Source organism: Euphorbia lathyris, chromosome 9 (assembly GCF_963576675.1).
Source record: "Euphorbia lathyris chromosome 9, ddEupLath1.1, whole genome shotgun sequence".
Classification (NCBI taxonomy): domain Eukaryota; kingdom Viridiplantae; phylum Streptophyta; class Magnoliopsida; order Malpighiales; family Euphorbiaceae; genus Euphorbia; species Euphorbia lathyris.
Genome location: NC_088918.1, coordinates 56,848,112 through 56,992,290, shown reverse-complemented (window position 1 = coordinate 56,992,290; position 144,179 = coordinate 56,848,112). Strand labels below are relative to the sequence as shown.

At 37.8% G+C, this 144,179-nt stretch overlaps 5 protein-coding genes across 5 annotated transcripts; 1 reads left to right on the top strand and 4 right to left on the bottom strand.

Annotated features, from left to right (window-relative positions):
• Positions 1–70,899: 70,899 nt before the first annotated feature.
• LOC136205339 (uncharacterized) lies at positions 70,900–81,986 on the bottom strand. The gene is made up of 18 exons (XM_065995884.1): positions 81,600–81,986; positions 81,262–81,483; positions 80,999–81,088; positions 79,686–79,738; positions 79,331–79,427; positions 77,706–77,779; positions 77,310–77,424; positions 75,974–76,084; positions 74,529–74,605; positions 74,254–74,320; positions 73,326–73,391; positions 72,978–73,085; positions 72,711–72,841; positions 72,467–72,533; positions 72,283–72,347; positions 72,114–72,210; positions 71,651–71,721; positions 70,900–71,562 (listed from the first exon to the last, which is right to left on the bottom strand). The coding sequence occupies exons 1-18, from the start codon at positions 81,747–81,749 to the stop codon at positions 71,211–71,213; spliced, it is 2,013 nt and encodes a 670-aa protein (XP_065851956.1). The 5' UTR covers positions 81,750–81,986; the 3' UTR covers positions 70,900–71,210.
• A 2,419-nt stretch (positions 81,987–84,405) lies between these two features.
• Positions 84,406–88,437, top strand: LOC136205537 (protein CANDIDATE G-PROTEIN COUPLED RECEPTOR 7-like). The gene is made up of 2 exons (XM_065996177.1): positions 84,406–85,871; positions 88,059–88,437. The coding sequence occupies exon 1, from the start codon at positions 84,535–84,537 to the stop codon at positions 85,855–85,857; it is 1,323 nt and encodes a 440-aa protein (XP_065852249.1). The 5' UTR covers positions 84,406–84,534; the 3' UTR covers positions 85,858–85,871; positions 88,059–88,437.
• An 8,415-nt stretch (positions 88,438–96,852) lies between these two features.
• On the bottom strand, positions 96,853–97,477 carry LOC136206904 (uncharacterized). The gene has a single exon (XM_065998112.1). The coding sequence runs from the start codon at positions 97,439–97,441 to the stop codon at positions 97,016–97,018; it is 426 nt and encodes a 141-aa protein (XP_065854184.1). The 5' UTR covers positions 97,442–97,477; the 3' UTR covers positions 96,853–97,015.
• A 2,918-nt stretch (positions 97,478–100,395) lies between these two features.
• Positions 100,396–105,490, bottom strand: LOC136206881 (subtilisin-like protease SBT5.3). Its single transcript, XM_065998082.1, has 11 exons — positions 105,322–105,490; positions 105,128–105,234; positions 104,956–105,053; positions 104,704–104,868; positions 104,460–104,562; positions 102,580–103,138; positions 102,353–102,450; positions 102,020–102,262; positions 101,541–101,652; positions 101,248–101,461; positions 100,396–101,065 (listed from the first exon to the last, which is right to left on the bottom strand). The coding sequence occupies exons 1-11, from the start codon at positions 105,400–105,402 to the stop codon at positions 100,506–100,508; spliced, it is 2,340 nt and encodes a 779-aa protein (XP_065854154.1). The 5' UTR covers positions 105,403–105,490; the 3' UTR covers positions 100,396–100,505.
• A 3,104-nt stretch (positions 105,491–108,594) lies between these two features.
• LOC136206821 (uncharacterized) lies at positions 108,595–117,816 on the bottom strand. The gene is made up of 8 exons (XM_065998002.1): positions 117,364–117,816; positions 116,954–117,078; positions 113,627–114,578; positions 113,119–113,210; positions 112,674–112,748; positions 109,828–109,889; positions 109,640–109,709; positions 108,595–109,469 (listed from the first exon to the last, which is right to left on the bottom strand). The coding sequence occupies exons 1-8, from the start codon at positions 117,557–117,559 to the stop codon at positions 108,726–108,728; spliced, it is 2,316 nt and encodes a 771-aa protein (XP_065854074.1). The 5' UTR covers positions 117,560–117,816; the 3' UTR covers positions 108,595–108,725.
• Positions 117,817–144,179: the final 26,363 nt, after the last annotated feature.

Here is a 144,179-nt window from a genome sequence, read left to right as displayed (position 1 = left end):
AATTTAGGAGAAAGCATAATCAAGATTGTAAAAAGCCATTTATATATTCAATAAATAGGTTTGTCATTCACACATTTTTAGGGAAAATTTAACCATTTTTGAACAAGTTAAAAGCTCGAATTACACAATCTAATCGGTATTTTGGTACAAATATATGCACATCCTACACCAAAAGGAAGATAAAAAACTGAACTAGCTTCAAATTACGGTCTAGACATCTCGGCCATGCCTTGGCTGAGTCGCCCCATGCAGAGACGGAGCAGAGGAGGGTCACGGAGAGTCGGATGATCCTCCGGCACTTGGAACCACCCCTAAGTGGGGTGGTTGCAGCGAACTACGTCCCTGTCTGCCATGGCATGGCCGAGAGTCCCATCAAGTGTACATGTGTTAACTGCTTCTAATCCTAAAAGACCAATCAACCTAAGGTGTTTCTGATTCTTTTCAATCTGTTGTGTTGTGGATTCAAGTAAGCTTCCGCTTTAGATCTTGATGGATTAACATGAGTTTATTTATTTTGTGATTTGTTAATCTAATTCCATTAAGTAATTCCTACAAGTGGTATCAGAGCAACTCATTATTGATTTTTTGAGATTTATGATTTTTTTTTTTTTTTTTTTGCCAATCTTATACCAAGAATTTAAAAATCATATTGATTAGTTCGGAGGCATTAAGTTGAATATATCAATATTCTTTTAAGTTGATTTTCTTGTATTTTGATTTTTTAATGTTTTCAATACATGGTTTTTTTTTACTTGATTCGAAATATAGAAAAATCTTATGTTTTTCTTTTGGATCAAGTTTTTGACTGATTTAGAATCGTTTATGGAAATTTTTTTTTAGGCTTTAAACATCGATCTAAAGATTTTAATTTGATGAATTCTTCAAAATTTTCAGTTGATTTTTTTTATTACAAATCATAATTTTTTTATATTGATTTCTTTTGTATTGTTTTTAAATCCCAAAAATTCCATAGTTTTAGACTTTAGAAGTTTTTGAGTTTTTTTGCCAATCTGTGCTGAGTTCTTCTCGAATAAACTTTTCTCTATTATTGAGAGTTTCAAAGGAGATTCCCTGGCCAGGCTTTCCCAGATTAGTGATGTCCATCTTGTGGGATGGAGCAGACCGAGAGAGGGGGTTGTGAAGTTGAATACTGACGGTTCCTGCCTCATCAATGGTAAGGTTGCTGCCGGAGGTGTTCTTAGAGATGCGGGGGGCGTCTGGCTTTCTGGGTTCACCCAGAATTTGGGGTTGGGTTCTTCCTTCTCGGCTGAGCTCTGGGGTATTCTCTCTGGTATCAAGCTTGCGAATAGGCTGGGCGTTAAAAGGCTTTATGTGGAGTCTGATAACATGGAGGCCATCAAAATGATTTCTGATAATCATGCTATTGGTACTAGTAGCCGCAACCTTGTCAGAGCTATTAAAAGGCTTCGCTCTTCCTTTGAGACCTTAGAGTTCAGTCACATTTTCAGAGAGCAGAACCGTGTTGCGGATCGGTTGGCTGCAGCTGGTCATGAGGGGATGTTAGGTGTTACTACCCTTTCGGATCCCCCTTTCTTTCTCTCTTCTCTTCTGTTAGAAGATAGGATTGAGGTTAGCTTCCCTAAGCTAATCCCAGGTTAGTTGTTTGTTCTTTGTTTTTTCCTTTCCTGTTCCTACCAAAAAAAAGAAGTTTTTGAGTTTTAATATTTCGGTTAAAAAAAACTTTATAACAACTTTGATATTTATTCCTTTAAATTAATATTTTAGTTATAATTTCAGTAGTTATTCCTTACATTAATGTTTTGATTATAAATTTTTAGTAATAATTTCCTTACATTAATATTTTGGTTATAATTTTTTGTAATAACTTCATTATTTAGTCTCTTACATTAATGTTTTTGTTATAAAAAAATTGCAATAATTTCAGTATTAATTACTTATATTTTTTTTAAAGGTATTTATTCTTTACATTAATGTTTTGGTTATAAATTTTTGTAATAACTTCGGTATTTATTATCTTATATTAATGTTTCGGTTATAAATTGTTATAACAACCTTGTTATGTATACCCTTACATTAATGTTTCGGTTATAAATTTTTGTAACCATTTCAATATTTATTCCCTTAAATTAATGTTTCGGTTATAAATTTTTGTAATAACTTTAGTATTTATTAAATATTTTAATGTTTCGATTTTGACTCTAGTATGAAACTAATGTATATAAATTCAAATTTTGTAACAATTTCACTTTTGAAAATTTTCAATTGAACTTATGTAAATTTGGAACAATATATATTTTTCGAACACATTTAAAATTTTAGATATATATATATATATATATATATATATATAATGTTTCAAAAACATATCAAATCATGGTATAGATATGTTTATTATGTGACATTATTTATTGTTAATATTTGATTGATACAATAAGATGATAAATTATAAGCTAATATATATGTTTAAAGACAGAATATTAATGTTGTGCTATCTATCTTGTAATGTGATTAACCATGATTTGATTTTGGCTTAATAGGCACCCAGCCCTCTAAACTTGTACCCTTTTTTTTACCTGGCCCCCTCAACTTAGAGGACAACCTCTCAACCCCCTCAACTCTCTAAAAACATCACATACAGCCCCTTACACTCCTATGTTCGGTCAAAATATTGACCCGTGTAGAAAATGTGCTTGACTGTTGACCACACCAATGTCACGTGTCACTTTTTTATTGAAATTTTCCATTCTGACATAAGAATTCTGATCGAAATTCATCTCTGGTAGTTGCTCGCAGAGCAGGGGTCTCAATGGAAAAATATAATAAAAAATGACACGTGGTATTGGTGTGGTCAACAGTCAAACGCGTTTTCTACACGGGTCAATATTTTGACCGAACATAGGGGTGTAAGGGGCTGTATGTGATGTTTTTGGAGAGTTGGAGGGTTGAGAGGTTGTCCGCTAAGTTGCGGGGGCCAGGTGAAAAAAAGTTACAAGTTTAGGGGGTTGGGTGCCTATTAAGCCTTGTATTTGTCATTTTCTGATAATAAACTTTTGAGATTTTATTTGAGGCAAATATATCATAATGGTTGGTTATACGAATTAAGGAGAAAATGCATTCGGCATAGTAATTTTATGCACTTATTTAGTTTCGATAGCCAATTTTGTTGTGAAAGTTTGTTATTACTAAATATTTATATGTTGTTAATAAAATATTTTCGGTTATTTTAGAGTTATATTTGACAATATATAAATATTAAAGTTTTTTATGGCCAATTATGTATATTTGTCTCATCTGTATTCAAATCATGATTATATACGTTTTATATGAATTAGTTGAAGCAACAAAGTGAGTTCTCTGGTGGAGATTAATTTGATATATAACTCTATTCATTTTTGTAGGTCTGTTAATTCATGCGGATATTACCCAGGCCAAAGACATGCTAATATTTGGCTGAATTATATATATACATGTGGCAATAAATATGTAACAATTATCTAGTTTATCAAAAGGTAGATTTATTATTTGACAAGACGTATTGTTAATATTTGATTGCTACAACAAGATGGTCACTTACAAGTTAGTATTTCTATCCAGAGATAAAATCTTAATGTTGTGTTAGGTATCTTGTGATGGGATTTGCCATGGTTCTTCACATGATAGATCTTGATTCTTGCATCTAAGTTTAACAGAGTCGATATATAAGCTCATGGCCTAATATGGAATTGATATAACTTCTTGCTTGTTATCAATCTACATAACATCCTTGTAGATCTGGACTTGAGAGGTTGGATCCTCCCCTCCTCTGTCTTCCGAAAGATAAGGTTGACTGGATTTTCTACCTATGGGACAAGACATGATCCATTTAGAGAAAGTTGAGACTTCTCTATAAGTAGCTCACTATTGAGTATCTATGCCATATTATGTTGTGCCTTTCTTCAATTTTCTCATAAAATCCTCATTATATTCAGGAGTGGATATTTTATGTATTTTTATTATTTGGAGGGTGAGGAGAGGAGGATTAGTTGACCATGCATCGTGTCCCCGTGAGGTGTGACATAAGAGTCAGGACATGCATGGTGACATCCTAAATTTGACCCACGGACCCTGCCATATATATGTACATAAGGATAAGCACATCTATTCAACTTGGGTTATGGTCATTGGGTAGACATGTGAAGCGAGTAGCTTACTCGGAAGGAGATGGAAAAATAACATTATCACATTGATTCTTAACGGGCAAATTAGTTGGGAATAACTCTTTGATAAGTTTGGATGAGATTCCATTTGATATGGTCGGTGCTGAAGCATTGACTAGGTTTCAGTATTGGATGTTGATGGGGATCATCAGTCGAACGAATGAGGCAAGAGTCGCTATTGGGGGTTTGTTTCCCATGCTCATCCGTGAAGCCATTCTAGACAAGATCCATGTCAACTTGCTAGCATATTTCAGTGTTAGGGCGTTCTCCAACCTTATCAAGATTTGGGCTTCGGTTTCAGCTGGTACGGTGTTTCCTACAACTCCTTGTGAGGAAGATACAACCGTCTCCCCAAGTGTGCCTCTGGTGTAGGTAATGTTGGTCCTGTGTGATTAGTTCCAGGGGGGGTTAGGAACTAATATAACTTTTTTCCGTTTAATTAATATGCTGACTTAGTTATTTGGTGAGTTTGTCAACTCAGCTTTTGGTCAGCTTGGCCAGATATGTTACAAGACAGCTTTGGCCGGATATTGACTAAGGCTGTTTTATTTGTAAGTTAGATATTGACACTCTTGGAGGTCAGCTTCTAACTCAGCACTTGAAATTACTCAGAGTCAACTTTAAACAATTTTATATGCTGAGTAAACTTCACACACAACACATGCAAATATATATATTGAGAGAGGGTTAGAGATTACTCAGTATCACTTATCCTAGTTCGGCCTCTCCGCCTACGTCCAGTCCCCAGAGTCCTCCGGGCTTTTAGAATCCAATACTGAGCTCTTTAACGGTAGAGCACAAACCGATTACAAGGCAGTTGAATATGCAAGAGTACCTTCCTCTATTCGTCTACTCAACTCCTACTAAGTGCTACAACCCAGCACCTAGATTTCTCTACCACTGAATGTTTACAACCAAACACTCAGCACAACGCTCTCAATGTTACAATTGATAAACACTTGTTCCTTTTCAAATAAAGAACACTTTAGAAGATTACAAGTAATCACTCTAGCATTTACACAGAGAATGGAAGATGGGTGTAAGATCTTTTTGTATCTAAGTGCTTTTGTATCTTTTCTCTCTTGTACTTTTTGCTTTTTTCAATTGGCAATGATCCAAGGAGTTTGATTGTCCTTATATAGGGGAAAATCTGTGTTGGATCATTTTGAAATGATTTAACCGTTGATGTCAAAACGGCTCTTTTAGGGGACAGCTTCTGGTCAGCTTCAGACTGTTTCGGCCATTCCCTTCCTCTGTTCTCCTTCAGATGTCAGGCTTGTCTTCTTGCGTCAGGCTTGTCTTTTTGTGTCAGTTGTCTTTTACCAATAATCCATTGACCCATACATCTCGGAATGTGTCTTTTGTGTAATTCCAAGGTTTCAATTATTGGTGCAGAGGTGTGGCAATCTTTGTTTTGTAGCAAACGACTCTTTCATGCTATCTTGAGGAATCACTCAGCTTCTACTGCGTAAGTCTTTGCCTTCGGCAATTTCTAAGCTGAGTATATTTTTAGTCAGCTCAGCTTCGTAAGACAATTGTTGTTGCGGCTTCTTATGCTGAGCTTTATTTCGCTTCTCTTTGTTGGGCGTTTATGTCTTAGTCTTTTGATGCTAAGTTTTATTTCACTCAGCTTGATACTTTAGACTTCTATGCTGACCTTCATTCCACTTAGCTTGTTTTGTTCATCTCATGCTGACTTCGTCCTGTCTTGCTTTTTATATTTATCTTTATTTATATTTATACTCAACATTGTACAAACGGATTAGTACAATTAAAATAAAGCACTTAAATTTAATTGTCTCTTAATCATGGATGATTTTGTCAAATCAAAATCTTGTGGAAAGGTGTTTCAACAAACTCCCCCATTTTGATGTTGGCAAAATGCATAATTATGGAACTCAGTTTTGACATTCCCCATGATTGATTTTTTTTCATATTTCTGAAATTGCTCCCCCGTAAGGGTTGCATCTGTTAATTTACCTCTTAAACCTTCCAAGATTTATTTGAGACAAACTAAGAATATGTGTACTGACTAGATTCAGTTCTAATTTATTTTGAGTCTAGGTCTGCTTTCAGAAATGCTTGAATACTCAGTTTGATTTATTCATTATTATGTATACTGAGTATTTGTTTGTTCAATTTGCTTATGTTAATGTGCATTGATAAGCATGGCATTTGGACAGAATGAAAGACAAAGTTCATTGGATAGATAATGAGACATACAAAATATTTGTGCCTACAGAATAGAAAATCTTAAGTTTCACTAGTCTCTCTTCTTTAGATTCACTTGTGCTTCATGCACAGCATTACCCTTTCCTTTCTCACCCTTTCCTTTCTCTTTGCTCCCTGATGTACCTGCCCTTTGTTGAGTTCCATCTTGAGTTCCATCTTGAGTTCTCTCCCCCGTTTTGCCAGCATCGGGGGTATATACAAAGGTGTTATTTCTCGCAGCAAAGGATAGAACATTTGAATAGCGCTGTAATCTCTTTGTGCTTTCACTCAAGCCATCAATCACAGGAACACTATCATCTTGAACGTGTCGAGGAACTGGTATTGACCCAGTGATCAGGCTGATAATGCACTCATGGGACTTATTAAGCCAAGTAAGAGAGCTGGTAATCTGAGCAAAGGATTGATGATACATCTTTAGTAGGGCAGAGTCATAGAAGATGCGTTGAGCATTGTTGATGCGCATGGCCTGCAGAATACCTTGTGAAAGTTTCGACAGATTATCATTGGTGATGGGGTCAACATCCATCTGAGCTTTGTTGACATTGAGAAGACTCACGGCTTCACTCAGTTGATCAATTGTACATTGAGAAGTGGAGGAAACGAGTTCACGTGTACAAGTGAGATCAGTAGTCAGCTTGGCAAAGCATTCGTGCAACTCAGCAGATGTGGCATACTCAGGAGTAACCGTTGTCCCAAGGTTGGGCAGTTCTGTTCTCAGTTTGGCAAAGTGTTGATCTAACTCAGCCGAAGTTGCATATCCTGGATTTGGTGCAGAGAGATTGTTGATTTTACCTTCAAGGGAGTTCATGTGGTTTATCATCAGAAGTAACAGCTCAGTCAGTTTGGTAATGTGATCTTGCTTAGGTTGATGTGTTTGAACGGAGGTCATAACACTGATAAGATCCTTGAGTCCTTTAATTTCAGTAAGAAGTTGAGTGATGGCAGAGACATTTGGTGACTCAGGATGAGCAGACCCAGCAGCATCATAAGTGGTGAACTCCTAGAGAAGAGATTAAGCAGTTTCTATGATTCGACGACCAGACTGGGTTGCACTAAGATATGCAAATTGACCAGTGGAATTTGGCTCAGACGCAGGAATGGAGGTGGAGCTGGATGGTGGTGGATTTGGCTTCTTATTAGCTTGAGTAATTGGTTCTTGATGTGGTTCAGTACTAGGAGCTGAGTGTTCTTCATGAGGTTGAAATTGAGTAGGTGGATCCATAGTTTTCTCCCCGTGTTGAGTGGCTGGATCTTCGAGCTCTTGCTCGACAGGATTTGGATTCTGTGGAGTCTTGGCATGTTCCTCAGTACGAGTAACAGAGGCTTGATTTTGCTCTGGTTCCTTAGGAGGAGACTCAACATGGTGGGAAAAATACTCGAACTGGATATCGGATAGATTCGTAAGTTGCTCCAAAGGTGGAGAATCTGCCAGGAGATCAATAAGAGGAGCTTTAAAAGCTTTCTTTTTCAGTCTTTTGAGGGACTTAGTTTTTGGAGGTGAAAGGTCAGTTTGAACATTTAGATCCTCAACCTCGGCTTCAACATCCAGATCCTCACTTTGCTTATCTTCTTCTTCTTGGTCAGCATGTACCTCCTGATGTTGCTCAACATCATCCAACTCAGCATGATCTTTTTCTTCAACATTAGGCTGAGTATTATCCTGTCTTTGTTCTTCCCCTTCATCAGCTTGCTCAACTGGATTTTTCTCAAGATCAATCCCAATGTTCTGAGTGCAGTGAGATTTGGGTATCACAACCCAATCAATGGGATCAGCTTCAACAATTTTTAATCCAGAACTTCGACTTTTCTTCTTTAGAGGTTGTTCTGGGGATTCTTCACTTTCTTCTTCGGACTCAGCTTGCCCTTTCCTTTTCTCTGCTGACTTAGGTGTAACCCGAGGTTGGTCAGTATCAACGTTCTTTCCTCTGGTCATAGCCCGCTTCTTCCTGGGCACAGCTTCAATATCCTTTGCACATGTTCCAAGTGCTTTTCTCTTCTTCTTTGCCTTAGGGGACTCAGCAGGGACTTCCTTTCCTTTCTTAAGTTCAACTTCTGGCTCAGCATCATCTGCTTCTTGCTCAGCTTCAATTTCTTGTTCAGCATCGTTTTCTTCCTCATCTTCCTCAGCATCTTCAACTCCCTTTAAAGGTTGGTTGAATAACAACCCAAATAGCAGAGCCGCGGTTATTTCTGTTCCCAAACTCTTAGTCTCAGTGATTGTCTCGATCTTGTGATCTTCAAGGATTTTGGTGATTAGAGAACCTAGTCGAAGTTTCTTGCCTCCACGTTGAAGTGCACCAAACAGAAACACAGGCATATTGAGTGGGCTATAGGTTAGCATGTGCCATATAAAGCATTGCTCGAAGTTGGAGGCAAACGAGGCTGAGTTGAGTTTAGGGAAGATGAAGTTGGTCAATATGTAGTGCGCCATCTTCTGGTTTTGCCCCATACTAGTGCTGGGTATTTCTCCTTTGTGATTTTTGGGTTTGCAGAATCCCTTCATCTGGTCAAGCTGTTCCATTGATACCTTTTCCTTTGTTGTTCTAAACTCGGTTCCTTTGTTAGACAAGTTGAGTAAGGTTGCCAAGTAGGACGGAGTGATTATAATCTTGTGACCCTTAACGTGCGTCTCCAGATAGTCAGCATCGTCCTTATCAATATGGAGACCGGAGTAGAATTCCCTAACCATCCGAGGGTAGGTGGTTCCGGGGAGAGAGAAGAGGGCTGTCCACTCGTTCTTCTCAATCCATTCACAGAATGGCTTTTCGGCGGTGATGAAGCTGGGAGAGAACCAGCGGCATTTTAGGACTTCCAGGTTGTTGACTTTCGTGTGAACCTTTACCATGGTTCTAGCCTTGGGTTTCTTTTGTTTTGAGGAGCTTGCTGGGCCAGCTTGACGGCGTTTGCTTGGAGTTAGGTTAGATTGAGGAATAGATCTGGGGCTTTCATCGGTGATCAATTTGCCGAAATTTTCACCGGAGATGTTCTGAGTGTTGGACATTTTCAGAGATTTTTTGTGGAAGTTTTGAGAGAGAGAGGGATTCTGAATACCAAAGGATTTACACGTGAGGAGATTTGAGGAGTAATTCTTCCATTATTTATATAGATCTAAAACGGCCCTATTTATTGGACTAGCCGTTTTTCCTTGGGGCGTTCAACCGACAGAGATTCTGTCATTTATGACATTTTCGGCGCATGGGTTGTCTCATAATTGTTTGCCTTTTCCAGGTGCTATTTATTACACGTGTTGGCATTTAATGGTGCAAGTGGGTTTTAGCGCAGTTTTCCTAGAAAGTGAACCGTTTGTGATACTGAGAACCTAGTTTTATCAAGGTGAATTTCCTATCTCTAAGCAACTTAGTATATGATAATTGCTCAGTATATGTACCTACTCAGGATAATCACACAGTATGTATGTCAACTCAGTATGGGGTGATTTTTCTATATTTCAAGCTCAGTAAGTAGTAGTTACTTAATTTACTCAGCATGGCATTTGCACAACGTTCAAATTTTCACTCAACATGGCAATCACTCAACATTCACTAGTGAATTATTGAAGGGGATTAGACATACCGATAGCTTCCCTTAGTATGTTGATTTTTTCACGTGCCAAGGGCTTGGTGAAGATATCTGCAAGCTATTCATTTGTTGGCACATAGGTCAGCTTGATCTCATCTTTTAGTACGTGATCTCTGATGAAGTGATGCCTTATGCTGACATGTTTCATCCTGCTATGTTGGATTGGATTTTTGGACAGATCAATGGCACTCTTGTTGTCACATTTGATCTCTATTGTTTCAGTCTTCACTCCATAATCCTCAAGCTGTTGCTTTATCCATAGAACTTGAGCAACACAGCTTCCGACAGCCACGTACTCAGCTTCAGTTATAGACAGGGCTACAGATGATTGCTTCTTGCTGAACCAAGATACTAGACAGCTTCCAAGGAAATGACATCCTCCCGAAGTGCTCTTACGTTCTAGCTTATCTCGTCCATAGTCAGCATCAGTATATCCAATGAGTGTGAAGTCATTTGAAGTTGGATACCATAGACCTGCATCAATTGAGCTCTACAAATATCTAAAAATTCTTTTTACAGCCGTTAGATGAGATTCTCTAGGGTCAGCTTGATATCTCGCACAATAACATACTGAGTACTGTATATCAGGTCTACTAGCTATGAGATAAAGTAACGAACCTATCATACCTCGATAGAGTTTAGTGTCTATTGACTTACTTTTCTCATCTTTGCATAGGACAGTATCAGTACTCATAGGGGTTGATATGGGTTTGCAGTCCATCATATCGAATTTCATTAACATTTCTTTGGTGTACTTGGACTGACTTATGAAGATGCCATTCTTACCTTGCTTGATTTGGAGTCCAAGGAAGAAGTTGAGTTCCCCCATCATGGACATCTCGAACTCAGTTTGCATCTGTTTGCTAAATTCTTTGCACAAAGATTCATCAGTAGCACCAAATATTATATCATCTACATATATTTGTGCAAGTAGGGTATGTTTCCCCTTTTTCTTAATGAACAAGGTTGTGTCAGCTTTTCCCCTGACATAGTTCCTGGTTAGCAGGAAGTTGGTCAACCTCTTATACCAAGCTCTTGGAGCTTGTTTTAGGCCGTACAGGGCCTTTTTGAGTTTATAAACGTGGTTTGGAAATTTTGGATCTTCAAACCCAGGAGGTTGATTAACATATACCTCCTCGTTTATGAAACCATTAAGAAATGCACTTTTAACATCCATTTGGTATAGCTTAAAGTTCATGAAACTGGCATAGGCACACAATATACGTATTGCTTCCAACCTAGTAACAGGTGCAAATGTTTCCCCATAGTCAATACCCTCTTGCTGACTATAGCCTTGGGCTACAAGTCGAGCTTTGTTTCTTATTACATTTCCATGCTCATCTAGTTTGTTTCTAAAGACCCACTTAGTTTCTATGGGCTTTTGATTTCTAGGCCTAGGTACTAAATCTTATACCTCATTTCTGGTGAATTGGTCAAGTTCTTCTTGCATGGCATTTATCCAGTATTCATCGTGCTCAGCATCGGCAAAGTTCTTTGGTTCATGTATTGACACAAAAGCAACGTTGCTGAGGAACTTCCTAAGCTGATCTCTTGTCATTAGCTTGTTATCAGCAGCATCAAGAATTGATTTTTCTGAGTGTCTTCTTGGAATCTTTATTTCCTTGGGCAATGTTGTGTCGTTTGGAAGAGGTGTTTCTGCAATCTCTACAGGAATAGACTGGTCAGCAAATGTAATTTCAACTTCTTGCTTACCTTTGGTCAGCCCTTGTATTGGTGATTCAGAGGCTCCATTTTGATCAGCGGAAGCTGAGCTTGGTTCATCCTCAGTGAGCGGAGTTGACTTTCCTGCAGGGTCAGCTTCATCGAACTCAACATGGATAGACTCTTCTACAACCTGAGTTCGTTTATTATAGACTCTATATGCTTTGTTGTTTGTTGAGTACCCTAAGAAGATCGCTTCGTCAGCTTTAGCATCAAATTTTGCAAGATTGTCCTTTGTATTGAGTATAAAGCATTTACACCCAAAAGAACGAAAGTACCCAATGTTGGGCTTTCGTCCTTTCCAAAGTTCATATGGGGTTTTCTTAAGTATAGGTCTTACTAGAGCCCTATTCAGTATATAGCATGCTGTGTGGACAGCTTCACCCCAGAAGTACTTTGGAAGCCTATTTTCACTCAGCATGGTTCTAGCAATTTCGACAATAGTTCTATTCTTCCTTTCAACAACCCCATTCTGTTGAGGTGTTCTAGGAGCAGAGAAATTGTGGTCAATACCACTGGTTTCACAGAATTTGTCAAACTGTTGGTTTTTGAACTCTCCACCATTGTCACTTCTAATATGAGCTACTTTTAGGTCTTTGTCAATTTCAAGCTTTTTAATCAATGTGGTGAACATCTCAAATGTTTCATCCTTGCTACTCAGCAAGATGATCCAAGTATACCGAGAGAAATCGCCTACAATGACTAAGGAGAATTTCTTACCTCCCAAGCTGAGTGGCTGGATAGGTCCGAAAAGATCCAAATGTAGTAATTCCAATGGTCTCTTGATTGAGACAATATTTTTACTATGAAATGACTTTTTAGTTTGTTTGCCTTGCTGACAAGCTTTACACAGTTGATCTTTTTCAAATTTTAATTTGGGTAATCCCTCAACTAATTGCTTTCTAGCTAATTTAGCAAGAAGGTCCATGCTGACATGCCCAAGTCTTCTATGACATAGCCAGGAGTTATCCTCTTTAGACACTAAGCATATGTTTTTAGAAAACTGTTTTTCTAAATTTGGCATGTATACATTATCTACACGAGGGGCAGTTAAAATTAATTCATTTGTGTTCCCCTCGAGTATTTGACACTTAGTATCATCGAATACAACCTTTCTACCGCTCTTGCAAAGCTGAGCTACACTCAGTAGATTGTATTTGAGACCATTGACTAAGGAGACAGACTCAATAGTTGGGTTACCTCCGATAGTACCTGAGCCGACTATCTTACCCTTCTTATTGTCTCCGAAGCTTACACTTCCTCCTCGTTTAAGCTCTAGTGTGATGAATTGTGTTTCATCACCTGTCATGTGTCTTGAGCATGCGCTATCTATATACCAAAGCTTTGACTTCTCCATGCATGTCAAGTTGACCTGCTGTAGACACCGAGTCGGAGGACCTGTGACGAAAACCCATAACAAGACGGTTGAAGCGGTCGGTTCCGATAATTTCAAGCAAAAATAATAATAAGAATCACGAGAGGGTCTGTAGGGGTTGCGGTCGTCGAGTGAAGTTTGAACTATTCAACTTGTTATCGGTAAATGTATTTTACAGATTGGTGTTAGTCATGATTTTAACAGTGTTTAATTAAACTGAGAGTGAGAAAGAGTAAACGTATGTTATTCATTTGCTTTAAAGTATATCAATCTAAAATTATAGGCCTTTTAGTTTATTTTAGATTGCTCCCACTATTTTTTCAAATTAATAGCCCTCCATATTAATTCGAAGAATTTCACAAATCCTTTAGTGAGCTAGGATCCTAACTCCTGAGATTTCGCCTTGAGTTTACTCAACAAGCTAGTCTCATTCATTAGGTAGATTCATATGATCAATCACATCACTAATGTGATTCCTAGGTTATTGGGTTACTAACCACATTAGTAACTAATATGCTATTGATATTAATCCCAACCATCTTGCCCATTAGTTTATGACAACATGAGTTTACTCATCCAATTATCATAATCTAATTTAAGTATTACCCCATATTCATGAAAGAACGATTTTCGATAATTCAGGTGTTACCATAAGACCCCGAGCTTGAGTTTACTCAACAACCCAAAGGCCCCCAGTACTGCCGGCTGAATTATAATATTAGGGAGGGGCAACTGATTTTAATAACTTGCTTATTTACTTAACTTTTTAATGAGGGATTTTATTTTAAGTCTCATAATCTAACTTAGTCTTGATTTGCTTTAGCATACATCAGACACATACATTCACATACATTGGCGTTATGGACATATCATCTAAATTATTCCGTCGAGTCAGAGACGGAATAAAAGGGCAAACCTAAGGAAATACTGACTATTACATATTTCTCTTTAGGTCCTCCGTCTTCTCCATGGCGCCTTGAAATTACATATTAATTTCTATACTACTAAAGAAAACTTCAACTGAATTGAAGGGAATTAGATGAGAGGAGAAATTACAATAGATAGTAGATAGGCAGGACTCGCAGGCCCTATTTCAAAAATACCAAAAGACTAAAAGAGGGTCCAAATATGTCCATAACTCCAAACATGCATAGACTCAATTAAATAAATTTAATTGGTTGATTACATAACTATCTTATGTAATATTTATGTTAATCACATTAACTTAACAAATTAACTTTCATCCAATTTTACTTCTAATAGTTTCGTATCCTTTTATATTAAACTTTTAGGTTAATATAACTATACAAAACTTTAATTATGCATGTTCTAATTATTTAGATTTTAATTCATTTAACATTTTGATTTACAAATTGGTAAAACAAACTTTTAAACAAATTTTCATTCGATAATCAAGAACAGAAAACTATCAATTTCTGAAATATATATATATTCAAATATAAAATGATTTTAAACCATTTAAAATCAAGTGGGTATCGGGCCGGGCCCGAGAGTGGGCCGCTGCCGATTGGCAGCGGCCCTTAGGGCGCGCGGGACGCCGCTGCCTTACGGCAGTGGCGCCCCAGCGCCGCACGCAGCTGCTGCCGCGAGGCAGCAGCCGCGCGCGACAGCGGCCAGTCGCGCCGCGAGGTGCGACTTGGGCTGCTGTCGCGTTATTTTTTTTTATAAATATATATATATATATATATATATATATATATATATATATATATATATATATCAGGTTTTTAAAACGGTTTTAAAAACGATTTTCAGAAATAGGAAAAACTACAATAGGTTTCCGTTTTATCTTTAGTATTAATAAAACTGATTTTATTAACCTAACTATAAAACTAATAGATTTTGTTATAATGATTATCAACCGAAATAATTAGGAACATACGCATAATCAATTTTAATTAACAATTAATTAAAACTTATTTATCCTTAGGATTAATTAATCAAAACTATTTGTTAATTAATCCTAACCATAAATATTTATTCAATCCTATTGAAAAACTTCTAAATTTTCATATATGAAATAACGGATTTAACGATGTCTCTGATACCACTGAAGGAAATTAAGGCTAAGGTATAGCAGCGGAAATATAAAAATTTTAGCCTACTTCCTTTTAACCATAGGATCCATTAATCGTTATTTCATATAAGGAGGGATAAGAAGAAATACCTTTCGATGATCAATCTACCGTTGCAAACGAAGTGCCCACAACTTCAAAAGAGATGGAAACTGTTTACCAATCTGCCCCTATCCGAAACAGACCTTCCAGACCTCCGAACGACAATCCCTTCGGTGGAAACGTGGAAGAATATGTCTAGAAGCTAATGTCCAAACATCGCGATGATCCGACAGTTCAATCTCCGGGAATCCGCGAAATAGTGAACTGACCTGATGTAGGTGAAGAAAAACGAATTTCTCCCTTTTGTTTGTTTTTCCTTCTTTCATGAACACAGTGAGATTAAGTTAGAATCAACCGTATGAGATGCAACCAAAATAGATTGCCTCTAATTAACCAACACAAGATCAAAGAGAAAGAAAGATAGATGAAATTAATCGATCGATGGAAGCCGTATGAATTCTTGTCCACGAACTGGGGGAGTCGAATTCTCTTTCTCTCTCTAGCTAGGGATTTCGAAAATCACAAAGGGGAAAGTATATAGCTTAGTCGAAATTCATGTATAGAGGGGTATATATAATCACTTGTATCTAAACCCTAGTTAGATAGGAATAGGTTACTTAATAGGAATTCAATTCGGAATAGAATTCCCAATTATTATCTCATTATATATCTAATATATCTAGGATAATAATAAATAACCTAATTGGATAATAATAGGAGTATATTAATCTAATTAAAACTCCTAACTTAATTATCTCTTAATTAATTTAATTCACAAACCTAATCTAATTAGGATTAATGGAATTAAAATAATTCCTTATTTATTACATATAAATTTCGGCCCCCTCTATTTAAATGGGCCTTACTGGGCTCAATTGGGCTTCCATCTATTAATGACATCCATCTCTCTTTTGGTTCCAAGTCTTATGTGTGATCCATTAGGTTCTTACTACTTCTGGCCGTATGCAACTATTAAATTAATTTCTTCAAGAATTATATTTAATCCTTGCATAACGGAATGATGTACTGAGTATGTTATTGGCAAGTCTGTAATCATTCCCCCAGAGTCCGTTAAGAAGACAAGTTGATTCTGTCGTTAACCTTTCCGTATTAGTTACGGTATAATTCGATCCTTTATCAACTACATCCTTGAACTGAATCTTATGACTATGGGTGATGTCAAGTCACATATAGCGAGACGTTCATTTTACTTGTATAGGCCGAGTCAACTCAAATAGATAGGTTAAGTGAAATCTATATTTCTTACTCTTAAGCTATCACCTTGCAAGGATTTAGAGTCGAGTCTTCCACAAGCGATCCTTGGATGTATCTCCCATTAATCGGGAGTGATAAATGCTCAATCTAATGTATAACTACCCTGACATTACCTCATGTGACACCCAACCTTTGTAGTTCACACCCCAGAGTCATCTCTGTTAAGGATCGTGGGACCGCAGGATCAAAGTCTCACATTCAGTAATTCAGGATGACCAATTAACATTCCTTTGAGTCTGAGGATTAGTTATACCTATTAATACCAATGAGATGAACAGGTGACAAGGATGAATCTACCCATCCTGTTATCTCAAATCGGATCCCCAATCCTAATGAACGACGTTTCATCAGATCTATGTAACTGTCCAGATATCTATATATATGAAGCTTGTGAGATCAGCTTTCTGTCGGACAGAAGACATTGTTACATACAAGTCTCAACCGTGATATATCAATCCTAAACATATCACTTGACTTGGGGTGGTTTTAAGTTTATTAGTTTATTATAAAGTTTTGTCTCACCTCATGCTTATATGAACACTTTATAATCACTTTAAACAAACTTACGGATTTCCTTTTATTAGACTTTATTTAGTGCTTAAAAGGGATTGCCTTTATATAGTTATAAAACATACATCTCATTAAAACAAATGATATAAAGAACAATTCATTTACATTAAGTTTCTATCCTGCAACAATTGTCTATAGGACACTAAACCCCAACACACACTGTGAATAAATCAATTCTTTCTTCTCCCCCTCTCTCTCCTATATACTTTAAATTTATGCAAAATGGGTGATTCTTTACCAAAATGGCTTTTAATGACATGCTCAAAACGGTTTTCAAAGCGAGAAAGAAAAGGTTTCAAATGAATTTCAAACTTAAAGAAATATGCGATTAGTCCATTATCGCTTAACACGCTGAGTAGGAGGCCGGTGGTTCATAACCGGGCGATGTCGGGGTGCCTAGTAGCCTTTCTTCGGAAAGGAGCTAGCCTTCTCGGCTCGTACCTAAGTTTCCCGAACCCTCACCGGTCTCCTGCAAGGGATTGGTGTTCATTTTCCCATTCGTGGGTGGCGACTCTTCCATACTCCGAGCTCCGATCCTGCCGAGCAGCTTGATTCCACGATTGGTTGCTTTCGGCGCCAATCACCGCTTACATCGCCATGAGGTGTCCACCCCCCGATCCGCCCGGGCGAGGCCGTTCGGCACCTTGCCTAACAAGTGGCGACTCTGCTGGGGAAGCGAGAAATTTGATTCCGAAAGGCGTGTATTAAGCCCTTAACGGGGACGGATCGTATTATTTCTTTTCGTATGCATTCATACACATTATTGCAAACCTTTTGGGTAATTTCCGCGTAACCTCTAGCGAGAGTCCATTCGTCGCTCGGAAGAGGCTAGTGTAAGTTCCCCCTTACAGTAAGACGCCAAAGGGTCCCCATCCATTCGTTAGGGGCGAATTTGTGCGGTCCTGTGAGGTCCCGCGATCAACCGTGTCAGCATATTGTAGCCTTAGAAGTTGCCATAGGATTACCCGTTACTATTTTTGATGTGATGAATTAATCAGTTCGTGTTTTCAAATTGCCATGATACGTGTCTAATCCTAAAATATGTAAAGAAAATGAAACGATACGTTAATATATACTCTTAAACCGATATACAAACTACCCCAAAACATCAAAACGATTCAAACTAAAGACGACTTAGTCATCTCGTACGAATGAACTTGTGTGACCCGCCTGGTCCCTTTCCGTGTCCCGAAGAAGGCACATGTTTAGGAAATGCGTTATGACGTAAGCACGTATTAGTATGAATCGGTTTGGTATTAAGGATAGTCACATCTCGATTCAAAAGACTATATTAACGATAGTCGTTATTCACATTCTTTAAATACGTTGGGATAAAACGAGATTATGACGAAACGAAAATGAAGAACATTTCTGTTTTGAACGACCCCGTTGTAACGTAAAGAGTTTCACAAACATGGCCCGTCCCTTCCGAATGAAAAACGAGCTCTTACGTTACGCCTTGTGTTGTTCTTAAGAGAAATGGATGTATCCGCAAAAGTGACTAAAGAAAATAAAAAATGAAACGACCAAAATCATTCTGTATCTACGATATATATCCATCCCGAGGGTAGTTAAAGAAAATGAACCAATGCCGTTAAATACGTGCCTCGAGCCGGTATGTACGCCGTTTAAAATCATAAAGCCGAATTAAGCTAAACTGCATAATTGCGCCATATGGACGAGACTGTGGGTTTGACTAATGGCTCGATCATTTCAACCGTTACCAAAACTACAAGAAGTATGGCCCGATCTGCGTGTTTGCTCGACTCGTGCCTAAATGAAAAAAGGACGGTAATATCCCTACTTCGAATAAGCATGCGATTCAACGAAACGTTGATTTTCTATAACCACGCTAGGATGGTATATCCCGTAGATTGGAAGAAATGAAAACTTGTTGCTAGCCGAAAGATTACCGTGCGCTCAAATAAGACTCGCCGTCTTTTCACGTAGCAAAAATGAGCAAACGGATTCCTGACGCTAAAAAAAATGCGTTATGCGATGAGTCCGTTCCCTAAAATAAAAAGTGATTTCATCACTAAATAAACACGTGGTTACGTCTCTCGATAGATCAAAAAGATCTCGTCGTAATCCAAAAATTGAGACACGAACCCACGCGAATAAAAGGGAACGAGTCATTGTCAATAACGAATGATTGAGCCAGAAGAATAACTCGTACCACGTCTAAAAACCGAGATGCGTTCAAAGGGTGTCAAAACTAGAACTGATGCATCTCGTAAAATAACGAGGGACGATTTACTCCGAAAGGACAATCCAATTTGGTCGATATCTTAGTCACTGAACGTTGATGCGTCAAAACAAACTGTATTGTCTGATGGATGATTTACTTTTCCGCAATAATCGACGGCATCACGCGTCCCTTGGACCGCAATGTGAGCCCCAAACCAAAATCCTAAGAAAGAGACTTGGACCATCGAGTGTGTGGAGGAATAAGGGTGGAAGAGAGATGTTGTGATACGTGTAATTAGACTGACGTTTGTTCTTCTTATCTTATATATCCGTAAATAAATAAACGCACACACCACGAATCATGCATATAAAATCATGCATACATACTAATGGATGCCATTCACGCAGACTTCATCATTAAATGGTTGTGGTTTCGCGAGAGTAACTAGCTAGTCAGGCAGTTTGATCAGCTACAGATTGACAATTCCGAATCGGCAGTTGTGGCTTCTGAATCATCTTCGTCCGAGTATACTCAGTCTTCTGCCAGTATGTCTGCGACCGATGAAAAGGTGGCCAGATTAGAAAATTCTGTGAACAACATTAATGATCAGTTGGCCGCAATTTTGGCCCAGCTAGCTGAGCTGGCGTTGAAGGATAACAAGAGTGGTAGTAAGCGCGCTGAGAATGAAGTGAACACTGGTCCCCGCTTCGGGAACGAGTATGACTATCAGGATTATATCCAGAAACAGCTTGAGAAAGAGAAGGCTAAGGAAGAGGAGTGGAAGCAGCACATCACTCAGGAGGTGCAGGATCTGCGTGGGGGAAGCTCCGGAAGTCAGGACTTTTATAATTTGAAGAATTGTTTGTCAGCAACTGCTTTGCCTTTGAAGTTTCGGCTCCCTGACATGAAGAAGTTTGATGGAATTGGGGATCCCACTGCCCACATGAATCAGTATGTTGCTGTGATGAAACACACGATCTTAACTGAGGATCAAGTCCTGGGACTGTTTAATACCTATCTGGAGGGAGCTGCCCTCGTGTGGTTTCACGCGTTGCCATTGGTGACGAAGAGAGATTGGAAAGAGTTGGCGAAATCATTTATCGCTCAGTATAGTTTCAACACTATGCTTGAGGTTACTCTAAAGGAGCTAGAAAGAACTAAGCAACAAACTGGTGAGTCTTTTTCCGATTTTGTGAGGAGGTGGAGAGCCAAGGCGGCGGTTATGAAGCAAAAGCCGCTTGAGCAGGATCAGATCCGAATGGTAATTGGCAACACGTTGCCATATATTAAGAATGAGCTGCGGTATATGCCTTTTATCGATTTTAATCAGATGTATAGCTGCTCCTTGACAGTCGAGGGGGACGGAGAGCCGAAGAAAGCCTATACCAAGTGGACAAAGTCTGGATATAGTGCCGGAGGGCCAAGCGCGAGTACAGAATCGGCCGCAGTGAAAGTGCTTGATCTTAATGCTATCGAGAAGAGGCAGTTTGCCAAGTTTGATCAGACCTACGCAAAAGTTTTCGAACGATTGTAGAAAAAGGGGTTGTTGAAAGCCCTCACTCCTTATAGCAAAGCGCCGCCTACGCCGTCAATGCAAGCTAGGGGATACTGCGAGTTCCACAGTAATTATGGGCACACTATTGAGAACTGCGAGAGACTGAAACACGAGATTCAGGATTTGATTGAGGAAAAGAAGATAGCTGATCCTTCGTTAGCAAACCCTTCCACTAGGCGTAATCCATTGCCTAACCATAGGGTGAGCATGATCGGGTCTGGGCTCGGAGCAAGTGTAGTCATGGAATCCTTCGGGGAAAATGAAGAGGAGTTGTTGGACTCCGATGAGAAGAGTAATGTTGGAAATGGTTTATATGTGTCCTTCCTTGGCAAGGAGCAGGAGGGTGAACCGATGGATGAAGGGTTAGACGGCGGAGCACCGTACGATGAAGATAGTACTGAAGAGACCGGGGAAGGGTCGTCTCGAACTATTGTGCCAGAATTGAGTCTATTCAGTGGAGGAGAGAATCTCGATGTGCACTTGCGTGAGTATATGCATGATATGTTTGTTGAATCCTTTGGGGTGGATGAGATTGCTCAGTGGTTCCACCATTCGTTAATAGGCGAGCCTTTGGGGTGGTTCCACTCATTGCCTGAATCCTGCAAGCATGATTGGGAACAGTTGTCCGATTTATTCCTAGAGAAGTACAAGAAAGCTAAGGATAGGACCGCAGAGTGTTTTGCGCTGCAAATAGGGCCTATTAAGCGTCCGTTGCCAACTTTCAGTAAGTATAACGGCAACAAGGATCCGATGGAACACCTTCACTTCTACTTGTCGGCCATAGGGCCTTTGGGTTTTAACGAAGAAGAGATCACCAGTCTGTTTTGCAATTCACTGATGGGGGAGCCGCTAATGTGGTATATGTATCTCCCGATGCGTATCAAGTGCGATTGGGCCGCAATGACCAAGAGGTTCATTGAGGAATATACAGTATGGATGCTTGTGGAGCAAACACCAGACTCACCCTCTTATGAAACACCTGAGGCGGTGTTGGCAATGCCCAAGTATGGCGGATACCGGGATCCCGCTGAACACAAAGTTATTCCGTAACCATATGTATGACGCCGGGTTCCCTCAATGTGAGTTACATGAACACTTCTCGGAAACTCTCATGGGAGAAGCCTTGTTGTGGCACCAAGGCCTATCAGAGGAAGAAATGGGTCATTGGATACCTCTGCGGGATGCGTTTGTATTGAGGTATGAAATGTATGTTCCATGGACGGGATCCCTGGAATATCTGGATAGGATCAAGCAATTCCGCGAGGAACCGTTTGTGGATTACGCTAGGAGGTGGAGGTACCACTACGAGCAGTGTCAAGACACGATGAGTGATAAGGTGCAGCTCATGTGCATACAAAGAGGCACAATTCTGATGGCGGCAAGAAGGATGAACAGAGTGTCCCTCAGGGACTATGATGATTTGATAGGCTGAGCTGTGTATGGATCAGCGGATCCCTTGTATTTGAATTTAAACGTCCCTCACGTAATGGATCTGATGGTCGTGGACATTTGGGAAAGTTCCTCGGATGAGGAGGATGCTGATCGAAGAATTCCTATCAATATTTGGGATGAATCTAATGATGAGCCGGAGATCGCCGTTATGACAAGATCAGGTCGGGTGGCCGAAGGGAAAGCACCCATGGTTGAGACTGAAATAGGGGAGGGATCGGCTCCCAAGCCAGATGACCAGGTCCTCGAGCAGTTGAAGAAAACACAAGCTAAGTCTACAGTGTGGGAAGTCCTATGTCACTCCAAGTACCACAGTGAGAATCTGATGAAGGAGCTGCAGAATTTGGTCATTTCTACCGATACTGAGCCGACAGCGTTAGGTGGGGCGATTATGGCCCGGAAGAAGGCTGAAATCACTTTCACCGACGAAGATCTCCCAGAAGAGGGTAAGGCTCACAACAAGCCTTTATACATCCGAGCTGAAATTAACGGGAAGAAGACTAGCTGTGTGATGCTTGATGATGGATCGGCCATCAATGTTTGCCCGCTGAAACTTTTGTCCAAGTTGGGAGTGGAAAGAGGAGACTTGACTGCCTCGGAAATCATGATCAGAGCCTACGATGATAACTGCAGGCACATTGAAGGAGTCTTTAAGGCCAAGCTGAAGGTGGGGCCGCACGAGGAAGAAACAGAGTTCACTGTGCTGGATATACCGGTGACTTTTGCTGTGTTGTTGGGACGGCCATGGTTCCATAAGCTAGGAGGGGTGCCCTCCACGCTCCACCAAATGATCAAATTCCCCTTCGGGGAGGAGATAGTGACGATCAAAGCTGAGAAATTGAGTTCAGTGGCGGCATTGGGAATTGAGCCTCAGCTTTTCTCCGGATTCCAAGTTTCAGGGATATACGAGTCTAGCATGACCGCCGATGTGGTGAAGATGATGAAAGGGGGTTTCATCCCCGGTATGGGCTTGGGAGCACACCATCAAGGGTTGCCAGAATCTCCGGACTTCAAGAGTCAGAAAACCCGGAGGGGCGGATTCCGTCCAACACAGGTGGTGAAGGAAAGGTGGGCCTAAAGAAATATTTTGTGAATGAGGGACACGGGCAGGTTTATTCTGGGACTCCCGAGTCATGGACTAGCGCCGAAGGAAAGATTCTGCCGGGCTTTGAGATCTTCAATGATGTCACCAGCTGGGGCAAAGGAGAGGCAAGCTGCTTCTTCGAGGAGATCATGATGTTAGATCTGAATGACGAGGAGCAGGTAATCACTATTGAAGCAACTGTGGGAGCGGTGGACGAGCCCAACACCTCCAAGGCTTATGAGAAACCCGAGAACCCCGATGATGAAAATTGTATTACTACTTTATTTGAATCCGATGATGTACTCGCCAACACTATCAATGAAATGAATTCTGATTTTGCTTACTTGCTTGATGTTGATTCTGATCATTCCATGCATTCTCATTCATATAACATGCCTACATTTGAAATCAATACAATAGAAATGTCAACTTTCAATCTTGGCATGGATGAAAATCCTAAACTTATACAAATTGCTCAAGAATTAACTACTGAAGAGAGGAAAGAATTTGAGAGAATAATTAAAAAATACGAAATAGTGTTTGCTTGGACATACGAAGACATGCCAGGGATCGATCAATCAATCGTAACTCACCGTATTCCAACATACCCCGATGCTAAGCCCGTGAAATAAAAACTCCGACGCATGAGGCCGGAATGGGCGGATAGGATCAGAGAGGAAGTGAAGAAACAGTTAGAAGCAGGGTTCATCGAAGTAATTGACTATCCCCCTTGGGACGCCAATGTAGTGCCAATCGCGAAGAAGGACGGTAAAGTGAGAATGTGCGTCGATTATAGAGATCTCAACAAGGCTTGCCCCAAAGATGAATTTGCATTGCCTCACATCGATGTATTAATCGACAGTGCAGCATCAAGCGTCTTGCACACGAATGTTGACGGCTTCATGGGCTACATGCATGTTCAGATGGCAGAAAAGCATAAGGCAAAGACCTCGTTCACAAATGAGTGGGGAACGTACTGCTATAGGGTAATGCCGTTTGGTTTGAAAAATGTCGGGGCAACTTATCAACGGATGGCTACGGCACTTGTTAGACGAGGTGCCGCGGCCTAATCTCCCGGGCGGACCGGGGGGTGGACACCTCATGGCGATGTAAGCGGTGATTGGCGCCGAAAGCAACCAATCGTGGAATCAAGCTGCTCGGCAGGACCGGAGCTCGGAGATATGGAAGAGTCGCCACCCACGAATGGGAAAATGAACACCGATCCCTTACGGGAGACCGGTGTGGGTTTGGGAAACTTAGGTACGAGCCGAGAAGGCTAGCTCCTTTCCGGAGAAAGGCTACTAGGCACCCCGACATCGCCCGGTTATGAACCACCGGCCTCCTACTCAGCATGTTAGGCGATAACGGACAAATCGTATACTTCTTTAAGTTTAAAATTCATTTGAAACCTTTTCTTTCTTTTTTTCAGAAACCGTTTTGAGCATATATTATCGGGAAGCCATATTAGTAAATAATCACCCATTTATATTATACATACACAGAGAAGGGGGAAGAAAGAAGTGATTTATTTACAACTTTATTTAAATGTCATGCCGTGTGTTTATTCTACACTAACTTATTTCCCCAAAACGAGTTTATTTACATGGTTCGCACCTTAATCGCCGTTGGAACGATTTAGGTGCGTTTTAAAACCCCGATTAGTGAAGTTCACCCGGATCGCCGTTGGAACGACTCAAGTGCTTTGAAAACGTTTGAGACAAAAACCTTTAGTTAAGAAAACGTGATTAAACATACAAGTCAATTTAATTTTGTACAAATCCTTTAAGAAAATGATTCAAAAACTCTATTATTCACAAAGAAAACGATTTTAATTACAATGTTCACTTGATCCGCCTTTGGAACGGATTAAGGTTTTAACACGTGATGTTTTGGAAAAGATTTGGAATATTAACTAAAATAACTCCATTTATTTACATTAGGAACCTCTAAAAAATCATTAGTTTAAATGATTAAGTTGAAAAACTCTCTTTTGGTGATTTGTTTTCCCCTTTTCCTTAATGGATTCTCCACTTGTCATAATTACAATAAATAATAAATTGAATCTCAAACTCAATCAATCAAAACATTTTTCCCCAAATAATATATATATACATATAAGAATTTTGAGAAGAAAAGGAGAAAGATATATATATACATATACATATGTGACAAAATAAGTAATTAAAACAATATAGAGAAAATAATGAACTTTGATGAATGAAAATAGTGATGAAAGTATTTAATAAGTATAATAACTTGTCATTCTAATCAAAAGCCAAAAAAGGAAATAAGTTATAAATAAGAAATTAATATTTAGCTTAAATGAGGAGAAAAATCTATATATACACATATATTTTATTAAGTTAAATTAATTGAAAATAAACATTATACCCCCTAAAATAACTATCATAATAAGTATATAAGAAATAACCCTCCCAAATATACATTAATATCAAAATGACTCCTAATCATCCTCAAAACACCTTCTAATTAATTACCCAAAATGCCCAAATGAATAATCTTCTAAAATAATACCCAATATGGTTTAAATGAATTAAATAGAAAATATATAAAATATAGTTTATAAAACCAAATTGATGAAAGAAAAGACATATGAAGACATTAAGTAAATATATGTACAAAGTATTTAAAAATAGCTTAAAAATATATATTACATAATTATATATATGTATACCAAGGATCAAAAACTTAAAAGTTGAGAAAGAGGGACTAAAACAGTATTTTTTACATTCTGGCAGATTTACCGACGGAAAATCCGTCGGTAAACAGCAATTAGTGACAGAAACGGAAAATTACAGCAGCACTCCAATTGTTTCCAGATTTATTCAAAAACTTTAAATTAAGTCTAATTTAATCGTTTTGGATTTCCGAACTACCAAAAATGGATCATAGTCAATAACGGAAATTCCTAAAACAACGTTTTTATTTTAAAACATTATTCGGAGATTCTTTTAAATTAAAACTTATAATTACAACGTTTTTAACACCCGAACTACCTTTTTATCGGATCACGGTTCGTATTGGGATATCAAAACGAGGTTTTTTATTTTAAAGCAAAACCAAATTTTATTCAACACGAGACGAAAATTAAATAAATATGGAAAATTAAATAAAAAGTGTTAAAATAAATGAATAACTAAATAAATAAAAACTATAACATAAAAATAAATAAAGGAAAGAAATAAATTAAATAAAATAAAGCGAGTCTAGTCCTCGGATAATACCTCAAGTTCGGTATCTGACAGTTGAAGCCGATTGATTCCACGAGTCGTGATTTTCCGTTTTTTTTGTGTTTTTTAGTAAAAATTTAACTTTGGGAAAATTTGGATTTTTTTTGGGAAAAAAATATTTTCACCAAAAAATTGACTTTCTCTCTCTAAAAATGTTTAGAGTGAGAAAGCTCCAAAAGAATCCTCTCCCTAAATGCATGGGGATCCGTGCCTTTTATAGGCAAACGGATCCCCGACGGAATGGGCGACGCCCGAAGAGAATTGGGCGTCGCCCAAGGGGGTTGGGCGGCCGCCCAAGGCATGTTGGGCGGCCGCCCAACCTTGCGTTGGGCTACGGCCCAACATTGTTGGGCGGCCGCCCAACCTTGCGTTGGGCTACCGCCCAACATTGTTGGGCGGCCGCCCAACGATTGTTGGGCGCCCGCCCAACGGCCGTCGGGGCACGTCTCGCACCGTCTGGCGTGCACGCCCCGCGGCCGTCGAGCTCGCGCTCCGCGCCGTCGGGCGTCCACGCGTCGTGACCGCCGGACGTGTGTTCCGCACTGCCTGGCGCACACGTCCCGTGGCCGACGAGCACACGCCTCGTGCCGCCAAGCCCGTGCATTGCTCTGACGTCGAGCGCGTGCTATTCGTGGTTGGATGCGTGCGTCCAACGGACGTCGAGCGCGCGCTTTGCGTCGTCGAGCGGGCGTCCGACTGTCGTCAAATGCGCGCCGGCTGCCGCTAAGCACTCGCACCATGCCGTTAAGCATTCGCGAGCCATCCGATCAACAACAGCGACCCACCGTAACTTATTTATTTTATTTTTTTCGAAACTTTCGGAATCAATCGCTTCAACCATCTTGTTTTCAGGTTTTCGTCACAGGTCCTCCGACTCGGTGTCTACAGTTGCCCCTACTTTTCTATTTTGACAGTGATGTGTGTGTTTTGAAAACGTTTTTTTCTAACGTAACACATGCAATGTAAAACATATAAAAGTAAAAGACACGTAAAGAGTAGGAGGGAGCATACCTGACCTTCGCGCTGCGCGCTCTGGTGTCGTTCTCTGATTCCTTCCATCGTCGCCTCTAGAGTGGCCGTCGATGAATGCTCTTTTCTCGGAATCTTACGTACGTTGGTTATGGGTAAGAATGGCTCGAAAACAACCTCGGTCGTGGACCGTAGGTAAGATGGCTAAAAAGCTACCTCGGTCGTGAACCGTAGGTAAGATGGCTAAAAAGCTACCTCGGTCGTGAACCGTAGGTAAGATGGCTAAAAAGCTACCTCGATCGTGAACCGTAGGTAAGATGGCTAAAAAGCTACCTCAGTCGTGAACCGTAGGTAAGATGGCTAAAAAGCTACCTCGGTCGTGAACCGTAGGTAAGATGGCTAAAGAGCTACCTCGGTCGTGAACCGTAGGTAAGATGGCTAAAAAGCTACCTCGGTCGTGGACCGTAGGTAAGATGGCTAAAAAGCTACCTCGGTCGTGAACCGTAGGTAAGATGGCTAAAAAGCTACCTCGGTCGTAAACCATAGGTAAGGTGGCTCAAGGGCAAAGGGTTCTTTCTAATGATTCACACCGTTGTCTGTATTTTCTCACTAGAGCTAGTGTCCTGGAGGTTCGAATGGTTTGGTAGGAATGTTTTTTTGGTTTAGAATGATTCACATTGTCGATTATTTTTCTGTTGACTGTCGTCTGTATTTCGACTGGTGTCACTGTTCTATAAAAATTGGTTGTCGTCTGGAGTTCATATCTTGACAGTATTGGTTACTGTCTGGGAGAAATGCAGGCTGAAACGGACTGCAAATCAGAGGTCTGTGCACCTGGTAATTAATTATTTACTTTTTACCTTTATGTCACATCGTACTTTTTTCACTATTTACGGGAATGTCATTCCCTCTTCCTATATAAGGTGGTGGGGTTTCATTTCAACCCCACACCTTCTCTCTCTTCTTTCTCTCTCTAGACTTTGATTTGGATTATCCTCGGGATGGATTTGGATGAATGCGATGGCACGAGAGGCATGGATGAGGTTTACGTGAACCTAGATAGAGTGGACCCTTTCCACGACCCTGAGACGCATCTGAGCCGGACACGCTGCAACGAGGTAAGTGATTTCTCACTTTTGTTTGATTCAAACTCTAGGCTTTAGCATTCCTATCCTAACATGATTTGCATGCTAACCTTTAGATTGCCTTAGAGGACTTTAGCTAGAAACATGAATTTCTTCACTTACAAGTAACACTTGTTTATTTCTGGGTGAGAATGCGCGCTATATGCGTGTGAATAGTGACACTACGAATTTATGCATGCTAACAGTAAAAACAACGTGAATAGTAAAAACGTGAATAGTAAGAACGTGAATAGTGTACGTGAATAGTAAAAACTTAACTAATGCACGTGAATAGTGAAAACTTAACAAATGCATGTGAATAGTAAAACTTAACTAATGCACGTGAATAGTGAAAACGTGAATAGTGCACGTGAATAGTAAAAACTTAACTAATGTACGTGGATAGTAAAAATATGAATAGTAAAAAACTTAACTAATGCACGTGAATAGTAAAAAAAACGTGAATAGTAGAAACGTGAATAGCGAAAACTTAACTAATGCACGTGAATAGTAAAAACGTGAATAGTGCACGTGAATAGTAAAAAAATGTGAATAGTGAAAACTTAACTAATGCACATGAATAGTAAACTTAACCTATGCTCCTTGTCAATACGGACGAAAGTGGATTAAAGAATTAACTAAACCTTACATGAGCGACCCTAAAGGAGAGACTTTTACAGCAAGTTGGTCCTAACTGACCGGATGTCTCTAGGTTAGATAATGAAAGAATACCTAGTCTTAACGCGTTCTCATTAATCGCATGCTTTAGGAACCGTATTTAAATTTTCTTGTCTTGTTCTTTCTAGTTTATTGAGATTCACTCGTGGTATGCTAGGCTGGGCGTCGCGGCGAGAGCCCGCGTGCGCGAGTTGGGCTTCGAGCCTTTTATTGCAGCGTTGCCCCATACCAACGGGGTATGTGACCGTTTTGGCCTACGTGCCTTATGTGAGCGGTGGGTTGACTCGACCCACACTTTCCACCTTTCTTTCGGGGAGATGACCATCTCGCCTAGAGATTTTTCACTGTTGACAGGATTGCGAGGGAGCAGCACTCCCGTTCCCTTTCATTTCGATATGATGCGACCACGGGTCGACCTCGCTAGGCTCGCTGCTTTGATTGGACCGGGAGTTCGCCCATGCGCCAAATCTACTCCGGCGAAGTTTATTTCCACCGCGAGCCTTTTGAGTCGGCGAGATTTTTGCGAGACTGACGATACCGACTTGGCGGTTCGTAGCTTCTTGGTATATACTCTGAGTGAGACGATTTTCCGCACGAAGGGCGGGAAGGTACACGCGGGTCTCATTCAGGCACTCAGCGATCTGGATGCGGCAGCTTCCTATGATTGGGCGGGGGCAGGCTTAGCCTTTCTCTACAAGTTTTTGGATCTGACTTGCCGGAAGCGCAAGGATTTCGGTGGTTACACCTTCGCTTTGCTGGTACGCGACGCCTTTTTGACTTGCCCGTCTTATCTTCTTTGCGTCTTTCACACTCCTAATCCTTGTTTTTACCGCAGGTGTGGGCGTATGAGAGGCATATTCTTCCCAGCCGGTCTCGACCTCGACTGAGAGTACCGAGGCCGCCTCTCATGACCCGGTGGAGAGATTTCGACTTGGGTGCCGAGAGGACACGGACGGTGCCGCGACTTCTAGATTGGATAGACTCGCTGACCCTCAGACAGGTAGACGCTGCCTAGTCGTGTTAGATTCTTGTTTGATCCTTTCTGACTTTCTCTTTGTGCATTTTTTAGATTAAGTTCAGGTGGGACGACCTCGACTTCGGTCCCGATTATACGTATGTATCTATGATCCAGGAGCAGCAGTGTGTGCTCACCGGCCCCTGCGTGCGGGCGTGGTATTTAGGGGACCGAGGCATCACCGGAGTTAGTGACGCACATTGGACACCGGGTGAGATCCCCGTCTCTATGTTTGCGGTGCGGACCATGCCCCTATCGGTCGTTCGTCGGGACTGGTCTCGCCGGTTCGTTGGTAGAGCGGTGTGGGTTCACGCCGGGGGCCGTGAGCTTTACTTGTCTACTCTGCTGAGCGCGAGGGATGCCCCGGGGGCAGCGATGGAGGTGGATCCGGTGGCAGATGTATTTTCGAGGGAGGCTGTTGCGGTAGTCTTTGGTCAGGAGGAGGTCCCGGTGAGTGGTTCCGGTTTTTTACCCTTTATTCATGAGATGGTTAGCGGTATTTATTGTGTGTTTTTTTTTTTGCAGGAGGGATCCTGGAGGAGTGCCCATTTATCTGATTTCTTTGACGGCACTCGAGCTTAGACACCCGTGTGCGAGCAGCCTTACTATGTCGGCGAGTCCTCCAGCGCTGCCCGACCAGAGAGCTCATCCCTAGGTGTGCCCCTACCAGACTACGGGCGAGATTTTGCCACGATTTGTTATGACGAGTCCGGGGCAGCTTATGCGGGATTTGAGACAGCTCCTCCTATCTTCACCTCGAGGGTCCCCTTTGATCCCTTAGATGCTTTTCTGACTACGAGGGAGACCTGCACGGATTACGTGGGGCTGTCTGGTTATCTCCGAGATCGCCTCAGCTTGCGCTGCACCGATCACCTGGTATGTATCATTATTTTACTTTAGTGTAGTGGAATGTATGCATGTATGTATAATTTATGTTCTTGCTTACGCTGCTTCTTATTTTTATCTGTTTTTCCTTTCTTTTGATTTAGAGCGATCTGCATGCCCACGAGCGGAGGCAGAGCGAGTTGGTGCGGAAGGCCGACGCCCGGGTCGGTCAGGTGTATCAGGAGAGAAATGACCACTGGTCAGGGATGATGCGACGGGAGACTGAGGGTCGCCTTGCTGTTGAGGAGAGGGCGCGCGATGAGTCGATCGGACGCCTCGCTGCCGAGGAGAGAGCACGGGTCACCGATGAGAGAGCACGAGTTGCTGATGAGCGAGCGCGAGCTGCCGAGGAGGCACTATCGGCGGAGCGGAGCATCACACTTGAGAGATTTTAAGGACTATTGGGACTTCCCTCCGTATTAGGCTCGTTATGTATTTCTTTGTAGCTTTCATTATTGCTTTGTAGCTTTTATTGGAGTTTCCCCACTGTATAGCGGATGTATAGGGAGTGGGGTGGATAGTAGGTAGGCTTTTTGTGAAAAGTAGGATAGGAAATGTATAACTCGTGATTCATATTACCATGCATTCAGTAGATTATGATGATTCCAATCATTCTCGTCAAATATATTCATGCCTTTATTTATTTACAAACAACAGAAATACTTAGTCTCTTATACATTGTTTTTGTAATTGCTCAAGTTATAACTATTGTTACCAGGACCCGCCTTTCGGTTTTCGTATCCCGGCGATTTTTCTCCTCTCCTTTTACTATCCCAGAATTTTTAAATGAGTGCCCTTTCGGGTTTTCACCCATTGGGATTTCCTTTATTGTTGCATAGGTCGCCCTTTGCGGGTTTTCAACCTATCGGGAATTTTTCTTTCTTTTTCTTCTTTTTTTTTTTTACGAAAAGTATTTCTTAAGCCTATCCAGGTTGGTAGGTTCGGAGAATTCCATGCCGTCCATTGTAGTTAACTTCACCGCTCCTTTGCTTAGTATCTTCTTCACGACGAATGGCCCTTCCCAGTTAGGCCTAAACTTCCCCCTTGGGTCGGTGTGCGTCACATGGATCTGTTTCAGCACTAAATCTCCTTCTTTGATAGGGCTGGTCTTGACTTTTTTATTGAAAGCCCGAGCCATCCTTCTTTGATATAATTGTACGTGGTAAAGGGCTTCCATCCTTTTCTTGTCAACTAGAGCCAACTGCTCACATCGCCTCTTCACCCATTCCGTCTCGGGGATTTCTGCTTCCACTGCGATTCTCAACGATCGCTTTTCGATCTCAATCGGCATGACTGCTTCTGTTCCGTATACCAAGGAGAATGGCGTTGCCCCAGTCGAGGTTCTGATTGTCGTGCGATAAGCCCATAACGCGAGTGGGAGGTGCTCATGCCAGTTCCGATGTGATTCCACCGTCTTTACGAGAATCCTTTTAAGGTTCTTATTAGCTGCTTCTACTGCCCCATTAGCTTGTGGACGGTACGGAGAAGATCTGTGATGTTCAATGCCATATTCTCGGAAAAGATTCCTTACTTCCCCCTGAAACTGGACCCCGTTATCCGTAATCATGTGATGAGGCACTCCAAACCTGGTGATCAAGTGTTTTTCAATGAACTTTCTCATCTGCTTGGATCCCAGTTTGCTAAACGACTCTGCTTCTACCCACTTGGTGAAGTAATCGATGGCGACAGCAATAAACTTATGTCCATTTGAAGCGTTAGGCCTTACTTCGCCGATGATGTCGATGCCCCAGGCAGCGAATGGCCAAATAGGTGCTAACACATGTAATTCCATGGCCGAAAGATGATTGCAATCGCCGTGGATTTGACAATCGTGACATTTCTTCGCATACTCATTACAATCTCTTTCCATGGTGAGCCAATAGAAGCCTTGCCTAATAATTTTCTTAGCTAGTACTGCTCCTCCCATATGGGCTCCACAAATTCCTGAATGTACTGATTCCATTGCCTCACGGGCTTCTCCCGCATCCAAGCACCTTAGTTGTAACCCATCGATGTGCCTTTTGTAAAGTAAGTCGTTGTGGATGACGAACTGCCGAGCTAATCTTCTAATCACAGCTTGATCCCTCGGTTCTGACTCTGCCGGATATGTTCCATGTTTCATGAAGTTCACGATATCGAAATACCACGGTTTTTCATCTGCCCCTAACAGCATTACATCCTCGTAGCATGGTTTGTGCGATCTCCTCAATACCAACGGTTTCGAGGCAAGGTTCCGGGGGTTGTCCCAAACTGACACCAAAGTGGCCAAAGCGTCCGCCGCCTGGTTCTGCGCTCGAGGAATGTGATAGAAACGACACTCCTTGAATCTTTGTGCCAACCCTTCTAGCTGATCTAGATATGGACGTAGCCTTTCTTCCCTCACTTCCCAGTTTCCTTGTGCCTGTTCGATGATCAACTTTGAGTCACCCCAAATTTCGACATATGACGCTCCCAGTGCCGCTAATGACTCTAAACCATAAATGCACGCTTCATATTCGGCCATATTATCGGTGAGAGGGAAGGATAACTTCTTGGCCATCGGAATCCTTTCTCCTTCCGGTGAGGTAAGTAGTACTCCAACTCCGGCTCCATTCGAATTAACTGCTCCGTCGAAGAACATTTTCCATGGTATAACTTCAATTGCGTTTAAGTGCTCATCGGGGAAATCATAATTTATCTCTTCCTCTTCTGCATTCAGGGGTTGGTTGGCCAGAAATTCTGCCACGGCCCTCCCTTTGATAACCTTCTTCGTCACATATTCAATGTCAAACTCGGACAAAAGCAACAACCATCTGGCTAACTTCCCCGTCAAGGAGGGAGTTTGGTATAGGTACTTCACGGGGTCCATCCGAGAAATAATGATCACTTTATACGATTGGAAATAGTGCCGCAGTTTCTTTGTCAACCATACTACTGCCACACATGTCTTTTCGATCATGTTGTACTTGAGCTCGTACTCCAGGAATTTCTTACTCAAATAATACACTGCGTGCTCCACACCGGTGTCTCCCTCTTGAGCCAACATTGCCCCAATAGATCGCTCCTCAATTGCTACATAGAGGAGAAGCGGCTTTCCCAGTTTAGGCGGTCTCAGCACTAGCGGATTAGACAAATAGTTCCGGACACTCTCCAAAGCTTGCTGACACTTATCATTCCAAATAGTGGGTTGGTCTTTCCTTAATAACTTAAAGATTGGCTCGCAGATTGCGGTGAGTCTCGCTATGAACCGACTAATATACTGAACCTACCCCAGAAACCCTCTCACTTCCTTCTCATTTCTCGGCGCCGCATCTCCTGTATTGCCTTCACTTTATCAGGATCCACCTCGATTCCGTTATTTCCGATTACATAGCCTAAGATTTTCCCCGACGAAACACCGAAAAAGCACTTCTTCGGGTTTAACCTTAGCTTGAATTCTGCAATTCGGGCCAAAAACTTCTCGAGCGCGGCAAAATGCCCTTCTCTTGTCTCTGATTTGACCATCATATCGTCCACGTAGACTTCTACCTCCTTGTGTATCATATCATGGAACAGTGCTGTAGCCATTCGCTGGTAAGTTGCCCCGGCATTCTTCAAACCAAACGGCATTACCCTGTAGCAGTATGTTCCCCACTCAGTTGTGAACGAGGTTTTTGCTTTGTGCTTTTCGACCATCTGAACTTGCATGTAGCCCATGAAACCATCCACATTCGTGTTTAAGACGCTTGATGCTGCACTGTCGATCAATACGTCGATATGAGGCAATGCGAACTCATCCTTGGGGCATGCCTTGTTAAGATCTCTGTAATCAACACACATTCTTACTTTGCCGTCCTTTTTTGCGATTGGCACCACATTTGCGACCCAAGGGGGATAGTCGATCACTTCGATGAATCCTGCTTCTAACTGCTTCTTCACCTCCTCCCTGATCTTATCTGCCCATTCGGGTCTCATACGTCGGAGCTTCTGCTTTACGGGCTTTGCTTCGGGATAAGTTGGAATGCGGTGAGTTACGATAGATTGATCAATTCCAGGCATGTCTTCGTATGTCCAAGCGAATACAATTTCGTATTTTTTAATTATTCTCTCAAATTCTTTTCTCTCTTCAATAGTTAATTCTTGAGCAATTTGTATAAGTTTAGGATTTTCATCCGTACCAAGATTGAAAGTTGACATTTCTATTGCATTGATTTCAAATGTAGGCATGTTATATGAATGAGAATGCATGGAATGATCATGATCAACATCAAGCAAGTAAGCAAAATCAGAATTCATTTCTTTGATAGCATGGGTGATTACATCATCTGATTCAAACAAAGCAGTAATACAATTTTCATCATCCAGGTTCTCGGGCTTCTCATAAGCTTTGGAGGTACTAGGCTCATCTCCCGCTCCTGCAGTTGCTTCAATGGTGATGACTTGCTCCTCGGCATTCAAATCCAGCATCATAATCTCCTCAACAAAGCAGCTCGCCTTTCCTTTGCCCCAGTCGGCAACATCATCAAAGATCTCAAATCCTGGCAGAATCTTTCCTTTGGCGCTAACAGCCACTTCCGACTCATCATCAGACTCATCCCAGATGTTGATCGGAACCCTCTGATTGATACCTTCCTCGTCGGAGGAACTTCCCCAAACGTCCACGACCATCAGATCCATTATGTGAGGGACATTCGGATTTATGTAGGAAGGGTCCGATGATCCATACCGAGCCCAGCCTATCAGTTCTTCATAGTCCTTGAGGAACACTCCATTCATTCTTCTAGCCACGAGTGGAATAGCACCCTTCCGGATGCACATGAGTTGCTCCTGATCACTCAAGGTGACCCGACACGAGGCATACTTGAACCTCCATCTTCTAGCATAATCCATAAATGGTTCCTCGGGGAATTGCCTGATCCTTTCTAAATCTTCCAACGACCCTATCCACGGAATGTACCTCTCATACCTCTGCACAAAGGCCTCCATGAGGGATCCCCAGTCCCCTTTTGTCTTTGCCGCGAGCATTCGGTGCCACATCAAAGCTTCTCCTATGAGTGTCTTTGGAAAATGCTAGACTAACTCACTTCGGTAGAGTCCCGCGTCAAACATGTAGGCACGGAAACGGTTTATGTGATCAATGGGGTTCTCATCTCCCTTATACTTAGACATGGCTGTTACTGCTTCAGGTGTCTCCTCTTCGGATAATGCAGGCATTTCCTCTGGACATTCCCGTGCGGCGTATTTCTTGATGAATCTCTTAGTCATTTTTGCCCAATCTGCTTTAACGTGCATCGAAAGAGACATGTACCACACTAGTGACTCTCCTGCCAGTGAGTTGCAAAACAAGCTCGTGATCTCCCCCTCTTTGAAACCTAGAGGACCCATAGCCGACAGATAAAAATGCAAGTGCTCCATGGGGTCCTTCCCTTCATTATACTTGCTGACAGTCGGAAACGGACGTTTGATAGGCCCAATTTGCATCGCGCTATATTCCCCTGCCCGTATTTTGTCTCTTCGATACTTCATCAAAAACAAGCTTGACACCAGTGACCAATCATGCTTAGTCGCGTCAGGTAGCGATTGAAACCACTTCAAAGGTTCGCCCACCAGCGAAAGATGGAACCATGGAGCGACTTCTTCCACTTTGTATGGCTCTCCAAACATAGCACACATGTATCCATACAAATGAGCTTCGGGGTCTTCTACCCCACTAAACAATTTCAACACAGGCATGATCCTCCGAGATGAGACTTCCTCGGTCTCCTCAGTTTCAGTTCTATCTTCCATCACTTCTTCCATTGGCTCCTCTTCCAAAGCCGACACATACAAACCATTTCCCACATTATTCTTCTCATCGGAGTCCAACAACTCCTCTACGTTCTCCTCGAAGGATTCCATCACTACGCATTCTGTCAAACCAACTCCGATCATGCTCACCCTATGATTAGGCAATGGATTACGCCTAGTGGAAGGGTTTGCTGACGAAGGATCAGCTATCTTTTTCTCCTCGATTAAATCCTGGATTTCGTGTTTCAGCCTCTCACAATTCTCAATTGTATGCCCATAACTGCTGTGGAACCCACCATACCCTCTAGCCTGTATCTGCGGAGTAGGTGGAGCTTTGTTATAAGGGGTAAGGGCTTTCAATAGTCCTTTCTTCTGCAAACGTTCGAAAACCTTTGCGTAAGTCTGATCAAATTTGGCGAACCGCCTCTTTTCGATAGCATTAAGATCAACCACTTTCACTGCTGCGGATTCCGTACTCGCGCTAGGCCCTCCGACACTATATCCAGACTTCGTCCACTTGGTATAAGCTTTCTTCGGCTCTCCATCCCCTTCAACATTCAAGGCACAACTATACATCTGATTGAAATCAGTAAATGGCATATACCGCAACTCATTCTTGATATATGGCAAAGTGTTGCCAACCACCATTCGGATCTGATCCTGCTCGAGCGGCTTTTGTTTCATCACTGCGGCCTTAGCCCTCCATCTTTTCACAAAATCGGAAAAAGATTCCCCAGTCTGTTGCTTAGTGCTCTCTAGCTCCTTCAAAGTGACCTCCAACATGGTGTTGAATCTATACTGAGCGATGAATGACTTTGCTAGTTCCTTCCAATCCCACTTCGTTACCATCGGCAATGTATGAAACCATGTGAGGGCAGCCCCCTCTAGGTAAGTGTTAAACAGTCCCAGGACTTGATCCTCAGTCAGGATCGTGTGCTTCATTACAGCGACATACTGATTCATGTGGGCAGTGGGATCCCCAGTTCCATCGAACTTTTTCATGTCAGGGAGCCGAAATTTCAAAGGCAAAGCTGTTGCCGATAAACAATTCTTCAAGTTATAAAAGTCCTGACTCCCGGAACTTCCCCAGCGCAAGTCCTGCACCTCCTGCGTGATGTGTTGCTTCCACTCCTCTTCCTTAGCTTTCTCTTTCTCCAGCTGCTTCCGAATATAATCTTGATAATCATCCTCATTCCCAAAGCGAGGACCATCGTTCACCTCATTATCAGCGTGTTTACTGCCATTTTTATCATCTCTCATGGCCAGCTTAGCTAACTGGGCCGCTATTACCGCTAACTGCTCATTAATGTTGTTCACAGAGTTTTCCAATCCGGCCACTTTTTCGTCGGTCGCAGACATACTGGCTGAAGACTGAGTATACTCGGACGAAGATGATTCCGAAGCCACAACTGCCGATTCAGAACTGTCAATTTGTAACTGGTCAAGCTGCCTAACTAGCCGACTGCTCTCTCGGTACCACAATCGCTTAATGATGACGTCTGCGCGAACGGTATCCATTAGTATGTATGCATGATTTTATATGTATGATTCGTGGTGTGTGCGTTTATTTATTTACGGATATATAAGATAAGAAGAACAAACGTTAGTTCTATTTACACGTATCACAACATCTCTCTTCGACCCTTATTCCTCCACACACTCGTTGGTCCAGGTCTCTTTCCTAGGATTTTGGTTTTTGGCTCACATTGCGGTCCAAGGGACGCGTGATGCCGTCGATTATTGCGGAAAAATAAATCATTCATCAGACAATACAGTTCGTTTTGACGTATCAACGTTCAGTGACTAAGATATCGACCAAGCGGATTGTCCTTTCGGGATAACTCATCTTTTGTCATTTTGCGAGACGCATTAGTTTGGGTTTTGACTCCCTTTGAGTGCATCTCGGTTTTTCAGACGTGGTACGAGTTATCCTTTCAGTCCAATCGTTCGTTATTGACAATGACTCGTTCCCTTTTGTTCGCGCGGGTTCGTGTCTCGATTTTTGGATTACCACGGGATCTTTTGGATCTATCGAGAGACGTAACCACGTGTTTATTTAGTGATGGAATCACTTTTGGATTTTATTTTAGGGAACAGACTCATCGCGTAACGCGTTTGTTCTTAGCGTCGAGGATCCATTTGCTCATTTTAGCTACGTGAAAAGACGGCGAGTCTTATTTTGAGCGCACGGTAACCTTTCGGCTAGCAACAGTTCGTTGTTCTTCCCAATCCACGGGATATATCATCTTAGTGTGGTTATAGAAAATCAACGTTTCGTTGAATCGCATGCCTATTCAAAGCGAGGATATCACCGTTCTCTTTCCTTTAGGCCCGAATTAAACAAACACGTACATCGGGCCATATTTCTTGCAGTTTTGGTAATGGTCGAAATGATCGAGTCGTTAGTCAAAACCCGCAGTCTCGTCCATATGGCGCAATTATATGGTTTGGCTTAATTCGGCTTTGTGATTTTAAACGGGGTATACACTCGTTCGAGGCACGTATTCAACGACATTGGTTTATTTTCTTTAACTACTCTCGGTATTGACATATATCGTAGATTCGGAATGATTTTGGTCGTTTAGTTCATTTTTTTTTCTTTTCTTAGTCACTTCTGCGGACACGTCCATTTCTCTTAAGAACGACACGGGGCATAACGTAAAAGCTCGTCTTTTATTCGGAAGGGACGGGCTACTTGTGCGAAACTTTTCACGTTACGACAGGGTCGTTCGAAACAGAAATGTTCTTCGTTTTCGTTTCGTTATGATCTCGTTTCATCCCAATTTATTTAAAGAATGTGAATAACGGCTACTGTTAATATAGTCTTTTGAATCGAAGTATAACTATCCTCAACACCAAACCGATTCATACTAGTACGTGCTTACGTAATAACGCATTTCCTGAACATGTGCCTTCGTTGGGACACAGAAAGGGACAAGGCGGGCCGCACATGTTCATTCATACGAGATGACTAAGTCGTCTTTAGTTCAAATCGTTTCGATGTTTTGGGGTAATTAGTACGCCGATTCAAGAGTATATATTAGCGCATCGTTTTATTTTCTTTACATACTTTAGGATTTAGACACGTATCATGGCGAGTTGAAAACACGAACTGATTCATTTATCACACCAAAAATAGTAATGGGTAATCCTATGGCAACTTTTAAGGCTACTATATGCTGACACGGCTGAGCACGGGACCTCACAGGACCGCACAAATTCGCCCCTAACGAATGGATGGGGACCCTTTGGCGCCTTACTGTAAGGGGGAACTTACACTATGCTCTTTCGAGCGACGAATGGACTCTCGCTAGAGGTTTCGCATTACCCAAAAGGTTTGCAATAATGCACATGAATGCATACGAAAAGAAATAATACGATTCGTCCCCGTTAAGGGCTTAATACACGCCTTCCGGAATCAAATTTCTCGCTTCCCCAGCAGAGTCGCCACTTGTTAGACGAGGTGCCGTGGCCTAATCTCCCGGGCGGACCGGGGGGTGGACACCTCATGGCGATGTAAGCGGTGCTTGGTGCCGAAAGCAACCAATCATGGAATCAAGCTGCTCGGCAGGACCGGAGCTCGGAGATATGGAAGAGTCGCCACCCACGAATGGGAAAATGAACACCGATCCCTTGCGGGAGACCGGTGTGGGTTCGGGAAACTTAGGTACGAGCCGAGAAGGCTAGCTCCTTTCCGGAGAAAGGCTACTAGGTACCCCGACATCGCCCGGTTATGAACCACCGGCCTCCTACTCAGCATGTTAGGCGATAACGGACTAATCGTATACTTCTTTAAGTTTAAAATTCATTTGAAACCTTTTCTTTCTTTTTTTCAGAAACCGTTTTGAGCATATATTATCGGAAAGCCATATTAGTAAAGAATCACCCATTTATATTATACATACACAGAGAAGGGGGAAGAAAGAAGTGATTTATTTACAACTTTATTTAAATGTCATGTCGTGTGTTTATTCTACACTAACTTATTTCTCCAAAACGAGTTTATTTACATGGTTCGCACCTTAATCGCCATTGGAACGATTTAGGTGCGTTTTAAAACCCCGATTAGTGAAGTTCACCCGGATCGCCGTTGGAACGACTCAAGTGCTTTGAAAACGTTTGAGACAAAAACCTTTAGTTAAGAAAACGTGATTAAACATACAAATCAATTTAATTTTGTACAAATCCTTTAAGAAAATGATTCAAAAACTCTATTATTCACAAAGAAAACGATTTTAATTACAATGTTCACTTGATCCGCCTTTGGAACGGATTAAGGTTTTAACACGTGATGTTTTGGAAAAGATTTGGAATATTAACTAAAATAACTCCATTTATTTACATTAGGAACCTCTAAAAAATCATTAGTTTAAATGATTAAGTTGAAAAACTCTCTTTTTGTGATTTGTTTTCCCCTTTTCCTTAATGGATTCTCCACTTGTCATAATTACAATAAATAATAAATTGAATCTCAAACTCAATCAATCAAAACATTTTTCCCCAAATAATATATATATACATATAAGAATTTTGAGAAGAAAAGGAGAAAGATATATATATACATATACATATGTGACAAAATAAGTAATTAAAACAATATAGAGAAAATAATGAACTTTGATGAATGAAAATAGTGATGAAAGTATTTAATAAGTATAATAACTTGCCATTCTAATCAAAAGCCAAAAAAGGAAATAAGTTATAAATAAGAAATTAATATTTAGCTTAAATGAGGAGAAAAATCTATATATACACATATATTTTATTAAGTTAAATTAATTGAAAATAAACATTATACCCCCTAAAATAACTATCATAATAAGTATATAAGAAATAACCCTCCCAAATATACATTAATATCAAAATGACTCCTAATCATCCTCAAAACACCTTCTAATTAATTACCCAAAATGCCCAAATGAATAATCTTCTAAAATAATACCCAATATGGTTTAAATGAATTAAATAGAAAATATATAAAATATAGTTTATAAAACCAAATTGATGAAAGAAAAGACATATGAAGACATTAAGTAAATATATGTACAAAGTATTTAAAAATAGCTTAAAAATATATATTACATAACTATATATATGTATACCAAGGATCAAAAACTTAAAAGTTGAGAAAGAGGGACTAAAACAGTATTTTTTACATTCTGGCAGATTTACCGACGGAAAATCCGTCGGTAAACAGCAATTAGTGACAGAAACGGAAAATTACAGCAGCACTCCAATTGTTTCCAGATTTATTCAAAAACTTTAAATTAAGTCTAATTTAATCGTTTTGGATTTCCGAACTACCAAAAATGGATCATAGTCAATAACGGAAATTCCTAAAACAACGTTTTTATTTTAAAACATTATTCGGAGATTCTTTTAAATTAAAACTTATAATTACAACGTTTTTAACACCCGAACTACCTTTTTATCGGATCACGGTTCGTATTGGGATATCAAAACGAGGTTTTTTATTTTAAAGAAAAACCAAATTTTATTCAACACGAGACGAAAATTAAATAAATACGCAAAATTAAATAAAACGTGTTAAAATAAATGAATAACTAAATAAATAAAAACTATAACATAAAAATAAATAAAGGAAAGAAATAAATTAAATAAAATAAAGCGAGTCTAGTCCTCGGATAATACCTCAAGTTCGGTATCTGACAGTTGAAGCCGATTGATTCCACGAGTCGTGATTTTCCGTTTTTTTTGTGTTTTTTAGTAAAAATTTAACTTTGGGAAAATTTGGATTTTTTTTGGGAAAAAAATATTTTCACCAAAAAATTGACTTTCTCTCTCTAAAAATGTTTAGAGTGAGAAAGCTCCAAAAGAATCCTCTCCCTAAATGCATGGGGATCCGTGCCTTTTATAGGCAAACGGATCCCCGACGGAATGGGCGACGCCCGAAGAGAATTGGGCGTCGCCCAAGGGGGTTGGGCGGCCGCCCAACCTTGCGTTGGGCTACCGCCCAACATTGTTGGGCGGCCGCCCAACGATTGTTGGGCGGTCGCCCAACAGCGTTGGGCGAGCGCCCAACGCGAGGTTGGGCGCGCGTGCCCAACTGCCGTTGGGCGTCCGCCCAACGCGGTTGGGCGCCCGCCCAACGGCCATCGGGGCACGTCTCGCACCGTCGGGCGTGCACACCCCGCGGCCGTCGAGCTCGCGCTCCGCGCCGTCGGGCGTCCACGCGTCGTGACCGCCGGACGTGTGTTCCGTACTGCCTGGCGCACACGTCCCGTGGCCGACGAGCACACGCCTCGCGCCGCCAAGCCCGTACATTGCTCGGACGTCGAGCGCGTGCTATTCGTGGTTGGATGCGTGCGTCCAACGGACGTCGAGCGCGTGCTTTGCATCGTCGAGCGGGCGTCCGACTGTCGTCGAATGCACGCCGGCTGCCGCTAAGCACTCGCACCATGCCGTTAAGCATTCGCGAGCCATTGGATCAACAACAGCGACCCACCGTAACTTATTTATTTTATTTTTTCGAAACTTTCGGAATCAATCGCTTCAACCGTCTTGTTTTCAGGTTTTCGTCACAGGTCCTCCGACTCGGTGTCTACAGCACTGTTCCATGATATGATACACAAAGAGGTGGAAGTCTATGTGGACGACATGATGGTCAAGTCAGAGACGAGAGAGGGGCATTTCGCTGCACTTGAGAAGTTTTTGGCCCGAATCGCAGAATTCAAGCTAAGGTTGAACCCGAAGAAGTGCTTCTTTGGCGTTTCATCGGGGAAGATCTTAGGCTATGTGATCAGTAACAAGGGGATTGAGGTGGATCCCGACAAAGTAAAGGCCATACAGGAAATGCCAGCACCCAAGAATGAGAAAGAAGTGAGAGGATTTCTGGGGCAGGTTCAGCATATCAGTCGGTTCGTAGCACGACTCACTGCGATCTGCGAGCCGATCTTTAAGCTGCTACGGAAAGATCAACCCACGGTTTGGAATGATAAGTGCCAGCAAGCATTGGAGAGTGTCCGGAACTATTTGTCTAATCCACCGGTTTTAAGACCGCCTAAACTTGGAAAACCGCTTCTCCTCTATGTAGCAATCGAGGAGCGATCTATTGGGGCAATGCTGGCCCAAGAAGGGGACACCGGTGTGGAGCACGCGGTGTATTATCTGAGTAAGAAGTTCCTGGAATACGAGCTTAAGTATAACATGATCGAAAAGACGTGCGTGGCAGTATTATGGCTAACAAAGAAACTACGGCACTATTTTCAATCCTACAAGGTGATCATTATTTCCCGGATGGATCCCGTGAAGTATCTGTATCGAACTCCGTCTCTAACAGGGAAGCTAGCCCGATGGTTGTTGCTCTTGTCCGAATTTGACATCGAATATGTAACGAAAAAGGTTATTAAGGGGAGAGTCGTAACGGAATTTCTGGCCAATCAGCCTCTAAATGCGGAAGAGGAAGAGATAAACTATGATTTCCCCGATGAGCACTTGAACGCAATCGAAGTGATACCGTGGAAAATGTTCTTCGATGGAGCGGTTAACTCAAATGGAGCCGGGGTAGGAGTGCTACTTATCTCACCAGAAGGAGAAAGGGTCCCAATGGCAAAGAAGTTATCCTTCCCTCTCACCAATAATATGCCCGAGTATGAAGCGTGCATCTACGGGTTAGAGTCGTTAGCAGCACTGGGAGCATCATATGTTGAAATTTGGGGCGACTCAAAACTGATTATCGAACAAGCACAGGGAAACTGGGAAGTAAAGGAAGAAAGGTTGCGTCCATACCTAGACCAGTTGGAGGGATTGGCGCAGAGATTCAGCGAGTGTCGTTTTTATCACATTCCTCGAGCACAGAACCAGGCAGCGGATGCTTTGGCCACTTTGGTGTCAGTATGGGATAACCCTCGGAATCTTGTCTCGAAGCCTTTGGTGCTGAGGAGGTCCCACAAACCGTGCTATGAAGACGTAATGCTGTTGGGAGCAGATGAAAAGCCTTGGTATTTTGATATCGTAAACTTCATGAAAAGTGGAACATACCCGGCAGAATCAGAACTTAGGGATTAGGCTGTGATCAGAAGGTTAGCTCAGCAATTTGTCATCCACAACGACTTGCTTTACAAAAGACACGCCGATGGTTTGCAATTGAGGTGCTTGGATGAGGGAGAAGCCCGTGAGGCAATGAAGTCAGTACACTCGGGAATTTATGGAGCCCATATGGGAGGAGCAGTATTAGCAAAGAAAATCATAAGGCAAGGCTTCTATTGGCTCACCGTGGAAAGAGATTGTAACGAATATGCGAAGAAATGCCATGATTGTCAAATTCACGGAGACTATAATCACTTACCAACTATGGAACTACACGTGCTAGCACCCATTTGGCCGTTTGCGGCTTGGGGCATTGATATCATCGTGGAGGTGAGGCCTAATGCGTCGAACGGACACAAATTCATTGCAGTCGCCATTGATTACTTCACCAAGTGGGTAGAGGCAGAATCATTTAGCAAGTTGGGGTCTAAGCAGATGAGGAAGTTCATTGAAAAGCACTTGATCACCAGGTTCGGAGTGCCTCATCACATGATCACGGATAATGGGGTCCAGTTTCAGGGAGAGGTGAGAAGTCTCTTCCAAGAGTACGGTATTGAGCATCATAGGTCTTCTCCATATCTCCCACAAGCTAATGGTGTAGTAGAGGCGGCTAATAAGAACCTTAAAAGGATTCTTGTAAAGACAGTAGAATCACACCGGAATTGGCACGAGCAGCTTCCGCTCGCGTTATGGGCTTATCGCACGACAGTTAGAACGTCAACTGGGGCAACACCGTTCTCCTTGGTATATGGGGCCGAAGCCGTCCTCCCAATTGAGATTGAAAAGCGATCGTTGAGAATCGCAGTAGAAGCGGAGATTCCCGAGACGGAATGGGTGAAAAAGCGATATGAGCAATTAGCATTGGTGGACGAGAAAAGGATGGAGGCTCTTTACCACGTGCAGTTATATCAAAGAAGAATGGCCCGAGCCTTCAACAAAAAGGTCAAGGCCAGCCCTATCAAAGAAGGGGACCTGGTGCTGAAACAGATCCGAATGACGCACACCGACCCTAGGGGCAAGTTCAGGCCAAACTGGGAAGGACCATTCCTCGTGAGGAAAATCCTAAGCAAAGGGGCGGTGAAGCTAACTACTATGGACGGCATGGAGTTATTCGAACCTACCAATCTGGATAGGCTTAAGAAATACTTTTCGTAAAAAAAAAGGAGAAATAAAAATTCCCGATAGGTTGAAAACCCGCAAAGGGCGACCTATGCAATAATAAGGGACATCCCAATGGGTGAAAACCCAAAAGGGCACTCGTTTGAAAATTCCGGGATAATAAAAGGAGAGATGAAAAATCGCTGGGATCCGAAAACCAAAAAAAGGCGGGTCTTGGTAACAGTAGTTATATCTTGAACAATCGTGAAAATAATGTGTAAGCGGCTGAGTATTTCTATTGTTTGTAAATAAATAAAGGCATGAATATATTCGAAGAGGATGATTGGAATCATTACAATCTACTGAATGCATTGTATTATGAATCATGAGTTATACATTTCCTACCTCTTTCACATAAAAAGCCTACGTCCTATCCACCCCTCTCCCTATATACAAACTATACATCGGGGTAATACTAATGAGAAAGCTGCAAATAATGAGCCTAATGAGGAGGAAAATCCCAGAAGTCCTCAAAGTCCCTCAGATGAGAAGCCCGCTCCGCAGATAAGGCCTCCTCGACAACCCGACGACCCTCCTCGGCGGCAAGGCGCCCCGCGGTCTCCACTCGCATCATCTCCTCTGCGGCAAGACGCCCCTCGGTCTCAACTCGCACCCTCTCCGACCAATGAGCATCTCTCTCGCGATAGACATGCCCGACTGTAGCATCGGCATCCCGCTGCGACTCACTAAACCGCTGCTCGTTTGCATGACGATCGCTCTGCAAATAAAAAAAGAAGGAAAAAAAATATATCATACATACATATGTGCATCACACGCATACATTTCACTACACTAATACAGAATAAGAATACTCACCAGGTGGCCGGCACAGCGTAGAGTGAGCTGCTCTCTGAAATAACCGGACAATCCCATATAATCAGTACACGTCTCCCTCGAAGTATGGAGAGCATCAGGGGGATCGAACGTCATCCTCGAGGTAAACACCGAAGGGGCTGTCTCGATGCCAGAGTAGGCCACACCCGCCTCGTCGTAATGAATCACTGGAAAATCTCTCCCTAGGATCGGGAAGGGTGTGCCGAGGCGAAGCCGCTCGAGTTGAGCAACACCGGAGGACTCGCCTGCATAATAGGAAGGCTCGCTCGCAGAGGTCCGAGCCCGAGCACCATCGAAAAAGTCAGACGTTCGAGCGCTCCTCAAGGAACCCTCCTGCATGTAAAGACACAATAAATACCCATAACCACCTCGTAAATAAAGAATAAATAGGTCAAAGAACTCACCGGAATCTCCTCCTGACCAAAGACCGCGGCAACAGCCTCCGCCGAAAACACGTCATCTGTAGGGTCCACATCCATCGCGACCTCGGGAGGATCCAACGTGGTCAACAGAGTCGATAAATAGCGGGCACGACCCCCTGCGTGGTCCCACACATCCCGAGGGGCAAATCGACGGGTCAAATCGCGACGGATGTCCAACAAAGGCATGACCCTCACCGTAAACATGGACACGGGAATCTCACCTGGCGTCCAATGTGTGGCACTAACCCCGGTAAAACCACGGTCCCCCAAATACCAGGCTCGCACGCACAGGCCGGTGAGCACACACTGCTACCCCTGAATGCGGGTAACATAAGCATAATCGGGACTGAAGTCGAGGTCGTCCCATCTAAAGGAAATCTGCAAAAACAAAAGAAAGGTCAGGCAAGATCAAACAAAATCCATCATGGTTAAGAGATGTTCACATGTCCCAAGCTCCGCGTGTCGATCCATGATAGGAGTCGGGCCACCGTCCGCCTCCTCTCAGTACGCAAATCAAAGTCACTCCACCTCGCCATAAGTGGAAGCCTGACCGTGCATGGCCTACTCCTGCGAGTGCACGGCAGAATCCGCCTCTCATAGGTCCAAACCTGCTCGTAGAAACGGATGTCAGAAACAGAAATCGCGAAAAGAATAAAGGGACAAGCCAATGATAGAAGGCGTACCAGGAGGGCAAAGGTGTAACCGCCGAAATCTTTGCGCTTTCGGCAAGTCAGGTCCAGGAATTTATATAGAAAAGCCAAGCCGGCTCCTGACCAATCGTAGGACGACACCGCATCCAAATCACGAAAAGCCTGGATGAGACCCGCATGTATGGTCCCGCTCTTAGTGCGGAAGATCGTCTCGCCCAAAGCATACAGAAGGAAACTACGAGTGGCCTGATCCGTGTCATCTCGGTCACAGAAGTCCCTGCGACTCAATAATCCGTAGGTGGTGACGAACTTCACCGGGGTAGACTTGACGCCGATATAGACTCCGGGTCCGATCAAAGCAGATATCTCGGCACGGTCAACCCGAGGACGCACCATGTCAAAGAAAAGTGGGACCGGGATACCGCTACCCCGCAATCCGGTCAGCAAGGAGAAGTCACGGGGCGAGATCGTCATCTCTCCAAAAGAAAAGTGAAAGGTGTTGGTCGAGTCTACCCATCTCTCGTATAAGGCGCGCAGGCCGAACCGGTCGCACACCCCGTTGGCGCGAGGCAGCGCCAGGATGAAAGGCTCGAAGCCCAACTCTCGTACCCGGGCTTTAGCCGCCGGGCTAAGCATAGCATGCCAGATGTGAATGCCCTCGGTGGTCCCTGAAATACCAATGACCTGGAAGGAACGGAACGGGTAAGGCAAAGGGCCAAACTAAAGTCATTACTCCTCGAGAACCTCGCTTCTATGCATACGTCTAATAAAAGTTTGTTAACCTAGCTATTCTTTCGGTTATGTTTAAATCTAACCTAGAAGTTCCTGTCAGTTAAGATCGCTACTCTGTGAGATTTCGTTCGTAGAATCATTTGTATAAGATTTGGTTAATCCTTTATTCTTTGGTGTTCCACTCTCCCGCGTGCTTGCGAAGAGCTTAACCTAATTCTAACTCGAGTCAAAAATATTTAATTTAGTTGTTTACGTTTTTACTATTCACGTGCACTATTCACATTTTTACTATTCACGTGCACTATTCACGTTTTTGCGGTTAACATGCATTATTCATGTTTTTACTATTCACGTGCACTATTCACGTTTTTTTTTGCGGTTAGCATGCATTATTCATGTCTTTACTATTCACGTGCATTATTCATGTTTTTACTATTCACGTGCATTATTTGCATTATTACGGTTGGCATGCATTGTCCGTATTTTTACTATTCTCATGTATATAGTTCACATTCTTTCAACAAACAAAAAGCATAAAGCATTGTTCACGTGCATAAAAATTCGCGTTTTCTAATTAAAAGTCTTCTAAGCAGTCTAAATGTTGGCATGCAAACGACGTTCAAAATAGGGTTGCTAAGGCCTAGAAGTCTTGTCAAAAGATAAAGATCAAGGGGGTACTTACCGGATTGATGTTGGAACGGCTCAGATGAGAAGCAGGGTGCTGAAAAGGAACCACTCTAATCAAGTTCTCAAAACCCGCATCCATGCCCTTTGTGCCATCGTGCCTATCCGAATCCATCGAGAATGCTCTAAGTTTAGTGCTAGAGAGAGAGAAGAGAGAGAAGGTGTGGGGTTGAAATGAAACCCCACCACCTTATATAGGAGAAGGGAATGGCATTCCCATAAATAGTGAAAAATGTACGACGTGACATAAAGGTGAAAAGTAAATAATTAATTACCAGGTGCACAGACCTCCGATTCGCAGTCCGTTTCAGCCTGCGTTTCTGCCAGGCGGTGACCAATACCCTAAGGACATAATTCCAGACGACAGTCAAAATTTTACAAAGCAGTGGCGCCAGTCAAAATACATACAACAGTCAGTAGAAAAATGATTTTTAGTCAAAAGCGTACTAGACAAAAGGATAAGCACGTTCCTATCAATAACTCAAATACCCAGGATGATAACCCTAGTAAAACACAGACGACAGTGTTTTAAAATTCAGAATTGCTATTGAGCCATTTTGCCTGCGGTCGATTTAGAGACCAGGGTTGCTTTTGAGCCATTTTGCCTGCGGTCGATTTAGAGACCAGGACTGCTTTTGAGCCATTTTGCATGCGGTCGATTTAGAGACCAGGGTTGCTTTTGAGCCATTTTGCCTGCGGTCGATTTAAAGACCAGGGTTGCTTTTGAGCCATTTTGCCTGCGGTCGATTTAGAGACCAGGGTTGCTTTTGAGCCATTTTGCCTGCGGTCGATTTAGAGACCAGGGCTGCTTTTGAGCCATTTTGCTTGCGGTCGATTTAGAGACCAGGGTTGCTTTTGAGCCATTTTGCCTGCGGTCGATTTAGAGACCAGGGTTGCTTATGAGCCATTTTGCCTACGGTCGATTTAGAGACCAGGGTTGCTTTTGAGCCATTTTGCCTGCGGTCGATTTAGAGACCAGGGTTGCTTTTGAGCCATTTTGCCTGCGGTCGATCTAGAGACCAGGGTTGCTTTTGAGCCATTTTGCCTGCGGTCGATTTAGAGATCAGGGTTGCTTTTGAGCCATTTTGCATGCGGTCGATTTGGAGACTAGGGTTGATTTTGAGCCATTTTACCTGCGGTCGATGTAGAGACCACGGTTGCTTTTGAGCCATTTTTCCTGCGGTCGATTTGGAGGCCAGGGTTGCTTTTGAGCCATTTTGCCTGCGGCCGATTTAGAGACTAGGGTTACTTTTGAGCCGTTTTACCCGCGGTCGTGGACCGGGGTTGCTTTTAAGCCATTTTACCTACGGTCGATCTAGAGATCGGGGTTGCTATTGAGCTGGTATGCCAGCAGTCGATTTAGAGGCTAGGTTCCCTAGAAAGAACGTCCATCCGCGGCCGATTTAAAGGTAAAAGCGGGACGGACAAGGCAAAGATCGAAGACGAAGCCGGAGCATGCGGCATGGAGATCAGGTATTGTTCCTCCTACTCTATACGTGTCTTTTACTTTAATATATTTACATTGCATGTGTTGCGTTAGCCAAAAACGTTTTCAAAACACACACATCACTGTCAACATAGGAAAGTAGGGGCAACTGTAGACACTGAGTCGGAGGACCTGTGACGAAAACCCATAACAAGACGGTTGAAGCGGTCGGTTCCGATAATTTAAAGCAAAAATAATAATAAGAATCACGAGAGGGTCTGTAGGGGTTGCGGTCGTCGAGTGCACGGCTCACGGGCGCTCAGCGACGCTGGGCGAGCGCCTAGCGGCAGCCGGCGCGCGCCCGACGGCAGTTGGACGCGCGCCCAACATCACGGGGCGCGCGCGCCCAACCTACGTTGGGCATGCGCCCAACATCCGTCGGGCGAACGCCCGACATCCGTTGGGCGAACGCCCAACGACGTTGGGCGAACGCCCAACGTTGGTTGGGCGCGCGCCCAACAGAGGTTGGGCGTACGCCCAACCATTTTGGGAGTAGGCCCAAAATTTTTGGGCGTAGCCCGACGCCCTTCGGGCTACGCCCAAAATTTTTTGGGATCCGTGCCTATAAAAGGGACGGATCCCCATGCATTTTAGAGGAAGGATTTTTGGAGAGATTTCTCACTCTAAGGAAATTTTTGGAGAGAGAAAGTGATTTTTTTGGGAAAAACATTTTTTTTTCCTAAAAAATCTAAATTTTTCAAAGTTAAATATTTTACCGAAACACAAAAAACACCGAAAAATCACGATTCGTGGAATCAACCGACTTCAACTGTCAATACCGATCTTGAGGTATTATCCGAGGACTAGACTCGTTTTATTTTATTTAATTTATTTTCTTTATTTATTTATTTTTATGTTATAATTTTATCTATTTAGTTAATTATTTATTTATCACGTTTTATTTAATCTTCCGTATTTATTTAATTTTTGTCTCGTATTAAATAAACGTTTGGTTTTGTTTTGAAATAAAAAACCTCGTTTTAACCTCCCAATATGAACCGTGATCCCGTTTGAGGGTAGTTCGGGAATTCCGACGTTGTATACGTATAGATTTTAGAAAAGCCTTTCTAATTAACGTTTTAAAAATAAAACATCGTTTTAGAAGTCTCCGTTATAGACTATGATCCTATTTGGGTAGTTCGGAGGTCCAAAATGATAGAATAGATCTAATTTAAAGTGTTTGAACAAATCTGGAATGTTAGGTACTGTTTCAGTAATTTTCCATTTTCTGTCACAAAAGGCAGTTTACCGACGGAATTTCCGCCGGAAAAGCTGATGAAATGTAAAAAATGCTGTTTTGGTCCTTCTTTCTCAACTTTTAGACTTTTGGTCCTCGATATATATATGTATAATTATGTAATATATGTATTCAAATTATTTTTAATTTTTTGGGTATATATTTATTTAACATGTTTAGATATTATTTTTCATCAATTTGATTTGATAAGATTATATGTACATTTATTGATTTTCCATTTAATTCATTTAAACTATACATATTTGTTATTTTGGGGTTATTAGGGGTTATTTTCTATATATACTTATCATAAACCATTTTGGAGGGGGGGGGGGGGGTTAAATACTATTTTCTTTTATGAATCTTATTCATTTTTTACATGTTTTTAATTAGAATAAAAACATATTATACCTAGTAGTATTTTCATCACTATTTTTACTTATTAATGTGTATTATTTTCTCTATTTTTAGTGGGCATTATTACTCATTTTTTGTACATACGTATATCTATGTATATTTACTCTATTTTCATACTTATATATATACTCTTTCAAATGTATTTGAATTGGGTGAATTTGAGATTTAATTCATTAATTGTTGTAATTATGTTCAAGTGAAGGTTAATTGAGTGAAAAGGGGAAAATAAAAGACAAAAAGAGATTTCAAGTTGTTTGTGTAAATTAAAAGTTTTTCTAGATATTCCTAAAGTGTAAATAACTTTTTTTGTCATTTTTAAACCGTTTCCAAAACATCACGTGTTGAAACCTTAATTCGTTCCAACGGCGGATTAAGCGAACCTTGTAATTAAAATCGTTTTCTATTTGTAAATAATAGGGTTTTGAATCGTTTCCTAATTAAATGGTTTTGTACAAAATAAATTGACTTGTATGCTTAACCACGTTTTTAGATTAAAACGGTTTGCTCAATGTTTTCAAACGCTCGAGTCGTTCCAATGGCGATTCGAGGGAACATCATTAACGGGGTTTTGAAACGTACCTAAATCGTTCCAATGGCGATTAAGGTACGAATCATGTAAATAAACTCGTTTTGTGGGAGTGAGATTAGCGTAGATGTCATATACGATATAAAGCATAAATCACACTATGAATAAATCAATTCTTTCTTCTCCCCCTCTCTCTCCTATATACTTTAAATTTATGCAAAATGGGTGATTCTTTACCAAAATGGCTTTTAATGACATGCTCAAAACGGTTTTCAAAGCGAGAAAGAAAAGGTTTCAAATGAATTTCAAACTTAAAGAAATATGCGATTAGTCCGTTATCGCCTAACACGCTGAGTAGGAGGCCGGTGGTTCATAACTGGGCGATGTCGGGGTGCCTAGTAGCCTTCCTCCGGAAAGGAGCTAGCCTTCTCGGCTCGTACCTAAGTTTCCCGAACCCTCACCGGTCTCCCGCAAGGGATCGGTGTTCATTTTCCCATTCGTGGGTGGCGACTCTTCCATACTCCGAGCTCCGGTCCTGCCGAGCAGCTTGATTCCACGATTGGTTGCTTTCGGCGCCAATCACCGCTTATGTCGCCATGAGGTGTCCACCCCCCGGTCCGCCCGGACGAGGCCGTTCGGCACCTTGTCTAACACCTGCATTTTAGACTATTCATCTTTAGGTACCCAATTCTTTTTGGGTCCTTTCTTGTTAGTATAAACAGGTGCAAAGTCATATTTCAGTTTGTGACGACATACTTTTATAGTGTGGCCATTTTTACCACAGAAGTCACAATAACTTACTCTTTTAGGGTTATGTTGAGTGTGATCAGCATTGTTATGTTGAGCATGCCAACATACCTTAGTGGTATGTCCTTTTCTTCCGCAGAAGTCACATTGGATAGTCCGCTTGTTGAACCAACACACATCTTTTGTGTGTCCCCTTTTCCCGCAACAGTCACACTGGGTGAACTATTTATGCTGACTAGTACTTGAGTACTCAGCATGGGATTTATGTTTATTTAAGCCTTTTACTTGACTTTGTAAGGTTGTAACGTCCTTTCTAAGTTTCTTTGACTCAGATTGAACCTCCGTGACAAACTTATGCATTATTTGAATGTTGCTATGTAAATCTGCATTGTCTTGGAGGAGATATCTGAGGTCACTCAGCTTGACCTCTTCAATCTCGTCACACCACCTGCTGAGTAATTTGATTTTTTTGTTACACTTTTTAGTTAGTGTATATAAATCACTCAAGGCATTTACCATTTCATTTCTAAGCAAAAGTAGGGATGTTACCTCATTGTTGTGTTCCTCCTGGCCAGTTTCATCAGAGAGGTCAGCTCGCTCAGATTGAGAGTGATCAGCATCATCGGCCATGAAGCATATATTTGCCGTTTCATTTGCATCAGTTTCGGATGATGTTGACTCGTCACTGTCACTCCATGTTGCTACCATTGCCTTTTTGTTTCCCTTCTTATCTCTTTTTAGGTTTGGGCAGCTTGACTTGATGTGCCCAGTTTGGTGACACTCAAAACATGTGACGGACTTGGAGCTGTCCTTCTTATATTTGTCACTGGACTCAGCTTTGTACCTATCACCTCTCTTGTATGGCCATTTGCTATTTCTGTCATTTCTTCTGAACAGCTTCTTCATCTTTCTAGTAAACATAGCCATTTCCTCATCATCAGTTGACTCAGCTTCTGTGGAGTCAGCTTTCATCACCAGTGATTTCTGTTTCTTATCTTCGGACTTTTCTTTAGCTTCAAAGTTTTTCATAGAGATCTCATGGGCCAGCAAGGATCCGATCAGCTCATCATATTTGTAGGTAGTCAAGTCCTGAACCTCTTCTACAACTGTTTTCTTTGCTTGCCAGCTCTTAGGTAGACTTCTTAGGATTTTCTTCACCTGTTCCTCTTCCGTGAAGTTCTTTCCAAGTCTTTTGAGCTCATTTATGATGTTGGTGAATCTTGAGTTCATTTCTCAGATATCTTCGTTCTCGTTCATTTCGAACAACTCGTAGAGTCTCATATGCTGATTGACTTTGGACTCATTAACCTTACTTGTGCCTTCATAAGTCACTTCCAACTTCTTCCAAATCTCCTGTGATGACTCACATCCTGAAATCTTATTGTATTCTGCAGCATCTAAAGCACAGTGAAGCATATTTATAGCCGAAGCATTATTTTGCAATTTTCTGAGGTCATCCTCTGTCCACTCAGCTTCGCTTTTAACAATTTTCTCATTGTTAACAGTTTTATATGGCACATGTGGACCTTGAACAATTGCAAGCCATGCACTCATGTTTGTGGCTTGAATAAAGTTTTTCATCCTATTCTTCCAGAATGTATAATTGGATCCAAAGAATAGCGGAGGTCTAGTGATTGATAATCCCTCAAGGAGTATCTGTGTTGTTTGGTTCCCTGGAAGGAAACGAGTGCTGTTCTCAGCCATTTATGGGGATCCGCTCAAGATAGTTATATCTTTGAGTAGTGAGCTTAGGCTCTGATACCACTTATTGGTCCCGTGTGATTAGTTCCAAGGGGGGGGGGGGTTAGGAACTAATATAACTTTTTTCCGTTTAATTAATATGCTGACTTAGTTATTTGGTGAGTTTGTCAACTCAGCTTTTGGTCAGCTTGGCCAGATATGTTACAAGATAGCTTTAGCCGGATATTGACTAAGGTTGTTTTATTTGTAAGTTAGATATTGACACTCTTGGAGGTCAGCTTCTAACTCAGCACTTGAAATTACTCAGAGTCAACTTTAAACAATTTTATATGCTGAGTAAACTTCACACACAACACATGCAAATATATATATTGAGAGAGGGTTAGAGATTACTCAGTATCACTTATCCTGGTTCGGCCTCTCCGCCTACGTTTAGTCCCTAGAGTCCTCCGGGCTTTTAGAATCCAATACTGAGCTCTTTAACGGTAGAGCACAAACCGATTACAAGGCAGTTGAATATGCAAGAGTACCTTCCTCTATTCGTCTACTCAACTCCTACTAAGTGCTACAACCTAGCACCTAGATTTCTCTACCACTGAATGTTTACAACCAAACACTCAGCACAACGCTCTCAATGTTACAATTGATAAACACTTGTTCCTTTTCAAATAAAGAACACTTTAGAAGATTACAAGTAATCACTCTAGCATTTACACAGAGAATGGAAGATGGGTGTAAGATCTTTTTGTATCTAAGTGCTTTTGTATCTTTTCTCTCTTGTACTTTTTGCTTTTTTCAATCGGCAATGATCCAAGGAGTTTGATTGTCCTTATATAGGGGAAAATCTGTGTTGGATCATTTTGAAATGATTTAACTGTTGATGTCAAAACGACTCTTTTAGGGGACAGCTTCTGGTTAGCTTCAGACTGTTCCGGCCATTCCCTTCCTCTGTTTTCCTTCAGATGTCAGGCTTGTCTTCTTGCGCCAGGCTTGTCTTTTTGTGCCAGTTGTCTTTTACCAATAATCCATTGACCCATACATCTCGGAATGTGTCTTTTGTGTAATTCCAAGGTTTCAATTATTGGTGCAGAGGTGTGGCAATCTTTGTTTTGTAGCAAACGACTCTTTCATGCTATCTTGAGGAATCACTCAGCTTCTACTGCGTAAGTCTTTGCATTCGACAATTTCTAAGCTGAGTATATTTTTAGTCAGCTCAGCTTCATAAGACAATTGTTGTTGCGGCTTCTTATGCTGAGCTTTATTTCGCTTCTCTTTGTTGGGCGTTTATGTCTTAGTCTTTTGATGCTAAGTTTTATTTCACTCAGCTTGATAATTTAGACTTCTATGCTGACCTTCATTCCACTTAGCTTGTTTTGTTCATCTCATGCTGACTTCGTCCTGTCTTGCTTTTTATATTTATATTTATTTATATTTATACTCAACATTGAACAAACGGATTAGTACAATTAAAATAAAGCACTTAAATTTAATTGTCTCTTAATCATGGATGATTTTGTCAAATCAAAATCTTGTGGAAAGGTGTTTCAACAGGTAATATCTTCGATCTTCTAATAGGGCGTAAGATGTGATGTCTGGGTCTAAAGAAAGTCCCCATGGTCATTTGTCCATATTGTTAGTATTCATGTTCACGCCATTAGGGTTTTGAGCTAAAGAAGTCATGATATTAATTATCTTAGATCCATGCTCACTGAACAAATTAAAATAGAGTTGAAAATATTTGTCTTTGAAAGAGATATAGATGTTGCGCTTAGTAGATTTAGAATGATATGTTCAACACTGATGTGTGGAAAAATACCTGTAAAACAAGAGAAAAACTCGGTCGGATCCCCGACGATAGATACTCTGACACTTAAATCAGTTATGGTCTACGAGAGAGAAAGTAACAAAGAACTTAGAGATAGAAGCTCTGAGTAATGAGTGAATATATATACTTTTTGCAAATGGAGTTGGACCCTTTTTTTTATAGGAGTGAGGACTCCTAGTATCTATTTAGGAGAAAATTAACTCTATATTGGAATATGAAATGGATCGAGAAATTTGGCTTTCCTCTTTCGACGGGCGTTATCTGTGTGCCTAATTATTCCTATCTAGGGAAGGAACCATGTAACCGACCTAATAAGGGGGAAGATTTTGGAAGTGCATCCTAGTAAATCTTGTAAGCATGGCGAATGAATTCAGGTCTTCTCAAGACTAGGCATAATATTCACTTATGTTATCACATGTATATGGTACTTGATATTGGTCTAGTTGTTAAGTGTTCTTCAAAGATAAAAAAAAAAGTTGTGAAAGTGTGAAAGTAAGGGGTTTTTTTGAAGGAAGAATCGGGTCCTTAAAGTATCCCAGATAAAAATGTGACACATGTAGTAAAATATGTACTTGGCAATACACAAGTTGGTAAAAAATGATAGGCGCTAGTCCATCAGATATGATGCTCGAGAATTAGTCAGATTTGTATTTTTATATTTTCTTATTTGTTATTGAATAAATTATTATATAAATACAATTAAAATATATCATTTACTATCTAAAAATAATAATATAAAATGATTTAATTTAGAAAATTATGTATATTTGAAACATGTATCCTTAATATATGTCAACAACAGTATCACTGAAACAATTCAAACAGGTAGAAAATAAATAATGTCATTAAAGTCTTCAATAGGTAGAAAACACAATTAAACAAAAAAAATATCCGAGAAAAATAAACACATCTCACCAACAAATCATGTGTCAATATTCAAAAGTGAATTATATAAAAAAAAATATTTTTTATTTGATTGTTGCATAGCGCTACCCATTCGACTAAAAACGCTTAGAGAGACGAATCGGGAAAAAATCAAATCAACTTCTTGATTTCAAGCATCTTTTTTTGGTAGAAACAGGAAAGAAAACAAACCAACACCGAGACAAAAGCTAACCTGGGATCAGCCTAGGAAAGCTAACCCCAACTCTATCCTCTAAAAGGAGAGAAGAAAGATAGATAGGAGGATCAGAAAGGGTGGAAACACCTAACATCCCCTCGTGCCCAGCCGCCGCCAAGCGATCCGCAATTCGATTTTGTTCTCTATAGATGTGGCTGAACTCCAAGGACTCAAAGGAGGAGCCAAGACTTCTTATTGCTTTGATAAGGTTCTGGCTACTAAGACAAAAAGCATGATTATTAGAGATCATACTAATAGCCTCCATATTATCAGACTCCACAGCAAGCCTTTTAATACCCAGATTTCTGGCAAGCTTGACTCCAAAAAGAATACCCTAAAGTTCCGCTGAAAAGGATGAGCCCAAACCCAGGTTATGGGTGAATCCAGACAACCAGGCACCTCCCGCGTCCCTGAGCACGCCTCCACCCGCGATCTTTCCATTGTTGAGACATGAGCCATCCGTGTTCAACTTAACCACCCCATCCTTCGGTCTACACCACCCAACGAGTTGAACCTCTTTATTCTGGGTAGAATTGGCAAGGGGGTCCCCTTTGAAGCTCCCCGTAATGGTAAGGAGCTTTTTAGAGAAGAACTCGGGTAAGTTCTGAATAAAAACAGTCTTCTCACCAAAGATCTCATCGTTTCTCCACTTCCAAAGGTGGTGACAGATAATAGCAAATAAAATGTCTCCCTGCTCCATGCTAGCCATTAACCTACCTTTAACCCCATTGGAGAACCAGTCATTCTCAGGGTAGGCAAAGAAGGAGAGGAGAATGTGGTGCGGAAGAACTTTCTGCCAAACCTCCTTACTCTTAGGGCAGTCCCTAAGGGCATGGCACAAAGATTCAACTTGGCCTCTGCATCTACTGCAAGCACCTGAATCCGCCAAGTGACGTCTATGTCTATCCGAATTAGCCAGCAACCTGTCCTTGACTCCAAGCCACAGGAAGCTCCTCATTCGGTAAGGAATTTTCAGAGCCCAACTAATTGGTCGCTTTTTTGAACATTCTGTCGCATTTTGGGTGAAGGTGCTCCAAAAGACTGAATCTCCCTTAAAATTTCCCAAAGTAGGCTATGTTTGTTTGTCGAAAAAAATTGTGCAGAAAAATATTTTCTTGATTTCTCGGTGTTTGTTTGTTTAGGAAAATAAGTCAACAACAAATTTTTAAATTACTCAATAAAAAAATAGATGAAAAAAGTGAAGAAAATATTTTATTTTTTCAAAAATAGACCTTTTGAAAATCTATTTCATCTCTTCCCACTCTATTGAAAACAACAACCATCTACGAGTTTTCCATTTCAGGTGTTGTAACTTAACACTAGAAAACATTTATTTCTAAAAAAAATTTCTTTTATCCTATATTTCTTAAACGGCATAAAGTTTATTAGGCCCCTAAACTATATATAGAGCCAAAATCATTTACCCCTATTGATGTCCTGCCCTCCAATCAAACACAAAACTTAACATATGTAACTTAACCCTAACTAAACCCCAGCTTTTTCTGTCTCTCGCAAAGGACACCTCTCTCTCTCTTTAATTCCTTTTATGTTAAAGTCACAGTGAATGTGAAATAGTTAAACGTGTTAAGGCCCTGTTTGCTTGTGGAAAAATATTCTGTAGGAAAATATTTTTCCAATTTTCTAGTTTTTGTTTGGGTAGGAAAACAAGTCAAAGGAAAATAAGTGGTAAGTCAATGGAAAAAGAAAGAAAACATACGCGTTTAGAGAAAAATGAGGAAAACGTTAAAAAATATAAAAATACGAAAAATATGAAACACGAAAAACATGAATAACGTGAAAACGTTACAAAACACGAGAATATGAAAAAAACCCGCAAAAAACATGAAAAGGTGAACAAACGCGAAAAATACAAAAATGCAAAAAAAAAACACTTAAAAATGCACAAAACATGAACATCGCGAAAAAGTGACAAAACACGAAATATACAAAAACGTGAAAAATACAAAAAAACACGAAAACGTAAAAACACATGAAAAACACGAAAACGCGAAAAAATGCTAAAACACAAAAACGTGAGAATACGTGAAAAACATGAAAAGACAAAAAAATGTAAACAAATTCACATTTGGGTCATTTCATTACTACAGTAAAACTTTTATATAGGAATACACTTGGGACCGGACTATTTGTATAACAATTGAGAGGTTATTACTAAATAGAGTTTGATAATAGAGGTTATTACCAAGTTGGGACCGAATTTTTTTATAACAAAATAGAGGTTATTCCTATATAGAGTATTCCTATATAGAGGTTTTACTGTAATTAGTAACATATCACAAACATATGATTCAATATCAAAAAAATCAAAAGTTAAAATTAAAAAATATATTGTATTTTGTACGAGTTGGACAAAAAAACTCAAAACGTAAAAACACATGAAAAACACGAAAACGCGAAAAAATGCTAAAACACAAAAACGTGAGAATACGTGAAAAACATGAAAAGACAAAAAAAATGTAAACAAATTCACATTTGGGTCATTTCATTACTACAGTAAAACTTTTATATAGGAATACACTTGGGACCGGACTATTTGTATAACAATTGAGAGGTTATTACTAAATAGAGTTTGATAATAGAGGTTATTACCAAGTTGGGACCGAATTTTTTTATAACAAAATAGAGGTTATTCCTATATAGAGGTTTTACTGTAATTAGTAACATATCACAAACATATGATTCAATATCAAAAAAATCAAAAGTTAAAATTAAAAAATATTAATCTTGAATTCTATTATTAATTCACAAAAAATATAAAATCTTTTGTTAGAATCAATTTACGGTCAATTGGTACAGAATAATAAATAAAATATATGCGTTTTATAATAATGTCTAAAATTGATCCAGTTTGTCCACATTAGAAATAAAATTGTTATTGACTGTTAAAATTGTACAATTTTAAGCTTTAAAAGATAAAATTGCTCCTATCCTCTAAATATATTTTTGGACTTTATCTCTTTAAATTTAGAATGTTGATTAGAAATGAAAGGACCCAAAGTTGTAAAGACTATAGACGAGATTGGCTGCTAGCTCTTAAGAAAATGAGTGACTACTCTCGTAAGAGAAAAGAACAAAGCATGCTTTGGCTACAGCTTTTACATGTACACAGCAACAATGGGTTCAAAAAGTGATGATTATTAGTTTGATTGTGGGAAAATATTATGTTTAAAAAAATTATAACTCACTTCCCCCTCTAAATTATAGGGCCAAAATCAATTAGTGTCATAAATCAGCAATAAAATCTCTAAACTGTACACAACTCTCGGATCAAACTGACAGATCTAACTCAATCCTAACTAAATGTTCGCTCTCTCTCTCTTTCGCTCGCACAGATGGTTCTACAATATAAGCAATTTGTATGTATGCTACTGTCTTTTCCTGACTTATGCTATACACAGATGAGGTTCTACAATAGTTTCACTGAGCCTAAGATAAAATTGCAAAAATTAAAGGTAAATTACATGTATACAACTTTTGTATTATTTCACATTTTGGTGTATAACCTTCAATTTTGCATACAAAAGTGTACAACTTTTTGTGACCTTCCATCAAAATGTACAACCGGTAATTTTGACTTTTATGGATGTCATGCGGTAAGTTGACTTCGCGTTGACCGGTCACAATTGCCGGTTGTATACTTTAGTGGAAGGTCACCAAAAAGTTGTACACTTTTGTATGCAAAATGAAGGTTATACACCAAAATATAAAATAAGACTAAAGTTGTACACTATATATGTAATTTACCCAAAAATTAAATATATCTAAAATTATGTATCGTTGGTATTTTATTTCGATTAATTCCGCATCCGCGAACTCCTCTGCTTCTAAGGTGAGAACCAATAAACGTAAACAGCCTGTTTTTTTCACCAGCAATTGAAATACCAATACCTAATTGCAAAATATCTACCATTGTACCATCATTCATCTTAGAACTGGAACTCGGAAAACAGGAACAGACCGAACAAAAATAAATGGGCAGAGTCGCGGACAATGTCGCTTTCTTTAAGACGTTCGCGGAACTGCCGGAAAATTGCAAACAGTATGAACACCAGTCGCCTCCAGGATAAAACAGCCCTCTGTAAATACGATTTTGTATTGCACCGTACAAAATCGTTTCTTTCTACACTCTCAATTGCTCAGTATCAAAAAACACAGAATGAATAGTTTCGTAAACACAGACTGAATGAATCAAAATTAATTGTGTGTCCATAATGGCAGTCTCACACCACCTATTTATACAGAAAAATAGAGATGTTGAAGCTCTGATTTACAGGAGAGAAAGTGGGAGAGAAAACATGGGAAGATGGTGAGACTGAGTTTTGAGAAAGCCACGTTCAGAAAATAGACGTTAAGAGAATAACGTTCAGAAAGACTAATTCCGAGTAGTAATTAATTAAATAAAAATAAAAAGCGAATTTAATAAAATAATAATAAAAAATTATTATTAATTTTTCTTTAAAAAATTATATTATTTACACCACACCAACCCGGTTCGGTCGGACGGACGGACGGCGGCGGCGGCGGCGCGCGTGGTGGTCAACCAAGAGGTAGGTACTCACCCTTTCATAAAAGTGGGTACCCATTGGGACACACCCCAAGCATGTGAGTACCTCCTTTATAAATATCTCCACCAAGTGCTTTGAAAGCAATGTGGGATACTTGGGATACTTTTCACTTGAAAAACTTAAAGACACATGGGCTTATTTCATAAATTGTAATTGGGCCAAGCCCAACAATCCCCACTAGAATTTTTGAAATCGTTTTACTGAGCAGTTACATAAGGTCAGACATAAACAGAGGTATCTTTCGATTTGAACCTTTGCGTAGTGAGTATAGTTCAGATTTTACTAGAGTGACTCGTAGTCTTGAACTCTATCTCTGATGTATATCATGCCATAACCTTTTCAGAGTGTAGTTCTAGTAGCCCGTGCGTTTATGGCCATGCACGTCTATCCCGGTTTAATGAATGCTCTAGAGTTTTGCCCTAAACTCATAGGAAGCGGCCTCACTTCCACATTCATATAGGTGAGTCTATCAAAATTACTCCTGTAGCTATGTACTTCACTCCAAATGGAGTATAGACTTCATTAAGAGTTTCTATTATCTCAACCTGAAATCGCTTCAGGATATTCATGCTTCAAATTGCATGATCTGACACATATTACACCACAACTTGTTATTACCCATTGAACCTATTTCTTGGGATCTCCAGTCTATAGGCTGGGTTACCATTGTGTGTAACTCATCACTATAGGGGCATAAGTCCCATACTCTTTGTCGTATTATGGACTTTCTCTCTAGATAATCCTTTCGTCAAAGGATCGGCTAAATTCTCTTCTGAGCGTATGTGATCCACTCTAACAGCTCCTTTAGTGAGTAGCTCTCTTACAGTGCTGTGCTTACGATGTATCTGTCGTTTCTTATCGTTGTAATAACGATTCTGAATCTTAGCAATAGTCGCGGTACTATCGCAGTGGATCAATACAGCTATTATCGGTTTTTCCCATAGGGGAATCTCAGCTAACAGACTTCTCAACCAACCTGCTTCTTCACTAGCCACAGCTAGTGCAATCAGTTCTGATTCCATGGTTGATTGAGCTAGGATAGTCTGTTTCTTAGACTTCCATGAAACAGCACCACCAGCTATATTAAAAATATAGCCACTAGTAGCCTTGGAATCATCTGATAAGGTATTCCAGTCAGCATCACTATATCCTTCAAGGACTGCTGGAAACCTTTGATAATGTAATCCAAGTTTCATGGTTCTTTTAAGGTATCTCATGACCTTTTCTATAGCATTTCAATGCTCCACACTAGGTCTACTAGTAAATCTGCATAGCAATCCTACGACATATGCAATGTCGGGTCTAGTACAATCAGTGGCATAACGAAGGCTGCCAATTATGCTAGCATACTCTGATTGTCTTACACTGTCTCCAGTGTTCTTAAAAAGTTTTATACTAGGGTCATAAGGTGTACATGCAGGTTTACAGTCAAAGTAGTTATATTTCTTTAGAATCTTCTCAACGTAGTGAGATTGATCTAAAGAAATTCCAGTTTCAGACCTAGTTATCTTTATGCCAAGAATGACGTTCGCTTCTCCTAGATCTTTCATGTCAAAGTTTTCACACAGCATTGACTTAACAACATTCACAATATGAATATTAGATCCAAAAATAAGCAAGTCATCAACATATAAGTAAATAATGGTGCAAAGACCATTTTCATATTTGTAGTAGATACACTTATCACTTTCATTCACCTTAAAGCCATTTGAAATAATCAAGTTATGAAATTTTGCATGCCATTGCTTAGGTGCTTGTTTTAGCCCATATAAAGATTTATCTAACTTACATACTTTATGGGCTTGATCAAAGACTACAAAGGTCTCAGGTTGATCCATATAAACCTCTTCTTCTAGTTCACCATTCAAAAACACAGTTTTAACATCCATTTGGTGCACCACTAGATTGTGCACAGAAGCAATAGCAATCAAAACACGTATAGACGTAATCCTAGTGACAGGTGAATAAGTATCAAAGAAATCAACATTTTCTCTTTGTCTAAAGCCTTTAGCTACAAGGCGAGCCTTAAACTTATCTACTGAACCATCAGGTTTCAGTTTCTTCTTAAGGATCCATTTACAACCTATTGGTTTACAACCTGGTGGTAAGTCTACTAAGTGCCAAGTTTGGTTTGACTCAAGTGAGTCCATTTCATCATTAATGGCTTCTTGCCATAAATCAGCATCTAATGAGGTTAAGGCTTCTTGTATAGTAAGTGGATCCTCTTCTACTGTGAAAGCATAAAAGTCAGAACCAAAGTCTTTAGATACTCTAGGTCTCTTACTTCTCCTAGGTTCAGATTCCTCAATATCTTTTTGCACTATAGGTCTAACAACAGGTATGCTACTAGATGATGCACCCCCACTATTTCTCAATTTAAAAGGAAATCTATCTTCATAAAAGTCAGCATCATTTGACTCCAAGATGACTTTTGCATTCAAATCATAGAACCTATATGCTTTGCTATTCACAACATATCCAATAAACACACATTCATAAGCCCTACTAGCAAGTTTGACTCTCTTTGGGTCAGGAATCCTAACATAAGCCAAACAACCCCAAGTTCTAAAATATGATAGGCTAGGTGTTTTATTTTCAAGATCTCATAAGGAGAGATTTTGCTTCTTGATTTAGGGACCCTATTTAGCACATAGCAAACAGTCAAAAGGATTTCTCCCCACCAATGTGAGGCAGCACCTGAACTAAGCATAATAGCTACTACAGATTCGGTAAGTGTCTTATTTTTCCTTTCAGCCTTTCCGTTCATTTCTGGTGAATAAGGTGATGTGGTTTCATGTATAATGCCATGTGTTTTATAGAAATTAATAAACAGGCTAGAACCATATTATGTGCCTCTATCGCTACGAAGTCTCTTGACTTTCCTATTGTATTGATTTTCTATTTCAACTATGAACAACTTAAACATGTCAAACGCTTCACTTTTATTTTTCATCAAATAAACAAAAGTAAAGTCAGAACAGTCATCAATAAAGGTTATAAAATACCGTTTGTCATTTTTAGTCAACTTTCCATCTAATTCACATATATCTGAACGAATTAAATCTAGAGGTTCAGTATCCCTAACAACAGATTTATGAGGTGTTTTTGTGATTTTTGCCTGACTACAATAATCACATTTAAGAAACTCATTTAAATTCAATTTTGGAATTAAACCTAAGTTACTCGTGTTCTTAATGATACGCTTATTAACATGACAAAAACGAGCATGCCAAACATTAAAAGTACACAAGGAGTAAACAGAAGCATTCACTTTATTAATTTCAACATTCAACTTAAACATGCCTTCAGTAGCATAGCCTTTTCCTACAAACACATTGTTCTTAGTCAAAGTAAATAAATCTGCTCCTATAGTCTGAGTGAAACCAGCCTTGTTGAGAAGATAGCCCGAAACTAAATTTTTCCTCATTTCTGGAGTATGCATCACATCCTTCAAAGTTAAAGTTTTTCCAGATGTGAAGTTCAATTCCACATTATCAATTCCAGCAACAATAGTGGTATGGGAATCACCCAATAACACTTTCTTATCTTCGGTCACAGCAGTGTATGTTTTGAACATACTTCTATCATAGCAAACATGGCGGGAAGCACCAGTGTCTACCCACCACCCATCTGATCTACCTATGAGGTTGATCTCAGAAATCATAGCAACAAAATTATGTTGCTCTTCAGTCAGGTTAACACTAGGAGTAGTGTTTGGCCTGTTCCTGCACTTACGTGCCATATGACCTGGTTTCCCACAATTAAAGCATAGGAAAGCAACATTATTTCTAGGTGGTTGTTGTTGTGGCCTATTTTGGTTCCTTTGAAGGTTCCAATTCAAATTAACTCGGGTGTTGCGATTTTGGATTGGTTTGCGGTTCTGATTCTTAAAATTCTTTTGAGTGGGTTTCAGAACCGCAGTGGACCTTTTAGTGTTATTAGAAACAATAAGCACTTCTTCTTTTAAATCTTGTTTTTGAGCTTCCTCCTCAATTCGGAGGCGTGTAATCAGACTTTCCATCGAAAATTCTTTTGTTTTGCGCCTCAAAACATTTTTAAAATCTTTCCACGAAGGAGGCAATTTGTCAATAATGACAGCAACTTGGAATTGATCATTTAGAGGCATACCTTCTGAAATGATTTCATGTGCTATCTTTTGCAATTCATGAGATTGAATCTCCACTGATTTGTCATCCGTCATTTGAAATTTGAGGTAGCGGCTGACAGCATATTTTTTCGATCCAGCCTCCTCAGTGTCATACTTCCTCTACAGAGCTTCCCAAATTTCTTTGGCAGTTTTTTCTTCAGCAGTGTAATAATCATATAGGTCATCTGTCAACCCATTGAGAATATAGTTTTTGTACAGAATATCATTTTCTGTCCATCTTTCATCAGCACGAACACCAGCACGAACATTTGCCTCATCACCATCTTCAGGAACAATTGGCTTTTCAGAAGTCAGAACAGAAGCTACCTTCTTTGTTGTGAGGTAGAACAACATCTTCTGTCTCCATCTTCGGAAGTGAGCTCCTTCAAACCGGAATGGTTTGTTGATTTCAGCAATCCCATTTGATTGTTCGGTAGCCATCAGCAGTAATCGATCGTCTTAAAATTGTTGTAACTGGAACTCGAAAAACAGGAACAGACCGAACAAAAATAAATGGGCAGAGTCGCGGACAATGTCGCTTTCTTTAAGACGTTCGCGGAACTGTCGGAAAATTACAAACATTATGAACTCCGGTCGCCTCCAGGATAAAACAGCCCTCTGTAAATACGATTTTGTATTGTACCGTACAAAATCGTTTCTTTATTAATTGTAAAAATAAAAAACGAATTTAATAAAATAATAATAAAAAATTATTATTAATTTTTCAATAAAAATTATATTATCCACACCACACCCGGCCTGGTCGGTCGGCGGCTGCGCGCGCGCGTGGTGGTCAACCAAGAGGTAGGTCCTCACCCTTTTACAAAAGTGGGTACCCCTTGGGGCACACCCCAAGTATGTGAGGACCTCCTTTATAAATATCTCCACCAAGTGCTTTGAAAGCAATATGGGATACTTGGGATACTTTTCACTTGAAAAACTTAAAGACACATGGGCTTATTTCATAAATTATAATTGGGTCAAGCCCAACAAATATAATAATTTAAAAACATAGAAAAATACATTGAAAAATAATAGTTGTGAACTTGAAACTATTATGTTTCCAAAAATAAAAGTTTGGAGCATCTCGGTTGGAGCTACACTAGTTCCTTGCGGCATTCATGTCGTCCATATTATGTAGGTGTGTTGGAGCTACACTAGTTCCTTGCGGCATTCATGTCGTCCATATTACGTAGGTGCGTTCCTAACCTTGTGGTGTTTCAATTGCGCTCCTCGTACATGAGAGAATTTTCCCCTAATAATTGGTCAAAAGTTTGTAAATGTTCTTTAATTATACACTAGTGAACAGTTTTGTTTCTTTAATTGGGAAGTTTAATTTCCTTTTATCCCCTGCAAAACTATTTCAAATGGTTCACTTTGAGTATCAATTTTTTATTCATCATTTTCCGTTTTGAGTTTATAATATATCATTCAAAGAATCTCATGGCATAGAATACGTTGATGTATTTCAAGTTATTCTAAACTTCATTTATTCATTATATATTTAAACCTTAAGTTGACAAAAAAAAAACAAATCAAAATTTATTTATAATTTGTTTTGGGTATATATAATTTATAAAAATAATTTTAAATTAACTACATATATTAAATATATATATATATTTATTTATTTATTACACCATTCAGTCCATGCGAGTGGGCGTTTCAGTTTCTTAAAGACAAGCTTACAGTTCTTGCTCGACATATATAGCTTGAGAGGGTAATAGAATATAATTGTATAGATAGTAAACTGTTAAGACTTAGACTTGTATAAAGAGTCTTAAACCTGTATGGGGAGTCTTAATCATATCCCACGTAGGAGTCGGCTAGGGTTAGTTGAACCTCTCTTGTATAAATACGCGTGTAATCTTCATCATTTGATATATCGAGATAATATATCTCCCCCAATATTTACTTTGTTTTCAAATGTGAATAGAAATATAGGAGGTGTTTGGTTGCTCATTTTCATGCTCCTGTTTTCCTTTTCCCTTCAAAATGATGAGTTTTTTAAGTGTTTGATTACTGACCTCATGTTTACATTTTACACCTGAAAAATAGCCTTTTACAAAAAAAACAGGAATCTTTGCTTTTTGGAAAGGCAGCTTTTTCCAACAGCAAACTGTCATAACAAACAATAGGTAAAACAAACGAACCCATAATTTTCACATGATTTTTGAACACCGCTTGAACCCAGATTAAACCTCTAATCTTTGACCCTTTGTCTTTTCTGGTTCTTTGACCAGTCCTGTTTTGACAACCATGTAGAGTCAAATTAATGAATTTACATTGGTTAACTAAACAAAATTCTCTCATATTTTGGTTGTTGAATAAGTCTTGAAATATTCAAAAACACATGGAACAAGATGAAAAAATAATAATAATTGGACCGAAAAACTAAACTGAAAATTCTTGAAAAACTAGAATGATTTATATTTGGAGAAAAAAACAAATTTGCTAAGAGCATCTCCAACAGCCTCTTAATTTGGCTCTTAAGTTAAAATTTGCGGATGGAAGGTTAAGAATAAGCTCCAACAGTATCTTAGCGGCTCCTCAAATCACTAAGAGACTCTTCATCCTCTCTTCACATCTTAGTGTCTCCTAATAATTACTATTGACGATTCTCTCTTGTTTCACTATTGGTAGATAGAACAATAATTAATAATTTTAATGATAAAATAATAAATAAGAAGTGAATATAAAAATATTGTTGAAGATGATATATATTAGGTGCTGTTTGATAAAACTGAAAATTACGTGTTGAATATTATAAGTGTTGAACGTATTGAATGATGTAGCTTTTATAAAAATATTAGTTGATAATGTTTAACTTAAAATGTTAAGTTAAATATTTTAACTTATCAAAATAAGTGATTTTTTACTTAATTAACTAATTTAAGTGGTAAAGGAACAACCATTATCAAACGCACTTAAATTAAATAAGTATTTAACATTTTAATTTAAGTAATTAAGTGAGTTATCAAACAAGGCCTTAGTCACTCTTAAATTACTAAAAGTCAATTATTTATATTATTTTTAAAGAATGAACTAAAAATTTATTAGATACGCTTGAGAATGACTTATATAAAAGAAACGAAAAAAATACTGTTTAGCACCAATGTTCTTTCACCTCCCAAGCTTTATTTAACCTCGGTGTACCTAATTAAGACAGTCAATTAATAAGTGTGGCACTTGTGACTTTTTTGGTAAAATATATAAACGTTCATAATAACTATATTAAATCGCCTAAATGTATATGACCGTCGTGAAAACCCCTGTTGCAAAAGGTCAAACATACAACTTTTTACCCGAGCAAGAGAAGAAAATTCATTATCATTCCCATGGATAACTCTTACCTACATTTTTTTTGTAATAAAAAAAAAATTAAAGAAACGGTCCTAGCTACGACCTTTGGGAGTAGTCCTCCCTAAAAATACCCATTTGTTCGATATCTGAGAAAATTTAAGGTTGATTATAAAATTATAATTAAATCATATTACAAAACTTAATTCTCAATACGTGATTATTTTCTATATATCATAAATAAAATATAATTTTATACCCTAATTTATAAAGTATGGTAATCCTGATTCAAGTGTAAAATTTCTCATATTTACTTTTGTATATTACATTGCCGAATGAGAAATTTACACAAGATAGGATCTACAAATCTTCCAGATATGAGCTCCCCAATTATCTTGGGAGCAATTTAAATATTCAGCTAGTAATAATACAAAACTTGCATCCTATTTTCTAGTAATGTCATAGGAATATGCCTGCCTGCCTCCCTGCCTTTTTACAACATTCAGATATTCAGAAATATACATACATACATATATATAATAATAATAAACACATGCTCAATTTCATGTCAAGTCCATCAACGGGTTGCTTTATGTTCCTTTCGGAGTTCATCAAACTCCCATTCCCCGATCTCATCCGATGAGTAGCCTGTGGAACTCACAACTTTAGACTCCATTGGCTCTAGTTGCACAATTGCTGGTGCAACTTCTCCGTTAATTAAAAATAATTCGGTTTTTATTTCGTGTTTGTTATCTGGCGAGTCTGGTGCCTTCACCGTCGTAGAGGATTGACTTTCATAGGAATTGGATCTTGAATGGGATGTTTGTGTTGGAGATGCAGACTTCATAACTGGTCTCTCAATGGACAGAAATTCCTCCTTCATTTTGTCAATTGCATTAAATAGCTCTTTTACTCTTTCATCTCCTTTCCTGAATTATATGTCCATTTCGGCAGGGCTATATTAACAATAATTCAAAATATCGTCGACTAAAATGCCATTGCCAACAACATAATTACCTATAAATGCTTTCATTTCCACTGTTATATTGCTTTTTCACCCCTTCCACGATACTTACGGCAGCTAAAAACTGGCAGAAAATAGAAACATGCAACGTTACTTCAATTATGACTCGTGTACTTCAATTTTAGCACATTTAAGCCATTCACTTATCATTTGGCCCTTTTACATTGATTTTGGCATGCACTGTTACACAATTGGAGGACATTTTTTTGACCATGTGTCTTTTAAAAGCATGTGACTGCTAAAGGAATTATCTGCAAATATGCAAAAATATATCGGCTAATGCACATTGATACTATTGCAAACTTTGTGACAAGCAGACCGTTATTAGTCCGGGATTCTGAATGACATCAATTGTGGGGGAAAGTGTCAACATGTTTGAAAACAGAGCATTTTTCAAATTGGAACCCAACAAAAGTATGTTCTAATTATCAGAGCAATTAGGGAACACATTCAAACCTTGATTTCCAAATCCCAGTATTCCTTCTGAAGATATTCTCTTTGATTTCTTGTTCTTAAATCGGCAACCTTTATAGTAGTTGTTGATACATCAGCGCTGTTGTAAAACAACTGTATGAGGTCTGACATAACTGGGAGTCAAACATTGCAAAGAAACACAATACCATACCCTAGAAGCGATTTCAAGTCGTCCACAATTCGTCTAATACGAATGACAATGGGCTCCAGCTCTTCCTAATTAGAATGCATAATATCCATGCCAATCACAAAATACACAAATAAGTTGCACAGCAATCACATATTGTAATTTGTTAAGCAAAAGAAATAATTAGTAAGGATGAATATCTCAATACCTTGTAAGATGTAAGAAGGTGAGTTACCAAATTCACAAAATGACCTCCATATCTCTCCAACTCAGCCCTTGAACATGCAGGCACAGAATATATATTACATATATGTTATTGAATACAATGAAGCAAGTGATACATGTAAATGTACAATTATTACAAGAACAACATTAAATGGACATTAAAACCAGAAAACTGAAAATAAATCCCTCTTAATTAGTGACCAATAAAAAGAGTTATATGGACATACTTGACCTGCTTTTCCTTGTCTTTGGCGGATGTGCTGCATATCACCCTGGTTTCTTGTAGAAAACTAATCCAAGTGCTAACAACATCTGCTTCTACTCTGTACGAAGATACTGATTTTGAGAGGTCATCCTCCTGCAAACAAGTATATTTTAAGAAGAAAATTTGTAGATAAAATAATTTATGTGGTGTGCTCGAAAATTTTCCAGTGTGGCATGAATTGAAGAATAACATTTCAGTGTTGCCTAGAAAGAATAAAAATAACAAAAACCTTGGCTTTCAAATGCAACAAAAGCTCATTGCTTGCATCATCAAATTGATCTCGTTCTTCCCTAGCATTGCGAAGCCGTGCTCGAGTACTAGTCAATGAACTGTTGACCTATGTCAAGGTGTAGACACAAATATAGGCCCAGAAAATGACATTAGCCCCATAAACTATGTATAACAAATTAATGGCATTTTTAAATGGCTGAAATCCAGTGCTATAGCTGTATTTTTGAACGTGCATGAGTGGTAAAACACCAACAATGTGTAAAACTGAAGGTTAAATTTGAGCACACCTGGAAATATTTATTTGATCTTCAATAATAAGCCACAAAAACATTGAGGAAAAAATTACCTTCTTTAATGCTTCTTCGAGATCCTCTTTTTGCCTCTCAAGTTCTCCAATCTGACTTGCTAATTCCTAGGCAAAACCAGGAACAATGGTCAAAGCCATATAATAATATTATTAGATCCTGTCCAACTTCCTTCGCAGTGCGCACATATTTGATATTACTTCATCAGACACTACATTATATTTTCTCAAGTATAGGATAGCCATGAAGGAAAAAATCCTTCATTTTCACAATATTAAATTATATACAATTATCTTACCCTTTTTAAAGAATTGAGTTTAACTCAAAAATAGGATCTTTTGTTTTGTTCTCTTAACTGAGCCTTCCTTTTTTTTCAATATATTCACGTTGACAAAAACATTTCAGACTTCTAATGAATTTGATCTATCTATAAAAATATTTCCTTGTTCCATGTTCCGATATCTCATCTTGATTCAAGTGATGATTATACAATTCGCAATTATGCATCAAATACTATGATCGTTGAAGATTGGAATTTAGGATCAAACAAACGCCATCCCATAGACCCAACCTTGTTTCCCCTCTTTCACAAATAATAAACAATGTTAAAAAAAATGCAGAATGTGTATGGGGGATCTTCTGCATGCAAATCATTTTATCCAACATGCAAAACAAGCAAGATTTCAATCAAATTGAAAGAATATCTACTCGTGCAAATCTTAAATTTTTTACTTCCATGGTGGAAATGGAACTCTAAAATCTCCTATTTCCTTTAAACACATTAATCACTTTCAAATCAGTCTCAACATCATTATCATGAAAGTCTCAAAAGTGTCAACAGTTGACTAATACTTAGAATCTTTCCCTTGTGACTTGTGATGCATCAAAGAAAACATCTTAAGGTGAACATTCTGTTAACTCTTTAATTCACATAAAATCAAAAAGAAGCACCAATTTGTTGAATTATACCTTCTCAAGCGTGGTAACTTCACCAGATTTAGTAACACGGAAATCGAGTGCTTGTTCTTTCTGGGATCTGTTTAAACACAATTATTCAAAATGAAAATGACTTCCAATATAATCTAAGTATGAGTCAAGGCACCAACTCAAAAGTGAAAAATGAAAGTCATTTTCCATAATCTCCAATTCATCCTTGCTGGGAAGTACATATGTTTCTTAAATATGAGATAATTATCCAGCACAGAGAGAGAGAGAGTGTGTGTGTGTGTGTCTGCGAATTGCACCTGTTGTCTAAAATACGTTTCTCAGCCCTTGACATGGAGTTGAGAAGAGATTCTGATAAAACCTTTAATTTATCAACCTGCACCAATAAATGTAGCGTAGAAAATTAATTATGTAGTAGTAAAATTTGTAGGCCTAATACATTTGCAAAAATAGAATCCACGTAAAACAAAACAAGTTGCAATACCTACCTCACCAATTAGTAAACAAATGGACTTTGAAATATGACATTAAAAACAATTTCACAATGATACATTCTATTCTTTCTTTTTTTTTTTTTTTTGGTAAGATATACATTCTATTCTTTCAATATTAAACAATTTTAGTGTTTTTAACTTGAATTCTTAAATCTTGACAATTTTAATAAACATTGATAGTCATATTAAGCTTAACCACAAATGTTTTTCCACTGGTAAATAATCATAACAAACCTGCCTCAATGAAGATTGTGCAAAAGAAGAAGAATATAGTATAAGGCAATTTCAGTTGCAACGCTCAAACCAGAAAGAATTATGCTGGGAAGAGGGGTTAAGCTATAGTCACCCTAACCCTTGCCACGCCCAGAAATTTTATGGTTGAATGCAAGTTACATGATATAATTTAGTTTCAGAAATATATTCCAATATATGAATTACAAAAAGAAGCGTTAAACTTTACTCAGAACCCACTATAGTTACACAGACCAACCCACAAAACTAAATGTATAAAATGAATTCCCTGAAGCTTGCCAATTCAATAATTCAAACCCTACAAAACCTCAGTCACTTGAACTCGCCATGAGAAAGCAGCTCTTAAATTAACTTGAACTCAAAATGTATGTCAAATCTGGCCGATCAAATCCAATTGCTGTCAAACTGCTCAGTCTTGCTACCTCTAAACATATCACTAGCCCTTGATTTATAACCACGTGCATCTCAACAAGGCATAAAGGACAGGAGAAAATAAGTTGTAAAATCTTGCTTATTTTTTATAAATGCTCCTTAAAGAGGAACTAATCTGACAGATTCTCAAAGTAATTATCATGCAAATGATACCTTATCCCCCCAAAAGAGTGTTTCTGACACATGCCTAAACTCATCCAATGCATGGTCGTGTATGTCTTAATTCACAAACACAAATGCACAACAGTTGATCAAAGAAAGAAACTGAAGATCATGATGGAAATAATAGAAGTTATCAGATTTAATTATGGGGATTTCCACCATCAAAGTACTAAGTTGGTCCTCCGTTTTGGGCATACCAAAGATTATGTCAGAACTATATGATAAACACTTCATTCCCTACTACCTTAAACCAAATATGAAACTATCAATTATTTAACCATTGTTTGTTATGTTGCAGAGAACGAATAACTTCTGACAATATATAACAAAAAAGAAATAACTTCTAGAAATGAACTTCATGCACTAATTGATAATATCGGCCTCATAAAAAGATTATGTTATACCTTTTCAGCATGCAACTCTTGAGAATTCTCATTGGTCAAAGATTTCTTCTTTAGTAAAAGTGCCTCCAATGAGGAACATATTTCAATTTGTCCAAGAGTCTCTACAAGAGCCTGCATGAAAACTAAAGCAATCAACTCCATTGAATCTCTCACAGATATTGTAGTAACTGAGTTAAGAATTTCCTGATGCAACTGCTGTGGTTTACATTTTGGGATTGGGCTAGGGATCTGTTGAAAGTGAAACAAAATTAAGAGTAGTTACCAGCCTAGATTTGTTGGTCTTTAATTATTTTCAACGATAGAAACTCTACAAGAACTTCAATCTTGTAGAAACCAAATTTTCCGGGATTAACTACTAGCTTTATTATGTTTTTCGTTCCTTAAATCCCATCATTTACACAAAGAAATAACTACCTATGATTACTCTGTGTGAAATCACCATTCAATAATTGAAATGAAATAATTTGATCTGATAGTTAAGAGTAGAGTGAAAACATAATATAGGTACAAAACTTAGTGAGATCTGAATATATGGTCTATAAAAATATATTAACTTGTAGAAAAAACCAAGATTAATATATTTTAATATATAACTTGATTTCCATGAACTTGCAATTGATTATTTGTTGACAGAAAAAAAAACATATCAATGTTTGTATTCCATTAACTTTTTTGTATGATGTTATGCGCATTCGTAAGAGCATAAAACAAATCCTGATACCAAAAGATTTGTTGCCACAATCAAAATGTAAATGTTATTATTAGTTACTAGTTATTTTATAATCTCACCACAACTCTAGCTCCGAAGTTACTATAACTGTTTTTCAATAAATAGTGACCAATGACTTCCAACAGCCGGAGCAAGCAATAAATTTTCATAATCATAATCTGGTACGTCACGAAAAAAAATTATGAAAAAACCAAGCAAAATTACATTTCGAAAAAACAAAGCATGCAAAATCCATTTGCTGCATTGATAATGAAGTTCAATTTCTATCTTTATAAGACTTTTTCAAAACCCAGGTCTAGTGAACCCTCAATTCTTTTCCAATATGCAATGGCTTATAAACACACCACATCATCCTCAGAAAACCATCTGAAAGGCTGAACCATGTGAACTAGACACGTTCACCAGTTTCCTGACCAGCTTACACAAGTCAAATCTACTTCATTATTATAAGAGATGGTATTTCAGATAAGCCAAAGTCAAGAAACCAAAAAGTACAGAAGCCATTAAAGTCTTTCTTTTCACTACCTACACGAAAAATTCAAGTCCACTACCATCAATACTCAAAGAATTTCCCACAAGGTATCAATGTGCAAGTGGGCCTCTTACCTTTGTTGTACCAGTTGTTTCTTTGGACGATTGTTCCCTAGTTTCATCTACTGATGTATTGGATGTCTTCATGGTATCAAGTTTTTCCATTAGACTGCAGGCTTCAGCATCTATTCTGAGGGCAGAGAACAAAACATAAAAGGAGAACTGAAAATGTTTATGTCATCATTAAGCAAAAAAAAAAAAAAAAAAAAAAAAAAAAATCAATGATGATTGATTAAGGATGATAAAGCAAGAATTGACCCGTAACTACTTGGTGCTAAATATATGAGATAGAATGGGTAAATTTGGAACATATTTACAATTCAGCAACAGAATATATATGAACTAAAAGATTCAAACTCGTTTAAACCCACAACATATATACATACATATATATATTTATTGCTTAACCACCTTGAAATATCAGCATTGATTTTGAGCCCAGCAATTGCGGCTTGAGCATATTGGAGCAATTCTTCTCTCTTTACCTGAGAAAAGAAAAGAGCAGGACATGAGCCATACATAGAATAAACGAACTCATAACTTCTTGTGTCATTTCATTTGGCTACAAATTCCATTCCAGTGGCATAGATCAAAGAAGCAAGACCACACACTACTGTCACATGCAGATAAGAAAGCTATTGACTCAAATTTCTGAAAGAGCAGCTACATCTAAATTCCACTGAAGAGTAATCTCCAATATTATAAAAATAAACTTACAGAATGTAGTATTCTGCTTTAACCTCAATGTATCCCACATTATAGAATTCGATGTAGAATTTAGATCCCTTCAAATTAGCAAGATCTTTTGTGCAATCAAAGAAAGCTAAAGCTTCTACAGACTTGATAAAAAAAATTAAAGATTACACTCTACTTCAAACTAAAATGTGTGAAGGTCATGGTTAGAAGGTTCTGGATCATAGACATCCTGGCAGTAAATGAGGGTTTAAGGCATATAGGAATTGGCAGGTAATGCTTTCAATTATAAAAGAAACCAATATAAGAAAACTTCAATTAGTAGTTTAACAAGAATTCAATTAAATATGCAAAATCAGTCACAATTAATAGTTTGAAAACTATATTGTAAGATAAATTTCTAGTCAAAAGACATTCTAACTTATTAAACATACTCGCTGAGTATGTGTGTTATGCTTAACTTGAACATACAACTTAATAGAAACAGTTCAAAAGAAAACATTTCAAAAGTGAAAAAAAGAAAGATGATTCCTTATTATGGAAGTGAAAATGAAAACATAATTCTTTGTAAAAATGGTGGGGGGGACACTTTTTCTGAAAAGATAATGAGACTTTTGTAGCTCACATCTTACAGCCAAGAAAGTATAGTTTTTAATAACAAGGGCTGCTACATAGATCCAAGAAAAAGAAATGCTAAATAGAAATAAAGAGAAACAGAAGCACTTGTTAATTTAATCAATCTACAGTGATCAAATTTGATCAATTGATGCTTAAGCCTATGTTTAAAACTTCACACGTATACCTCTATTCAAAAGGCATCAAAATTCAACTTCTACACATGCCTTCCTTTACATCAAAACAATCATTTATGCAGACGAAAAAATAAAAGGAATAAAGAAGGGGACAACATTTCCCTATTCCACATGAATAATAAAGAAGCGCCTCAAGAATCCCCTGAAAGAATGATTGAGCAAACCCAATTTTTGTCACTATAAGTTGACAAATCTGTATGCTTTGGATTTGCATGCCAAATATACCTCAGAGTTAATCGCTATTGAATTTTCAAAAGAGGTATTACCATAAGACAAAGTAGCAAATTCTTTGGACTCACATTGGAACTATCGGGAGTTTAAGGTTCAAACTACCTAACATAGATAACAATGAATTGCAATTCTATCTAACATCAATAACGACCATGATTATTAGACAATAAGAACTCCACACATCCAGTTGATTCCAATATCTAATCTTTAGGTCAACAAGTACATATTTAATATTAATATTATGAAATCAAACAATTCTCAATAACAAGAGAATAGGAAAAACATGTATGCGCTACTTACCAATATTTCATCCTGGTAGGTAGAGAATACCAATGCCAAATCTTGTATGCTGCTCATAACTGTTCTGTGGACTTCCTTCCCTCCTGCAAGACAGAGCCTGTATATAACCAAATCAAAAAGAAGATTACATCAAAGACTAACAATATGAAGCTGAAATTTAAAAATCTTTATAAGTTCATTCTCCTTTCATCATTTTCGACTCATTTACACATTAATCCCAGTATGATTAACATTGGGCATGTAATTCATTTTTCTGTTCAGTAAAAAAAAAATATTTTGTAGTAGTCACTAATATAGGACGTAATATCCAATAAAAATCTAGAGAAAAAAGGAAGAAAGTAGTGAGAAAAATCACCCAAATATCTCCATAAGCAATGAAACTTCTTCGTCAGTTGGTGCTTCAAGAATCTGAGTCATACAAAAGAGATACCCTGCGGTTAAACTCAATGGATCAGCAAATAAAATGTACTGCTAAATGTTTAAATGGACAATGAAACAAATAAGAAGAGGTACAAAATAGAAATGTCATCTTCTTTGCTTTTTATTGCAAAAAACGATTACTTGGGGTAACCTCATAATTTCCCATAATAGGACTGCCAACCTCATTTCATAATTATTGCTAATTTGAAGTAAATAAGTAGACCTAATCATATTCATATCAACAACATGTGATTTGTTTGATGCAAGTTTTTAACGAATAGTCGTATGACAGGAAGCCTCATAGATAGTTCAATTTTTCTGAACTTATTAAATCTAGTAGATCAAGAAAAAGCATTATCTTTTTTTTAAATAAGAGAACACCAAAAAGTAATGAAAATGTCAATAGGAAATGATCATGAAGAAGAAAATGTGTAGAAAAAAGAAGATAATGTGATGATACGGGCAGTGAAATCAAAAGTTAGCAAGCCATCAACGGTATGCCAATTAAAGGGACTATATATCAATGTAGACGACCTTTCCATATGAAAAGTAATTTGAACAAGCAAACATTCATTTCCTTGTATAGTGAAAATTCAGTTTCTACCAACTGCCATTAACATTTTATTCGCAGATTGCAAAAAATTAAAAATTTCAAAAAAAAAAAAAAAAAAAAAAGTCTAGTTGACCTTCATAAGAAACTTCACAGAAACCTAAAATCATTTCTAGTCAAGTATATTAAGTTGCTTTCCATATGCAATGCTCTATAACTATAATGTTATTCTGGACCCGTCGTGCATAGTTCATACTTGCAGTTACAAATATATTAGAAGCATGCTTCCAGAGTCACAGCCATAATAATCTCTCTCCTAGATGAACTAGAGACCAAGATATAGTTCATGTTCAAAAAGGTTCCATAAAACAGATACACTATACAATTCAACAGTCTTATTGCATATGAATTGGAGTGGTTGCCTCAGCAGCTGGAGTCAATTATGAAAAATTGCAAGAAATAAGATTATGATAATGGACTGTGTGAAAGACATTCAGTCAATAAACAAAATGCATGTCCATTATTCATCCAATTCTACGTAATTGGCAATCATTTGTTACTACTTGGCTAGATAATACAAGACTCAACAAACTTATAGCGTTAAGAAATGAAACCAAACGAAAAGAAATAATTAAAAAAGAAAAAAAAAAGAGTAATAACAAGGGCCTAATAGAAGCCATTTATGCATGATAACTTACCATAGACAATGTTATGCCTTCAAGAGCTTGACTGTAAAGAAAGACTTCGTGAAAATTCATTGTACCAAGATCAGGGTCAGCATAATATACCTGTTCAGAAAAATTAGAACAAGTACAATAAATAACCCAAACTATGTCTAGATAAGTGGCAGCTTGGAAGTAGCAAAGTACTAAAATAGAATTTTTGTATGAAAAGTAACAAACTTGCCAACAAGTTCTTTAAAATTGGAAATGTAATTGAAATTATTGTTACAGTAACTCGCCATAGTTGGTTTTGTAGGAGAATCCTTGGCCTCGTCCGATAAAGTTTGCTCATCAGAACGATTGTCATAGTTCTGATCATAACCTGCAGATAGTCTCTCAATCTCTTTAAGTGCAACCAACCACCTTCTAAGCAATTGGACTCTCTCAATTCCTCTACATGATACAGAAACTTCCTCTAGTCTTTTTACAGTAAGCCTAAAGCTCTTGGAATTCCCAGCTCCCTGCCCCCAATCAAGCATCCGCATTGCATTAATTAGTTATGTGAATTATCAATAACAGAAATGGAAAAAAAAATGTGGATTAAAATCAGATATAGATGGTACAGAGATGAGATTACAATGCGGTGCTGAATAATCTTGGCGCCTTCGGAAACGGCACTGCCGGCTTGATTGACGACGGTATCGGCAACATTGCGAACGGTGCGCGTCAAAGGATTCTTTCCTCCGGCCTCAACTGCCCTATGCACCGCCGACCTGAACCAGGACATGATTATTCTCTTGTTTCTTTCTCTTCTTGATCTTTACTTGGAAAGGAAACATGAAAATTTTGTATCGGAAACTGAAATGAAAATTGAGGATAAGAGATAAAATTGAAAATGGAGAAGTGAAGAACGATTTTGCGCGTCTTGTGGCATTCATTGCGCTTCTCTGCCTGTAATTTTCCAATTTTGTAAAGCCATACCCGTTGAATTCTCTTCTTCTCCTCCTCCTCCTCCATGATTCAACAAGCTTCCACTTGTATGTCTTCAAATTTGAGACATCTTTAATTAATAATGGCTAAAATCATAACTAAGTCCTTAACTTTTTTTATTTTAAGGATTGAACCCCTTCTTATTTATTTCTCCAGATTGAGGTCCTACAATTTCACACTTTTAAGAACTAAAGGGGCGTTTGGTTCACAAGGGGTAAGAGAAAATGAATTAAGAAATGAAAACTAAAGGAAATGAAAGCAATAAGCATTAATTCTCCTGTGTGTTTGGATATGTTTAGGAAAGGGAATGAGGTAAAGGGAATAGAATTCCCTACATGGCTTGGGGTAACAGGCTTAACCTAAAGTGGGGTAAACCTATACTCTAAAATAGGTAAAGGGAATGAGTTTTTTGTTTAAACAAACAAGAACAAAAGGATTTGAACTTTTCACTAATGGTTCTATTAGCTAAACCGTTAGTGAAAAATCGTGAAAAATATCCAATCTATGATATTTCAAATCTATCAATCGTTTGTGTGAATTCTTACAAACATCAACTGATGTCCGCGACTGAGTTGGAATCCTATTCTAATTATAATTAAGGATTTTTGGAATCTTTCCGATCGGTTAAAAACCAGAAAGGTAAAAGCACTACATACCACATAGAGAAAAGAAAGCGGAATAGCGAGCCAACGTAAGCACTCATATATTTAAGTCATTATTACTCTTAAAAATAGTGATAAATTAACAGAGACAATGATTTTAAACATACCTGAAAGATTCATTTGAACTCTCTATTAATAGGTTATTATGGCTCATATTAGGATTTTGAGTTGTCATGCCCCTATTAAGAGATCGTGTTGTCCCAATAAGAGGCCTTCATATGCGTCACATTTTCTTTATTGAATTCATACTAGCATTCTCTCGATATATGTCATATGAGCTTTTTCCCTTCAATATATACAGATTCGTGTTATAGTTAGAATATAATAATGACTCTTTTCCCTACTCATTCTCTCGCCTCTTTTGAATAATCTCCCACTACGACTCTAATCTTAATTTGTACTATCTTATTAAAACTACAAAACTCATTAGCTGTAGGTTTCTAATGTTATGTGTATATAAGCTAGGTTAATATATATCACACCCGACCCTAAACGATCTTAATCGGCATCGGCATGATATAGAAAGATTACACCGAGTCTCCAAATTATTCCAATTGCATGACTAAGATTAGCCCTCCAAATATGAATTTCTAGCTTCGCCACTAGTTGAGTGGACTAACAAGATACATGTAAGTTGAGAGGGCCAATCGAACTTTTTGAACAACTTCAAAGGACTTTCGATGTATTAAGCCAAATAAAAAAAGAATAATAATGTGTTTTTACAATGATATGTGTATTAAGGGATGAATACATCATTTGCCTCCCGAATTTGTCCAAAAACTTGATTAATCCTTGAACTTTCAATGTGTCCCGATATCTCTCCCAACTTGCATAAATTGTTTAGATAGCCTTCTTAACTTGCGTAAATTGTAATCAATTAATCACTCGATTGTAAAAAAATATGCTGTATGCAAAAGATGTATGACACGCACTTTAAAATGTTACTACATAATTCAAAGAATGAATTAAAATATATTAAAAATGAAGTTTTTACTTGCTTAACTGTAAAACTTATCTTCTCTAATATTAGAATTAGGTACCCCGACCTTGGTTGTTTTACTTTTCTAAGATGCGTGTAACACACCTTCCGTATGTGACTTACTCTTTTTTTTTTTTTTTTGCAATCGAGTGATTAATTGATTACATTTTACCAAGTTGATGGGAGGTATTTGAACATTTTATACAAATTGAAGGGACTATCAGAACACTTTAAAAACTCAGGGGTCAATGAAATTTTTTGGACAAGTTTAGAAAAAAAAAGTCTGGGATAAATTACACACATGGCCACTAAACTTTAACAATTTTAACATTGTGGTCACTAAACTTAAATTCTTAACAGTATAGTCACTAAACTTTACACTTTTTTAATACCGATGCCTCAAAATTAAAAAAAAAAATCGAAGAGTTATGATATTCTAAAAAACTTTAATTTTTGAATTTTTTTGTTTTGATGTTATTTAAATATTATTTAGTTAGGAGAAATACGATTTTGGAAAATAAAAAAAAAATGTGATTTCATGCTGAATAATTTTAATTTTTAAATATTTTGTTATGAAGATAATTAAGGTTCATTTTTGGGGAGTTAGTTAAAAATGTTAAAAATGTAAAATTCAATGGAGTGCTGTTAAGAAAGGAAGTTAGGTGGCCAAAATTTACCTATTAAACCTTAAGTGAGTGTGATATGAATGGCATGGTGATGTTTTTAACCTAACTCGCGTAAGTTATACGATGCCGTACAAGTGGACTCGGGAACAGAGCCGTCAAGATCTGATTCTTACCATTAAGCGGAATACTGGGTGGCATTATCGTCAAAGTAAACGTCGGGGTCTTCCCTTTCCTTTCCTTTTCGATTCCAATTTCTGAAATCTCCTCCTCAGATCTGCCATCACCACTCACTCCACCACCAAAATTTCCCCCAAAATGGCGAAACAACCATTTCTTCTTCTTCTTCCTTTCCTCCTCCTGCTTTCACTTCTTAGCTTCGCCACCGCTGAGATCAAATCCTTAACTATATCCAACGATGGACGCCCTATGATCCTCTTTGAGAAATTCGGCTTCACACACACTGGCCGTGTTACAATCTCTGTCTCCTCCGTCTCTGTTTCCTCCTCTCTCAACGCACCTAACCCTGTTCCTTCTCGCCTCGGCTTCTTCCTACTCTCTGAAGAGTCTCTCCTTCAAGTCCTTCTCGAGATCCAACAAAATCCTAATTTCTGCGTCCTCGACTCTCACTATACTCTCCACCTCTTCACTTTCCGCGACCTTTCACCTCCTCCACTCTCCTCTTTCAACCAATCGTATCCCGTTACCGCTCCCAATGAATACTCTCTCTTCTTCGCCAATTGCGCCCCGGAGACCCGCGTGTCTATGGCTGTCCGTACAGAGGTTTACAATCTCGATCGCGACGGTTCTAAGGATTTCCTCTCTGCTGGCTTGACACAGCTACCTTCTCTTTACTTTCTATTCTCTATTGTGTATCTCGCTTTTCTTGGCTTCTGGATCTACATTTGTTATAAGAACAGAGGATCCGTTCATCGGATTCATTTGTTGATGGCTGGATTGCTTATAATGAAAGCGCTTAACTTGATCTGTGCTGCCGAGGACAAGCATTATGTGAAGAGCACTGGTACTCCTCACGGTTGGGATGTTTTGTTCTACATTTTCCAGTTTATTCGTGTGGTTTTGCTTTTTACGGTGATTGTTTTGATTGGCACTGGTTGGTCATTTTTGAAGCCATTCCTACAAGAGAAGGAGAAGAAAGTGTTGATGATTGTCATTCCGCTTCAGGTGTTGGCTAATGTTGCTTCTGTAGTGATTGGCGAGACTGGGCCTTTTATTAAGGATTGGGTTACCTGGAATCAGGTTTTCCTGTTGGTGGATATCATCTGCTGCTGTGCCATTATCTTCCCAATTGTATGGTCAATCCGTTCATTGAGAGAGACATCTAAGACAGACGGGAAGGCTGCCAGGAATTTGGCCAAATTGCAGCTGTTCAGGCAGTTCTATATTGTTGTGATTGGCTACTTATATTTTACAAGAATTGTGGTTTTTGCCCTCAAGACGATTGCAGCTTATAAGTACCAGTGGGTGAGTAATGCTGCGGAGGAGATTGCGAGTCTTGCGTTTTATGCGGTTATGTTTTATATGTTTATGCCAGTGGAGAAGAATGAGTACTTTGCTCTTGATGATGAGGAAGAGGAGGCAGCAGAGATGGCTTTGAAAGATGAGGAATTTGAGCTTTGAAATTGAAATTGAAGGTGAGACTTTACTGTTGCAAATGTAATATTCTACTGCTGTTTTAGTGGATATGCTTACAGGATTACTTGGTCCGTACTTATATGTGCAGTTACTGCTTATATTTTACTTCTACTTATTTTTTTGTTTCAAAAGTTTTAAATATCTGTTCAATTCTTTTAACAACTAGCATATTCGACATCAATCTGTAGTGGTTGAAACTTTTGTTTAATAGAATTTTCACGTTATAAATTGGCAAATTGATGTTGTGTCATTGCCTTCTTGTTGTCTGGCCAGATATTGAGATTAAACTGACACCAAAGGCATTGTGATGGAATTACAGTCTAAAAGATTCTGGTAGTTGGTCTGTTAACTTGCATAATGATGAAATTGATATTTTGTTGAGTTCTTGGTCTCGGTCAATTAGAACTGAAGGATGTGAAAGCATTTGTTTGTGACACGATGGTTTGAATTAGCTTCCATACTTTATGTTCTTCTTGATGTTATATGCCGTGCTTAATTTTTTGAAGGGCTGCCAATGAACTGACCCAAGCCAAGCTTTTTCTAGTTTAGGTGTGGCTTGTTTACTAATCATGTAGATTGTAGATTAACTCAATTGTGTTCATTTATTAGATGACTGTAATTGAGACTATATCCAGCCACTCTTTTCTCAACATAATAGGTTTTAAAGCATAGTTCTTCCTATTCCTAAGTTTATTTAAGAATATATAATTTTTAGTATACTTCTTGAAATAGTTATTCTAAGTACAATTTTTAGTTTGATTTTAAAGAAAATTGTGCATAAATGAACTTAGACCTATAAATATGGGTTTGTTTATCATTAAACATAGTACATAAGATCAGAATTATTAGTGCTTGTACTTGAGTTCAAGAAAGTTGCTCAAGAGTCTAAATGATCTAAATGTATCCTTGCTCAAGTTTGTCTTGTCTATGGAACGAGTCTCAAAAATGGCTTTGGAAGGGGTAGTTCATAACGCATAAATGAGCTTCAAGGAGTTATCATCGAGCTGAATTGCCATTCTTATCATTAATGGTTTTATTTATTTCCAGCCACAATCTCATCAATTGGTCTCTATAACTCAGAAACATGTTATTTGTACAAACCTAATGCCACCTTGCATAATTGATTAAAGAGCTTTCCTTTAGTTCTGTTGGTTTTGTGTATGATCTTTGCTGCAGAATACTTTAGCCTTCTGCTGCTTACTCCCTGGTTAATTGAGTGGCTATTGTTTTTCATCCGTGAAATCTGATTTATCTTGAGAAGGTCGTGTTTAGCATTTTCTTAAAAAAAAAAAGACAACATGATTTTTGCGTTCAGTGTCGTTTTAAGGATACTTCAATTAGCTTATTGCTTCATCTCTTTTGATGGATATTTTTACTCCTAATTATTACCCTTTAACTCCAAAAAAATACTTTATCTAGCTATTAGTAATCAGCTAAGTTTTACCAAACAAGTTTATACAATTAGTTAGTCAAATCAGCTAAATAAAAAGTTAGTCAGCTAACAGTTAAGTGCCCCGATAATTTGTTTATTCAATCTGCATTTCTTAACCAAACTAGCAAGGAGAATTTTTACTCTATGCCTGGCATAGACCTGATGTGGTATGCCATAATGCTATAGCAAATAGGATCAAAACATCTTTTAAAAAACTTGTAATTAATTAAAAAAAACAAATCCCCATTCCCTTCATCTGTTACGTTTAGGTTTTTTCATGTTCATCTCTTTAGCAGACTATCACTTGCCGGACCACTACAACTGCCTCCGTCTGTTCTCCTCTTTCGACCACCATCACCTCGTTTCTTCTCACCGACTCACTTTTGAACTTGAAAAGATTTAACACTGGAGGATTACTAGACTAAATCAGCTTTATTTGGGAAATTAAATACTTCCATTGAAATCTCCTCTCATACCTTGTTTTTCACTCTACCCAAAGGTCATGATTCTGGTTCAATTTAATTTCCTGCACCCTCTCTTTCTCTGTGAATTTCAATTCATATTGTTAATTAGTAAAATTCATATTGTTAATTAGTAACTTTGATTTTGAATTTGATTCAATTTCCACGAAATCAGATTTTGAGACCTGTTATCTTACAGAAAATCAAATAAATTTCTTTGCTTTCACATCACAGCAATATAAATTCTTATCATTCAAAGAACATTTGTGTTTTTTTTTTTTTTGGATGAGCAGAGAAGTAACAGAGGTGATGGTAGTTGGTAGAGAAAAACAGACGGAGGTGGTGGTAGTCGCTGGAGGAGAACGAACGGAGGTGGTGGTTGACTATCGTTAAAGTAAGGTTTTGTTTACGTTGCTGCCAATGGTGAAGAGATGCTAGCAAGGGAACTGTTTACGTTGCCGCCAATGTGGTATGCCGGGTATACCGTAAAAATTCTCAACTAGCAAGTTACAATTATGTACGGATTTTCTTGGTAGTTAAAGTTGCAGATATTATTGAGTGAAGTCTAATTTCAAAAAATAAAAACTAGCTGAAAATTGGCTCTACATGATAACTAGATGCTTGAGAATAATATCCAAGTTCTTTAAATACAAAAATAAAATCCTAAAATCAGCTATAAATCTGTCATAAAATATTTTGCAGATTTTCAATTTCAGAAAGGTGAAACTGAGTTAAGAGGGTGCAGTTCGGGTGGCCAGCTTGTCAAGCTGGCCTCCAGCGAGGCTCGTTCCTCGTCTTTCCAGATCAAACGTGCTCATTGGCTGAAAATCTCAATAAAATCTCATAAAAAATCCCATTGAATCTGTATCAAAAATCAATTAATTAATTAACTAAAAGTTGTAGTAAATATTAAGTCAAAATTGATTATTTTTCGTGAACTAATTTCTTGAAATTTGAAGATCTAATTTAAATTGACAATCTTTTGTTGAAAAAACACAAAATTTGACAGAAAAATGAATAAATGCTGCAGTGACAATCCTTTTTCTTCATACTTTGAAGCTTTACTTGTCCTCAGGTAAATTAAAACTAAACACGTAAAACCAACTAGATGAACTAGAAAAACCTCTCAGTTTGACCAAGTGAGCGACACAAAAATGAACATATGTAAACACATGTATTAAAAAAGCAAGTAAGAATACGATGCTTAAAAAGCCACAATTCGATTTAGCAAAGGTCATATTTTTAAGTAAAATGAGACATATTTGATTAAACAAGTTTTAAGGGAAAACCCAAATAAACACCTCAGGTTGTTTGCTCAATCACATACTATATAGGTGGCTATGTGTTTACTTTCATCTTTATACTTGTCTAAAGTTACAGTGAGTTTGTATGTTCATCGGAGTACCTCTACCTTGCTAAGACTCAAACAATCCCTATAAATAATCTCGAAGTTCGGGTTGTAAGGAGGTTAAGGTTAGAGGTATGTCAAAAAAATCATTGTGTTAGAAATTTAGCACTAAAAATATTTACAAAATTGGCATAAATGATATTTTGACAAGTTGTTTTCAAAGAAAAACGAGGTTTATTAAATATGAACTAACATTTTTCTTTTATTTTATTTTTTCTTCCTATTTTTTTGGTATACGATCGAGTTTAGAAGCGATCATACGAGATAACAATTGATCCAAGAAGGGGATCTAAATAGGAATAACTAGACTGATAATTTTTCTTTTTATTATAAAAATGTGCATGTTCTCTTTTGAGGTAAAACAACTTGCTTTCAAAGGTAGAGTCTCAAACAGATAGTGCTAGAACAAACAAAGAACCGTTCACAAAGAAATTAAAATTAAAAATTAAAGGTTCAACTGAACTTCCTAGAGATGATGAAAACGAAGAAAATAAAAAGTAGAAAGAAAAAGTGTTAAATCTAATGAGACTCTTTGTCGTTTATTGTTTCAAATCAAAATATGTAGACTTAACTCGGTATTAGGTGCAAAATTGTAACTTTTCAACAAGCAATAGCTGGAAAGTACAATAATAAATCTTGTGGTTTGAGTTATTATCAAACATAAACTATGTGGTTGAAAAAGTGGTAAATAAGTACCTTGAAGTTGATTTCATTAGCAAACACAGTCCAAGTTGACTAATGGTATTAAAAAAAAAGTCAAAAGTCAAAGCGAAAAAAGTTAATTTTGTCTTTATTTTTATTTATTTTATAAATTAATCACCTTATTATCTAATTATCACAAACAAACTCCAATGATTTTCTGACAAGTCTCTATTTATTGGAGGAAAACCATTGCATGCTTCGACCATTAACCTACCTAATGGTTTCCCGGCCTCATGAGTCCATTTTCAGTGTTAAATTATCACAAGTCTCTATTTATTGGAGGAAAACCATTGCATGCTTCGACCATTAACCTACCTAATGGTTTCCCGGCCTCATGAGTCCATTTTCAGTGTTAAATTAGTGAAAAAGTGAGCAAAAAGTACAAAAATGAAAGGGGTAGCCCAAAAATGATGAATTTTCTCTCTCTAAAAACTTAACAAAAACTTAAAATAATACTCTAAAACTTAGATGTACTTGTAGATGGTTTAAAGAGCTTCAATTTGATATTTAAAAATGTGAAAAACGGTGGCCAAATGGGGGAGAACGATAGGCAACGACGTTGACGATGGAGTAAATTCGAATGGTAGAAAAATGAATAAGAATGGAATATATAAATGTGTAAAATTTCAATTTAACTCATATAATTTTCAATTTTATTTTAGTCTTCCTTTTCATATGTTGGTGTGATTTATAGTTTCCTTTAAAATTTAACATTTCCATATATTAAATTAATATTTAACATTTAAAATTTTTATTGCTTATAATTTTTTTTTTTGGATATTACACCGCGTTTATCCAACTTGAGATATTAAGGTCTCACTTCTGTTTTTTACTTTACTCTTTAGATCTGGGTATTGTATTGACTTGAGCATCCGAGTGCTTATTGTATTTCCTTATTTTGCAAATAATTTAAAGTTGGGGGAAAGGGGAGGTTGTTTCATTTTGGATCCATTCTTAAAGTTTTGGATATATATATATATATATATATATATATATATATATATATATATATATATATATATATATATATATATCGTATTATTTAAAAATAATAATTAAAATAATTTAATATAGAAAATATATACATTAATTTGTACCATAACATCAACATTTCAACAGCAATATCATTGAAAAAACACAAATAAGTAAAAATATAATGTCTGTAAGTAATATAATTCATCATATACTATAACCATATCATGAAAACAAGTAGAGAACACAATAAGCAAAAATACTCAAAAATAATAAACACAATTTACTGATAACCTTGCGAAAATTTTCAAAAGTGAATTATACTAAAGCAATTTTTTTTCCCGGTCGCTGCTAAGGCGGTGCCAAATCGGTCTAAGCGCCGTTCAAGTGGCAAAACAATGCCTAAAGGGGTTAATCGGAAAAAATCAGAATAATTCTCGATTTCGAATACCTAGGCGGTCTATACAACATTTTTCTTGAATAATGAGCATTGCTAAACTAGATTCAATGACGTGTCTATGTTTCTTTTTAGAACAACCATTTTGTTTTGGAGTATATGGAGATAAGGATCGCTGAGTAATTCCGTCATCTGCAAAATACGTGACCATCCCAATCAGATTGAAATGATTTAATTTTATAAGTCAAATATTTCTCAAAAATCTTGCAAAAGCGAACAAGAATGTTAAAAACCTCAAACTTGTTCTTTACAAAAATATGTATCACAAAAAGAGTAATTTTATTATCATAAGAAGGTTTAATAGGCACCCAATCCCCTCAACTTGTAACTTTTTTCATCTGGCCCCCTCAACTTAGAGGACAATCTCTCAACCCCCCCAACTCTCCAAAAACATCACATACAGCCCCTTACACCCCTATGTTCGGTCAAAATATTGACCCGTGTAGAAAACGCGCTTGACTATTGACCACACCAATGCCATGTGTCATTTTTTATTAAATTTTTCCATTGAGACCCCTGCTCAGCGAGCAAGCTCATTTGTGCTCCGCGAGCAACTACCAGAGATGGATTTCGATCAGAATTTTTATGTCAGAATGGAAAATTTTAATAAAAAAAGTGACACGTGACATTGGTGTGGTCAACAGTCAAGCACGTTTTCTACACGGGTCAATATTTTGACCGAACATAGGGGTGTAATGGGTTTTATGTGATGTTTTTGGAGAGTTGAGGGGGTTGAGAGGTTGTCCCCTAAGTTGAGGGGACCAAGTGAAAAAAAGTTACAAGTTTAGGGGGCTAGGTGCCTATTAAGCCTCATAAGAAATAATAAACTTCGGGTTGAACAATTTCCTAACTATATAAATTGATGCATGGCCTGAATGAGCATGCATGTCAGGAAGTTAAAGCTGCTAAATTTATTTGAATTTGAGGAGGGGCAGATCCTAAGGGGGCGGGGAGGGTCAGCCGATGGTCCTCCGGAACACCCTTAAGGAACAATGATTGAACTCCAAGCAGTCTCCAAAATAGTTAAAATTAGTACTTATAATATAGGACGTGATTATATGATATAAAATTAAGTTTGCATAGATTGTGTCAGTGCTAATTAAAGGAATCTCAATGTCTAATTGCTCCCGTGTTTGATTCTCCCTTTTGTCAGTTTTTTATCCCATTTAAATTTTTTCCCCTAAACCTCGTACTCCTTTAAAAAAATGTCAATATTACTATCTAATTGAATCTCCCTTTTATCAGTTTTTATCCCATTTAAATTTTTTCCCCTAATCCTCATACTCCTTTAAAAAATGTCAATATTACTATCCAATTAGGGAACAAACTACAGTGATCCGAGCTGCCTCCGGGTGTTCTTGCGGTCTCCGGGCTTCGTCTCTGTGCGGGGAGCGGTCCATGTGAACACTCCGACGATCAAGACAGTTAGTTATTCGAGATGGCTTATAAAGGAAATAATCGAATAGCTTTGGGGGTACCCGATTGAGTAATGAGTGAGAATGTGTCTTTACCTTCCCTGTGCTTGGGGTATTTATATTGAGTAATGGTGGTCGCATGGGCCTTCTTAGAACCTGCTTCTAATGGGCCTGGGCCTATCGGACCTTGTATTTGATATCCCGAATCACTATATAAGTATCATTTTTAATCATTACTAACTCAATTCTCCTTTATTATTTTTAATTGTATTTTTTTTAATTTAAATTGAATATTTGTATCTTAGCTCTTAATTAGTAATATCAATTTATAGGGATAAAGTATAGAAATACCTCTAACGTGTACAGACATGAGTAATTTTACCCTTAATGAGTGATAAAACACAGTATATTTTTTAAAATTTTTTCACGTTTAATCATATATTTGTGACCTGTTACTAATGGATGATAAAATGACACACATATGTGAAGTGTAGATGACAGGATTCATGACCGAGAAAACAATTTGATGAATAATTTTTCAAACTGACCAAACTTATCAACGTTAGGGGTAAAATTTCTTTTGGCTGCCAACGTTAAGGGTAAAATTGCACCATTTTAGACGTTAGGAGTAAAATTGTTCGTAGATATAAATATTAGGGTATTTTTGCACCTTATGCTTACTTTATATTGAAGCTCAGTTTTTGCACCCTAACGTTTTCAATTAAGATCAAATTTACCCTTACATTATCAAAAATTTAAAAATTTTAATTTGACTACTATGAATCAAAGCTTTAAGTCGTTGTTAAAAAAAAAATCTTCATACAATGGAACCCTCTAGACTTTGAGTTCTGGTTCCCCCACTGAATTTGAGGTAATATTTGATTGTCTCCTGAATAGATAGCGGTTACTGGGACTAGAAAGAAAAATATCTAGCAAAGTGAAGTCATCCTTTACAATTGTAGCAAGTCACAAAGGTCATACTATTATTGATTGGAGCCTGCTGAGGGCCCCGAAACTATTCAAATTGTTGGACATGTGACATGGATTCATTTGGGGAAGAAAATTTTGGACGGATGAACCCGTCGACATAGTATGAGTATCAGTAGAAGAGGAAGAAAATTTTATTATTATTATTATTATTATTAAGGGCATAACACCCAGTGACGAATACAGGATTACTCGGTTGGAAAGACCGATTTTACACGTGCGTTCAGAAATTTTTTTTTTTGCTAAATCGAATTTGCTTAACTTTTTTGTATATATGCGTGTTATAATTTGAATGGTCAAGAACCAATTTTAAGTATTAATGTACAATTTCTTAAAATTAAGCTAGATTTCATTTATAGTCCTAACATGTAAAAAAAATAGATTTAGAAAAGACTGAACATGTAAAAAAAATAAAAAAATTTGATTTCAAATGGTCTACCAGGTCAAAAATATTAATAATTTGGATTTAAAGAGGTCTACGAGTCAAAAAAAAAATTAGAAATCTGGATTTATGGAGGCCTAACAGACCAAAAAAATTACAAATTTGGATTTATAGAGGCCTAACAGGCAAAAAAAAATTAGAAATTTAGATTTAAGGGTACCTAATAAGTCCAAAATATAACATTTTTACATTTTTTTATTTTTAGTTTTAAGATTTTAAAATTTAATTTAGAAATTAAGTTGTTTGAGTTTAATAATAAAAATGAGTTTAAAAGTGTTATGAAAATAAATAAATAAATTAATAATGGTAACATAGTTTTATAATTATTAAAAAATAAAATTTAAATAAATAAACACTTTCTAAAATAAATTGAGGTTGGAGGAATTGAACCTATGACCTTTTAAAAAGAAACAAGTGTTTTAACCATCTCATCTATCTTTAAACAATAAAATATTACTACATAGAATTTATATAGACTAACATTTTGGAGGTCCGAAACTACTCGTGGCCATGGTGGTTCCGGCGGCTGGAGGGGTTCGGGACCCTGTATCCGCCCCTGATAACACCTATTTAGCTCCCCAAACTAAAGCTTTGAAGTCAATTAAAATTTAAATTATCAAAATCATCATTTAGGTCTCTAAACTAAGCAAAAATCATCAATTGGGACATCCTATCCTAAAATCAGAAACCGTGACTATTTGATATAGGATGTAATGATCTTTATGTTGGTTTAAAATGAGTTCGAGGAAGAAGGTCTGAAACTCTTCAACCAAATGATTTTTGATGAGACATTAATTGATAATTTTTGTTTAGGATAGAGACTCAATTGGTTTTGAAACCTTAATTTATGGAGTCAAAAAGATATTATGCCTATTATTATAAAAATGGGTATATATATGCACTATTTTAATTAAGGTGAATGTGAATAATGCTATATACACATCAGATCGAAGCAAGAATATATAAATAGAAGCAAAAGACTTAGAAAACAAGTCCTATCCCTATTGATTTGCACTGTAGAATACGGTTAGAAGAAGAATGAAAGGTACATCTATTAATTTGAATGATGATTTTAAGTTGGATAATAAATGAAGATCATAACTTGGATATAATTATAGGAGAATGGGCAATAATTAATAAGGCATGGAGCTTCTTAGTTTGATTAAAATAAGAGCTATTTATAATTAAAATTTTCAAGTAACTAGAAGTGTGTAGATGACAGTATTGTTGAGTGATGATGATGATTGAATAGAACTCAAGTTTCAGCAAACTTAAACTTTGGTTAGGTTAGGTTAGGTGGCTCTAATCATTCTACCCATTCCTCACTCTCTATCTCCCTAACCAAGCATGCTTCATCTTTTTTTTTTTTTTTCATTTTCAAACTTATCCCATTACAATAAATCACTCTTTTAATAGAATTTTGATTCTCTAATTCACTATTGTGGTTTGATTACCTAACTCAGTTTTAAATGATTTATATATACTACAACTTAATAGCTTAATTATCAACTTAAATTTTAAGTTTTTAGTTTAATTAGTTTCACTGTATGATACCACGGCCTTTCAGATTTAGTAGTTAAGAGTTGGAATCATGACAACCCTAAAAAGAAAAATTAAAAACACAGGATAAAATGAACTTATTTTTTACACATTTCAAGCTCCGAGAATATTCATCGTGAAGAGTGTATGTTATAAATTAATCCATGCATAAAGATTAAAATTGTATTATATGCCCAGCCCGTGTTATCCATGGACTAATATTTGATATCATATTATATATTGATTGAGTTGTAATATTAAATTATTAGTTCGATGCACGAATGATGTTATACACTATGCAATAAAATCTCTCAAAAAAGGTATGATGTACATACAAAAAAAAAAATAAAGTTAAAATTAAACCCTTCATTTGTTACTTTAAGCTTAAGCTTGTAAACGAGCTCTTACAATATATTTAGTTAGAGATGTAAATAAACCGAGTTGTTCATCAGCGGTTCGACATTCGACTCAATAAATGTTTGATTTCTTCGGCTCGATTTATAAACAAGTCGAGTTTGAGCACGACAAAAGTTTGCGAGCAGGTTTGATTATAGGTTCATCTCATGAACAAATTTGATTATATAATGTTCATGAACACGGTTGTGAATAAACTCGGATCATTTTTTTTTAAATAATAGTATAAAGGGGAAATGTAAAATAATATAGTATTGTAGGTTTCAAAACCATTATTAGTTTTGTATTAAAGAAATTTCAAATGAACATTATTAATGACATAATTAATAGGGTGTTCACGAGCGAGCGGATAAAACCCGTGAATAAACTCGAGAGCAAAATTTTGAGCTCAATGTTGAATTCCACAATTTTAAGGACTGATGAATTATATTATCTTTGAACATTATATTTTATTTTTTTGAGTTGTTTTAATGAAATTGTTGTTGAAATATTAATCTTTACACATTTTTATAGATATATGTTTCAAATATACGTGTTTTTAGTAGTATATTACATCTAAGTAGAATTAAAACTTAATATCTCTTACTTAAGCCACTTTGAGAATCTAAATAAATCATTAATTAATGCTTATACTTTGTTACTTCAAAAAAAAAAAAAAAATTATACTTTGCAAGCTACAAAATTATAAGTAGATTAAGTGAGAGCAAAGAAATACAAATATCCTTTATCAGTAACTAATTTGCAAGAACAGAACTGCAAAAAAAAAAAAATATATATAAAAACTTGGATGGAACAAAAATCTGCAAACACATATATACAAAACATAACAATAATAATCATATACTCTTTTTCTCTTAATGTAACACAAATTAAAACATACCTTAAAAAGAAATAAAAATAAACGAAAAAATCAATTAATTAATGCCATCAACAACATCTACACTAGCACCACAAGATAACAACCTGTAAAAGATCCTGCAAGAAAATTCCTTCATTTTCCTGAGAACCAAACACTTCCTTCTCCTCCTACCTTTTTCATTTTTCCTATTTTTTCCATGATTTGCCACTTTCTCTTTCACTCTACCAAAGCATTTCTTAGTCTTCTCCGGCATGCTTTCTTTCCTAGAAAATGTATAGCTTCTAAGATACATCTGCCTGCATGAAATACTATCCACCACTCTAGGGTGCCCGTATTGCAAACCCTGCCCTACGCGGCGGACGGATTTTATGAACTCGGCGTCGGATTCCGGCCACTTGTAGAGGTTAACATAGGTGGCACGGACAGGCACGCGGGGGTCACGAGCATCGTTTACACAGTTTGATATGCAAACTGAAGTCATTTTCTGTCTATCTCAAACAAGAATGTTTTAGTTTATATATACAAATTAAATATTGATTTTAAAAGGCTTAGATTGGAAGCAAAGGTATATGGATAGAGAGAGAGAAATAAAAGTAAATTAATGGGGAGTTTATCATGTGTTATCATGATTTACCATAATTCACTTTGTTTTTAACCTTGTTGCTAATGTAATCATGAGAAAACCTCCGTCTTTGTTGATTACTAGTTAAAATTCGGTCAAATTACATTTTTTGTACATTAACTTTGTTATTTTCCAACATTTGTCTTCTAATTGAAACAAAAATATTTAATTTATTAGATCAATGAACTTACTGCTATAATTTGATGGTGTGATTTTAAAATTTAGAGCTGTCATTTTCTAATAGTGCATGAATCACATATGTCAATATCTTTATGATTTTTCTGCCAAATGTTTTTGAGGGTCAAATTGCTTATCATAAAATTCTAATTTTTTTTTTCAATTATTATGATGAAGTTGTACTTGATGAATTATATGAGCAAAATACAGATTGCGAATTTTTTTCAATTAAGTGAAAATATGACACATAATTTACCTCAAAGTTGATTGATTTTAGGTTTTTTTTTTTTTTTTTTTTTTTGAAGTATTAGAAGGGTGTATAGTAGAAGTTGTGAGAAGGGTGGGGTTATTATTATTATTTTTTTTTTTTTGAATCAGAAGGGTGGGGTTATAATAATGTGATAGTGGGTTTCTCTCAAGAGAAATTAAATATTGGTGGGTGCAGCCGACGTGCTGCGGCTGATGATTTGTGTGGGTTGAACCTAATTTTGTGATTAGTTGGCTACTTTTCCACATTGTTTTGGAATTTATACGCTTCTAGGCTGCCTTTGACGATCATTATGCTCATTCTTTTGCCATAACAATCATTCTCTCCTATATGTATTATCTTGTTTAATTCAGTTACTGTTTTTTAGGAAAAAAAAAATCCAGATATTATTACAGTAGCGAAACATTAGCAAACATTTGAGTATGTATAGAACCTACTGTTTGCTGTTATGGTTTGCTGTTTGTTGTTACCGTTTGCTGTTGCTATGAGCGCCTTAATTGTGCGAATATGCGGGATTGGGGCGACAAGGAAGTACTTTAGAGGGCCTGGGGCTTGTGGGGAAGGACTCTTCTTTGTGTTTCAAATCTGACCTCTCCCCTCTCCCCTCATGCTTCACCAGTCCGGAATTACGAGTTAAGTTAAGGGACCTAACTACCGGAGAATACCCTTAGACCCTTTTCCTTTTTTCAACTATCTTCCTTAGTTGACAATCTGACCTTTCCTCTCTTTAGCAGACTTCTCGGACTTAAGGACTGAATATGATCTGTCTTTAGCCGGAACTCTGAAAGTGCTTTAAGGCAAGGGCTTTAGAGGGAATTAGGGGTGACACGTCTTGATGAGCTAAGGTCGGGTTGCTTCCTTGTTTACAGTTTGAAAAAACTGCTTTTCCAAAACGCAGAGATTCCTACTTTTGTAAAAGGCTGTCTTTCAGGTATAAAAAACAAACATGAGGTCACTAACCAAACAACTAATGCTGCTTTTCAAGTGTAAAATGCAAACGGGAATGTCACTAACCAAACACCTAAAATGCAAAGGAGCACCCAAGCATCCCCTCATAATGTCAAATTGTAGGTGTACCTACAACACTTGCTAAACAATGTGCTATTTTATTGACTGACTTTTTAATAAAAGAAACAGAAATGGCAGGATGATTAACAAGTAGCTGATAACAAGAGTTAATGATTGTATCAAATTTCGATGAATCTTGTGTATTGGATTGAACCACCAGAAACTACTTCTTCCATGTCCATCTCAACAATGATATTCGACCACCCCTTATCAGTAATGAACAACAACATTTGGTAATCAGTAATGAACAACAACATTTGGTAAAGGCCTAATGTCTCAACCATCATCGGAGGAAAAATACCATATTTTTTTAATGCATAAACACAAAGAAACGATCCAGCAACGCAACATACATTGGATGAACAAAAGTCTTCTCCCACAACCCTATACACAGTAAATATCAATCTTGAAGCTTCTGGAAAGATAAGAAGCCTTTGACCCAATCAATAAAGAAATATGTCCCTGGGACCCAATGATCAATCCCAAAAAAAAATGCCAGAACCTAGTCGAGTAAACACAGTCTATAAATAGATGGACAGAATGTTCACTCACGGATTTACATAGATTGCAGACATAATCATTCATCAAACTTTTGTTGAGGAGAACATCTTTAATTGGAATAAATTTTTACAGGCCCTCCATTGCATGTTGTTCTCTTCATCTCCAGGCAGTTGCATCATATTCTATCCTATTGATGTTGTATTGCTCAGGTTCCTACTCTGGATATAGACCCTCAATGTAAAGCTCTATCATAAGGTGATATATATGCCACAACAGCTAACAATTTATGTATCTTTCGGATATCATTAGTCGTGTATAGAAAGCGTACACAATACATCTTTAGAAAAGAGCGTTGTCCAGAAAATAGGAGATGTACACTCCAAAAGGGAGAACGTACTCTTGAGAAATTAAGCTTTGAAAGTTGATTTTGGAATTTTGGATTCCTTCAATTGATTCGTTGCACCATGTGACCCCAAAGTATCAAGTCAATGAATTTTTTCCGCATTAGATCCAAAAACCTATGCTCACAATTATATAAAACTCAAGGATGTTGCTTTGGTTTCTATAGAGGAAGAGAATCGTAATTGGACAATTTCTGATCTGATTTTGGACGATGCACTGGAACTGGAGAACTTTGGAGAGGTATTTGGATGAGTCTATTTTGCTGAGATTAGGATGTCTTTTGGCTAATAAGAATGCTGGTATCAAGGATATGCCAAGATTAAAAAATGCATTTGTTTTTCTTTGTTGCTGTTTTTTTTTTCTTAGTTTTCCTTATCTATCAAAAAACAAAAACAAAAAAGAGAAGGCAAATTGACCCTTTATCATTTACTATATAGGCATGTTGAGTTGTTCCAAATACAAGTAACTCAACAACATTTTACACATATCAAGTAAAACTAATTTAGTTTAAGCATGAGAATTGGCTGCCATCTTGACCACTAGAGGACTCCGAACATTATGTACCCTATCAGACCAAACAATCTCCCCAAACACATACCTATTCATTCCAATAATATTATCCATTCCCTTAACTGTAACTTGGAAACTTTTCTCATCATTAATCTTGCTGAATTTCAACTTCATGGGCTCAACCTTGACAGATATTCCACTGGGTTCTTCCACCCTAACCCTATATACGCCTGGATTTCCCACATTCTTCAATCTTCTACTCAATTTCACAGTGCCTGAGAGGTTAGGGATTGTGATGGATGGATAATTTAAGTTCAGCAAACTTGTTGTGTTTGCTGATGGGCACCTGTATGGCTCTTCAACAAATATTGATATTTGGGTTTGATTATACCCAACTGAACATAGGAAATTAAGGTAATCTGTGCTGCTTAAATCATAAACCAATCCTGGGTCTATTGCACGCTCTGGCCAGATGTGCCCTGAACCATAGTTGAATGGATTTGCCTTATCAAGAGATTCAGTAGCAATTGGTTTTCTGATATTGCTTGTACTTTTTGCTGAAACGTCACAAACATCATGTTAGATTTGTGTAATTTCTTTACAAGTTATATGTAATTTTACTAACTCGGATGGCATAAAAATATGAGAGGTTCAAGTCGTTTTCTTACATAATAATTATAATTTTATTATCTTTGTCGATGACATGTAAAAACATGAGGAATTGAGCAGAAGATAATACCTGAAGTCATGATTGCAGACTTAATAGCAGCTGGGCTCCAATGAGGGTGGATGGTTTTGATGAGACCAGCAATGCCAGCAACGTGAGGGCATGACATTGAAGTCCCTGATAATATATTGAATGGAAGATGCCTTTTATCTATGCCTACAAAAGCCGGCCCTGATGCTTCTGTGAAGGCAGCCAAAATGTAAACTCCAGGCGCAGTAATATCTGGCTGAGAAATTTTTACTCAAGATGTTAAAATATTATTTATCTTCATCAGGGCTAAAGATGTATTAATGTGTGTAACGTACCTTGAGAATCTCTGCCGTAATAGCATTAGGTCCAGAGGACGAAAATGAAGCCATTACAGGTGCAGCAATTCCTCCAGTTTTTGTACCTCCACTTATATAAGCTACTGGTGACCTGAGAACAACATGAAGCATCTTAATTTATGTGTTTTTTCTGTGGAATTAAGAGTGAGACGGAGTATGATTCCGCAAAAATTGTCCTACTCGAATAAGTAACTAGATATTTAAACATAAACGAAGCGGGGAAAACTAGGTGCCAGAGCAGCCCAGACTGCAGGCAACCACCCCTGTAAACGTTGGCTGAGTCAAAACAAAATACTCGAAGTGTCAATAGATAAAAATATGTTCAACCGCTATGAAACTAAACATAGCATGGTATAATCTCTTGATTGCATTGGAACTAACATAGCATGGTATAATTTCTCGATTGGACTGCTGTAAACTTGATTAAAGCGGAGAGAGATAACTTATAGAGAGCTTACTTGGAACTAAGAATATAAGATAAAATGGAAAAAGTGTCAGCTGCAGAGACAAGTGAAGTAGGAAGAAAGTGTGGATCAGGAGTGATTGTAGAATTGGCCTGATTAGCAAGGATCATCCCAACGCCACCAGCCTGGGCAACCACCCAGCTCTTGTCAATATCTGGAAATATACCATCTCGAAAACACACCACTATTTTCCCTTTTGTTTTGCTTGGTTCTAATGATCCAGTTAAGCAGAGTATTCTGCTCAATTTCAACAAAACACCATATAAGACCAACTCTATTTCATTACCAATAATTTCACAAATCACTAACAACAATATCGATCTTTACGCATTTTCAGTAGACACGTTTGCAGCTTTAGCATCCACAGAATTAATTATAGGGTAATACTTTTTAGCCGGCAAGGTATTGGTCCTGAAACTTCGCCCCTGATAACAGACAAATACACATTGTATACTATTAAGTTCAAGTTCAAGGGGGCAAAGGGCGCTGGTATTTTAAACCATATGCAGTTTGATCAATGAATCAATTGAATGATTGAGGGATATGAATGAAACCTGGAAGATTTGATTATTGCCAAGGATGACATTGGAAGGGAAATCACGATCAAGAGTACTAGCAGCAACGGTGAGAATCCACGGAGCTACATTTGAAGCAGTTCCAGCCGAAGGACCAGAATTTCCAGCAGAACAAACAACTAGAATTCCATTCCTAACAGCATGAAAAGAGCCCATTGAAATTCCATGCCCAAAGTACTGCCGAGGACGGCTTCCAAGAGACACAGACAATATATCAACTCCGTCGTGAATAGCAGAGTCAAAGGCAGCCAAAACATCAGCATCTGTGCAGGATTGAGAGCAAGTTGACGAATCTTCGTTGAAGCAAATAGGCCAGCACACTTTGTAGGAAGCAACACGGGCATTCGGAGAACCTCCTTTTGCTGTTCCATTGGCTGATCCCAATAGATTTGCACCTTTCACAAAACGGCCCCCTGCTGTAGATAAAGTATGGGTGCCATGTCCATCTGTGTCTCTTGCTGTGTTGTAGGATGAATTGAGAGGTTGGCCTATTGATGCTTCAAATCCCTTGTTGAAGTACCTTGCCCCAATTAACTTCCTGTGCCATTCATGGAAATTTAAACCTTCTTCTCATCACAGATGGACTTATTTGTTCGCCTAGATATCTACCGGCCAGTCCTGGCCTGCAATTTATGGGCCGGGCTTAACATTTTTCTTTGGTTTTTAGTAAGTAACTTTTATTATTATATCCGACGTAAATGTTTTCTAAACTTGAAGTTTATATACGACATGCTTATCGTGTGTTGAATTTAATAAAAAAAAAATGAGATTATTAAGATTCCAACTTTCAACTAGTTGTTTTAACAAATTCTTTGATAGTATATTAAAGAATCAATTAAATTAAAAATTTAAACTAATAATTAAGGAAAAAAATAGCTTTTATAATGAAATTTACCATTAATATATAAAATGATAAAATATCTAATGTTTTTTAAACATTTAAAAAAAATTAGTTAACTATCATATCAACAATGTTTAAAATATTTACCGTGTTACTAATACAATTAAAAACAAACTATTAAAATATTAAAAAGTCTATTATATACAATTTAGTTATAAAAATTTGCCTAAAATATTTATGAGTATCACGATTACAAAATAACTTCAAAAATACATAAAATTGATACACTTTAACTTATTTGAGAGGTTTGGTGTGACAGTTAAATAATAATTATAATATCAATTTGTTCAAAAAAAATTATTAAGTATAAATAAAATTAATCTTACTTTAAAAATATTAAAAATAATTTAAAAGGTTAAGAGTAAATTTACATGTTTATAAAAATAAGAGAAACTTAAATCTGTTAGAATTTTTTTTGGGGAAAGTTCAAATAAAACCCCTGTGGTTTCACTATTTTTCAAATAAAGGACTGTGGTTTACTTTTTGTCAAAACGAGGACTGAGGTTTCGCACTTTTAATAATGCTATTAAAACTATCTTTAACGACCTGAAAATGAAAATTTTCAAGAATTAAAGTTGTTTAATGTCATATTTTCTATGGAACTACATTTTTTGATTTTAGAAAATCATCTTTTTTGGAACTTTCTCTCTCTAAACATTAACTTTCTCTCTCTTTACCAAACATCATCTAAATAATCTTGAAATAAAAAAGTTGAAGAATTAAAGTTGCTTAGAATATTAGTAGTTCGTAAAATATGTCATTTTTGAAGTTGTTAAGGGTGATTTTAATAGAATCAATCGAAAAAGTCCTTATTTTGCTAAAGTTGAAAACCTCAGTCCTCGTTTTGATAAAAAGTAAACCACAGTCCTTTATCTGAAAATTAGTGAAACCACAGAGGTTTTATTTGAATTTTTTTTTTTTTTTTATGGATATATTACTAGTAGAAGTAAGGGAAAACCTGTTGCATTTAATTCCATCATTTGTATCACAAAATCCTTTCCACTTGGAGGGAATGGGTCCCATCCCTTCATCACTGAAGCTTTTAGATTCCGGCCAGACTCCTACATGTAATTCCTCCACTTTGGTTATTGCTCCGGTCAGAATTTAAAATAAATACTCTGACTAACCAAAGAAAAGTAGATACGTAAAAAACTAATTAAATAAAAAAATAAAAAGGAAATTAAATACAATGAAGTAATTACCAGTGTCAATGTTCCCAATAATAACATTTTCACCAAATCTGGCCTTTCTCCATACTGAATCAGCCGGAACTTTTCCATTTTTTTCCAATCCAAGAAATTCCCATGATCTTGTTGTATGCAATTCGTTCAGTTCATTAGGAAACACTGTTATCACTTCCGGATGATCTGAATTCACCATAATCAACTAATTAATTAGTACTAAAATCTCAATAATTAACTTCTTAAAAGACTAATTAATTTAAATAGTAGTACTTGAGAGTTGATCTAATTCTGCATCTTCAAGTGTTGCAGCAAAGCCATTAATATAACTTGTATATGAATAAAATATTGATTCTCTTGCCTTCTCCTTGCTGCAACAAAATCAATTTACATTATATTTTCAGAAATGGAAAATGGAATTTTTAACTAATTAAATTATAATTACCTTTTCATGCAAGAACCCAATAGTTCATAGTAAGTGTCAGTAATATCCAAAGTTGAAGAAGGTTGAGATCCATGAAAATGCCTCTTCAGGTAGACCACATAAGACTTCTGGCAAACAAAGTATACATTAATTAATTAGTACTAACAAATAATATGGGCATTAATTAAATAAAGATAAGAAGTAGCTCTATTTGCCTTTTTGGTAGCTTCTGTTTGGAAAAAAGATAAAAGGTAGAAAACAAAGCATAGACAAACAAAATAATTTATATTTCTCATATCTTCTTCCTCCTCAAATATAGGATAACCAGAAAAATTTATGTAGAGATTGAGAACATATAGGCTCCTCACTCACAAACATTTAAAATAGGTTATGTAGCTTTTATATGTATATCTGTACATGCATAAATAAATTGGGTAAATAATTTATATTATCTTATATATTGTTGGATCATCAATTTAGCATTAAAATTTTCTAACACTCATGAAAGAGATATTAATTTATGTAGGAATTCTGCCTGTACTAGAATCCGGTTCCGTGGAATTCTCATTCGATTTGGATATAATTAAAAAATTAGATAATTAGAAATCCTAGTTAAATTAATTCTAATTTGATTAATTAATTACTAATATTAATCTAATCATGAAATTAAAATTAGAGAAGACTCCATGTCTCCTCTATACAATTTAGTGTCACCCTCTTTCTTTTTCGTCAGATCGTGGATTAATCGTCGCGTAAAAAAAATGTGACTGATACAAGTTCGTGGTTCTAAAAGATTCTTCTACTACTTACTCAACAATAATCAAGGCTCCAAAAAATAGATCTTAAATCCATATTTAAATCCGTTTGATTATTTAGGTAGTAAAATCCTTCCATTTAAAAAATAAAATGTATAAATTAGTGTCAAAAACTACAGGAAGGTTATGATAAACGTCAATTATTTTTAATAAATTAATTTAAATTACATATATTAATTAAAGAAATAGATCTATGTCAAGCGACTACTAATCATATCAGTTCAAGTCTAATTAATGAGGCAACAACATTAAATTAGAGTGTGTTTTGGATAAATTGATCTGATCTGAGAGCTAAACAGTGAAGATGTTGGGGAAGAAAAGTCAAAAATGTATTATTTGATTATCTGATGGACAATTTAATGAAAAGGTTGCAGCTTGCAAAATTTGGTAATATTAATAACTCCCGTCGACGCGGCGTACTTTGTAGGGTCAATGTTTGATCTTCTCTGTCTTTTGGCTACCCATCCATATAAATGCCAAACTCTACTCTTTAAGATATTTTCTTACCCTACGTAGCCTATAATCAAACCCAGTCAAGTGTTAGTTTCTTCAAATTCGGTTAACGAGCTCCGTTCAAGTTCAAATTTGTATTTGAATTTGGTTCATTTAAAAGCTCGATTGGCTCGTTTATCTTGTTCATGAGCTCAGCTTGCGAGCTACTCATTTATTTTGTTCATGAGCTTTGTTTAGCATGTTTAGCAAATGAAATAAATACACTTTTATATACATAAAACATTAAACATCTCCATTTAAACAATAAATAAAAAATATCTATCTATCACTAAACATTAAACATCTCCTTTGATAGTATTTATGAGCTTATTCACAAGCATCTATCGAATTTGTTCATGAACTTGTTCACGAGCTTATAACTGAGCCTGCTCGCGAGTTTTCGAGCCGAGCTTTGTCGTATTCAAGCTCAGCTTGTTTATAAATCGAGCTTCTAAATCGTGTTCGTGAGCGGCTCATTTTTAAATCGAACCGAGTCGAGCTTTTATCGAATCGAATACCGAGCCGCTCATGAGCTGCTCGACTTATTTACAGCCCTACCCTCACATCACTTGCCAAATATGGAAACTTATATGGATAAAAGAGGCTAAGTAAATTGCAGTACTTACTGTGGTCTAGGAGGATTTTTTGTAATTATCGTGCGTTTCTGTTGGCTTGCTTTGCTCTTCCATTGGGTCTGAAAGCGGCATTTTTCGCTGAATTACAAGCAACTATTTATGCTATTTAAAAAGTGGATGAGCTCAATTGGTTTCCTCTGTGGATTAAAAGCGATTCTACATATGTGGTTCACCTAGTTCACTCTAGCTCCAGGCTAGTCCTGTGGGAGTTACTGAAGGACTGGCTCACTTGTTTACACATTCCCAACAGACGCGAATTTCGGATCCCTCATATTTATAGGGAAGGAAACGTCATTGCGGACAGACTTTCTACTTTTGCAGTCACCGTCACCGAAAATACTTGATGGTCGTCCTTTCCTCCTTTTTCCTCTTCATTGGTTTATAAGGATTTTAATCATATTGTTTGTTCTCGTTTGATTCAGTAGTTGGTTTTCTGTGTTTTTTATTCCTCCCATGTAAACTCTGAATTTTTCTACTTTTTATTGATTTATAATATTTGATTCCTTATTCTTGGCTTGCCTTGGGTCTTTGCCTTTGCTTTGTTTTGGCTTGGTCAACCTGCCTTTACTCCAAAAAAAAAAAATTGAAATACTTACTGGAAGTTTGAGGTGAATTTTAACAATTGTTGATTTAATAAAATTATTAAATTTTATTTTTTATTTTTATAAATTCAAATAAATTTTTTTACTAGTGACAATATATATATATAACATAGCAGACACATGCCAACCACGTGTATATCACGTGACAACTAAAATAAATATAAATATATAATTTTAACTGCTACCGGAAAATTTCAAACGTTGATCAAGTAAATAACGAATATTATATTATATTTTACTGTCATGTGGTTATCATGTAATACGTAAAAGTCAATCATATCCAATATGACTGTTATGTCATTATTACTAGGTAATTTTTTATGTCTTAAATAGCTAGAATGATTTTATTGAAATAAAAAGCAAAGTCCAATAATTTTATTAAAACAAAATGTAGTTTACCATAAAAGAAAAAATTGTAATTCATGACTTTTTTTTGAAACTAACTTCAAATTTTAGTGACCATCGACAGATGCAAATAGTCCAGGTAAAGAATGAATTTCATTCTTAAAGTTAGTTTGTAGGATTAATTTGGTTTGAAGTTATATTTAGATATTGTTTTCGTTAAAAAAAAAAGGTATAGATTGATCAAATACGAGTTATAGATATCTATATTAATTTTTATTTTTAATACCGTTGGAGCAGAATTTTAAAAATACGAGTTATAGATATCTATATTAATTTTTACTTTTAATACCATTGGAGCATAATTTTAAAAATCATATCTTATTTAATTTTGAGGTATTTAAAATCATGCAGACATTGCTACAAGGAATTTTGCGACATTGCTACAAAATCTAAACTTTCTAGATAACAAGATTTTCATAAAGCAGGTAGTGAGAAATTTCCCTCCTGCCTAGTCATAGTATTCTTGTGAATATGCAGCCCCAAAAAGAAAAAAGAACATTTGCAAGTTTTACAGCATTATAAGGGATTAGATAACAAGATTATCATGAAGCAGGTATTACTAACCATTACTATAAGGCCCATAAATACACAGGTAAGTTGCCTACAAATTGTTCAATCTAAAGGATTAATGAATTATTCAGGGAAACTAAAATAAAAGAAGAGATAATATCTAACCTTTGGCACCCAATCCTCGTGATTTTGGGAACCTAACAGCAACTAAAGGGTTAACTATGCCTTGAGAATTTTTTCCCAAACCTGTGCCTTCAACAAATCCCATCCTAGCCATCATTTTAGAACCAAAACCTTTCGTATGCTTTTCAAAAACTCCCATGTTTTGAGGCTTTGCAGACTTCTCAGACTTCCCAATGCTCCGAGGTTTAATTTCAACAGAGTCAATAACATTTTCAGGAACGTTGGCACCCAACCCGAGAGATTTAGGCCGTTGTATCGCTTCAATGGGTTCTGCAATTCCTTGCCCATCCTTTCCTAGTCCTCCGCCTTCTACATATCCCATTTTCGCCATCATCTTTGACCCGAAGCCCCTAGTGTGCAACTCAAATGCACCAACCTTTTCTGAGCTGTCTGTAGCCTTAGTAGCCTTAGTATCAGAAGTTTCATTCTCTTTAGTGTCTGTTGTTGTCATATCAGCTCTTTCAGACATTGCCCCACTCGATACAAATGAAACTGGTTGATTAGCATATAAAGCCTTTCCTCCCCCCTGTCGCCTGGATGCTCTGACATTCTGGCTGTTAGCTAACTTCTTTGATGACTTGCTCCGGGCTTCAATCTCTAGGGGGTTTCCACCACTCCCCTTTCGGTTCCGTCTGTTCCTATTGCGGTTTGCACTTGCTGATTTTGTTCCTGCACCTTCACTCACACAGAAATCGGCATCCTCATTTCCAGCTCCTATCAGCTGAAACGTTAAACATAGCTACCATTAATCTCACATCGAAATGTTCACTGTGGCAGCATAGAGCGATTATCCTATTAAACATATCAAGTAATGCCAGCAAAGAGGTGCAAGTCAAAAGCAGTACAACAAAATTTAAGGATTCTAGATTTCAAGTAGATGGGTTTTGGAACCTTTTCTAGACGGATTTTATCGCTTGAGGATGGCATGCTTGTGTGCTGAGTTCGTGCCACAGTAACAAATCTGAATAACAGAAGGACAGATAGTTAGGCATCAACACGAGGAGACATATAAATGAGATGTCCTACCATACAGGTATACAAAAATAGATGTGCCTGCTGCTCTATTGTATAATACCAACCTTTTCTTACCAGAACCTTGGCACCCACTGCGCAGATGGTAAATTGCGGTTAATCTTTGTACCTACATTCATAGAAAATTTAAATCATCATAACATTTGTAGATGTGATTGAATTCTATTTTTATGTATTCTGAAGTGGCTCAAACAAGGTATAGTATTAATAGTAACAATCCGAACTTTCTTGCAAATGTGCATCAATTTCACTGTTTTCTATTGCAATTATTTCCAATCTCATTAAGTTTCCATGTTATTTAAGTTATTACACAAGTTTCTTTACTGTTTTTATTGGCAGCTTCCATGCGAACTTCCAAAGCATGTCTTAGTTTTCTTCTTACAGCTTCTTGTCCTTCCAATCCTCCGAACCAATTTTTTTGGATCATATAATTATAACTAATTAGATAAAGTTACGGAAACCTTTTTTATTATTATTAAGGCCTAATACACAAATAACCCTCTGAACTTGTCCAAATATTGCAACTGCCCCCTCCAACTTTCAATTGTAACAACTTACCCCTCAAACTTGTCCAATTGTAAAACATAACCCCTCAAACTTGTTCAATTGTAAAACAGAACCCCAAATTGCTGACACGGACTGCAATTGAAGAAACACGTTAAATACAAAAGCTGCAAACGCTCGTGGAATGTGATAATCAGGTCTTTAGACCCAAAAAAATCAGTATTTAAGTAACCAAATCCTCAATTCTTCAACTTATTCTTCAACTTCTTCTTCTTCTTTTTGTTATTGCTATTCGTTTTTTAGTGATTTCTTGATTCAAAGTTTTGGGATATTATGTGGGTGAAAATGTGTTTATGTGGAGAAATAGCTCCATGGTGCATGCTGTTTGTTGATGTTGGTTGATGAGACGAAAGAAGGAGTGGAGATGAAGTTGGAACTATGGAGGCAAACTCTAGAATCTAGAGGCTTTAAGTTGAGTCGAAGTAAGACAGAATATTTGGAGTGTAAGTTTAGCGGCCGTAGGAGTAGGGAGGCAGGGACAATCACCCTAGATGGGAGAGTTGTTCAGGCCTCGGATTGCTTCCGGTATTTAGGATCTATTATCCAAACGGATGGAGAAGTAGATGGAGATGTTGCCCATAGGATTAAAGCTGGTTGGTCGAAGTGGAAGAGTGCTACGGGTTTCCTTTGTGATCCCGGCATGCCTAATAGATTGAAGGGAAAATTCTACCGGACGGCAATTAGACCAGCATTGTTATATGGTACGGAGTGTTGGGCAGTGAAACACTGCCACATCCATAAGATGTCGGTGGCGGAGATGCGTATGTTGAGATGGATGTGTGGTCACACGAGAAAGGACCGGGTGCGTAATGAAATAATTAGGACAAAAGTAGGGGTTACATCTATTGAGAATAAAATGAGAGAAAACCGACTAAGGTGGTTTGGCCATGTGAGACGTAGAGCGCTTGATGCGCCGGTTAGGAGAACCGAAGAGTGGCAAAGGGATGTAGTGGTGAGGGGTAGGGGAAGACCTAAGCAAACTTGGAGGAGGGTGATCGAGAGTGATATGAGTTTATTGGGAATTGAGGAAAATATGGTAGTGGATAGGACGGAGTGGAGGGAGCGAATCTGTGTCGCTGACACGACTTGATTTTCACGGTTTTATATGATGGTTCATGTTAGCCGACCCCGAATCATTTCGGGACTAAGGCTTTGTTGTTGTTGTTGTTGTTGTTGATACGAATTCGGGGAAATATTTTTACGGTTGCTTCAAGTACGGGGTAAAAAAAATCCCAATTTGGGGTTATGTTTTACAATTGGACAAGTTTGAGGGGTTATATTTTACAATTGGACAAGTTTAAGGGGTAAGTTGTTACAATTGAAAGTTGAGGGGGGCAGTTGCAACATTTGGACAAGTTCAGGGGGTTATTTGTGTATTAGGCCTATTATTAATTTATTATTTAGCAGTTTCCGCTCCATGTTTGATGTTGGTGCAACACATTGTAGGCCCGGCATTACCTTTGATGCAGACAACATAAACAAGATTCAATATTTAAGCTAACAAATTAACTGAAACGATTTTAGGTAGGGGTTATTTAAGACGTTAGGCAGGGGTTATTTAAGACGTTATCCTTTTCATACGTATAGGTCCTGATCAACATATATATATAAACTAAATGCAGGTTGTATATTCCAAGTATTTAAAAGTATATTTCTATATTTACAAATATTCTCCAAACTCTTGTTTGTGACAGAATTAACCCTCCATCTTTTACGAGTTAAAATCTAAGCAGGATTAGGACTAGTTTTAAAGCTCAGTACTAAGACGTCAAGATTATATTGAATCTACGAGTACCGATGCCCATAGTTCATTACTCTATTTCAGCCGATGACTAAACATTGTCACTGTAATTCTTTGCCTTTCGACTCGTGATGAAATGACCAACCAAAGTTACATGACTTTAATGACTAAGGAAGTCTAGATGAGAAGCTTAATTCTTCCACTCATTAGTCCCGCTGGTACCAAATATTATCATCATTCATGAGAACAACTAAAAGTGTCCGCTCTACTAGCTGTTGGAAACCTCTAGAGTAGCTTCAGACTGGCACTTCTCTGAATTACAACTTTCACTCAATATCAAATGCCAAATTTGAAAGAAATAGGCAACTCAACCAATACACTAACGAAAATTTTGCAAATGTCATAGCGAAAATTCATATAACGGATAAGCCAACTCAGCCAATAAATTAGTGAACGTTTTGCAACTGTCACAGCGAAGATTCATATAAGGCTTAAGCCATTAAGAAGAGTATGCAACCAATAAACCAACAGGGACAAAATACTATATTGCTGGGAATCTGCAAAACAAAGAGAAACAGAACCCCATACCTGGGAACAGTCCCGAGAATGCATAGGTTGAAAAGAGAACACATCCACTTCATCTAAAACAACCCTCTCCAGTTTCTAGAAATTGATAAATGAAATTATTAGTTTCTCCAAAAATCTTAGGCAAAATATGAGATAAATTACACAACATGAGATGAGGTCATATCTGCAAACCATATTTAAGCAAAATCTCATGTATAAAGGCATCAGAACGGGTATTAAATGATATACAAAGCATATGAAGTATCATTGGGTTCCATGATATTATTTGGGATAAGATAATCAACAACATGCTATCATCATAAACTATAACCAGAGCTCAGAATTTAGATCTTGATGACCGCGTCATTCCAATTTAATGTCCATGTGTCTGTTTCATACTATATTTAAAAAATTGAGCAACCAAAAGGAAGCATCGGTGAATCAGTCTAAAAAAATTTCATGTTACCATATTTATTTTCTCAAGGTCCACTCCCCTAAGCAGCATTCTTTCACGACGTTTAACAGCAATCAGCTCTTTATGATGTTTCTTTTTTTCACCTGAAGGACAATAGCATTAGATCTGTATATAGAAAATCAAGTAGCAATATGGATCCAAAGAAATTTATAATCAAATTAAAGAAACAAACAAATAAAAGGTGGAATCAGAGAAAGCATATATACAGAAGTCCACATTACCCAGCTAGCCTCCGACGACACTCCAAAAGTTATAGAAGGGATTTGCTATGCATAAGTCAAAAGCTATCCATAAGTACATACGTACAGATATATGCTTCTATTACTACACTGCTCTAGCTAATATTTCATGGTTAGCAGTAAACTATCCTGTTTGTTTAGAAAAAAGGTTATGTTATGCCAGATTTGCATTATAAACGAATTCCTTGGAAAGATGATTGTTTCCACAACATAAAAACTTGCAGTTCATTAAAAGTGAATCAGGCATAAGCAAACTTCACCTGGAAATCTTCTGGAATATTTACTCTTTTGAGCCTCCAAGGGCCATGACTGAGGAATGCGTGCAATCTGCTTCTTTTTGGCAGAAACAGTTCTGGGATCCTTTACGAGCATAAGATCATCCAAAGCTGATGGCCACACATCTCTAGCACCTACATTAGATTTCTTTCGTGATTGAGACTTCTTCATGCCATATCCCCTAGATGCATCCTGTAGCGCAATCCCACTCAATTTCTCTATAGTCTCATTAAAACAGCCACTGGAAGAAGAACTGCCCTCCTCTGAGTCATTCAATTGTTCTTGTACCAACCATTTGGCTGGTAAAATATTTTCACTCCCACCAATTCCTTCTAAATAATCCTCAGCAACTTCTTCATCAATGTCTGAATCACTATCAGATATACTCTCAGAACAACCACTTTCAGATGATTCATTTGATTCCCCTAGTTCAGAAGATTCAGAAACATCATCATCTTGTGACTCTCCATCACTTTCCTCATCAGATATATCTTCTGTGTACAATCTCATGCCTCCAAATGACAAAAATGCTGAATTTTTCTTTGATGAGGAGACCTTAGTTGGCACTTCAGTCATTTCATCACCTTCCTCAGAATTAATTATATCATCAGCATTCATTTCTTTCTCAGAGGATGAAAAATCAGAACAGGAGCCATCTTTTCCTTCTCCCATTTGCTTTGATGATGAGGCAATAGCACCTGGGATTGCCTCAGATTCATCACAAAACCCCAATCCTCTATGCAAGTTATCGCCAAGAAAAAAATTTGAATTGTAATCATAAGTGACATCTTCATTATTTGTCTCCGAAGGAGGAGTTTGGTCAATATAAGCAACAATCTGGTTTTCCTTCGAATCAACTAAAACAATAGGTTCTGATAAATCTGAATCATTCTTTCTAGCATTGCCATCAGCGAAAATCTCATTGTGCAAACTCTCCTGTAAATATACATATTATAAAAAATAATAATTATAGCATCAGGGCAGTTAAATTGCTTCTTTCACTTTCACCATGGATTACCAAAGAGAAAATAGAAGGAAAACAACAGCAATAACCAAAAACAACACTTTTAACTTCGTTTACTTGTATTTGCCCTATTGCCATATGTAATGAGCTGGAATGTGTAACATGTTATACAGTTTCTGCATATAGGAAGACAGTAGGTGAATGATGATTGTATGTATATATACGTGAATTCTGGACAAGTTAGAAGTGTTAGTGAACAGAATTCTTTTCTCTCAATTAGTAGGGTAACATGGTATTAGAGCAATCAAATTAGGGATACATGATACACCCCAATCCTCGTGTTCTTGGGATCAGAAGCTGGATTACTTATGATTGTCCAAAGGATCATCCTCTCCTTTTATAGTACATGTGATCTTGAATACTTTTGTTGATATATTACACACTGACAGTTTGGATAGAGGGTTGGGAGGGGTAGTAAAGAAAGAGTTAGTAAAAGTTAATAATAACCCTTGTTTGGAAGAAGGGTAATTAGGTGGGTAAGGGTGTAGAAAGGACATACAGAAAACTGGGGATTTGAGTAGGCCTTGCTTGTTCTAATGATTTGGGAACAAATCATGAACTTTAGTATTTCTCTAGCATAAAAAAAAAAAGATCACAGATAAGAAATATATTTTTAGATTTACTTCATTCAATCTTTAACACGAACTAAAACATTATATCATAAAACACCTTTCCTATCCTTTTTAAATTTAACACAAATGAAAAGTATTATTTCAAATTTACTATCTAGTCATCTAAATAATAATAGTAAATAAAGTAAACATCAGAATCGTAATACAATAAAAAATCAAATCATAAATATTACTATATTTTTGTATTATATTTATCCAAACACCTAGATTCACTTGCATGTTCAATTTAATTTATTTTTAACCTTTATAATTTAAGAAAAAAAAAATCAGAATTTAAAGAAATGAGAAGTTGAAAGGCAAACAATATTATTTTACAAAGACAATTGTCACTCAAAAATATTCGAAGTACCCTTATTGAATAAGGTATATGGGACTGAATGGAAATTAACAAGAGTGCTCTTTATCTTATTTTAAAAAAAAAAAAAAAAAAAAAAAACTCTGTAACTAAATTATGTTATTTCCCATCTTTACTATGTCCTCTTATGTTCTACCGCTCGAATTTTAAAATTGAAATTAATCATTTAATTTGTCTTAATGAAAATCATGTTTAATTTATACTAGTGAAAGTTTTGATAGAACATTTTGCTACAGTGCTTTTTATGATAAACCTTTTCTGTTTATGCTAAAATTGAAAAGGTGAAAAAAGTTTGGCCCCTAATATAAAATATGCATGAACTTATCATAAATCCAAAATAAAGATGCTAAACAGACTTTAAACGAGAATCCTATTCCCACTAACTAAACGAAATCCTAAAAGCAACAACAAGATTTTACTCATCGTCAAACTCAAAATTACCACCATTGTCATCACCTTTAACTCGATCACTTAGTATTTTCTTCTCTTCTTAACCTTTATAGACCACTCTCAAAAACAACACATTCCTTGTCAATAAGTATTACAAGTGTCTTAGCATAAATGCCATTCCATAATACAAGTAGCTGAGGCGTGCATGGGTTTCTGAACAACGTTCTCTTTCAGTCTATTTACTCTAGCAACACCTTCTAATGCGAAATAATAGTCAACACATATATCCTTTTTCTCTGTTGATTTGACAAAGTATGGATGAAAGCTTCGTGAACGTGTTAAATTTAGACCAATGGAATATGTTGTTTGATGGAAAAAATATACATATAGTCACATTAAGACAACATAACACGGCAACATTAACATGGCATGCCATTTGCCTGGCTTAACTTAATAAGACACGCCACACAGATCATGAATAGGGACTGTCTTTTCAAAAGTCGAGGCGTTGAGAAAAGAGCTTGACAAGCATTGATCCTAAAGCACAAATTTAACAACTGTGATTATACCAGAAACTTGAAAATGATTTCTAGAATTAACTTGACTTCAACATAAAGAAATTATGTAAACCGAGTGGAAATGGGAGTGAAAATGCAACAGCAATGTCTACTAAGCTTGAATTTCAAATATCAAAACCCCTAAAAGAAGGATCAACCAAAAAAGGAAAGGATCAATCTGAACCCATATAATAACAAAAAAAAAACAGAGATGTGCCTGAAACGCCAATCTTATTTTGTTCTCCACACTGCAACCTGCTTGGGCAAATCAATTCCCCTATATAATCTATCTCCATATTGTTAAAATGACAACTGAATATATTATCCAAACATTTCAAAGCAAAGAGATTTACCTGAAGGTCAACAGAAGCATAGTTATAAGCGAAAGCATTTCCATGCGATTTACGAGTTTGACTTTTAGAAGCAGATGCTACTTTTGAATTTGAACCACTCTTACGATTAGCATTCGGATTACTTCCTGTAATGCAATACCAAAAGAATCTAAAAAGGAAAAAAAAAAAAAACTGAATTTCGCAAACGAAAGATGAAAAAATTCCTCCCGGAACTCAGGAGAAAATGAAATTAACCTGAAAAAACATGGATATACTTACAATTAGGCTTCCCCTAAAAATAAAATTGGTAATTGTCTATTTTAATAAGATCAGATAGATGAATCCGAATAAAGATATAAAAGATTTCCTCAGATTCCTCAGCAACTGAAGGCAAGCCTATATAAAAGAAAGGGAAAAGGAAAGTGGAGAACCTGGGATCGATTGGGGGGAGGAAGAAGTGCGAGGCCAATCAGACAAGACTCCACCTTCTACAAAGAGAGAGTTTCTGAATCGAGCAGAAGATGATGACAATCCGTTGGATCTCTTTTCGCCCCTGTTTTTCCTGCTTTTGGTTTTGTTATTGTTGTTGTTGTTGGGTCTTCTCTTACCACCACCTCTTCCAGCCATTGGTGCGATTTACCAGCTTTCCGGTTTCAGTTGCTTGTTTCAGAGCGTCGAAATTATAAATCAAGGCTTCCTTTGGCTCTGGGTTTCTCCGGTTACAGGATTATTTGGGCCGTCCGAGATATTTTGGGGCCCAACGGGCTTAACCAACGGACCGATATGGGAAGGCTGAGAGGACTGGAGATCACGGACACGTAAGTAACATCACCGCCGTGGAGGCAAGCAAGGGATCACCAAGATAAGTAAAAACGCCGGTCCGAACAAGACATATCTTTTTTAGCACAAGAATTCACATGCTGAAGAGCGAGGGAAGATGGATGGAATGATTCTCGGGATGGTGTGATCGTAGCTGGGCCTTGAACTGAGCTTCGGGCCCCCAGCCCAGGTGAGAACTATGCCTCTCCCTTTGGTCGAGCATCTTCGAACCTCTCCGGGTAACTAGGAGTTCCCCACCTCCGTACCTTTGGTCGAGCATCTTCGAACCTCTCGCAGGTCGGAACAGATCAGAACCTACCCGGCTTTAGACAAGCAATTAAGTGCCTATGAAATAAGCTATAGCTTATCTGTGTGTAAGAACCCATGGGGCTTACCTTCACTGGCTCTTATCCCATCTTTTTGAGTTCTACGTACCCGAACAGGCTCTTTCTTTCTCTCTTATTACCGTAGGTAAACTTAGAGTGATATTGATCACTCCGCTTCGTGCTTCGTATCCGAGAAGCACTCATCTCTCTATGAAATATAGGATGAGTACCTTACACCCTTTCTCCCGATCTGATCTCGCTTATGGGCCCTAGGCTTGCTGCTTCGGCCTTCGTTAGCTTATGATCGCTAGGCTTATTTACCCTTGCCGGTGTAAGAAACTTCTCTGCCTTCCTTTGACCATTAACTCTTTCTTCCCATCTTTTACCGAACTGAACTACTTCTTAGCTGTTGTTCACAGCTAAGAAGTAGTTGGAAGATGGGAAGAAAGAGTTCACGGTTGGTTAAAGCCGAATAGGCAGAAGACTAAGGCTAAAGCCAGAAGTAAGTACCCAAGCCGGGTAGAGGCTCCTAAGCGATACTTTTAGACCCTTGAGTAAGTTTAGCTGCACATACGAATTCGAATCCGCTGTCCAACGAAAGTGCAAAGCATCCATGTACAAAACCTCTGCAGTTTCGAAAGATTCCTCCGCATGAGGATGGTCCTGGCTGACCTCTCGAGCATCCATCTGTATTCACTTTCATCCATCTAGGAGGTGGAGGTTTCCATTGAATAGAGTGGATGCACCTTAATGAGTAAGTGAATTTGCTCACTCATCAGACATAAATTAATGGCTTAATACATCAAAAGCTATCTCAACTTGTTTCAAAAAGTTTGATTGCGCTCGAATTTATGCAGTATCTTATTAGCTTCTTCAACTTGTTTAAAATAACATATTGACCATCTAGATTTGTTTAAAGTTATATATTGTCTTCTTGAACTTGCTTACTGTGATCCATTTGTTCCTTAAACTTATTTAAAGCGATATATATTACAATTTGTCTAAGTTCAAAAAATTAAAACTTTAAAAATAAAGGTCTAATTCATAATTTTAAGTCTTTAAAAGAAATTAACTTTCTGTTTTGTATATTTTTATGGCGTTTTTATAGATTTATGGACTTAATAATGACACTTTAAGCAAGTTTAGGGGTTAATGAAACACCATATAAGTTCAGCAGTAGTTTTTGTTGAAACACTTTTCCACGTTATTTTGATTTGACAAAATTATTTAACAAGAATTAAACTACCATGATAAAAATATTCTACCACATTAAATTTAAATGCTTTGTTTTTTTTTTTTGGAACTAATGTGTTTGTTCAATATTGAGTTATTTAATACATAAGACATTAAGTTGTAAGGCCCAAAGGCCCACAAGAGAAAGTCAAGCCCAAGTCAACGGATGAAAGCCTCACGGCTCAAGCAGATCAAAACGCAGCTCCAGTTGAACAAAACGCAGGCCCAACAATGAGAAGAATTGAGAAGCCTTCGATCAAAAGCTTCAAGACGAAGCTGCTGAGTTGAGCGACAAGAAAGTCAGGTCAGCTGCTGACCTGAATAAACTTGAAGACAAAGTATTTCTACTTTGGGTAAAGTTCAGATGACGCAGAAAGCTGTCTGGAAGACTTTGACATAAATGTGGAGACACTCTGTCTAGTCTGACGAAAAGCTACTGAGCACTGCCGAAGACAGGAGATACAAGAATTTGATTGGCCAAGAACGCTGAGCACGTACTGAGTGAAAGCGACAGGAAGTCGTTTGTCTCCAACGGTTATTTCAAAATTCGAAATTACCGGTGCATCAAGTGTCACTATAAATAGGCCACTCAAACGCTTCATTCGATGCAGATCTTCAATCAAGTCGAAACGCTGACCAAATTAATACTTGAAGTTCTGTGAGAAAAGCAAAGCAAATCTTACACCAATTCCAATCTTGTGTAAAAGTCTAGAGTGATCTTATTCATCTAAAGTGTCTTAGCAATTGTTGTTTAGGACAAACAAACACTTATCATTTCTAGAAGTATAGAAAGGAGAAGCTGAGTACTCGGTCATAGTACTCAGCGGTAGAAATATGAGTGAGTAGAGGAATAGAGGAAGGTACTCTTGTATACTCAGCTTTCTATTGTAAAAGGTTTGCGCTCTACCTTTAAAGAGCTCAGTAGAGGATTCTGAAAAGCTCGAAAGGAATTCCGGGGACTGGACGTAGGCGGAGAGGCCGAACCAGGATACGTCTGCTAAGTAATATCTTTCTAACCCTTATCTCCTTAACTTATTGCTTGCTATAATACTACATAGTTAAAACGCTAAAAAGAACATAAGCTGAGTTGAGTGAACTGAGAAACTGAGTTCAGGAATAGACTCAAGTGCTATCTCCTGACTCAAAGACAGATTCAAACTTAGTCACATGTTGATTAAACTTGTATCTAAAACTTACTCAGTATCACTGTGCTAAAAGACTTCAAGAAAGTTTAAGTTAAAAAATAACAGTCAGCCTAACGTGAAAATTTTTAAATAGTTCCTAACCCCCCCCCCCTTGGAACTAATATTGTCATGTTACACGGGACCAACAAGTGGTATCAGAGCTTAACAGCTCACTGAACAAGATATAACTATCTTGAGCTGATCCCCACAATGGCTGAGAACATCACTCGTTTCCTCCCAGGAAATCAGACAACTCAGATTCTTCCTGAGGGACTGTCCATTACTAGGCCTCCTCTGTTCTTCGGGTCTAACTATACCTTTTGGAAGAACAGAATGAAAAACCTCATTCAGGCAACAAACATGAGTGCATGGCTTTCTATAGTCCAAGGCCCGTTTGTTCCTGTTGAAACTATTGACGGACAAACATCTGTAAAAGTTGAGGCTAAGTGGTCAGAGGATGACCTCAAGAAACTACAAAATCATGCCGCTGCTATAAACATACTTCACTGTGTGTTAGATGCTGCAGAGTACAATAAAATCTCAGGTTGCGAGTCAGCACAGGAGATTTGGAAGAAGCTGGAGGTCACCTATGAAGGAACCAGTAAGGTCAAAGAATCCAAGGTGAACCAACACATGAGGCTGTACGAGCTGTTCGAGATGAATGATGGTGAAGGAATTTCTGAAATGAACTCAAGGTTCACCAACATTATCAACGAACTCAAGAGGCTCAGCAAGAACTTCACTGAGGAAGAGCAAGTGAAGAAAATACTAAGGAGTCTTCCCCAAAGCTGGCAAGCAAAGAAGACAGCCGTTGAGGAAGCCCAAGACCTGACCACCTACAAATATGATGAGCTCATTGGATCTCTGCTGACCCACGAGATCTCAATGAAGAACTTTGAGGTGAAAGAGAAAGCTGAGGACAAGAAGCAAAAGTCTCTTGTCATGAAAGCTGACTCTAGTGACGGTGACTCATCTGATGATGAAGAGATGGCCATGTTCACAAGAAAGATGAAGAAGCTGTTTCACAAGAATGACAAGTACAGCAGAAAGCCATTCAAGAGAAATGACAAATACAAAGCTGAGTCAAGCGACAGCAAATACAAGAAGGAAAGCTCAAAGCCTATCACATGCTTTGAATGTCATCAAACTGGCCATATCAAGTCAAGTTGTCCTACCCTGAGGAAGGACAAGAAGAGCAGTAGAAAGGCAATGGTGGCTACCTGTAGCGATAGCGATGAATCATCCTGATCAGGAGCTGAAGCCACTGAGTCAGCAAACATCTACTTTATGGCGGATGAGTCTGATGACCCCTGTCTTTCTGAGCAAGCTGACTCCTTATGTGCATCTGACAATGAGGATCAACCAACTGAGGTAACAACTCTACCTTTGCTCAGGAATGAAATGATTAACGCCCTGAGTGATCTCTACACACTTGTCAAAAAGTGTAACAAGAAAGTATGAGTCAGCAGGCGATGTGATGAGATTGAGGAGGTCAAACTCAGTGACCTTCGTCATCTTCTCCAGGACAATACCAGGCAAGATGAAAATCTAAAAATCATGCATAGGTATGTCACTGAGGTCCAGACTCTAAGAAGCTGAGGAAGGACATCACATCTATTCAGAACCAGCTAAAGGTTCCGAATAAGAAAAGTGTCCATCATTACGCTGAGTACTCAGGTACTAGTCAGCGAAAATGGACTCCCCAATGAAAGGTCCATTGTGACTTCTGTGGTAAGACTGGCCACACCACCCATGTGTGCCGTCATAAAATTAAAAATGATGTATTACCTGCTGTGCCTAACAAACGAGGACCCAAAAAGACATGGGTACCTAAAGATAACTAGCTATATTGCAGGTAGGCCTGAGGTGTGCTGAGAAGTCAAAGTTGTGGTACATTGATAGTGCATGCTCGAGGCATATGACCGGTGATGAAACTCAGTTCATCACACTTGAGCTTAAACGAGGAGGAAGCGTAAGTTTTGGAGACAACAAAAAGGGTAAGATAGTAGGGTCAGGTACCGTTGGTGGTAATCCTACTATTGAGTCAGTCTCCCTAGTCAGAGGACTTGAATATAATCTACTGAGTGTAGCTCAGCTGTGTGACAGCGGTAGAAAGGTTATATTCGATGCCACTGGATGTAAAATACTTGAGGGGAAAACGAATGAGTTGATTTTAACTGCCCCTCGTGTTGACAATGTCTTTATGCTGAATTTAGAAAAGAAATTTTCAAAAAATATATGCTTAGTGTCAAAGGAAGAAAATTCTTGGCTATGGCACATGAGACTTGGTCATGTAAGCATGGACCTCCTGGCCAAATTAGCAAGAAAGCAACTAGTTGAGGGACTTCCCGAACTTAAGTTCGAAAATGATCAATTATGCAATGCTTGTCAACAAGGAAAACAAACCAAAAAATCTTTTCAAAGTAAAAACATTGTTTCAACCAAGCGTCCACTAGAGTTGCTACACTTGGATCTCTTCGGACCAGTCCAGCCGATGAGCTTGGGTGGTAGGAGATTTTCCTTGGTCATTGTAGATGACTTTTCTCGGTACACTTGGATCATCTTGCTGAGTAGCAAGGATGAAATTTTTTAGACGTTTTCAACATTAGTTAGAAAACTTGAAAATGAGAAAGACCTAAAATTAGCTCACATCCGAAGTGATAATGGTGGAGAATTCAAAAACCAGCAGTTTGTTGAGTTCTGTGAAGCCAGCGGCATTGACCATAATTTCTCTGCTCCTAGAACTCCTCAACAGAATGGGGTAGTTGAAAGGAAGAACAGAACCTTGGTTGGAATAGTCAGGACAATGCTGAGTGAGAATAGGCTTCCAAAGTACTTTTGGGGTGAAGCTGTCAACACAGCTTGTTATATACTCAATAGGGCTCTAGTCAAACCCATATTGAAGAAAACCCCCTACGAACTTTGGAAAGGACGAAAACCCAACATTGGATACTTTCGTGCCTTTGGTTGTAAATGTTTTATTTTAAATACTAAAGACAACCTTGCTAAGTTTGATTCAAAAGCTGATGAAGCTATCTTTTTCGGCTACTCAACAAACAACAAAGCATATAGAGTTTTTAATAAACGAACTCAGGTCTTAGAAGAGTCAGTACACATTGAGTTCGATGAAACTAACCTTGCAGGGAAAGTCAATCAACCAAGTGAGGATGATCCACACTCACCACCTGCTGACCAAAGTGGAGCCGCAGAGTTACCACTTCAAGGGCTGACCAAAGGTAAAAACAAACTCAAATTGTTTTCACTGACCAATCTGTACCTGCAGAGATTGTTGAAACACAAGCAGCTCAAGACATTACACTACTAAAAGAAGTCAGAATCCCAAGAGGACACTCTGAAAGCGCCATTCTCGATGCTGCTGAGAATACCCTGATGACAAGAAATCAACTCAGGAGATACCTCAGCAATGTAGCATTCGTCTCAGTTCTGGAACCAAAGAACTTTTCGGAGGCTGAGAACAACGAATTCTGGATGGGTGCAATGCAATAAGAGCTTGATCAGTTCAAAAGGAATGAAGTTTGGGACTTAGTGCCAAATCTAAGAAGCCAGAAGACCATAGGAACAAGATGGGTCTTCCGCAACAAGCTAGATGAACAGGGGAATGTGGTCAGAAACAAAGCAAGACTTGTAGCCCAGGGCTACAGTCAGCAGGAAAACGGTGAGACCTTCGCCCCAGGGGCAAGGCTTGAAGCAATTAGAATATTATGTGCATATGCCAGTTTTATGAACTTTAAATTGTTTCAAATGGATGTCAAAAGTGCATTTCTTAATGGAGTTATAAATGAGGAAGTCTATGTTAATCAGCCTCCAGGGTTTGAGGACCCCAAGTTCCCAAACCATGTTTATAAACTCAAAAAGGCTCTGTACGGTCTCAAGCAAGCACCACGTGTTTGGTATGAGAGGCTGACCAGTTTCCTGCTGACTAGAAATTATGTCAGATGTAAAGCTGATACAACCTTATTCATTAAGAGAAAGGGTAAAGATACCCTGCTGGCCCAAATATATGTTGATGACATCATTTTTGGTGCTACTAATGAGTCTAAGTGCAAGGAATTTAGTAAGCAGATGCAGACTAAGTTTGAAATGTCAATGATTGGAGAACTCAACTTCTTCCTTGGACTTCAAATCAAACAAGGCAAAAATGGCATCTTCATCAGTCAGACAAAGTATGCAAAGGAGATATTGAAGAAATATGAAATGGACAATTGTAAGTCAATATCGACTCCAATGGGCACTGACACTGTCCTCTGTGCTGCTTAAAATGGTAAGTCAATGGATAGCAAATTATATCGAGGTATGATTGGTTCCTTACTTTACTTAACAGCCAGTAGACCGGACATTCAGTTCTCTGTATGCTACTGTGCTAGATATCAATCTAACCCTAAGGAATCTCATTACATAGTTGTAAAAAGAATTCTTAGATATTTGCAAGGTTCAGTGAATGCAGGTTTATGGTATCCTAACACTCATGATTTTACACTTCTCGGATACACTGACGCTGACTATGGACGAGACAAGCTTGAGCAGAAAAGCACTTCAGGAGGATGTCATTTCCTTGGAAGCTGTCTTGTGTCTTGGTTCAATAAGAAGCAGTCGTTAGTAGCCTTGTTAACCACTGAAGCTGAGTACATTGCTGCTGGAAGCTGTGTTGCCCAAGTCCTTTGGATCAAACAGCAGGTGGAGGATTATGGCGTTCAAACTAAAACGATTGAAGTCAAATGTGACAACAAAAGCACTATTGACCTATCAAAGAACCCAATCCAGCATAGCAGGATGAAGCATGTCAGCATCAGACATCACTTCATTAGAGACCATGTACTCAAAGGTGAGATAAAGCTGACCTACGTCCCAACGGATGAGCAGCTTGCTGATATCTTCACGAAGCCTCTGGCTCGTGAGCAGTTTTGCATACTAAGAGAAGCTATCGGTATGTTTAATCCTCTCCAATAAATTCTAAGTATTATTCATGCTGAGTGATTTTTACATGCTGAGACTCTATGCATGCTGAGTGCTTTTACCATGAAAAGTTATTAAACTGACTTATACACTCAGCACTTGAACTGCTGAGTAACTACGTTGCTGAGTAAAGAAACTTGCACAATTAGGGTTTGCACACGTATTTAAGTAGTCTCTAGGATGACGTAAGCGTCATCATTAGTAAAACCATGCGCCGTTTCACATAATAAATGTCAGTAATAACTGACTATCGATGGTTCGAATTCCCACCGTTTTCCCGACCTATCAAATCAACACTTACCGGCTATAAATAGTGAAAGATTTCTCACTATTTACTTTCTACGCTTGATTTTCGCACTCGAACTCTCTCTCTCTCAAATCCCAAATCTCTCAGGCATTCCTAAGAAACATCCAAGAACATCATGTCTGATTCCCAGAATCTTTCCGATGACCAATACGAGGACAACCGATCAGATATCAATCCTGCTTCTCCACCTGAGCAAGAGTATGATGAAACCTCAGAAGAAGAAGCTCAAACGAGTCATGGTCGGCACGACCAACCCATGGATGAAGTCAGCATCCTTGGTGTTGACCCCAACACTGAACATTCAACTCCTTCAAAGAAAAAGCAGAAGGACAAGGGTAAGAAGCCTAAGGAAAGAACCTTCGTGTCTGCGTTCTCAGACGTTGAGGACCTTGATGTCATTCCCTCACGATGGTTCTCCAAGAGCTTCGTTAAAGCTGAGAAACCCTATAGTGAATGGATATCTAAGAACGGATGGACTAAACTCTTTTCCCTCAATGGCCTGACCTATCCAAGACTTGTAACTGAGTTCTACTCAAATTTGCTCATTGCAACAGACAATGTTGACTTCATGGTAACCTACGTTAATGACAAGCAAATCATCATAAACCCCTCCTATCTGGCCATACTTTTAGAGTTAAAAGAGGAAGGGACTGAGTTAAGGAAAACCAATGATTATAAACGGATCAAGTATGATGCTGAGTTCTGTAAGCCAGAAGGACATGTAGGTGAAGTCTCATGGACTTCACTCAGTCAGTAGCAAAGACAAGTTCACTATATCCTGACCAGTTATCTATTCCCAAAGGTCAACGCCACATCTTTCGCATCCAACTTCGAGCAGTGCTTCATCTAGCACATGCTAACTTACCAACACCTGAATATGCCTGTGTTTTTTATCGGGGCAATTCAACGAAGCACTGGAGCTCTTCGAATGGGATCACTCATCACCGAGATCCTCAAGGATCATAAGATCAGCTTCAAGGGTGAAGAAAGTGTAGTGGGGATGGAAATCACTGTTGAGATCCTTACTAGACTAGCACATAGCCTTCCTTTCAAATCCAAATCAAAGAAAGGAAAGGAAATAGTGATAGACGATGAAGAGCAAATCGAGCGGCCCAGTAAAGGGAAAAAGAGAAAAGCAGACACATCAGCTGACTAGAAAGCTAAACCGGTGATTCAGACTGCAAAGAGAATTAAAGTGGTATTGAAAAAACCTTCTCCAGCTAAGTCAGCTAAGAAGAAAGCTGACCTTGCTAAGGCTTCCCAAAAACGACCCGCCGCTGTCCAAGAAATTGAGGAGGACCAGGAGGAAACTGAGCAACCCCTAAAGAGGAAGAAGGTTTCTGGAGTTACACCCTTGAACGCAACTCCTCTGGACTTTGCTGTTCCAAAGGACTCCTTCTTCCTGCGAGCTCAGGAAACTGATGAAATTGCACCAACTCCTAGTAGTCAACAGGATAAGTCTATCTCTATTGAGAAGACAAAGAAGGATGCACCCAGCAACTCAACTACTGAAGTACAGGCTACTGAGCCAGCAACTGAGTCTACTCCTAACAACACGACTACTGAAGAACCTGCTGAGAATGTCCATCTATATGTCTCTCCTAAGTCAACAGATACCATCACTGCTGACCAAACTCCTTCTCCAAAACCATCAAAGGAAGGCAGTGACAAACGGTTCAAAAGGAAGTCACGCAAACCATTAATGTACTAGATGACTCTCCACTGCGTGATCCTATTGTTGACCTGACTGCATTGGAATTCAACTTTTTCTCCAAACCAATTGCAAAACCTTCCCCAGTCTAGGAAAAACAAGCCTCTGTTTCTCGTAGTCAGGAACATGCCGAAGCTGACACTTCTAAGGGTTAGAACTCTACTGACACCGCTGCTTACGCCTCAACTAAGCAAGTGATCGAAGAACCTGCTGTTCATATGAATGAACAAGCATCTGAAGACACTCTTGCTCAGGACAATCTTGAGCTGACTCCTCCACAAGTCAATACTCAGCTCCAGACTGAAACTGAGCAGGAAGGCACTGCTGCTGCGCAAACCACTCCAATCCAACCTGAGCAGCTAGTCAACAAGTCAGCTACAACTGACGGCTCAATCGCCCAGGATGCCACTCCCATTGTTCAAACTTCACTTAATCATGAGGGCACCTCCATTTCTGGTCAGCAACCAAATAGCCAAACACCTGCCACTAACTAGAGTTCAGTTCCAGAGAATTCATCAGCTGACCCCTTGAGCTTCCTTACTACTTCCCATTCTGGGAAAAGAATCCTGCAAGTTGCTCAAAAACTGATTGAAGACATTCAACGCACTCATGCCTCTGATGCTCAGTGTCTCTCTGTTGAGCCCACTCAACTGAGTACAATAACGCAACTTCTGAACGAACTCAAAGGTCTTAAGGAGCTTCTATGTGTACTAACCAATATGGTCACTCAGCAGCCAAAGCAGGAGTTTGCTATAAAGATGGCTAACCTTCATCTACATATGGTGCACCACATGGACACTATTGAAGGAAAGCTAAATGCCCTATCTGCCGCAAACTCAAATGTAGCTCAGTCGGCACAAGTTGCTTAGGTCTTTAGTCAACTCCATTCTGAGCTGACTGCTACTAGAGACTTGGTTTCCTCTTCCTCCCAATGCACAATTGAGCAAATAGCTGAATATATTCGCATGCTCAGCTTAACTCGAGAAGAGATGCAAACCGACCAGGCGAAGTCAACTGAAATCTTCCAACTCGCCAAGTCTACTTATCAGCATGTCAGTCATCAATCCACTCAGCGCCACCACTATGATCCTGCACTGCTCAAGATGTACCATCAGTCCTACGCCAAAATGACGGACTCCATTACCTGGATGGGCAAGTCACTTGAGTTCATACTCAGTGTCATCAGCGCTCATATGGACATTCCGGTGTCCAACATGGCTGGTGGTATCCAAGTTTTTGAAGGGCTTAAGCACTGTACGAGTCAACTCCAACAGTATTCAACATTGCTAACTCGTGCTGTTGATCAAGGGGAATTTGATGCTACTGTCCCTCAGCCCTGTGATGCTGGCAAAACGGGGGAGAAAGAAAAAAAAACCGGCAGAAGGAACTCAAAAGAAGAAACATCCAGGATTAACTTCTGTTGTCCCTCCCAGCACACAGACTCAGCGACAAGATACATTGAAGCCTAGTCAGCAAACCAAACCTAAATCAAACCAAGTTTCTGTCAACATTAGAAAATAGATGTTTTAACTTGTGTAATCTTAGTGTTTGCTGCTGTCATGTTTCTTGCCTCACTGAGTTAATATATTATCGTATCTTCTTACAAACAACTGTGTTTTTACTTATTGCTTTATGCTTATCTACTGTGTTGATCTAGATGCATGACCTGTCTCAAATGTCTTCTTACTTAAATCTCATTGAACAAAGTAACTGAAACTTGTGAACATAAAAACCAATCAAGTATTAGACCACCGAGTAAAACTACTCAACCCCCACCTAAGTTACTCAGTTTACTTCCACTCTGATAATTGAACTTAATCTTCCACTTAACTAAGTATCAAAACTGAGTAAAGTTAAAATGTTCCAAGTGCTGACCTTACGTTAAAAACTAACCTTAGACTTACTTGATTAAACCTTAAAATGTTTAAATTAAAACTAAGTCAGTGGTTCAACCCTTACGGGGGAGAATCTTAAAAATTGAGAAAAGGTCAACTATCATGGGGGAGCTCAACACTGAGTTCCTTATTGAATATTTTTGCCAACATAAAAATGAGGTAGTTTGTTGAAACACCTTTCCATGTTATTTTGATTTGACAAAATTATTTAACAAGAATTAAACTACCATGATAAAAATATTCTAATACATTAAATTTAAATGCTTTGATTTTTTTTTTTGAACTAATGTGTTTGTTCAATGTTGAGTTATTTAATACATAAGACATTAAGTTGTAAGGCCCAAAGGCCCACAAGAGAAAGTCAAGCCCAAGTCAACGGATGAAAGCCTCACGGCTCAAGCAGATCAAAACGCAGCTCCAGTTGAACAAAACGCAGGCCCAACAATGAGAAGGATCGAGAAGCCTTCGATCAAAAGCTTCAAGACGAAGCTGCTGAGTTGAGCGACAAGAAAGTCAGGTCAGCTGCTGACCTGAATAAACTTGAAGACAAAGTATTTCTACTTTGGGTAAAGTTCAGAAGACGCAGAAAGCTGTCTGGAAGACTTTGCCATAAATGTGGAGACACTCTGTCTAGTCTGACGAAAAGCTACTGAGCACTGCCGAAGATATGAGATACAAGAATTTGATTGGCCAAGGACGATGAGCACGTACTGAGTGAAAGCGACAGGAAGCCGTTTGTCTCCAACGGTTATTTCGAAATTCAAAATTACCGGTGCATCAAGTGTCACTATAAATAGGCCACTCAAACGCTTCATTCGATGCAGATCTTCAATCAAGTCGAAACACTGACCAAATTAATACTCGAAGTTCTGTGAGAAAAGCAAAGCAAATCTTACACCAATTCCAATCTTGTGTAAAAGTCTATAGTGATCTTATTCATCTAAAGTGTCTTAGCAATTGTTGTTTAGGACAAACAAACACTTATCATTTCTAGAAGTATAGAAAGGAGAAGCTGAGTACTCGGTCATAGTACTCAGCGGTAGAAATAGGAGTGAGTAGAGGAATAGAGGAATGTACTCTTGTATACTCAGCTTTCTATTGTAAAAGGTTTGCGCTCTACCTTTAAAGAGCTCAGTAGATGATTCTGAAAAGCTCGGAAGGAATTCTAGGGACTGGACGTAGGCGAAGAGGCCGAACCAGGATACGTCTGCTGAGTAATATCTTTCTAACCCTTATCTCCTTAACTTATTGCTTGCTATCATACTGCCTAGTTAAAACGCTAAAAAGAACATAAGCTGAGTTGAGTGAACTGAGAAGCTGAGTTCAGGAATAGACTCAAGTGCTATCTCCTGACTCAAGGACAGATTCAAACTTAGTCACATGTTGATTAAGCTTGTATCTAAAACTTACTCAGTATCATTGTGCTAAAAGACTTCAAGAAAGTCTAAGTTAAAAAATAACAGTCAGCCTAACGTGAAATTTTTTAAATAGTTCCTAAGCCCCCCCTAGAACTAATATTGTCACGTTACACGAGACCAACAGTTTTCACCTGGTCAGTGACTGACCAAGTGAATGTGGTCGATCACCGTTAGATATAGAAGGTGTAAATCTAAGCCATATGATTGTTTTAATCTCCACCATATGCTTTTAATAAGTCTAGATCTAATGGTGACTAACCAAATTCACCTGGTCAATCACCGACCAGCTGAAAATCACTGATAAGTTCAGAGGGTCAATCAACTTTTTTTGGACAAGTTCGGGAACAACTTATGTATTAAGCCTAAATTAATTAATTATTGAAGGATATAAAAAATAAAAAGTTTTTAGAAAAGTGTAGCTGAAATTCATAAGGTTTGTTTAGTGGTTGAGATAAGGAAAAAAAAAGTGATTAATGAGAGGTTGGAAATTGACGAACTTATTTCGATAATTAACTCAGCAAAACTAAAGGGGAGTTGGATACCAAAAAGTATGTAACTTGGATATGCAATGAGAATATTACCTTTTGGTGTAATAAGTACCTTCCTATTTATAGGATGATAAGGTTTTCTGTCTTAAATGAGCTGAATTCTATATGACGGCTAGAGTACACCATCAAATTTAAAATAGGTTAAAATTAACTAATAGTTCTATTCACCCCTTTAGAAATAATCATACCTCACAAGGAACTAACAAGCTAGAGTACACCATCAAATTCATACCGTCTAGAAATGCAATTGCTAAGGATTTGCACAATAAGATCAGTTATGAACTTTAAACTATCAGCAAAAATATTCGGGATCTTCATGAAGGTGTCTCACAAGCTTATGAACTACCTATTGAGAAAACGGATTTCATTCTACGGTATTGCTGGGAAAATCAAGAAGCCATCAAACGTTAGGATTAGAAGTTGACCATTATTTCCTAGAAGCATAAGACTTTGGATACCAGTCTTCTGAACATTGTTCAGAAGTACTCTCATTCTCTCACTGTCTCTGCCCTCTTGGACACATAAATCATTCAACTTCTTACTAAGATGAGCAAGCAAGGCACTCGTACAAAGTTGTGAAAAGCTTCAGAAAGTCACTTAACAGCTCAACTCACGCTCAGCTTCCTCTTCCTCTGCCTCTACCTCTGCTGGTACTTCTTCTCATCCCATTGCTGATAACAAAAAGGTGGAGAACGAGAAAGAGAAAGAAGCAAAAGATGACCAAGGGCTTAATAAAGAACAAACTCAATAGTCTAGGTCCTTAGCTATAGATTCTGAGAAATAGCTATGTAATTGTCTGATACGTTCATTTATAAAAATATATTCTGAATTCTATTTCTGACTTACACTTAATTTGATGCTCTGAATATTTTGAAACGCTCAATTTTGTTTTTTATGCTCTTAATTATCTAATACTCATCTTAATATTTTAGCTCTAATAATTTTTTCTATTGAAATATTTAACCTTCTGATTGTTTTCTCATTAGCAAAGTCAGTAGTTCAACTCTTATGGCGGAGTAATCAGAACAAGCGTCAGTTCGGTAACTCTAGAAGAGTAAGTAAAATATGTTTCTTCCTTTGGATATTTTTTTCATCATCAAAATGTGGGAGATTGTTGAAACCCAATTTTGATGAAGTTTTGACTATGACAAAAATTACATTAAGGAATTAGATCCTTCAATTATATAAAATTCAGAATTAATTGTGCCTTTATGAACTAACAATTTTGTTAAGTGTTGAATATTTATTAAGGCATATTATGCTGCTTCTGAGAATATTAATCAAGAACAACAAAAGGCCTTCTTTAATTAAAAGCCTAAACAGAAGCTAGGCCCATCGAACCAGAAGCCTAGAATCGGAAGAGAAAAGCCCAGTGAATCAGAAGCTAGGCCCAAGTCCGAACTTAGAAGAATACAACTACATTGTCTTCTCCAAAGTTTGCCCATTCTGGATAATTGCATAAGACATTCATCTTTGTGAAAACAACCTAGCTCTTTATATATACACCAAAATGGAAATGCTCCACCCTGTAAGATTAAAAGAACCAGAGAAGATCATTGGATGAAACTTCTCAACGGTCAACAAACTTTTGAATCAAAAACAGATAGTTTCCCAATTTGGCAATACGTCAGAAGAACTAGAGATCCCAGAGAAAAATAAAGGATGTTTTTTCTCAAGAGACACCTTCTGGATTCAAACGTCTAGTTTGAATTTCTAGCTATTTAAGTAAAGCTCAAGATCAAATTGAAATAGACAAATTCAAGCGCATAAAGCTACATACGAGATATATTATAAAAAGCGAAAAACAGCGCAAAGAGCTAAACACAAATGAAAGTTCATATCTATGTAATTATTAGAAGAGAGTTTAGTATAAATAAATTTTCTATCTGAAGAAATTGTAATTTTTTTTATTATAATTAGTAGTCATTTGTTACTTCGGTCATAAGTAGCAAAGAGTGAATTAGTGTGAGTATTTGTTACTTCGGTCATAAGTAGCAAAGAGTGAATTAGTGTGAGTGTTGAGTGAAGGAAAGTACTTCATTTTGTAAAAGGTTTTATTCTCTACCTCTAAAAAAGACCGTTAATGGATTAAAGCTCGAGAGAAAGTATCCTGATGACTGGACGTATACTAGAGGTCGAACCAGTATAAATTCTGCTGAGTATTTCTTTCCCTATTATTGCCTTTTACTCCGACTGAATTATTTATGCTCTGACTTTATTCACATATCAACACTTTGAACTTTCTTAACACCGTGCATATTTTACATATCATTCTTCAGAATCTCTGAAATAGAGTTATCCTCTCATTGGGAATTATCAGAAGATGAAGGAATCTTAGTAGACTGAATTGTTGAATAACTCAGTACATATTTTTCTGTAGTCTATAAGAGGCATAACGATGGAAAATTTAGAATTACTGTCACCTCATTTCAGCCTGTGTAGTTTCGCTCTTTGCTTCCAATAAATCTCTTGTTGCAAGAAAAGGGTCTCCAAATCATCTACAAGATTTAAAATATAAATATAATAGTCGTTTTACATATTAACAAACAATAGTTAATAATAATTTTATAAAATGTTACTAATAATCAATCAACTAATCACAAACAGCTAACAACTAACAACAGTAATGTTTACTTGGACCATGAATGACCAATTGAATTTGGTTATTTACCATTAGATCTAGACTTAGAATCATATATTGGATATTCAAAGCATCTCATTTGCCGTTAGATTCATTACAAACCTATAGTGGAGATTCAAAGCATTCTAAAACTTAAATCCAGTAAATTACTAAATTCATTTGGTCTTCAGAGTCGGTATCAACAGTATTGTAGCTAAGAGACTCTTAAATTTAATGATAACTCGTATAGAAAGACATAGAATACATGGCGGGTAATAAGGAATTGACAAAAAAAAATGAAGCTGGCATTAAATTAGATGAATGAATCTGTGATTAGGAAATAGTAAAACGTTTCAAGTACAGGCTTGTTAATTCTATCTTGATTAATAATTTAATTAATTGCAGAGATGAGAGGAGAGATAAGGAAAATGAGGACCCCAAGTCTCAACAAACACATCTGGCTTTGTCTTATTTAGTGGTTTTGGCCTCCTCTACATACCACCAAAAACGGTTAATGCTTCCACTCATCAAAACAAACTCACTTTTTTGAACTCAATTAATTACTCTCAATTCAAACCCCCATCCAAAACTAAATCTTTATTAAGTTGAAAGAAAATCACAAAAATCAAAACGAATTATTGTGTTATAATCGTATTATGTGATCTATATTATTCATGTATATAGTATAAATACATAAAACTGATAATCGTGTCAAGTGAATTGCTTCAATAAAACGTATTCGAGAGTGTTAGAAATGGACAGGTCTTGAAAGAGTTGGTTGAATCACTTTAACCGAGGGAAGAAAATCCAAAGGGAGTTACCTGTAAAACCCAGGCAGCTTTGGCTGTATTCATCAAACTATTTGATGGAAATTAGAAGCCGACTCCCTTAATTTCTCTTCTTAATTTTGATATGGACTTTCTTCTGTCTTTGTCTTCTCTCCTTTTTCTTTATATATCTCTCTTTCTTATGCAAGTGCAAGTAAGTCTTGACTCAGATTGAGAAGGAGTTGGGGGTGGAAAAAGGTGTGAAAATAGTAGAGTTCTGCCTGGCTCCCTGAATGCCATGTAAGAAGCTTGTCAAAACAATGTTGGCAGCCGTCCTACTTGGCATTATGGGAGTCAAGCAGGCCACCGTTTTTTATGCTATAATCACACCATTCATCCCCAACTCTTTCTCTTCATATCTATAGCATTGCATCTCCTAAAGGTAATTAATTATGTTTCCTTCTTCTTCTTCTTGTTTATATGTCTATCCTCATTTACTCAATAGGGTAATTTACTCCCTACTCATTGCCTTAATTAACATATTTATGTGTTCTTTATATGTTTCACATTGTTGAGACACTTTTGTTTAGATATGTATACATAAAAGTTCATTGTTGCAGAATTCATCAATTTTAGTTGAGCACTTAATTTCCTAGAACTGAAATTGTACTTGAAAATGTGTGAAAGTGACAAGTTGTAATGCTAAAATAAAAGTACACCATTTATTAATCTCTACACTTTTACCTATTCCACAACTTAATCTTTTATTTCGTAATGTCTTGAATCAGTATAACACATTACGACAGGAAGCAAATGGGGTTGGGGACATCGTGGATTCCAAATCGGATTAGGTTAGATTGAGTACTATAAATACTCTACTATGTAAACCTAATCTGTAACCCGATGTTTTCCACCTCCTAAGAGCATCTCCAATAGAGGGTGCCCAAAAGAGTACCAGCTGATGTGGCATCAGGTTTGGCAACTTTTAAAGGGTGCCCACTATTGGAGTGATTGTGGGTGCCAAGGAAAGTTGCCAATTTTTGGCAAGACAATAAAATACTATATTTTAGTAAGTTTTGGCACTCTTTTAGGCACCTCTATTGGAGATGCTCTAATAAGATCTATTCTACGGGTAGGAGTAGACTAGTCAACACAACGTCAGTGAACCATGTAAATATGTGTTTCGATTTCCGATTATTTATTTTTCGTTAAATCCGCACAACGCTTTGTGTTTTAAAAAATAATTAGTCTATCATCAATTTTTTATTTTGTCTAACTCTTTAGTCATTTTTCTTAATTAATGATCAAATAATATTTAAAATTTTAATTTTATCCTATTTTTAATAAAAAAAAAGTGTGTACCTTTTCTATTTTATTTTTTTCTCCCATATTCTTAACATCTAATCAATTTATTAATTTTCATACAATGATGAAACTTTAATTTAGCGGCTAAAACTTGTTTCATTTAAAAAATATTTAAAACATTATAGAGATACAACTATATAAAATTATAAATATAATTTTTTTCCAATTGAATAAATGAAAAGAATTAGTTTTAACTTTATTATTAATATTTGTAATAATATTTAATATAGTTTAAAAATATTTATTAAATAACAAGAATTAAAAATTCAAACGAATAAATAATAGATTATTTTATTTAAAGGGAGTTCTTGGCTGGATCAAAGATACTGGTAAAGATTTCTATATTATTGAATCAGACGCTGCTTTCATTGTGATGCATCTTGCTCAACCAAGCTTTCAATCGTTTTATAGGTTCATTATTGATGCTTGTAACTTATCAATGATTTTGCTGACGTTAGAATCAGGTTTGTTGGTCGTTCTGCGAATACCATTGCTCACATTCTAGCTAGAGCAGCATATTCTATAATAGGACCGATAGTTTGGTCTTCGAGACCAACCAGATTTTATTCTTCATGCGTTGTATTCTGATTCTAATTAATGAAATTATCTTTGGTTTCAAAAAAAATAAAATAATAGATTATTTTATTTTATTGTATTTTTAACTGATATATATATTTGTGTGTTTTCACCATTAGATTATGAGATATAAAATTAATTAAATAGTGAAAACATAGTAATGTTTACTTTGTGAAAAACAAAATAGCCATTGCTTGCACCTATATATATATATATATGATTAAAAATGAAAACTAACAAGTTTATATTTATATAATGAAGGGTAATTTTGTTTTATCTACACAAACAAATGAAGGAATTAAACAGTTTACTAAAACAAAGTTTAAGTGACTTAAAATATATGTATGTACTATTGTAATAAGTAAAAAGGGATAATATTCAAATTTGACCCTAACATTTTCAGGAAAGTGCAGATTTATTCATAATGTATGAAATAGTATAAATTTAACTTCAATATTTTCAAGTGGGATCAATTTTACTATATGTTACTGAAAATTTTAAAAAAACTTGTTTAACTCTTATTTAACTGTCACGTAAGACCTTCAAAATATCAATTATGTTTAAGATAGATATATTAGTGTAATACTAATATAGTTTTAAAAAAAAACTTGTTAAAATACTAACAACTAAGTCTATTATATATAAGTTAACCACAAAAAAAAATGTCAAAGTGGCCAAAATGTTTACTGTCAAATTAAAAATAACCAACAAAAAAAAATTATGAAACTGTTTCATTTTATCAACAAACTTGTTTGGAACATTTGATATGACAATCAAATAAGTGACAAACCAGTCCGTTCAAAATTTCTATTAGATAGGATACTATTGATCTTGCTTGGAAACATTAGGATTAAATTTGTACCATTTCGTACGTTAAAGTCAAATCTGCACTTCTTAAAAAAACGTTAGGGTCAATTTTGACATTTATTCATAAGTAAAAATATAGACTTATAAATTTTTGACACAATATAAAATGGCATTCATTGACAGTTGCGAATATAGGATTGCTCTACCAGGGAGTGAGGTCAATTTTAAACCTGCGTGCGTATTTTTTTTTAGTGTTTTTTTGCTAAATCGAATTTGCTCAAAATATTTTTTTTTTTTTTGCGTATATATACATGTTGAGTGATCCAAAAACAATTTTTCTATACCACTATAAAAAATTCTTAAAATTGAGTTAGATTTGACTATGGAAGTAAGATTGGATGGTTTTGAACGAACTTGAAAAATTTATATCCTATCTATCATATATTAATCAAGTTAAATTTTGCAGTTAAATACAAACTCAACGAACTAATTAACACTCACAATCTTAATATGTATGTCAAAGGGATCAAAACCACTCATAATAGGGATGGTTCTAGCGGTCGGAATCTTTGGGCCCTCCAAGCTCCCTGGTATTATGATTTTTTGTTTTCTTAACTCTTCCATAATTGATATATATATGTGTGAAAGAGAGAGGAAGAGAGGGAAGATGGATGGATTTTGAAGTGTAAGTTTTTGTCTTGAGTAATTAAAAGATTTTGTGCAGTGTCTGGATTGATTAAAAGCTTATAGATTTGTGGCTAGGAACAAACCACATTTGGCAGGGCAGGGCAGGGCAGTGTGAACCTGCTTCCTATTCAAATTGACTAAGAAGATCATTATCCTCCGGTCAATCAACCTATTTTTATTTTATTTAGCTTTTCCTTTCTAGACAATGACATTTCTTCTAATAATTCATATCTGTATTCATTTATTTTTGGAATATATATGGTGTGCGGAATTAATGAAAGATAAAATAATAAACAATCGAAAAACACAGATTTACGTGGTTCACCAACGTTGTGTTGGCTAGTCCACGGGCAAAAGGAGAATAGTATTATTAGGAGGCGAAAATCAGATTACAATGATTAGGTTTACATAATGGGGTATTTATAATACCTAATCTAACCTAATTCCACTAGGAACCCATGATCCCAATCCAATTAGGAACCCATAATCCTAATCCAACCAGGAATCCGAAACCCAATATTACTCTGAATAGGAAACATGATATACTGATTCAAGGTATTACGACAAATCTCCACCTTGACTTGAATCCTCCTGAAAACATAACAGATGCACCCATGACAGTGCCAGATGAACAGACTTCTCCCTCTGCCTCAGAGTCGCCCTCACAGGACAACTAATAATCTCTGACGTTTAGCAAGTCCAAACAGTGTTGAAACTTGCTCTGTGGAACAGGCTTGGTAAACATGTCAGCCGGATTGTCAGCAGTGCATACCTTCTTCACCTTGACCCTCTTCTCACTTCTCAGAAAATGATACCTCACATCTATATGCTTGGTCCTCTCATGATGAACCTGATCATTGGCTAAACAGATTGCACTCAAGCTGTCACAATACACTGTAGCCTGATCATGATGTAGACCAAGATCACTAACCAGTCCTTTAAGCCAAATCCCCTCCTTAGCAGCTTCAGTCAGTGCCATATACTCTGCTTCTGTAGTAGACAAAGTCATGGTAGGCTGCAAAGTAGCTTTCCAACTGACAACTGAACCACCAAGAGTGAAAACATAACCATTCATAGATCTTCTACTGTCAACATCTCCAACATAATCAGAGTCTGAAAAACCTGTCACCAAACACTCTGTATCACCTCCATAAATGAGACCAACGTCAGATGTACCTTTTAGGTACCAAAAGATCCTCTTCACAGTTTGCCAATGCTCATTGCCAAGTTCACCCATAAACCTGCTAACAACACTAACAGATTGTGCAAGATCAGGTCTAGTGCTGACCATTGCATACATCAAGCTTCCTACTGCACTAGCATAGGGAACTCGAGATATGTACTCCTTCTCTTCAGCAGACTTAGGTGCAAAAGCAATAGACAGATGTGCACTTGCAGCACTAGGAGTATCTATGGGCTTTGCGGTAAACATGCCAAATCTTGACAAGATCTTCTGAATATAGCCCTTCTGTGACAGAAAAAGTTTCATTTTGCTTCTGTCCCTGTAAATCTCTATTCCCAGAATTTTTCGAGCTGCACCCAAATCCTTCATCTCGAACTCTGCGCTGAGAAGACCCTTCAACTTTTGAATGTCGTGCTTCTTCCTTGCAGCTATCAATATGTCATCTACATACAACACCAGATAGATAAAAGACTCATCTTCCACTTTATTGTAATAGACACAACAATCATATGGGCTCCTGGTGTAGCCTAGCTGCATCATGTAGCTGTCAAACCTCTTATACCACTATCTGGGAGACTGCTTAAGTCCATACAAGGACTTCTTCAACTTGCAAACATAATTCTCCTTCCCAGGAATCAGGAAACCATCTAGTTAGGTCATGTAAATCTCTTCCTCCAAATCTCTATGCAGAAAGGCTGTCTTTACATCAAGTTGCTCAAGCTCCAAATCATGATGTGTAACTATAGCTAGCAACACTTTAATAGAGGTGTGTCTGACTACTGGTGAGAATATCTCATTATAATCCACTCCCTCTCTTTGATTGAAACCTCTAGCAACAACTCTAGCCTTATACTTGACTCCTTCTGCAGGTGATATTGTTGAAACACCTTTCCACATGATTTTGATTTGACAAAATTATTTCAATTAATCCATGATTAAGAGGCAATTAAATTTAAGTGCTTTGATTTAATTGTACTAATATGTTTGTTCAATGTTGAGTATAAATATAGATGTAAACAGAAATAAAAAGTATGACAGGACACAGACAACACAAACAGCACAGCACGAGCTGAGTAAAGAGCAACTCAGCATCGTAGAAGATAAGTCACCTTCAGAACAGAAGTCTGAAGATAAAGCTAGATAAAGAACCTGAGTGGAACGCAACTCAGTATCAAAAGAATAAAGTCTTCTATACAAATAAGGCCTACAGACCAAGCTGACCACGGAAGCTGAGTAAAGGCAACTCAGAAAGAAAGAACAAGAAGCTACGACAGAGTCAAGCTGAGTGTTCTTCAGGACAGCATGATTTGTCCGTTTACTAAAAGACAAATTCTGACATCTGTCTGCACCAATAATAGAAACCTTGGAATCTTACAAGGTAACGGTTTCGAGAGACATGGGTCAACTGGCCGGTTGCTAAAAGACAAACTGCCACTAGAAGACAAACCTGCAGAAAAAGACAAGCCTGACATCTGATTGATTCAGACGACAAGATTGGCCTGCACACTGAAGCTGACCAGAACGTTGTCTGAAGATAGAGCCGTTTGGATTCAACGGAAAGATCCAAATTCAAATCATTTGAACCTCTGATCTCAACTATAAAAGGACGAAGATCACTCTTGGATCAAACGTACAAGTACAATAGACATCTGATCCTAGCAAGCCAAAAATAGCTAAAGCCAAAGCACACAAATACAAAAGAGAGATCTTACACCAACTTTCATATTCTGTGTAAAAGCTAGAGTGAATTTGTATTCATCTAAAGTGTTCTTCTTCTAGAAAGAACAGTTTTTGTATCAATTGTAAAGATTGAGAGAGTCAAGCCGAGTACTCGGTTTTTGTACTCAGTGGTAGAGAAAATCTGAGTGTTCGGTTATAGCATTCAGTAGGATTGAGTAGACGAATAGAGGACGGTACTCTTTCATACTCAATTGCTTGTAAAGGGTTTGCGCTCTACCTTTAAAGAGCTCAGTATTGGATTCTAAAAGCCCGGAGGAGTCTGGGGACTGGACGTAGGCGAAGAGGCCGAACCAGGATAAGTCATAATGAGTAATTTCTAACTCTCTTAATATATATATATATATATATATATACATATATATATATGTGTGTGTGTGTGTGTGTGTGTGCTGCTTGTTATATTTACTCAGCATATAAACTATTTAAAGCTGACACTGAGTAAATTAGAGTGCTGAGTTGGAAGCTGACCACAAAAGTGTCAATTTCCAACTCACAAGTGAAACAGTCTTAGTCAACATCTGACTAAAATTGTCTTACACTAAGATCGGCCAAGCTGACCAAAGCTGAGTTAATAAACTCACTAAAATTATCAAGTCATCAAGATTAATTAACGAAAAAGTTACATTAGTTCCTAACCCCCCCTTAGAACTAATCACACGGGACCAACAAGTGGTATCAGAGCCTAAGCTCACTACTCAACGGAACCAAACAACACAGATACTCCCTGAGGGATTATCAATTAGTCGGCCTCCCCTATTCTTGGGTCTAATTATACATTCTGAAAGAATAGGATGAAGAACTTTATTCAAGCCACAAACATGAGTGCATGGCTTGCAATAGTTCAAGGCCCATACGTGCCATATAAAACTGTTAACAATGAGAAAGTTGTTAAGAGTGAAACTGAGTGGTCAGAAGATGACCTTAGAAAACTTCAAAACAATGCTTCGGCTATCAATATGCTTCAATGTGCTTTAGATGCTGCAGAATACAATAAGATTTCAGGTTGCGAGTCAGCACAGGAGATTTGGAAAAAGCTTGAAGTAACCTACGAAGGCACAAGCAAGGTCAAGGAATCAAAAGTAAATCAGCATATGAGATTATACGAGTTGTTCGAGATGAATGATAATGAGGACATCTCGGGAATGAACGCTAGATTTACCAACATTATAAATGAGCTGAAAAGACTTGGAAAGAACTTCACCGAGGAAGAACAGGTGAAGAAGATCTTGAGAAGTCTTCCCAAAAGCTGGCAGGCCAAAAAGACTGCAGTGGAGGAAGCTCAGGACCTGACTACGTATAAGTACGATGAGCTGATCGGATCGTTGCTGACTCATGAGATATCAATGAAAAACTTTGAAGAAAAAGAGAAGTTAGAAGACAAGAAACAAAAATCACTTGTCATGAAAGCTGACTCCACCGAAGCTGACTCATCTGATGATGAGGAAATGGCAATGTTCACCAGGAAGATGAAGAATCTGTTCAGGAAGAATAATAGGAACAGCAAAAGGCCATTCAGAAGAAATGACAAACACAAAGCTGAGCCCAGCGACAACAAATATAAGAAGGACAGCTCAAAGCCTGTCACATGTTTCGAGTGCCACCAAACTGGGCACATCAAGTCAAGCTGTCCCATGCTGAAGAAAGACAAGAAGGGCAACAGAAAGGCTATGGTAGCCACATGGAGTGATAGTGATGAGTCAACCTCATCAGAAGCTGATGCAAATGAAACATCAAATATATGCTTCATGGCCGATGATGCTGACCGCACTTATTCTGAGCAAGCTGGCCTCTCTGATGAAACTGACCAGGAGGAACATAATAATGAGGTAACATCCTTACTTTTGCTTAGAAATGAGATGATAAACGCCCTCAGTGATTTATATGCGCTAACTAAAAAGTGCAATAAGAAAGTAAAGGCATTCAGCAGGCGGTGTGATGAGATTGAAGAGGTCAAGCTCAGTGACCTCCGATATCTTCTCTAAGACAATTCCACTTTGCACAGTAACATAGAACTTATGCATAAGTTTGTCTCGGAGGTCCAATCAGATTCAAAGAAACTGAAAAAGGATGTCACTACCCTACAGAGCCAAATAAGAGGCTCAAATAAAAATAAATCCCATGCTGAGTACTCAAGTACTAGTCAGCATAAACAGTTCACGCAGTGTGACTGTTGTGGGAAAAAGGGACACACAAGAGAAGTGTGTTGGTACAATAAACGGATTGTCCAATGTGACTTCTGCGGAAAGAAAGGACATACCACTAAGGTATGTTGGCATGCTCAGCACAATAATACTGACCACACTCAACATCACCCTCAAAGGGTAATTCACTGTGACTTCTGTGGTAAAAGTGGCCACACTATAAAAGTATGTCGTCACAAATTAAAATATGACTTTGCACCTGTTTATGCTAACAAACGAGGACCCAAAAAGAATTGGGTACCTAAAGATGAATAGTCTAAAATGCAGGTGAGCCTGAGATGCGTGGAGAAATCAAAACTGTGGTATATAGACAATGCATGCTCGAGGCACATGACTGGTGATGAAACTCAGTTCATCACACTAGAGCTTAAACGAGGTGGAAGTGTAAGCTTTGGAGACAATAAGAAGGGTAAGATAGTCGGCTCAGGTACTATCGGAGGTAACCCTACTATTGAGTCAGTCTCCTTAGTTAAAGGTCTCAAATACAATCTGTTGAGTGTAGCTCAGCTTTGCAAGAGCAGCAGAAAGGTTGTATTTGATGATACTCAGTGTCAAATACTCGAGGGAAAAACAAACGAATTGATTTTAACTGCCCCTCGTGTAGACAATGTATACATGCTGAGTTTAGAAAAACAGTTTTCTAAAAATATATGCTTAGTGTCTAAAGAGGATAACTCCTGGCTATGGCATAGAAGACTTGGTCATGTAAGCATGGACCTTCTTGCCAAATTAGCTAGAAAGCAACTAGTTGAGGGATTGCCCAAACTTAAATTTGAAAAAGATCAATTGTGTAATGCTTGTCAGCAAGGTAAACAAACTAAGAAGTCATTTCAAAGTAAAAATATTGTCTCAACCAAGAGACCATTGGAATTACTACATTTGGATC

Bases quoted from the DNA above. Each gene is read 5' to 3' on its own strand.
- LOC136206821 (XM_065998002.1), bottom strand. From the start codon at position 117,559: ATGGCTGGAAGAGGTGGTGGTAAGAGAAGACCCAACAACAACAACAAT. The intron at 114,579-116,953 runs GTAAATCTCTTT...GTATATTTACAG, and splicing joins ATGCTTCTGTTGACCTTCAG to GAGAGTTTGCACAATGAGAT. The intron at 109,470-109,639 runs GTTCCAAAACCC...TTAACGTTTCAG, and splicing joins ATAAAATCCGTCTAGAAAAG to CTGATAGGAGCTGGAAATGA.
- LOC136206881 (XM_065998082.1), bottom strand. From the start codon at position 105,402: ATGAGAAATATAAATTATTTTGTTTGTCTATGCTTTGTTTTCTACCTT. The intron at 104,563-104,703 runs GTAATTACTTCA...AATTACATGTAG, and splicing joins TATTGGGAACATTGACACTG to GAGTCTGGCCGGAATCTAAA. The intron at 103,139-104,459 runs GTTTTCCCTTAC...TGAATGGCACAG, and splicing joins GATGGAATTAAATGCAACAG to GAAGTTAATTGGGGCAAGGT.
- LOC136205339 (XM_065995884.1), bottom strand. From the start codon at position 81,749: ATGTCCTGGTTCAGGTCGGCGGTGCATAGGGCAGTTGAGGCCGGAGGA. The intron at 76,085-77,309 runs GTAAGAGGCCCA...GTTTTCATGCAG, and splicing joins AAACAACTGGTACAACAAAG to GCTCTTGTAGAGACTCTTGG. The intron at 74,606-75,973 runs GTATAACATAAT...TTATTGGTGCAG, and splicing joins AAGAGTTGCATGCTGAAAAG to GTTGATAAATTAAAGGTTTT.
- LOC136205537 (XM_065996177.1), top strand. From the start codon at position 84,535: ATGGCGAAACAACCATTTCTTCTTCTTCTTCCTTTCCTCCTCCTGCTT.
- LOC136206904 (XM_065998112.1), bottom strand. From the start codon at position 97,441: ATGACTTCAGTTTGCATATCAAACTGTGTAAACGATGCTCGTGACCCC.